The 144,179-nt window shown below is 46.3% G+C and overlaps 1 protein-coding gene across 3 annotated transcripts in view; it reads left to right on the top strand.

Annotated features, from left to right (window-relative positions):
* Nucleotides 1–4,154, top strand: part of impact (impact RWD domain protein) — a 46,844-nt gene extending 42,690 nt beyond the window's left edge. For all 3 annotated transcript variants that reach the window (XM_087986745.1, XM_087986746.1, XM_087986744.1), the window contains one exon: nucleotides 3,962–4,154. In XM_087986745.1, coding sequence (XP_087842871.1) covers nucleotides 3,962–4,021 — 60 coding nt within the window. In that variant the 3' untranslated portion in view covers nucleotides 4,022–4,154. The remainder of the gene's footprint in view (nucleotides 1–3,961) is intronic.
* The last annotated feature ends 140,025 nt before the right edge of the window (nucleotides 4,155–144,179 follow it).

Raw genomic sequence — 144,179 nt, 5'->3', positions numbered from 1 at the left:
TTTTAGAAAGGCCTACAAGATCCTGATCTAATATAGATTTGTTACAATCAGTGACAGTAAGTGAAACCAAATCAGCCAAACTATCACTGGATTTGCAACGCAGTGAAATCAAAATATTCGTTGTTCCTAACCAAACTCTACAAATGACAGATCTTACACACAAAGTTTATAACTTAAACAAAAATTAACAATTTATTATTAATACTGTAACTTTAGATGAACAAAGCTAAGCAACAAGCTAAGCTAATGAGTATCTTTTTTCACACACATACAGGTAGACCAACACAGTTAAGGGGTGATTTAAAAAGAAGAATGAAAAAAAATTGTAATCTACTAATTAAACACTTTCAAACGGTGAATGCCAAGTCTTCATGCAGTCCTTGGATAAGGATTTCCCTTTAGGGAAGGAAATCAGCTGTCCCTTACTTGGGTCTGGCCTACACATGACTCCAGATCCATAGCAATGTCGTTGAGTTTCAACTCACCTCTGGGCAATTTGGATGGGCAATAAATGCTGACCTGGCCAGTGACACCCAGATCCCATGAACAAATATTTTTGCCGCTGTTCTGACCATTGGGCCAATTCCTGATGTGCAGAGCCCACCATAGAGAACGATACTGTGCTTGCGTGGGTGTCTTGGGGGGGGGGGGGGGGGGCTTTAAAGAAATTCTTTACACATCTTGCTTAATTCAAATTTGGGATTTTGTTCTGGCTTTTTAAAATAATTTCTGTATGAGGGTGCTAATTTTCTCCACAGAACCTACCTTCTCCATGCCAATTTGAAATTGCTACAGTCTATTTTTCTTGGGACTATACTTTTCAACATCAAGCTGCATCTGCCGTAACTCAATAATAAATAGGAACAGGTGTAGGCCATTCGGCCCCTTGTGCCTGCTCACCCATTCAATAGGATCGTGGCTGATCCGACATTCTTTTCTGCCCTTTCCCCGTAATCTTTTGATTCCCCGACTGATCTAGAATCTATCAGTCTCAGCCTTAAATATACACAAGGACTCTGCCCCCACAGCTCTCTGAGGCAAGGAGTTCCAAAGACCCCGAACCCTCAGAGAGAAGAAATTCCTCCTCATCTCAGTCTGAAATTGGTGCCCCTTTATTCTGAGACTGTACCCTCTGCTCCTAGACTCACCCATGAGGGGAGAAAGTGAGGTCTGCAGATGCTGGAGATCAGAGCTGGAAATGTGTTGCTGGAAAAGCGCAGCAGGTCAGGCAGCATCCAGGGAACAGGAGAATCGACGTTTCGGGCATAAGCCCTTCTTCAGGAATGGGGAAAGTTTGTCCAGCAGGCTAAGATAAAAGGTAGGGAGGAGGGACTTGGGAGAGGGGCGTCGGAAATGTGATAGGTGGAAAGAGGTCAAGGTGAGGGTGATAGGTCAGACTGGGGTGGGGGCGGAGAGGTCGGGAAGAAGATCTCAGGTTAGGAAGGCGGTGCTGAATTTGATGGATTTGACTGAGACAGGGTGGGGGGAGGGGAAATGAGGAAACTGGTGAAATCCGAGTTCATCCCTTGTGGTTGGAGGGTTCCTAGCCGGAAGATGAGGCGTTCTTCCTCCAACCGTCGTTTTGTTGTGGTCTGACGATGGAGGAGTCCAAAGACCTGCATATCCTTGGTGGAGTGGGAGGGGGAATTGAAATGTTGAGCTACAGGGTGGTTGGGTTGGTTGGTCTGGGTGTCCCAGAGGTGTTCTCTGAAACGCTCCGCAAGTAGCCGGCCTGTCTCCCCAATATAGAGGAGGCCACATCGGGTGCAGAGGATGCAATAGATGATATGTGTGGAGGTGCAGGTGAATCTGTGGCGGATATGGAAGTTTCCTTTGGGGCCTTGGAGGGAGGTGATGGGGGAGGTGTGGGCACAAGTCTTGCACCTCCTGCGGTTGCAGGGGAAGGTGCCGGGAGTGGAGGTTGGGTTGGTGGGGGGTGTGGATCTGACGAGGGAGTCACGGAGGGAGTGGTCTTTACGGAATGCTGATAGGGGAGGGGAGGGAAATATATCCTTGGTGGTGGGGTCCGTTTGGAGGTAGCGGAAATGACGGCGGATGATGCGCTGTACATGGAGATTGGTGGAGTGGTAGGTGAGGACCAGTGGGGTTCTGTCCTGGTGGCGGTTGGAGGGGCGGGGTTCAAGGACGGAGGAGCGGGAAGTGGAAGAGATGCGGTGGAGGGCATCGTCGACCACGTCGGGGGGGAAATTGCGGTCCTTGAAGAAGGAGGCCATCTGTGTTGTGCGTTTTTGGAACTGGTCCTCCTGGGAGCAGATGCGGCAGAGTCGAAGGAATTGGGAGAATGGGATGGCGTTTTTACAGGGGGCAGGATGGGAGGAGGTGTAGTCCAGGTAGCTGTGGGAGTCGGTCGGTTTGTAGTAGATGTCCGTGTTGATTCCGCCGCCTGAGATGGAAATAGAAAGTTCGAGGAAGGGGAGGGAGGAATCTGAGACTGATTCCTCACTCCCCTTCCTCGTCCTTTCTATTTCCATCTCAGGCGACGGAATCAACACGGACATCTACTACAAACCGACCGACTCCCACAGCTACCTGGACTACACCTCCTCCCATCCTGCCCCCTGTAAAAACGCCATCCCATTCTCCCAATTCCTTCGACTCTGCCGCATCTGCTCCCAGGAGGACCAGTTCCAAAAACGCACAACACAGATGGCCTCCTTCTTCAAGGACCGCAATTTCCCCCCCGACGTGGTCGACGATGCCCTCCACCGCATCTCTTCCACTTCCCGCTCCTCCGCCCTTGAACCCCGCCCCTCCAACCGCCACCAGGACAGAACCCCACTGGTCCTCACCTACCACCCCACTAATCTCCATGTACAGCGCATCATCCGCCGTCATTTCCGCTACCTCCAAACGGACCCCACCACCAAGGATATATTTCCCTCCCCTCCCCTATCAGCATTCCGTAAAGACCACTCCCTCCGTGACTCCCTCGTCAGATCCACACCCCCCACCAACCCAACCTCCACTCCCGGCACCTTCCCCTGCAACCGCAGGAGGTGCAAGACTTGCGCCCACACCTCCCCCATCACCTCCCTCCAAGGCCCCAAAGGAAACTTCCATATCCGCCACAGATTCACCTGCACCTCCACACATATCATCTATTGCATCCTCTGCACCCGATGTGGCCTCCTCTATATTGGGGAGACAGGCCGGCTACTTGCGGAGCGTTTCAGAGAACACCTCTGGGACACCCGGACCAACCAACCCAACCACCCTGTAGCTCAACATTTCAATTCCCCCTCCCACTCCACCAAGGATATGCAGGTCTTTGGACTCCTCCATCGTCAGACCACAACAAAACGACGGTTGGAGGAAGAACGCCTCATCTTCCGGCTAGGAACCCTCCAACCACAAGGGATGAACTCGGATTTCACCAGTTTCCTCATTTCCCCTCCCCCCACCCTGTCTCAGTCAAATCCATCAAATTCAGCACCGCCTTCCTAACCTGAGATCTTCTTCCCGACCTCTCCGCCCCCACCCCAGTCTGACCTATCACCCTCACCTTGACCTCTTTCCACCTATCACATTTCCGACGCCCCTCTCCCAAGTCCCTCCTCCCTACCTTTTATCTTAGCCTGCTGGACAAACTTTCCCCATTCCTGAAGAAGGGCTTATGCCCGAAACGTCGATTCTCCTGTTCCCTGGATGCTGCCTGACCTGCTGCGCTTTTCCAGCAACACATTTCCATCACCCATGAGGGGAAACATCCTCGCAGCGTTGACCCTATCAAGCCCCTTAAGAATCTGATATGTTTCAATGTGATCACCTCCCATTCTTCTCACCTCCAGAGAATCCCAACTTGCCTCTCGATCGGAGATCATCCTCGTGAACCTTCTCCCATTGGGTGTCTGTGTCCCTTTGGAACTGGCTGCAACGTTCTGAGTCTCTCAGACGGTTTTATTATTGAACAATGCACTCAAATTTTTTTTTTTAACTTCAGGGTGAAGGGTCAAGGACATCAATAAAGAAGAAAAAGCCAAAGAACAAGAGGGGAAAATGATCAGAGGAAACAACATTGATATTTTATAATTAATGAGGAAAGTGAAAGCTCCGTTTTCAAATATCGGTGCCAGTCGTTTCACAACTGCAAAGACAGGAAAATGGAAAGACAGAAATAAACAAATCCAAAAGCACTCAACTCCTCTGTGTTTTATCTCATATTTCACAGAAAGTGGTTTTGCCTCCTCACAACCATGTGGTTGCCACTGGCTACACAGTCCCTGAGGATAATTCAAACCAAGACATTTATTTGCTCTAGGTTCCCTGGAGTCGTGGATAGGGGAAAGAAATTGAAGTCTCGAGTAAAAAGCCCTTTGCCCGTGAGCATTAATGTTTAAAGCAGACATTTTAAATTCATGCAGAATTCATGGTGTGTGTGTGTGTGTGTGTGGTATTCAAATAAATGTAGATGAACGCTTTGAAATGGCTGCTGCCTATAAAGATGGAACAAAGAAGTGAAGCCTTGCTCACTCAGAATAGTGGTCAAAGGCGTCTTGCTGAGGCAAGTGGTCATTGCAGATCTCCACAAGAAAGGACAGATGCTACAACAATGTATAGATCATGTGCAGTCCTGTTCTCTAGAGATAAATCCTGGCCACAGAATCATACAGCACAGAAGGAGATCATTTGGCCCGTCCTGCCTTTACTGGCCCTGTGAAAGAGCAGTCTGCTGTTTTCTCCAATTGCCGTTCAGATTTATCTGATTCCCCTTCGAGAGTGGCTTGGAGGAGAGCTTCCAGTGGGCAGTGTTTGTGTCTACCCTCTCTCCTGTATCCTCCCAACTGGGGGTGGTCATGGGCTTGGAAGGTGCAGTTTGTCAAATTGAAAGGTATTGAGTAAAGGCACGGTGGCACAGTGGTTAGCACTGCTGCCTCACAGCGCCAGAGACCCGGGTTCAATTCCCGCCTCAGGCGACTGACTGTGTGGAGTTTGCACATTCTCCCCGTGTCTGCGTGGGTTTCCTCCGGGTGCTCCGGTTTCCTCCCACAGTCCAAAGGTGTGCAGGTTAGGTGAATTGGCCATGCTAAATTGCCCGTAGTGTTAGATAAGGGGTAAATGTAGGGGTATGGGTGGGTTACACTTCGGCGGGTCGGTGTGGACTTGTTGGGCCGAAGGGCCTGTTTCCACACTGTAATCTAATCTAATCTAATCAATAGAACATGACTGCTATTTAAGTGAAAGTCCATTCGGTAAAAGGATAATGCCCATGGGTTTCGGAGTAGCTATCGTTTATTCTGCATTTAAAAATGAGATTGAACAAGTCCAGATAACAAGGGAGTATTTAGCTTTAAGTTATTGGGAGGAAAGATTCTTTCATCAAAGTTTCATTGTAGAACTGATGATGTAATCAAGAGTAGTCAGCATAGGTTTTAAATAGGAAGGTCAAACCTGATCCACCTCATTGAACACTTTGAATCGTTTAAAATTTAAAACTAAAGTAGATCAAGATAGAGTAATCAATACTTCATTATGTGCTGTGGCATCACGGTTTGGCCAATAATGAGGTGCAGTGGTTTGGGGGAGTACATGATGGGTGCCAATTCTGGGAGCAGGGCTAGCAGCGTGTGTGCAGGGTATTGGTTCACTCTGACACCACCCTCACTGCCCATTGTTTATTACCTACCGTTCACCTGGCTGTGTGGGCATGCCAGGAAGCACCAGGGGAATGCACACTGGGGGAGTAAGGGAATAGCCTGGCATCCTCTCTCCATGCAGGAACTGGACCTGATGCAGCCATACACTGCTGGATCAGTCAGCCTTTGCAGGGTGCAGTACCAGTGCTTTGAATAATGCCAGGGTGGTAATGATGTTTATAGATTAGATTACCGACAGTGTGGAAACAGGCCCAACAAGTCCACACTGACCCTCCAAAGAGTAACCCACCCAGACCCATTCCCCTACTTACCCCTGACTAATGCACCTAACACTATGGGCAACTTATTATGGCCAATTAACCTGACCTGCACATCTTTGGATTGTGGGAGGAAAGCATAGTACCCAGAGGAAACCCACAAAGATACAGGGAGAATGTGCAACCTCCACACAGAGAGTCGCCCGAGGCAGGAATTGAACCCGGGTCCCTGGCGCTGTGAGGCAGCAGTGCTAACCACTCTGCTGCCCGTAATGTCTCATTGAAAGTGGGATGCTAGTGGTGGAAGGGGATGTCTGGCTGGTGCCAGTGGGGACTGTAGTTTGGTTGTGAACATGACGGACGGGTGTCTTTTGGAGCAGGTGGTGAAATGAACCCAACAAGCACCCGCTCTGGTTTCCTTGTTGACTTTCCCTGATGGTGGGTGAGTGTGTGTGCGTGAGTGTGTGTGTGCGAGAGAGAGAGGAGGAGGGTGCAGCGTTGGCCTGTTAACAAGGTGTTAACACGAGTGAATGTCAATTGGGAACTCATCGCTGCCTAGTGGGAATCCCACTACTTTGCTCGAGAAGTTGCAATGCAGTGGTCTTGACGTGGAGATAGGCCTCTCCAATCCTCTCGTCAGTTTCTAACAGCAATCTCACCATTGACCCCAGCTTCTCAGAACCTGGTAAGAATTCAGCCACAGAGTGGGTGACTTCTTGATAATTCAATCTTAAGGTGTTTGCATAGCTGGTAAAACCTATTTATTGACAATCACTCATTGCCTTGAGCAGATAAATATCTTACTGAACCATTTGCAAAAGCAGTTAATAGTTAAGCAAATTGCTGTCAGCCAGACTGTGATAAGAACAATAGATTTCACTCACCATTCCTGGGCAATTACAGTGTAAATCCAGAAATTCTTAATGATTGGGGAATGCTCAGAGCAAGGGTTTATATGTAGCTCAACAGAAACAAAGGTTAATGCAACAAAAGATTTCCCAGACTGATTCTTGGGATGGTAGCACTGGCATGTCAAGAGAGACTGGTTCAGTTAGGGCTGTATTCACTGGAGTTTGAAAACCTATCAAATTCGAAAAGGACCAGACAGGTGAACACAGGAAGGATGTTCCCTATGACCAGGGAGTCCAGAACCAGGGGCCATAGTCCACGGATACAATTAGGACTGAGATGAGTGGCATGTTAGCTCAGTCATAGCATTGCGGCCCAACAGCGCCAGGGACCCAGGTTTGATTGGGTTAGATTCACTACAGTGTGGAAACAGGCCCTTCGGCCCAACAAATCCACACCGACCCTCCGAAGAGCAACCCACCCAGACCCATTCCCCAACATTTACCCCTTCACCTAACACTACGCGCAATTTAGCATGGCCAATTCACCTAACCTGCACATCTTTGGACTGTGGGAGGAAACTGGAGCAAACCCACACAGACACGGGGAGAATGTGCAAACTCCCCACAGACAGTTGCCTGAAGCGGGAATTGAACCTGGGTCTCTGGCACTGTGAGGCAACAGTGCTAACCACTGTGCCACCGTGCCACCCACAGCCTTGATTCCAGCCTTGGGCGACTATCTGTGTGGAGTTTGCACAATCTCCCGTGTCTGCATGGGTATCCTCTGGGTGCTCCAGTTTCCTCACACAGTCCAAAGATGTGAGGGTTAGGTGGACTGACCATGCTAAATTGCCCATAGTTTCAGGGATGTGTAGATTAGGTGGGTTAGCCATGGGAAATGCAGGGTTACAGGGAGAGAGTTGGGGGCTAGGTCTGGGTGTAATGTTCTTTGGTGGGTAGGTGCAGACTCAATGGGCTGAATGTAGGGGTTCTATGAGGAGAAATGTCTTCACCCAGAGAGTGGGGAGCCTGCGGGATTCTCTGCCACAGAAATGGTTGAGGCCAAAACATTGAATGTTTTCAAGAAGGAGTTAGATACAGTTCCGAGGGCTAAAGGGATCAAAAGGTATGGGGAAAAAGCAGGAACTGGGGACTGAGTTAGAAGATTGGCCATGATCATAATAATGGGTACAGCAGGCTTGAAGGGCTGAATGGCCTATTCATTCTCCTGTTTCTATGGAAGCAGCATCAATCCAGTAGCCAGTTGCAGAAATAGACAACTGATGTGTTTCTCCATTTCCTAAGCTGATTGGCCAACTTGTGTTTTAATAACAGTCTGCATTGCCACTAATTTACCACGAAGATGTGTCTTGTTCAAATTATTTCTGCAAATAATCTACCAGAAGATTACCATAACAGAAATTATTATTTGTGTCGATTTTATAGTCCAGAGCTTCACAATTAGTTTCCCAGTAGTTAAGGAGTAAGTTAATGCTTTGACGTGAGAAGTCAAAATTCTCAGGAGATTAAAGATCTGCACACAGTTCAAATAATGAAGCATAAACAATAGTTTTATTTTTCCCAGCAAAGTCCTGCCAATATATGTGTAAATTCCCTCTGTGTTCAATTATACAGTATAACAATAACACAACTCATTTTTGTACATTCTTTCCTGAAAACAAATCAATAAAAACTATCGACAAATGAGATGCTTTTGGAGTGGTGGAAGACTGGGGAATTCTTTACAGAAAGTTATTGCTGTCAGTTCTTTTCAGGAGCAGAACCCAAAAGGAAACTTCATTTTGTACACTGAGATGATGTTCTTAGGTTCCCATACCTCAGAGTTAAAGGCTGGCATCAACTAGGCAGAGCCGCAAAGGAACAGATAATAATCAAGAGCTGACACAAGTCACTTCAGGGAAGAAAGGTGTTTGCCAAATCTCCTAGAGAACTGTGCAGTGGCGATGGACGAGCATTTGAATTTATGTAGTGCCTTTAAACACTTCTGAAGATCCCAAAGCACTCTTCCAGTCAATTCAGGATGATTGATGTTGCCCATGTAGGAAGTGCGGTGGCCCATTAGTAGAAAGCAAACTCCCACAAACAAGAGTGAATTCATGAACAGGTTGTCTGCAGCTTGGTGACGTTGATTGAGAGATAAGCACCAGCTCAGGTGGTGCCCCCACAATGGACCTGGGCTACCTCCTTTTCACCTGGAAGGGCAGTCTCAAACCAATCCCAGCACCTCCGACTGCAGTGCTGACCAACTACTGCACCCAGAGGAAATTCGCAGAGACATTTGAAGCAATCTGACACAGTAATTACAGAGGATCCAACAGCAGGAGAGTTGGTATCAGGAGGATGCAGAAATAATTGGCTAAAGAATTGGAGAGGAGGTGAAGAGATTTTGTTTGCGTTGAGTTATGATCTGGAGTGCACTGCTTGACAGAGCAGTAGAAACTGATTCAATACTTATTCCAAAGGTGGAAATGATAACATGTCGGGATTTACAGGGCTGGAGGGGAAAGGATATACAGATTAGGATTAACTGAATAGCTCTTAGTGCTGGCAAAGCTAGGATAGGCTAAATGGTCTCCATTCCTCTAGCCTCTGTACCAGCTGGTAGGACAGGAGATGCTATTAAACTTTGGCTATTGCAGATGACGGTGTTTGATTTTATTTACAACATACTCATCAGCAATGGTTAATGTTTTTATTTTAAGTGCTTCATAGTTATTACTAAGTACATTGAGGGGCAGTGGTGATGTCACTGGAATAGTACTCCAGAACTTAAGGGTAATGTCCTGGGTTCAAATCCTACCAGAGCAGGTGGTTAAATTTAAATGCAATACAAATCTGGAACTTGAAAAAAAACACAGCTATCCTAATGTCACTGAGCCCATCTGCTTCACTGATGTCCTCTAGGGAAGGAAATCTGCTATCTTTACCTGGTCTGGGTCTCCAGACCCACAGCAAATGACTTTTAACTGGCCTCTGGGAAATCAGGATTCGATAATAAATACTGGATTTGCCAGCAAACCCCACATTCCCCTGAATTAATTTTTAAAAACTCATTGAGCACAGCACACCACAGAGTGACTTCTCCATCAAGTACATATCTGGCAGTATCTGTGGAGTGAGGAACAGAGTTAATGCTTCGAGTCTGGTCTGACTTCTTCAGAAGCTGAATTCCTGAGGGCAGGCTTCCTGAGAAGTTGAGCAATCTCGATGGGCTGAATGGCCTATTTCCACTTCTGCATCTTATGTTGGACTTGGAATATTAACCTTGTGTCTCTCTTTCTCTCTCCACAGGTACTGCCAGATTGCTGAGTTTCTCCAGCAATTTCTGTTTTTGTGAGTTTCAGATCTCCATCATCCACAGTTCACAGATTTATTTTATTCAATGCAAAGGTTTGTCTATTTTATTCTCCTCACAGTGAAGTTTGCAAATCATCTAAACTCTATTAAAACATTAGTTTACCACTTTTTTTTTCTTGGTATTCAGCTGTAATATACTGTTCATTAGCTGTTAATGTTTTGTAGCAATACTTAGAAAGTGAGTTCTGAGAATTTGTCCTTTTCATATGCTTTTCAGCAATGGGTAATTAACCTGCAGTTTCACAGAGGAAGCGTTGTTCTTTAGTTAATTGGTTATTAATTATCAGATTTGTTTTGCTAACTTTCTATGAGTCGAGGGGAAAGCAGTAAGTTAATAACCAGGAAGATAAAGGTGCACAGTTCATTTGATTTACAGGATTGCTTTCGATGCAGTTTGAATCAGTTATTTGATGATCAGTGTAAAGGGACTTAACAATGCAGGAAGAAAGGGTCAGTACAGGGAGATAGGGTCAGTGGAAGGGGATAGGGTCAGTGGAAGGGGATAGGGTCAGTGCAGGGGAATGGGGTTAGTGCAAGGGAGATAGGGTCAGTGCAGGGAAAAAGAACAATGCAAGAAGATAGGATCAGTGCAGGAGACAGGGCAATGCAGGCAAATTGAGTCAGTGCAGGGAGATAGGGCAATGAAAGCACACAGGGTCAGTACTGGTTTACAGAGTCAGTGAAGTAGTACTGAGTCAATAATGATGTAAAGGTGATGTGTGGTTGCTGCAGTATGTGGGAGCTGCTGGATACCAGTGTGATCCAGAGTGAACATGTGTAGTAACTGGCTAAGATAAAGAAACCACAGATCTGAGTAGTGGAGCTGGAGTCTGAGCTGTTGATATTGCACCACATTGTGGAAGGGGAATATTACCTGGACCCTTCACTCCAGGCGATACATGATTACAACCCTCAGTCTAGGTAATACCAAATTGTCTGTCTACAGGGGCAGCAGGTGAGGCAGGTTTGAGGATCCAGGGAGTTAAAATTGACGAACCTTAGCATCTGTGATTGTCCAATAATTACGAGATTCTTTCCAATTGTGCAGAACACAGTAGGGTCAGCAGAAAGTTGGGGGGAGGAAATAAGAACGTAGTGGTGGTAGGGGTCAGTGTAATTATGGAGAGAGATACTATTCTCTGCAGTAGTGAGTAGGAATCCTGAATGCTGTGGTGTCTGCCTGGTCCCAGGGTTAAGGTCACTTCCTTGGGGCTGGAAAGCAATTTGGAGACAAAGGGAAGGCAGGGATCCAGGAATCCTTACCCATGTTGGTACTAACAACATTGGGAGGACTAGAAAGGAGACTTTACTGAAAGACCTTGAGCAATTAGGAGCAGAAAGTAGAAAGCAGAATCTCCAAGGTAATAATCTCAGGATTATGACCTGAGCCCTGGTCAAACTGGCATAGGCTAAGGGTGGCAACGTTGCTCAGTGGTTAGCACTGCTGCCTCACAGGGCCAGAGTCCCAGGTTTGATTCCAGCCTTGGGCAACTGTTCATGTGGAGTTTGCACATTCTCCCCATGTCTGCGTGGGTTTCCTCCGGGTAATCTGGTTTCCTCCCACACTCCAAAGATGTGCAGGTCAGGTGAATTGGCCATGCTAAATTGTCCATAGTTGTTAGGTGCATTAGTCAGAGGGTTGTGTGTTATTCTCTAGAGGGTCAGTGTGGACTCGTTGGGCTGAAGGGCCTGTTTCCACACTGTAGGGAGTCTAATCTAATAATCTAAATAAAGTCAAGGAGATAAACACATGGCTCAAAGATTGGTGTGGGAGAATGGGTTTCAGTTCATGAGCACTGGTACCAGTACTGGGTAGAAGGAAACTGTTTTGGTGGGACTGGCTTCACTAGAACTGTGCTGGGACCAGGATCTTGGCAAAGTGGATAACTCAGGTCATAGAGAGCGATTTCAACTAATTGGGGGAGCGAAGGGAGTCTGAAAGAGGGGAACTGTATGCTTACAAAGCAAGAGGCTATAGGTTATTGAGTTGTGAGGAAGGGTCACTGGGCCCAAAACATTAAATCTGATTTCTATCCACAGATGCTGCCCCAAGCTGCTGAGCTTTTCCAGCAATTTGTTTTTGTTTCTGATTTACAGTATCCGCAGCTCCTTCAGTTTCTATGAAAAGGTAATGTCAGCAATACAGGACAACTCTAGATATCAATACCCAGGAAGGGGCAGCAAGGGACAGGGTGTGCAAACATAGAAAAGCTGCAGTAAATAAGGTCAAAAGAGCAAAAAAAGGGTAAAAAAAACAAACTTAATGGCTCTTCACTTGAATGTGTGTATTATTCAGAACAAAATAGATAACTGCACAAATACAGGTTGCCTGAGACAGAAATGTTGGTTGGGAACACAATGACATGTTGTAGAGGCAACTGGACTCTCAGAGTCATTTGTACAGACAGATCAAAGGTGTTCTGCGAAACAGTCACCCGGTCTGTGCTTCCTCTCCCCATTCTAGAGGAGACCAAATTGTGAGCAGCAAATGCTAGATTGACTGGAGTGCAGGTAAATTGCTGCTTCACCTGGGAGGTGTGGTGAACAGGCAAGCGATGCATGGTCTGCGATTGCAACACGCCAACATCTCTGTCTCAGGCCTGCCATGGTGCGCCTGTCCAGTTCAACACAAGCTGGAGAACAACACCTCGTCTTCATAGAATCCCTACAATGCAAGGACAGGCCATTGGTGCTATGAGGCAGCAGTCCTAACCACTGAGCCACGGTGCCACCCGGGTACCTTACAGCTTTTAGGACTCAACATTGAGTTTAACAATTTCAGACCATGAACACCATCCTCTATGTTTGTTATCCCCCCCCTCACTACTAGGTCCTGTGCTTCCAGCACAGCCAACCCATTTGCAAGTATTTACACTTCTCATTAGGACCCTTTCCAACATTTATCTCTCTCTTGACTTACCATCAGCTATCTCTTTGTTTACCTATCCCTTTCTCTCTTTCTACGCCTCTCAGCCCCATCTCCATATATTCTATTCACTACCCCACTCCATCATTAGCATGGATACCTCTTTCCCTGGCTATTTTCAGTTCTAATGAAGGGTCACTGGACTCAAAATGTTAACTCTGTTTCTCTCTCTACAGATGCTGCCAGTTCTGCTGAGCTTCTCCAACAGATCTCCAGCATCTGTAATCTTTCGCTTTTAAGATTCTTACTCAACTTGACAGGATAGATGTTGACAGGTTGTTTCCCCTTTTGGGAGAGTCTAGGAGCAGAGGGAATAATTTCAAAATAAGGGGTCACACATTTAAGACGGAGATGAGGAGGAATTTCATCTCTCAGAGGGGAGTGAATCTGTGGAACTCTTTACCACAGAGGGCTGTTGAGGCTGGGGCATTGAGTATATTCAAGGCTGAGACAGGCAGGTTTTTGATCAGGAAGGGGAATGGGGAAAAGGCAAGAGAGTGGAGTTGAGGATTATCAGATTAGCCATGATCCCATTGAGTGGTGGAGCAGATTTGATGGGCTGAATGGCCTAATCCAACTCTGGAATCCTATGGTCCTGGATTATCGTAAGCTTCGTCAAAGAGGTAGATTTTAAGGAACATCTTAAAAGGGGTGGGAAGGAAGAGGTAGAGAGTCAGAGGAGGAATTCCAGAGCTTGGAACTCCAAGGGGATGAAGCCATTTATGTTGTAGAGATTAAAATCAGGGACACTCCAGATGCCAGAATTGAAGGAACACAGAGATCGCGGAGGTTTAGAGGAGATTACAGGGGTCAGGAGGAATGAGGATGCGGGGGCCTTTCAAAACAAGGATGAGAATTTAGAAGTTGATGTGCTAGTTGAGTGAGAGTCAGTGTAGGTCTGGGCTGATGATTCGCTGTGAGTTGACATTTTGGTGTCAGAGCTTTGGTTTCAGAATTTTTCAGGGATGAACAGGTGTGAGACTAATCACAGCATGTTAGAAATATCGAGTCTGGAAGTAACAAAAGTACAAATGTAGATTCTAGTATCAGATGAACGGAGACAAGTAAAATCAGACTGTGATTTGGGGCTGGTGATGGACTTAGGATGGTGCCAACTCATGACTGGAAATTAATCTCCCAATATGGCACCAACAATCTTCTTCAGCCTCAGTCAGCAGGGAAAGCAAATGTACTGAACATGATTATTGTGGATGAAGGTTTGCTTTCAGATATTTTGTCACCATACTAGGTAACGTCATCAGGATGAGACACTGATGATATGGTCCACTTTATATTTATGTGTTTACATTTCCTTGGGTCAGTGACATCATTTCCTGTGGTGATGTCATTTCCTGTTCTTTTTCTTAGAGGGTGGTAGATGGGGTCTAATCGCTGTGTTTGTTGATAGAGTTTCAGTTGGAATACCGTGCTGCTAAAAATTCTCATGCATATCTCTGTTTGGCTTGTCCTAGGATGGATGTATTGTCCCAGTTGAAGTGGTGTCCTTCCTCATTTGTATGTAAAGAGACCAGTGAGAGAGGGTCATGTCATTTTGTGGCAAGTTGATGTTCATGTATCCTGGTGGCTAGTTTTCTGCCTATTTGTCCAATGTAGTGTTTGTTACAGTTCTTGCATGGCATCTTGTAAATGACATTAGTTTTGCTTGTTGTCTGTACGGGGTCTTTTAAGTTCATTAGCTGCTGTTTTAGTGTGTTGGTGGGTTTGTGCGCTACCATGGTGCCAAGGGGTCTGAGTAGTCTTGCAGTCATTTGCGAGATGTCTTTGATGTAGGGTTGAGTAGCTAGGGTTTCTGGACATGTTTTATTTGTTTGTTTTTGGGTTTGTTGCTGAGAAATCTGCAAACTGTGTTCATTGGGTACCCATTCTTTTTGAATACACTGTATAGATGATTTTCCTCTGCTCTGCGTCATTCCTCTGTGCTGCAGTGTGTATTGGCTCGTTGAAACAATGTTCTAATGCAGCTTCATTTGTGGATGTTGGGATGACTGCTTCTGTAGTTGAATATTTGGTCTGTATGTGTTGTTTTTCTGTAGTCGCTGGTTTGAAGTTCCCCATTGGCTGTTTGCTCTACTGCGACATCGAGGAATGGCAGTTTGCTGTTGTTTTCCTCCTCTTTAGTGAATTTTATGCCAGTAAGGGTATTATTGATGGTCTTGAAGGTTTTATCTAATTTGTTTCGAATCTTCAAATCGTTACAACAAACTACAAATCTTCTCAAAACTCGAATATTGTCAATGGGCAGGGTCTCGTTGGTTTTGACTAAATAACTGTGATAATGTCCATCACTGTACAGATAAAATGAAAGTAGAATCGAACATAGGAACAGGAGGAGGCCATTCAGCCCATTGAGCCTGCTCCACTCTGCTGCATTAGCCATAACCTTTCCCCTCCTGGACTGATGCTATGTAGCATTGGGACTGACCGTGACACACTCCCTGGACTCCAGAGACACAGACCCCTGTCTGAGAGCACCCAAAATGGACTCCTGATTGTAGCCAATCCCCTAGACTAGTATGAAAGGCTACCCTTGACTTACTATGTCAAGACGCCCTGCCTAATGGTGTCTCCATGCACTTGCGTGAGGTCTGCACCCTCTGAAAGGCAGAGATGTTCAGAGGATGAAGTCTGAGCTAATAGAACAGCCTGGTGCAGTCCAGGAACTGGGTGCTGTCCCTGCGTGCAGTGTGTCTGTTATAAAGCCTTTCAGTGCTGTTTGCCTGTGTCCTGGCAATGCAGCTCTGTACGTGAATGTGCATACACATGCACAGCTACACACGTGCAGATACATACACACAGTTACAGATGTGCTGATACAAACATCCAGTCACACATGCAGATACACACAGTTACAAACATACAGTTAGATACACATAGTTACATACCCACTGTTACACGTGCACAGATACTTACACATAGCTGCACATTTGCAGTTACATACATACGGTTACACATATGCAGGTACATACACACCTTTACACTCATGCAGTTACATACACAGCTACATGTGTGCAAACACATAGTTACATCCATGCAGAGTTACACACAGCTATATGTGTGCATGCACACACATAGAGTTATACATATAAAATTACACATGCAAACAGTTACACACATGCAGTTACACACAGCTTTATGCACACACATACACATTCAGTTACATACATGCATTTACACACATACATTTGCATGTTCACATGTAAGCATTCACACACACCCACTCAATTTTACATATACAGTCACATGTACAGTTACATATATCTACACATGTACATGTGCAAACACACACAGGTACATGCACAAACACACATAGTTACCTTTGAATAAGCCAGCCTGTTGGGTTAATCTTTGTTATGATTCATTGTGACTGCTAAACAAATGTGGCAACATTTGCAAAATCAATTTATAAATTATAGTAAATCATATTTAAAGATGGTCATTTTAACTTGAATGGGGTAAAATTGTTTAAAATCCAATCCTGTACAAATAGGCAAAGGCAGAAATGAAGATTAAATATGAATTATTAAGTATCAAGAGCATGGCATTTGAAAATCTGATTTATATATGTATGCAAGATGCTAATATTAAATAAATTAATCATTGTTTTGTTCTCTCATTTAATTTCATATGAATTCAGGATTTTTAAATCCTATTTTAAATTTCTATCTTTAAGAAAAAAATCCAGAGATACTCTGACTGACTATTCCCTGCAATCCCCAACTGCTTTTCATTTACTTCTGATATTTAAATTGTGTGCAGACTCTCACTTATGGGAGCTTGGATTTGCACCAAGTGCAGACGGATTTAATGAAGGTTTGCTCTCTGTGACATCTCTTAAAGGTACTGAGTGAAATCCGTTTCCACAAACTCATTGCATTTTCCCAGTGGGCTCAAATCTACTGTGCAAAAACCATCTTTAAGTTGGCATTAATTCTGTACTGATTTGGCAATTCCGACAAGTTACAAACATAGACCATGTCAGAAGTGGAACAATTACACTGGTGCTGCAGCGAGATGTCTCTGGAGATTATAGTTTCGGGATGTTGTCTGGTTAGTACAGATAGAGCAATTCATTAGCTATACCTAAGTAGAGCCATAGCTGTCTGATGACTGCTTCAATTATGTATAGCAGAGACATTGTGCCACTTTTGAGTTCCATCTCTCTTCAATAAATCACCTTCACCAAAAAACTCTTGAATTCATGAGGGAGCTGGAACTGTCAGCAGCATTAAGGAGTGTAGGAACAGGAGAAGACCACTCAGTCCCTCTATCTTGTTCTGACATTCAGTCAGATCATAGTTGATCTGGGTTTTATCTCACACAGCTCATCTAGATTCCACATCCTTTTTAAAAAATATATTTTTATTGAAAACTAGATTTTGTAATATTACAACAAATACAAAATAATACAATTCAAAAGAAAGAACACCAAAATAATGTAAAAAAAACTCAAACTGCCCTCAGGTACAAATGTATAAATATGTATTAAAAACATTTAAAAACTCCAACTAACTACTTAACTAAATAGATAATAACCAACAACAAACTAATAAATAATAATAACTCAGCTCAGCCAAACCAAACACTCACTCTCAGATAGCGAGAACATTAGTTTTCACATATTCATACGTTTGCAGTCTCCCCCCCGGATATTGGACTCGTAAAGCACAATCGTTATGGCTATATAAAAGCCCTTATTAGTGTGGCAGACAAAGCTGTGTCCAGGTATTCCAAAAAGGGCTGCCATATCTTATAGAAATTCTCAGTTTTGTGGTGTACCATACTTGTGAGAAAATCCGAGGGGATATGCTCCATAACAATCTTTCGTCAACCCAACAGGCCGGGGGGATTTTCGGATACCCAACCTAACAAGATATTCTTTCTTGCACAGAAAGTGAGGATATTGAAAAGTTTTTTCTTCTGCGCATCTATGGGGAACAGACTGGGCAGGCCAAGAAGAGGAGAAATCGGGTCCTTCTCCACCCTTACACCCAAAATCCCCTCCATTGCACCCACCACAGTGCTCCAGTATGTTTGAAGCCTACCACACGATCAAAGACAATGGGTAAGAGTGCCCATTGCTTGGGGCATGCAGAAGATACCCCTGATTTAATTTTGACAAACGACCTGGAGCCAAGTGGAACCTGTAGAGAATCTCCAACTGTAAAGCATGAGTCCTATTGCAAATTGATAGCTTTCTTGTGTTTTCCCAAATATCTTCCCATGCCTCTGAGGAGACTTCAACACCTAACTCTCTCTCCCACAACCTGCAGAGTCGATTGAACTCATCTGAGACTCCACCCCCCCCCTCCCCAATTGATGATATAAAGTGCTTATACAGAAAGTGTACTCTTAGTGCTGAGGACCCTCCTCTCTATGTCAGATTTGTAGGGTCCAATCAAAAGCGTAGTCTTTTTTGAATAAAGTTCCTAACTTGAAAAAACTGAAAGAGAACCCTGGTTGATAGCTCTTATTTCTGTGCTCACTGATCAAGGGACATCATTGTGTCTCCCTCAAATAAATTACCCATGCAAGACACACCCCGAGCTGCCCAATGTTTGAATCCTGAATGTATCATCCCCAGTTGAAAACCCAGCATACACACAGTAGATGTAAGAGAAGATGTTTTGCCAATATTGCCTTCCCTCTGCCGAATTGCCTTCCATGCTTTAACAGTATTGATGACTATTGGGTTATGGCAATATTCCCTAACTGTCCCCATTTGTCCAGAAACAACAAGCTAATAAGGGGCCATCCTGCCTGAGAGGTTTTGTTGTCTAACCAGATTGAAAGAGGGTCCCCACAAGCCCAATCACTCACATAAGATAAAAGTGAGCTAAGTTGATAGTTTTTAACGTCTGGGAGATCCACTCCCCCTAATCTGTGAGGCAATTGCCGTTTAGCTAATTTAATAATGGGCTGCTTACGATGCCAAATAAGAGTTGAACCGTCCGTTCAGTCTCCTGAATGTTTGCTTATCGAAAATCAGGGCGAGCATCTGTATGGGGTATAACAACCGGGGGAGGATATTCATCTTAATAAGCGCTATCCGAACCAACCACGAGACCGGAAGCCCCTCCCATCTTTGAAGGTCTTGTTTGATTTTGTCAAATAATTGAACAAAATTGGTCTTGAACAGCCGATCCAGCCGAACAGCCGAATATGCCCAAAACACAAAACCCCTCTTTAACCACTTAAATCGGAATCGATATTCGCCCTCAAGACCTAACACCTTCGTAAGACCACCCATAGACACAGCCTCGGATTTTGCAAGATTAATCTTGTACCCCGAAAAGGCACCAAACACGCAGATGCATTGTATCAGGCAATGCACCGAAACTGCTGGATTTGATTTTAAAAAAGGATGTCGTCTGCGTACAATGAAATCTTATGTAATTTTGACCCCACTTCTGGAGCTGATATATTGGCCTCTGCCAATTGTTCAAACACCAACATAAAAAGCAGTGTTGAAAGGGGACAGTCCTGCTGGCTGCCCCGAAAAATGTTAAAATTGCTTGATTTCACCCCATTGGTGATGACCGCAGTGAGAGGGTCACTGTAGAGAACTTTTACCCATCTCACAAAGACTTCGCTCAAGCCAAACTGCTCCAGAGTATAGAAAAGGTACGGCCAGTCAACCCGGTCAAATGCCTTCTCTGCATCTAGAGAAATCACCAACCCTGTATTGACTGTTATTGGCATGCTTGAATTACATTAAACAGCCTCCTAACATTATTGGAGGATCTGCAGCCCTTTATGAAGATGGTCTGGTCCTCTTTAACAGTAGAAGGTAATACAGTCTCCAGCCTTAACACCGAGAGTCTTAGAGAGGATTTTAAAGGCCACATTTAAGAGTGAAATGGGCCTGTACAAAGCACAGTCCTTGGCCTCTTTCAGAGATGGCAGGATGCAATCATGAGTCATTAAACATATTGAGCATCGGACCTTACAGTACATTTATAAATTCCTTATAGAATTTGCTGGGAAGTCAAACAGGATCGGGTGCCATTCCACAGCTTCACAGCTTCCTGCACCTCCTGCTCTGATAAAGGAGCATTGAGAAAGGACTCTTATTCGGGAGTCACATCTATGAACTCCAGATCCTTTAAAAAGGATTTCATTTTGGTCCGCCCCTCCAAACAACCTTCAGATTGGTATAATTTAGAGTAACATCTCTGAAATGCCACATTCATCTTTTTTGGAATCACATATTAGGTCATTCCCTAATCGCCATAATGGCTTGAGGGGCACGACTTTTCCTGGCATGATATGCTAAGTATTTGCCTGGTCTGTCACCATGCTCATATAATCTTTGCTTTGCAACAGTAAGCTCCTTTATTGCTGTCTGCATGAGCACGGAATTCAATGCAGACCGCAGGCTGTCATCCTCCGTAGCTTGACCAACAAGGGCCTGTCAAAGTAAGCCTTCTCAGCTGCCTTCAACCGTGCTTCGAGGAGACGCTGCTGGCAGAATAGGAAATAATTAACCCCGGCATAGGCTTTGGCAGTTTCCCAAAGGATGGATGGGCTACTAACCGAGCCTGAGGTAATGTCTAGGAACGCCTGAAACTCCCTGGATAAATGCTCCACAAACTTATCCTTGAGGATAAAGGGATCCAGTCACCAGTTCCTCGAACCCACGATAACATCCTTAATCTTAACCAAAAGGTACACTGGAGAATGATTGGAGATGGTAATATTAACAATCGTACAAGATGCCACCAAGTCCAGGGTTGCCACAGGGGTCAGAAAAAAAATCAATCCTGGTGTGACATCTGTGTGGATTGGAAAAAAATGTAAAATCCCTGCCTGTAGGGTGAAGCCGCCTCCAGACATCCACAAGCCCTAACTCCACACATAGATCCACTAATTGTTTAGTTTGTACAGAAGATATCCTTTGATACCCTCATCTGACAAAGATCTATCAACGTCCGTTTTGAAATGTTCCTGTGCTGAGGGAGGGTAAGGTCCAGATTTCCAGGTCTGTCTTTGTGTAACAAAGTATTTCCTGACATCAGCCTGAATGGCACTGCCCAATTTTAAATAAAAAGCTAATCAGTGTGTCATTGATCAGGCTTGAGCTCAGTGGTTTGATCATTGATTTCAGAGGGCAGTTATGAGTCGCCCACATTGCTGTGGGTCTGGACTCACATGTAGACCAAACAAGGACAGCAGATCTCCTTCCCTGAAGGACATTAGGGAATTATTTTTAAATGACAATTGATGATGGTAACCATTTACTGAGATTAGTTTTATCATAGAATCCCTACAGTGTGTAACAGGCCATTTGGCCCAACTAGTCCACACCGACCCTCTGAAGAGTATCCCACCCAGACCCCTTCCCATGCCCTATTCCTCTATGTTTACCCTGACTAATGCACCTAACCCACACATCCCTGAACACTATGGGCAATTTCCCATGGCCAATTGACCTAACCTGCACATCTTTGGATAGTGGGAGGAAACTGGAGCATCCAGAGGAAACCCACGCAGATATGGTGAGAATATGCAAACTCCACACAGACTGGCCTAAGGGTCCCTGGCACTGTGAGGCAGCAGTGTCAACCACTGATCCACCTTGCTGCCCAGATTTCTGGTTTATTTATTGAATTCAAATTCCACTAGTGGACAGAATGGGATTTGAACCCATGTCTCCAGTGCATTAAATATAGGCCTCTATGTTAGTAGTTCAGTGATGTTACCACTAAAAAATGGTGGCATAGTAGACAGTGAAGAAGGTTTTCTAAGATTACAAAGGGACCTTGATCAATCAGGTAAACGGGCTGAAAAATGGCAGATGGAGTTCAATCTGAATAAATGTGAGTTATTGCATATTGGTACAACAAACGGATTAAGACTTATACAATTAATGGTAAGGCTATCGGTCATGTTGTAGAGCAAAGGGACCTGGAGATTTATGTACAGAATTCTTTGAAGTTTGCATCACATATAGATAGGGTAATTAAAAAGGCGTTTAGCATACTTGCTTTTGTTCCTCAGTCCTTTGAGCATTAGAATTGCGAAGCCATATTGAGATTGTATAGGACATTGGTGAGGTCTCTTCTGTAGTCCAGATCCCTGCCACTGACATAAGGCCTGTAATTTCCTGGATTATTCCTATTGCTCTTCTTAAATAAAGGAACAATATTGGCTATTGCACAAACCTCTGGGACCTCTCCTATGACTAAAGAAGATACAGAGGTTTTGTACCAGGCCCAAGCAATTTTCTCACTTCCTTCCCTCAGCATTCTAAGATAGATACCATCAGGTCATCAGGACTTGTCTATCTTAGTGCTTTCAAAACACCCAAAATCTTTTTTATACTGACAGATAGACAAGTCCTGATGACCTGATGGTATCAACATACCTCTCTCTGGACTTGGGATTTTCCTCAATCCTTTTTGGCAAAGACATTTCATGGCACTTTTTTAAAACTTCTTACTTGAGTTATTTCCCATTTTCCTTACATTCTAGGGCTCTGTGTATCTTCAGTTTCCTAAAGATTGCATATTTTGCCTTTTTCTTTTTGACTAAGCTGTCAATTGCTCTTGTCATCCAAGATTTTAGAATCTTGCCATCCTTATCACGGTGGCACAATGGGAAGCACGGTGGCACAGTGGTTAGCACTGCTGCCTCACAGCGCCAGAGATCCGGGTTCAATTCCCGCCTCAGGCGACTGACTGTGTGGAGTTTGCACATTCTCCCCGTGTCTGTGTGGGTTTCCTCCGGGTGCTCCGGTTTCCTCCCACAGTCCAAAGATGTGCAGGTCAGGTGAATTGGCCATGCTAAATTGCCCATAGTGTTAAGTAAGGGGTACATGTAGGGGTATGGGTGGGTTGCGCTTCGGCGGGTCAGTGTGGACTTGTTGGGCCGAAGGGCCTGTTTCCACATTGTAAGTAATCTAATCTAATCCTTCATTTTCAAGGAACGTGCTTGTCCTGAACTCTAACCAACGTGCCTTTTAAAGATCCGCACATGTCAGATGTGATTTTACCCTCAAACAGCCGCCCCCAGTGTGCCTTCTCCAGTTCCTGTGTGATATTGTCAAAGCTAACCTTCCTCCAGTTTATACTCTATGCCCTGACCGATGGGGGTTGCTCTTGCCCTCAGTAACTTAAAACTTACGGAAAACCGAAAGAACTGTAGATGCTGGAAAACAGAAATAAAAATATAAACAGAAATTTGCTGGAAAGGCTCAGTAGGTCTGGCAGCATCAGTACAGAGAAATCAGAGCTAACATTCCGGGTCCAGTGACTCCTCTTCAGAACTTCAATTTGTTCGTGTAAATGATCATAGTTATGTTAATTTTAAAATAGTTATGGAAAAGTATAGTCCTGATCAAAAAGTTCGAGTTCTAAATTGGAGTAAGAACCAATTTTGATGGTATTAGACAGGAACTTTCAAACGTTGCTTGGGGGAGGCTATTCATAGGTAAAGGGACAGTTGGGAAGTGGGAGGCCTTTTAAAAATAAGATAATGAGTGTTCAGAGACAATACGTTCCTGTTAGGGTGAAGGGCAAGGCTGGTAGGTGTAGGGAATGCTGGATGACTGGAGAAATTGAGCCTCTGGTCAAGAAAAAGAAAAAGGTTGAGTGAATCCCTACAGGAGTATAAGGCAGTATAAAATCATGAGGGGCATGGGTAGGGTGAATAGCCAAATACCCTTTTGCCCAGGAGAGGAGAGTCAAAACTAGAGGGCATAGGTTTAAGGTGAATGGGGAAATATTTAAAAAAGGCCCTGAGGGATAACATTTTCACACAGAGGGTGGTGCGTGTATGGAACGAGCTGCCAGAGGAAGTGGTGAAGGTGGATACAATTACAACATTTAAAACGCATCTGAATGGGTACGTAAATAGGAAGAGTTTAGAGGGATATTGGCCAAATGCTGGCAAATGGGATTAGATCAGATTGTGGTGTCTGGTTGGCATGGACAAGCTCGACCAAACGGTCTGTTTCCATGCTGTATGACTCCCTGATGCCATGACTATAACCTCGCCGTTAACACCATGGGCTCTAATCTTGTTTAGCAGCCTCTACGTGGCATCTTGTCAAAGGCCTTCTAGAAATCCAAATAGATCACAACCACTGTCTCTCCTTTGTCTAACCTGCTCATTACCTCCTCAGACATGACTCTCCTTGATGAAGCTGTGATGGCTCAGCCCTATTTTACCATGCACTTCCAAGTACTCTGCTATTGCATTCTTAATAATGGATTCTAAAATCTTACAAATATCCAAAGTCAGGATAACCAACTCACAGTTTCCTGTATTCTGCCTCTCTCCCTTCTTAAACAGGGGTATTACATGAAACATTTTCCAGTCCTTTGGGGGCCCTCCCTGACTCTTTTGATTCCCAAAAGATCACCATCATTACCTCCACAAACTCCTCAGCTATTGCATTCAGAACTCCGGGGTGGAGTCAATCTGGTCCTTGCAATTTATCCACCATCAGACCTTCCAGCTTCCCCAGCAGCTTCTGCTTAGTGACTGGCCACCACACTCACCTCTGTCCCCTGACTCTCTTGAAGTTCTGCTATGCTGCTGGTGTCTTCCATTGTGAAAACTGATGCAAAGTACCTGTTCAGCTCCTCCGCCATTTCTTTGTTCCCCATTACTACTTCTCCAGCCTCATTTTCCAATGATCCAATGTCCACTCTTGCCTCTTACTTTCATATATCCAAAAGAAGCTCTTCCAATAATCTTTTATGTTACTAGCTATCTTACCCTCATATTTCATCTTTTCCCCCCTTTTTTTATTTACTTATCCTGTGCTGGTTTTTAAAAACTTCCTAAACGTCTGGCTTCTCAATTGTCTTATCCACATTGTATGCTTTTCCTTTTCCTTTTATGATGGCCCTGACTTCCTTGTCAGCCATGGCTGCCTCATCCTCCCCTTGAGTAGGTTTTGTCTTCCTTGGGATGAATTACCTCAGAAACTTCTGCCATTGCTGCTCCACCATCTTCCCTGAGAGGCTCCTCTTCCCATCAACTCTGGCCTGATACTCCCTAAGACTTTGTAGTTACCTTTACTCAACTGTAATACCATTATGTCTGATTACGTCCTCTCTCTCTCTCAAACTGCAGGGTGAATTCTAACTTGTTATGATCACTGCCTGTGAGGGGTTATTTTAGCTTTACCCATACATTACATTACACATCTCCAAATCCAGAATTGCTTGCTCCAAAACAACATCTCTGGACATTTCATGAATTCCTTTTCTGGAGATCTGTCTCCAACCTGATTTTCCCAGTCCACCTCATTTTGAAGTCCCCAATGATTATTGTAATAGCATCTTTCTTTCAATTCTTTTCTATCCTCTGATTTATTTTCTGCCTCATATCCTGACTACTGCTAGGAGGCCTGAACACAACTCCCATCAGGGTCTTTTATCCCTTTGTGGTTCCTCAACTCTACCCACACAGATTCCACACCTTCTGACCCTATATCACTTTTTACTATCGATTCCATTTCATGTCTTACTGACAAGGCAACTCTGTCCCTCTGCCCAGCTGCTTGTCCTTTCAATAGATCATGTATCCTTGGATATTTAGCTCCCAGCCCTGATCCCCTTGCTCTGTCTCTGTAATACCCACAACATTGCACCGACCAATTCAAACCTGTGCTAAAGTTAAGTACAACACCCTCAATCAAGAGCTTATGCCCATAACGTTGACTCTCCTTCTCCTCAGATGCCGTCTGACTAGCTGTGCTTTTCCAGCACCACACTTATTGACCCTCAATCCCGCTCCCATTCTCATAGTTGTCCTTTTGTCTGCTATGCCTGAAAAAAGTCTAAGGGAATGCTGGTTTTGATCTCTATGGGATTGACATAAACAACAAGTGTTGGAGAAACTCAGCAGGTCTGGCAGGATCTGTGGTGGGAGAAAGCAGAGTCAACACTTCAGGCCGAGTGATTCTTCTTCAGAATTGATGTTTCACTTGTTTATGGCTCTAATTAAATCTCCAAATATGGCACTATGTTCCGTTCTGAGCACCCACATCTCAGGAAGAGTACATAGATTCCCAAAGAGTTTTTGCATGGAATTTGGGTATCATTGGCATTTGCTACCCATCCCACCTTGTTCTTGCACTGAGCTGTTTCAGAAGGCATTTAACTGTCAATCCCATTGTGCTGGGTCTTTTATTTATGCATTCATGGGATGTACCACTGGTTGGGCTGGTGTTTGTTGTCCATCCTTAATTGCCCTCATCATATGTAGGCACACTCCCTGATCTGTCTTTATCCAGTCTGGCCCACATGTGACTCCAGACCCACAGCAACATGGCTGGCCTCTCAATGAGACACTCAGTGCGAGGGGTAATTAAGGCTGAGCAACAAATGGTGGCCTTGCCTGTGAGGGCCACATCCCATCATAGATTAAACAGACTGCTGGGCTGGATAGACAGAAACAGTGTCGACTCTATAGAAGAGACTCAGATATGGGAACTCAATGTCAAAATGTGAAACCAGCCATTCAGGAGTTAGGTTAGGAAACATTCCTCCATGTGGCAAGGTGTGAAGCTCACACCCACAAAAATAAACAATGAACACTAATTTAATTGAAGGAGGAGGTAGTGGGTGGAGTGGTAATGTCACTGGACTATTAATCCTGAGCTAATGTTCTGGGATCATTGGTTTGAGATCCACTCTGGCAGATGGTGCAATTATATCCAATTAAAAAAGCATTGGAATTTATAAGGAACTTGTCTAATGGTGACCATGTAGCTACTGCTGATTGTTGTAAAAACCCAATCTTCAGGGAAGGAAATATGTAATCCTTACCTGGTCTGGCCTACAACTGACTCCAAACCCCACAGCTAAGTGATTGACACATAAATTGGCCTGACAAGTCAGTCAGATGAAAGGCTGCCCCATGAGGGATGAGCAATAAATGCCAAGCCAGTGACACCCATATCCCGTGAATGAATAAGAACACTAAACAGATAATCATCTTGAATCTCTGAGAGTTTGGCTGAACTATGAAAGGATATTGGAGCATGGCAACTTGATGGAGTTTGGATGCTCAGCAACCATTTTCTAGTTGAATGATAGAACAAGCTCAAGGGGCTGAATGGTCTCACCATTCCTCTGATGTTCCAGGGCACTGGAATCCCATAGTTTCCCTCAGATGTTATGAGTAGTGATTTCACTCGATGTTTCTACTGAGGTGAGGCGACATGACTTCCTGGATGTTGGCTCCCCCAGGTGGATTTACAATGCAATATTGCAACCACGAGAAAAAATAATTTAGAGTGACTAACCTTCTATTGGAAAGCAAAAAAACTCTCTCAAATTAAATAACACATTTGCATTCGCCATTTGTAACATGTTGGTGAATTTAATTTAATTTGTCTTGACTGTTGAGTGAATAACATTGTGGATTAATCATCAGAGATTAAATTACAGATTGGCTGCTCCTATTTTGTTGAACTGAGACTTTTTTTGACAGTAGTCCAGTGAGCATGTTCCTTTGTTGCTTCACTAGAAAAGGGGCTTATTGATAATCCAGTTATTTGCCTAATTCTTACTTGGTTTCCTCGTGATGTTTCACAAAGTGTTTACTGTAAAGATTCACTCGGACAGCACAGACTGAGACAAATTGGCCACACAGAGGGCTATAGGAATGTCGCTTTCTTCAAAATGTTTGGGGCTGGAGGAATCAGTTGCACCACAGGAGTAGGCCATTCAACTGTCACATCTGTCGGAATCTCTGCAAGAGCATCTCAGGAACATGCCATTCAGCCCCTCAAATCTGTTCTGCCGTTCAATCAACAATAGATTCGTGGTCATCGTTAGACCCTACTGTCAGATTTTCATTGAATTCAAATTCCACCATCTGCCACAGCAGGATTTGAACCCAGGTCCCCAGAACATGACCTGGGTCTCCAGTGATAACACCACTAGGCCACTGCCTCCCTTGTGGCTGGGCTAGCAGCCTTTGTGAGGTTATTTCAACTGCAATCAGCAGAAACAAAGTATGGAATGTATTGACCTCAGGCTGGGTGCTGGGAGGAGGGTGGTGTATGGGCAGTGTTATGATGGTGATTGCAAAAGGACAGATGGTAACAGACAGTTGGCCAAAGAGTTCGAGTTTGTTGCTACGTGCAAGATCCATATGGAGAAAGAGTGTGTGTCTGCTAGAAAGAGTGTGTGTGCATGTGTGAGAGTGTGTGGGTGTGTGTGAATCTATGAGAGAGAAAGTGTGTGTGAGTCTGTGTGAGAGAGTGTGTGTGAGTCTGTGTGAGAGTATGTGAGTGTGAGTGTATGTGTGTTAGTGTGTGAGAGAGAGACTGCATATGTCAGTGTATGTGTGTGTTCACCTCATGGCATAGGGGTGTTAATTAAACGCTATAATGTTTTTTCAATTGTGTTACAGGGTTATTTTCCCTCTGCTAGCCAGCTCACTCACTCTCAGTGCTGTTCGATTCACAGTGCCAGGCAATGACCATCTTGAACAAGAGAGAATCTAAAAATCAACCCCATGGACATTCAATGGTGTTACCCTCACTGAATCCCCCACTATCAATACCATTAGGGTTACCATTCACCAGAAACTCAACTGGATTCAGCACCCAAACAGTGGCTACAAGAGCAGGTCAGAGCTCGGAAAACTACAACACGTAACATTGGGCAGCACGGTGGCTCAGTGGTTAGCACTGCTGCCTCACAGCGCCAGGGACCCAGGTGTGGTCCCAGCCTCGGGTGACTGTCTGTGTGGAGTTTACACATTCTCACCGTGTCTGTGTGGGTTTCCTCCTACAGTTCAATGATGTGTAGGTTGGGTGAATTGCCCATAGAGTTCTGGGATTTGTGGGTTAGGTGTGTTAGTCAGGGGTAAATGTATAGGGATAGGTCTGGGTTGGATACTCTTCAGAGGGTGTAGACTCGTTGGGTCGAATGGCCTGTTCCCACACTATAGGGATTCTATGGTTCTGACTCGACATAAGGTGTGGGAGCAGAAGTAGGCCATTCAGCCCGTCGAGTCTGCTGTGCCATTCAATGAGATTATGACTGATCTGATAATCCTTAACTCCACTTTCCTGCCTTTTCCCCATCACCCTCGATTCCCCTTCCTGATTAAAAAATCTGTCTTTCTCAGCCCTGACTATACTCAATGCCCCAGCCTCGACAGCCCTCTGTGGTAAAGAATTCCACAGATTCACTCCCGCCTGAGAGAAGAAATTCCTCCTCATCTCCAAATTAAATGTGCACCTGCTTATTCCAAGATGAAACCCCCCCGATCCGAGGATCTCCCACAAGGAGAGCCTGCCTTCCTATATCTCCCCTGTCAAGTCCCCTAAGAACCTTATATGTTTCAATAAGGTCACCTCTCATCCTTCTAAACTCCAAAGAGTCCAGGCTCAACCTACTCACCCTCTCCTCATAAGTACACCCCCTGCAAGTTCCTTTCCAAGCCACTCACCATCCTGCCTTGGAAATACGTTGTTGTTCCAAAATCAGAAGTCATTGTTTGAGGATGAGGTGAAACAGATTTAAAACAGAGGTGAGAAGGAATGACCTCTCTCAATCTGCTGGAATCTGTGGAATTCACTCTCTCAGAGTGTGGTGAGTGCAGGACATTGAGTGAATTTAAGGAGAAGGTAGAGAGGTTTCTAATTCATAACGGAATTGGAGTGTTTTGGCAGGGCAGGCAAGAACGTGGAGTTGAGGCTGAGTTGATGTCAGCATTGATCATATTAAATAGTGGAGCAGGCTCAAAGGGCTGAATGGCCTCCTGCTGCTGCTGGTTCTTACATTCCTTCAGTGTCGTTGGGTCAAAGCCCTGGAATTCCCTCCCTAAGGACATTGTGGGTCCAGCTACAGCACATGGTTTGCAGCGATTAAAGAAAGCTGCTCACCCCTACCTTCTCAAGGGGCAACTAGGGATGGGCAGTAAATGTTGACATCAATGCACACCTGCTCTAAATAATTTCTTAAAGACATATCCTGGAAATTCCTAGGATTTCCTAATGAACAGTCTTAGAAAATGCAGGACAAATTGTGTCCGATGAAAGAATAATGAAAATTAGGGACAGTCCCCTACAATTTGGGACCCTGTGTGGAATTCTCAATAACTTATTAAGGTCATTATGCCTTCGGTGAGGATCTTGCTCAGAGAGAGCTCTCATTGATGTGGTTAGTATGCTTATTTCTCAGGTGAAGATATTGAGATGAAATCCCACTCAGAAACACAAAGTACCTATTCTAGGCTGACGCTCTCCTTTTTTATGACCTCAGGTAGATGTGAAAGGCACCATAAAACTAGAATCACAGTTTTAATTAAAAAAGAAAAATTCAATCATGGGATGTGGGTGTCATTAGCGAGCTCAGAAATTATTGCCCAGAGGCCAGTTAAAGGTCAACCACATTGCTATGGGTCTGGAGTCAAATGTAGGCCAGACTGCACAAGGATGACAGATTTCCTTCCCTAAAGGACATTAGTGAACCAGCTAGGTTTTTTGTACTTCATAATCAGCCTGTTCAATGTCATTATTACCCACTTTAGAAATGGACAGGAGTGGAACCAAGGCCCACTGATGGATAGTGGTTGGTCACCATTCTGTTCGCTTTTTATAAATTTGAAACTTCACCATCTGATATGATGGGATTTGAGCCTATATTCCCAGAGTCTTAGTCTGGGAGTTCTTGATTACTAATCCAGTGACAGGACCACAATACCAGCAGCACAGCCCCAGATCAGCAGTTACAGTTCTGAGGTACAGCTCAGAATGAGGTCTTAGAGTCATAGAGTCATAGAGATGTACAGTTCGGAAACAGACCCTTCATTCCAACTCTTCCATGCTGACTAGATATCCTAAATTAATCTAGATCCACTTGCCAGCACTCGGCCCATATCCGTCCAAACCCTTCCTATTCATATACCCATCCAGATGCCTTTTAAATGTTGGAATTGTACCAGCCTCCACCACTTCCTCTGGCAGCTCATTCCATACACGCACCAGCCTCTGCGTGAAAAAGTTGCTCCTTAGGTCCCTTTTAAATCTTTTCCCTCTCAACTTAAACTTGTGCCCTCTTGTTTTGGACTCCACAACTCCGGGGAAAGGATCTTATCTATTTATCCTATCCATGCCCCTCATGATTTTGTAAACCTCTATAAGGTCACCCCTCAGCTTCCAACGCTCCAGGGAAAACAGCCCCAGCCTGTTCAGCCTCTCCCTGTAGCTCAAACCCTCCAACCCTGACAACGTCCTTTTAAATCTTTTCTGCACTCTCTCAGGTTTAACAACATCCTTCTGAGAGCAGGGAGAACAGAACTGAACACAATATTCCAGAAGTGGCCGAACTAACATCCTGTACTCCTAACCCCTATACTCAGTGCACTGAACAATAGAGGTGTGTGTACCAAACACCTTCTTCACTATCCTATCTACCTGCGACTCCACTTTCAAGGAGCTGTGAACCTGCACTCCAAGGTCTCTTAGTTCAGCAACACACCACAGGACCTTACCATTCCAAAATGCAAGTAATATCATAGCATAAAATAACAAGTGGCCCAGCATGATAGTTGCAGATAATAAGCTATCTCGCCACCTCATGTTGTGGTCGCAGCATGTTGCCTATTTATAAAACAATCCTCACCACAGATAAGACAGAATAAAAACATTTGTACGTCTGACCACAATAAGTTTACATGAGTTCAGATCCCCAACTTAAATAGCTAGGAGGCAGATTTACCTTCTTTAAGATCCACCAAGGCTTTGTGTGCTGTGACAGGAAACTAAAAGAAAGTTACAGCTTCCTTCCTGACATAAAAATTATAATACAGCAATTGAAAGACGTCTTATAGATTTAAAAGCAACATTGGCAGCTAAAAGGCATCTTGCAGGATTAAAACTAGGATGAACAATCAAAGGATACTCCCAGTTTAACTATACAGCTTGCCTGCTTGAAAAAATTGTGTTTTAATCATGAAAGTGATTTTCTGAACTAGAGATGTTTACCTATGTGCAGTGGTTGGTTGTGAGCACCATTTTGTTTCCTTCAATTTGGCGCTAAAGTTGATGTCATGTTATCAATCCTTATTTGGTGCAAATTACCTCTAGTGGCTGAAACCATAATCTTACAAAGGCACAGATATACACTTAGGAAAATGTTTTAATAAGACCACAATTGCAAAAGGCATAAAATTAAGGGGACAGACAGCAAACCAAGTAAAAGAAAAGATGTCCTGCACTCGACTACGAAAGGTCTTTCTGAGGATGATATTAAACTGATCCAGATATGTTCTGAGATTGTTTGAGAATCAGCTCAAGTCAGCTTCCAGATTAATAGATTACCGCTCAGGTTATACAGAAAGAAAGCCCAGGAGTCTACTGATGAACGTGTTACTGGGGAATGAGGCAAATGGGGTTCTTGCAAAGAGGCTCAAGTTGGTAATAATTCCTATTCCAAGTAAAGCCTTCCGGACAGGGTTCTGGGCAAAGGAAAGGACCATGCCATTGACACCTTGCTAGGAGATGGACGCTAGCATGAAACCAGAGCATTGGGCCAACATCAATGACATACTTCGAGTGCCAACAACATATTTGTCACAGTTAGCTACGTGTACCAAATCAGCAAGGTCTATCATTGATGTGGCTGTCTGTACATCCCAAATGCTCAGCAATGACAACACTACCTGACTACCAAGACTAGCTACAAATCTCAGCATCATAATCACTCATTAAATTCACACCATACCCACGGTGGGGAGAATGAAAGATTCACAGGACATTCTTTGTTAAAGACAGCTGAGAATGGAAGAGATACATGACCAGCAAGCAGCTAGATTATGATCACTGTGACCCACTAGGCAGAGTATACAGATACCTGGGCATCACTGTATGGTATACAACCAGCCCAGATGGGAACAAAATCAATATTGTGCTACATTGTGAGGGAACAGAATCCACTTAGACCCATGTACGACACACTGATCACACACACACACGGATCACCCACACATGCTGATCACACACACACTCACTAATCATACACTGATCACACACACACGCTGATCACACACACACACACACACTCTGATCATACACTGATCACACACACACACACACACTGATCACACCCACACACACTGATCACACCCACACACGCTGATCTCACACACAAAAACACAGATCACACACGCACGCTGATCACACACACACACTGATCATACACTGATCACACCCACACACACTGATCACACCCACGCACGCTGATCACACCCACACACGCTGATCACACACACACACGCTGATCATCCACACACACTGATCACACACACACACTGATCAAACACTGATCACCCACATACACACACTCAACACACACACACACTCATCACACACACTGATCACACACACACACACTGATCACACACTGATCACCCACACACACACACTGATCACACACACACACTGATCACACACACACACTGATCACACACACACTGATCACGCACACACTGATCACACACACACACTGATCACACACACACACTGATCACACACACACTGATCACGCACACACTGATCTCACACACACACTGATCACCCACACACTGATCTCACACACACACTGATCTCACACACACAGATCACGCACACACACTGATCACATGCACGCTGATCACACACACACTGATCACACCCACACACTGATCACCCACACACTGATCTCACACACACGCTGATCACACACACACACAGATCACACACACACTGATCACACGCACGCTGATCACACACACACTGATCACCCACACACTGATCTCACACACACACTGATCTCACACACACACTGATCTCACACGCACACAGATCACACGCACACTGATCACACACACACTGATCACACACACACACTGATCACACACACACACAGATCACACACACATACTGATCACACACACTGATTGCACACACACACTGATCACACACACACAATGATCACACACACATACTGATCACACACACTGATTGCACACACACACTGATCACACACACACTGATCACACACACACACTGATCACACACACATACTGATCACACACACTGATTGCACACACACACTGATCACACACACACTGATCACACACACACTGATCACACAACACACTGATCACACACACTGATCACACTCACACTGATCACACGCATGCTGATCACACACACACACTGATCACACACACACTGATCTCACACACACATACACTGATCACACACACACTGATCACACACACACACTGATCACACACACATACTGATCACACACACTGATTGCACACACACACTGATCACACACACACTGATCACACACACACACTGATCACACACATACTGATCACACACACTGATTGCACACACACACTGATCACACACACACACTGATCACACACACATACTGATCACACACACTGATTGCACACACACTGATCACACACACACTGATCACACACACACTGATCACACAACACACTGATCACACGCACACTGATCACACACACACACTGATCACACACACATACTGATCACACACACTGATTGCACACACACACTGATCACACACACACACTGATCACACACACATACTGATCACACACACTGATTGCACACACACTGATCACACACACAATGATCACACACACAGATCACACAACACACTGATCACACACACTGATCACACACACACTGATCACACGCACGCTGATCACACACACACTGATCACACACACACTGATCACACACACACACTGATCACACACACTGATCTCACACACACATACACTGATCACACACACACTGATCACACTCACACTGATCTCACACACACTGATCTCACACACACACACTGATCACACACACTGATTGCACACACACTCTGATCACACACACACTGATCACACACACATACTGATCACACACACTGATTGCACACACACACTGATCACACACACACACTGATCACACACACATATTGATCACACACACTGATTGCACACACACACTGATCACACACACACTGATCACACACACATACTGATCACACACACTGATTGCACACACACACTGATCACACACACACTGATCACACACACACTGATCATACAACACACTGATCACACACATACACTGATCACACACACACACTGATCACACACACACACTGATCACACACACATACTGATCACACACACTGATCACACACACACACACTGATCACACACACACTGATTTCACACACACATACTGATCACACACACTGATTGCACACACACACTGATCACACACACACTGATCACACACACACTGATCATACAACACACTGATCACACACACTGATCACACACACACTGATCACACACACACTGATCACACGCACGCTGATCACACACACACTGATCACACACACAGATCACATACACACACTGATCACACACACACATACACTGATCACACACACACTGATCACACACTGATCACACACACACTGATCACACACACACACTGATCTCACACACACATACACTGATCATACACACACTGATCACACTCACGCTGATCATACACACTGATCTCACACGCACTGATCTCACACACACTGATCTCACACACACTGATCTCACACACATTGATCACACACACACACTGATCTCACACACAAGCACCCTGATCACACTCACACTGATCACACACACACTGATCTCACACACACTGATCTGCCACGCACACTGATCTGTCACGCACACACACACTGATCACACACACACACTGATCTCACACACACACTGACCTCTCACACACACTGATCACACACACACACTGATCTCACACACACACTGATCACACACACACTGATCACACACACACACTGATCTCACACACACACTGATCACACGCACGCTGATCACACACACACTGATCACACACACACTGATCACATACACACACTGATCACACACACACTGATCTCACACACACACACACTGATCACACACACACTGATCACACACACACACACTGATCTCACACACACACTGATCACACGCACGCTGATCACACACACACTGATCACACACACACTGATCACACACACACTGATCACATATACACACTGATCTCACATGCACTGATCTCACACACACTGATCACACACATTGATCACACATACACACAGATCTCACACACAAGCACCCTGATCACACTCACACTGATCACACACACACTGATCTCACACACACTGATCTGCCACGCACACTGATCTGTCACGCACATACACACTGATCTCACACACACACTGATCTCACACACACACTGACCTCTCACACACACTGATCACACACACTGATCTCACACACACACTGATCACACACACACTGATCACACACACACTGATCTCACACACACACTGATCACACGCACGCTGATCACACACACACTGATCACACACACACTGATCACATACACACACTGATCACACACACACTGATCTCACACACACATACACTGATCACACACACACTGATCACACTCACACTGATCTCACACGCACTGATCTCACACACACCGATCTCACACACACTGATCACACACACGCACACTGATCACCCACACACCCTGATCTCACACACACACTGATCACTCACACACACACAGATCACACTCACACTGATCACACACACACTGATCACACTCACACTGATCTCACACACACTGATCTGTCACGCACACTGATCTGTCACGCACACACACACTGATCACACACACACTGATCACACACTGATCACATACACACTGATCACACACACACACTGATCTCACACACACATACACTGATCATACACACACTGATCACACTCACACTGATCATACACACTGATCTCACACGCACTGATCTCACACACACTGATCTCACACACATTGATCACACACACACACACTGATCTCACACACCAGCACCCTGATCACACTCACACTGATCACACACACACTGATCTCACACACACACACACACTGATCACACACACACACACACTGATCACACTCACACTGATCACACACACACTGATCTGCCACGCACACTGATCTGCCACGCACACTGATCTGTCACGCACACACACACTGATCACACACACACACTGATCTCACACACACACTGACCTCTCACACACACTGATCACCCAAACACACTGATCTCACACACACTGATCTCTCACACACTAATTACATACACACACTGATCACACACTCACACTGATCAAACACACACACTGATCACACAATCACACTGATCACCCACACACTGATCTCACATACACACTGATCTCACACACACGCTGAGCACACACACACACACACTGATCACCCACGCACTGATCACACACACACACTGATCTCACATACACACTGATCTCACACACACACTGATCTCACAAACACACTGATCTCACACACACACTGATCACACACACACTGATCTCACATACACACTGATCTCACACACACACTGATCACACACACACTGATCTCACACACACACTGATCACACACCCACACACTGATCACCCACACACTGATCTCAAACACACGCTGATCACACACACACACACACTGATCACACGCACGCTGATCACACACACACTGATCACCCACACACACTGATCTCACACGCACACAGATCACACGCACACTGATCACACACACACTGATCACACACACACACTGATCACACACACACACTGATCACACACACATACTGATCACACACACTGATTGCACACACACACTGATCACACACACACTGATCACACACACACAATGATCACACACACATACTGATCACACACACACACTGATCTCACACACACACTGATCTCACACACACACTGATCTCACACGCACACAGATCACACGCACACTGATCACACACACACTGATCACACACACACTGATCACACACACACACTGATCACACACACACTGCTTTCATGTACACTGATCACACACACACACAATGATCACACACACTGATCACACACACACACTGATTACACACACACTGATCACACACACACACACTGATCACACACACACACTGATCACACACACACACTGATCACACACACATGCTGATCTCACACACTGATCACACACACACACTGGTCACACACACACACTGATCACACACACACTGATCACACACACACTGATTACATGTACACTGATCACACACACATACTGATCACACACACTGATTGCACACACACACTGATCACACACACACACACTGATCACACACACATACTGATCGCACACACACTGATCACACACACACTGATCACACACACACTGATCACAGACACATACTGATCACACACACTGATTGCACACACACTGATCACACACACACTGATCACACACACATGCTGATTACACAACACACTGATCACACACACTGATCACACACACACTGATCACACGCACGCTGATCACACACACACTGATCACACACACACTGATCACACACACACACTGATCACACACACTGATCTCACACACACATACACTGATCACACACACACTGATCACACTCACACTGATCTCACACACACTGATCTCACACACACACACACTGATCACACACACACACTGCTCACACACACATACTGATCACACACACTGATTGCACACACACTCTGATCACACACACACTGATCACACACACACACTGATCACACATACATACTGATCACACACACTGATTGCACACACACACACTGATCACACACACACTGATCACACACACATACTGATCACACACACTGATTGCACACACACTGATCACACACACACTGATCACACACACACACTGATCACACACACACACTGATCACACACACATACTGATCACACACACTGATCACACACACACACACACTGATCACACACACACTGATTTCACACACACACTGATCACACACACACACTGATGACACACACATACTGATCACACACACTGATTGCACACACACACTGATCACACACACACTGATCACACACACACTGATCATACAACACACTGATCACACACACACTGATCACACACACACTGATCACACGCACGCTGATCACACACACACTGATCACACACACACTGATCACCCACACACACTGATCACACACACACTGATCTCACACACACATACACTGATCACACACACACTGATCACACTCACACTGATCTCACACGCACTGATCTCACACACACCGATCTCACACACACTGATCACACACACACACTGATCTCACACACACGCACACTGATCACCCACACACCCTGATCTCACACACACACTGATCACTCACACACACACAGATCACACTCACACTGATCACACACACACTGATCATACTCACACTGATCTCACACACACTGATCTGTCACGCACAATGATCTGTCACGCACACACACACTGATCACACACACACTGTTCACACACTGATCACACACACACTGATCACACACACACACTGATCTCACACACACATACACTGATCATACACACACTGATCACACTCACACTGATCATACACACTGATCTCACACGCACTGATCTCACACACACTGATCTCACACACACCGATCTCACACACACTGATCACACACACACACTGATCTCACACACACGCACACTGATCACCCACACACCCTGATCTCACACACACACTGATCACTCACACACACACAGATCACACTCACACTGATCACACACACACTGATCATACTCACACTGATCTCACACACACTGATCTGTCACGCACAATGATCTGTCACGCACACACACACTGATCACACACACACTGTTCACACACTGATCACACACACACTGATCACACACACACACACTGATCTCACACACACATACACTGATCATACACACACTGATCACACTCACACTGATCATACACACTGATCTCACACGCACTGATCTCACACATACTGATCTCACACACATTGATCACACACACACACACTGATCTCACACACAAGCACCCTGATCACACTCACACTGATCACACACACACTGATCTCACACACACACTGATCACACACACACACACACTGATCACACTCACACTGATCACACACACACTGATCTGCCACGCACACTGATCTGTCATGCACACACACACTGATCACACACACACACTGATCACACACACACACTGATCTCACACACACACTGACCTCTCACACACACTGATCTCACACACACTGATCACCCACACACACTGATCTCACACACACTGATCTCTCACATACTAATTACATACACACACTGATCACACACTCACACTGATCAAACACACACACTGATCACACAATCACACTGATCACCCACACACTGATCTCACATACACACTGATCTCACACACACGCTGATCACACACACACACACACTGATCACCCACACACTGATCACACACACACACTGATCTCACATACACACTGATCTCACACACACACTGATCTCACAAACACACTGATCTCACACACACACTGATCACACACACACTGATCTCACATACACACTGATCTCACACACACACTGATCACACACACACTGATCTCACACACACACTGATCACACACCCACACACTGATCACCCACACACTGATCTCACACACACGCTGATCACACACACACACAGATCACACACACACTGATCACACGCACGCTGATCACACACACACTGATCACCCACACACACTGATCTCACACGCACACAGATCACACGCACACTGATCACACACACACTGATCACACACACACACTGATCACACACACACACTGATCACACACACATACTGATCACACACACTGATTGCACACACACACTGATCACACACGCACAATGATCACACACACATACTGATCACACACACTGATTGCACACACACACTGATCACACACACACTGATCACACACACACACTGATCTCACACACACACTGATCTCACACGCACACAGATCACACGCACACTGATCACACACACACTGATCACACACACACACTGATCACACACACTGATCACACACACACTGCTTTCATGTACACTGATCACACACACACACAATGATCACACACACTGATCACACACACACACTGATCACACACCCACTGATCACACACACACACACTGATCACACACACACACAGATCACACACACACACTGATCACACACACATGCTGATCTCACACACTGATCACACACACACACTGGTCACACACACACACTGATCACACACACTGATCACACACACACTGATTACATGTACACTGATCACACACACTGATTGCACACACACACTGATCACACACACATACTGATCACACACACTGATTGCACACACACTGATTGCACACACACTGATCACACACACACTGATCACACACACACTGATCACACAACACACTGATCACACACACTGATCACACACACACTAATCACACGCACGCTGATCACACACACACTGATCACACACACACTGATCACACACACACACTGATTACACACACTGATCTCACACACACATACACTGATCACACACACTGATCACACTCACACTGATCTCACACACACTGATCTCACACACACACACTGATCACACACACACACTGCTCACACACATATACTGATCACACACACTGATTGCACACACACTCTGATCACACACACACTGATCACACACACACACTGATCACACACACACACTGATCACACACACATACTGATCACACACACTGATTGCACACACACACTGATCACACACACACTGATCACACACACATACTGATCACACACACTGATCACACACACACACACTGATCACACACACACTGATTTCACACACACACTGATCACACACACACACTGATGACACACACATACTGATCACACACACTGATTGCACACACACACTGATCACACACACACTGATCACACACACACTGATCATACAACACACTGATCACACACACTGATCACACACACACTGATCACACACACACTGATCACATGCACGCTGATCCCACACACACTGATCACACACACACTGATCACACACACACTGATCACACACACATGCTGATCACACACACTGATCTAACACACACACACACTGATCACACACACACACTGCTTACACACACATACTGATCACACACACACACTGATCACACACACATGCTGATCTCACACACTGATCACACACACACACTGGTCACACACACACACTGATCACACACACACTGATTACATGTACACTGATCACACACACACACTGATCACACACACACACTGGTCACACACACACACTGATCACACACACTGATCACACACACACTGATTACATGTACACTGATCACACACACATACTGATCACACACACTGATTGCACACACACTGATCACACACACACTGATCACACAACACACTGATCACACACACTGATCACACACACACTAATCACACACACGCTGATCACACACACACTGATCACACAACACACTGATCACACACACACACTGATCACACACACTGATCTCACACACACATACACTGATCACACACACTGATCACACTCACACTGATCTCACACACACTGATCTCACACACACACACTGATCACACACACACACTGCTCACACACACATACTGATCACACACACTGATTGCACACACACTCTGATCACACACACACTGATCACACACACACACTGATCACACACACACACTGATCACACACACATACTGATCACACACACTGATTGCACACACACACTGATCACACACACACTGATCACACACACATACTGATCACACACACTGATTGCACACACACACTGATCACACACACTGATCACACACACATACTGATCACACACACTGATCACACACACACACACTGATCTCACACACACACTGATCACACACACACACTGATGACACACACATACTGATCACACACACTGATTGCACACACACACTGATCACACACACACTGATCACACACACACTGATCATACAACACACTGATCACACACACTGATCACACACACACTGATCACACACACACTGATCACATGCACGCTGATCCCACACACACTGATCACACACACACACTGATCACACACACATGCTGATCACACACACTGATCTAACACACACACACACTGATCACACACACACACTGCTCACACACACATACTGATCACACACACTGATTGCACACACACTCTGATCACACACACACTGATCACACACACACACTGATCTCACACACACGCACACTGATCACCCACACACCCTGATCTCACACACACACTGATCACTCACACACACACAGATCACACTCACACTGATCACACACACACTGATCATACTCACACTGATCTCACACACACTGATCTGTCACGCACAATGATCTGTCACGCACACACACACTGATCACACACACACTGTTCACACACTGATCACATACACACTGATCACGCACACACACTGATCTCACACACACATACACTGATCATACACACACTGATCACACTCACACTGATCATACACACTGATCTCACACGCACTGATCTCACACACACTGATCTCACACACATTGATCACACACACACACACTGATCTCACACACAAGCACCCTGATCACACTCACACTGATCACACACACACTGATCTCACGCACACACACACTGATCACACACACACATTGATCACACTCACACTGATCACACACACACTGATCTGCCACGCACACTAATCTGTCACGCACACACACACTGATCACACACACACACTGATCTCTCACACCCACACTGATGACACACACATACTGATCACACACACTGATTGCACACACACACTGATCACACACACACTGATCACACACACACTGATCATACAACACACTGATCACACACACTGATCACACACACACTGATCACACACACACTGATCACATGCACGCTGATCCCACACACACTGATCACACACACACACTGATCACACACACATGCTGATCACACACACTGATCTAACACACACACACACTGATCACACACACACACTGCTCACACACACATACTGATCACACACACTGATTGCACACACACTCTGATCACACACACACTGATCACACACACACACTGATCTCACACACACGCACACTGATCACCCACACACCCTGATCTCACACACACACTGATCACTCACACACACACAGATCACACTCACACTGATCTCACACACACACTGATCATACTCACACTGATCTCACACACACTGATCTGTCACGCACAATGATCTGTCACGCACACACACACTGATCACACACACACTGTTCACACACTGATCACACACACACTGATCACACACACACACTGATCTCACACACACATACACTGATCATACACACACTGATCACACTCACACTGATCATAAACACTGATCTCACACGCACTGATCTCACACACACTGATCTCACACACATTGATCACACACACACACACTGATCTCACACAGAAGCACCCTGATCACACTCACACTGATCACACACACACTGATCTCACACACACACACACTGATCACACACACACACTGATCACACTCACACTGATCACACACACACTGATCTGCCACGCACACTGATCTGTCACGCACACACACACTGATCACACACACACACTGATCTCTCACACACACTGACCTCTCACACACACTGATCTCACACACACTGATCACCCACACACACTGATCTCACACACACTGATCACACACACTGATCTCACACACACATTGATCACACACACACTGATCACACACACATACTGATCACACACACTGATTGCACACACACACACTGATCTCACACACACACTGATCACACACACACTGATCACACACACATACTGATCACACACACTCATTGCACACACACACACTGATCTCACATACACACTGATCTCACATACACACTGATCTCACACACACACTGATCTCACAAACACACTGATCTCACACACACACTGATCTCACACACACACACTGATCTCACACACACACTGATCACACACCCACACACTGATCACCCACACACTGATCTCACACACACGCTGATCACACACACACACAGATCACACACACACTGATCACACGCACGCTGATCACACACACACTGATCACCCACACACACTGATCTCACACGCACACAGATCACACGCACACTGATCACACACACACTGATCACACACACACACTGATCACACACACACACTGATTACACACACATACTGATCACACACACTGATTGCACACACACACTGATCACACACACACAATGATCACACACACATACTGATCACACACACTGATTGCACACACACACTGATCACACACACACTGATCACACACACACTGATCACACACACACACTGATCTCACACACACACTGATCTCACACGCACACAGATCACACGCACACTGATCACACACACACTGATCACACACACACTGATCACACACACTGATCACACACACACTGCTTTCATGTACACTGATCACACACACACACAATGATCACACACACTAATCACACACACACACTGATCACACACCCACTGATCACACACACACACACTGATCACACACACACACAGATCACACACACACACTGATCACACACACATGCTGATCTCACACACTGATCACACACACACACTGGTCACACACACACACTGATCACACACACTGATCACACACACACTGATTACATGTACACTGATCACACACACACACTGATCACACACACACACTGGTCACACACACACACTGATCACACACACTGATCACACACACACTGATCACACAACACACTGATCACACACACTGATCACACACACACTGATCACACACACACTGATCATACTCACACTGATCTCACACACACTGATCTGTCACGCACAATGATCTGTCACGCACACACACACTGATCACACACACACTGTTCACACACTGATCACATACACACTGATCACGCACACACACTGATCTCACACACACATACACTGATCATACACACACTGATCACACTCACACTGATCATACACACTGATCTCACACGCACTGATCTCACACACACTGATCTCACACACATTGATCACACACACACACACTGATCTCACACACAAGCACCCTGATCACACTCACACTGATCACACACACACTGATCTCACGCACACACACACTGATCACACACACACATTGATCACACTCACACTGATCACACACACACTGATCTGCCACGCACACTAATCTGTCACGCACACACACACTGATCACACACACACACTGATCTCTCACACCCACACTGATGACACACACATACTGATCACACACACTGATTGCACACACACACTGATCACACACACACTGATCACACACACACTGATCATACAACACACTGATCACACACACTGATCACACACACACTGATCACACACACACTGATCACATGCACGCTGATCCCACACACACTGATCACACACACACACTGATCACACACACATGCTGATCACACACACTGATCTAACACACACACACACTGATCACACACACACACTGCTCACACACACATACTGATCACACACACTGATTGCACACACACTCTGATCACACACACACTGATCACACACACACACTGATCTCACACACACGCACACTGATCACCCACACACCCTGATCTCACACACACACTGATCACTCACACACACACAGATCACACTCACACTGATCTCACACACACACTGATCATACTCACACTGATCTCACACACACTGATCTGTCACGCACAATGATCTGTCACGCACACACACACTGATCACACACACACTGTTCACACACTGATCACACACACACTGATCACACACACACACTGATCTCACACACACATACACTGATCATACACACACTGATCACACTCACACTGATCATAAACACTGATCTCACACGCACTGATCTCACACACACTGATCTCACACACATTGATCACACACACACACACTGATCTCACACAGAAGCACCCTGATCACACTCACACTGATCACACACACACTGATCTCACACACACACACACTGATCACACACACACACTGATCACACTCACACTGATCACACACACACTGATCTGCCACGCACACTGATCTGTCACGCACACACACACTGATCACACACACACACTGATCTCTCACACACACTGACCTCTCACACACACACTGATCTCACACACACTGATCACCCACACACACTGATCTCACACACACTGATCACACACACTGATCTCACACACACATTGATCACACACACACTGATCACACACACATACTGATCACACACACTGATTGCACACACACACACTGATCTCACACACACACTGATCACACACACACTGATCACACACACATACTGATCACACACACTCATTGCACACACACACACTGATCTCACATACACACTGATCTCACATACACACTGATCTCACACACACACTGATCTCACAAACACACTGATCTCACACACACACTGATCTCACACACACACACTGATCTCACACACACACTGATCACACACCCACACACTGATCACCCACACACTGATCTCACACACACGCTGATCACACACACACACAGATCACACACACACTGATCACACGCACGCTGATCACACACACACTGATCACCCACACACACTGATCTCACACGCACACAGATCACACGCACACTGATCACACACACACTGATCACACACACACACTGATCACACACACACACTGATCACACACACACACTGATTACACACACATACTGATCACACACACTGATTGCACACACACACTGATCACACACACACAATGATCACACACACATACTGATCACACACACTGATTGCACACACACACTGATCACACACACACTGATCACACACACACTGATCACACACACACACTGATCTCACACACACACTGATCTCACACACACTGATCACACACACTGATCACACACACACTGCTTTCATGTACACTGATCACACACACACACAATGATCACACACACTAATCACACACACACACTGATCACACACCCACTGATCACACACACACACACTGATCACACACACACACAGATCACACACACACACTGATCACACACACATGCTGATCTCACACACTGATCACACACACACACTGGTCACACACACACACTGATCACACACACTGATCACACACACACTGATTACATGTACACTGATCACACACACACACTGATCACACACACACACTGGTCACACACACACACTGATCACACACACTGATCACACACACACTGATCACACAACACACTGATCACACACACTGATCACACACACACTGATCACACGCACGCTGATCACACACACACTGATCACACACACACTGATCACACACACACACTGATCACACACACTGATCTCACACACACATACACTGATCACACACACACTGATCACACTCACACTGATCTCACACACACTGATCTCACACACACACACACACTGATCACACACACACACACTGATCACACTCACACTGATCACACACACACTGATCTGCCACGCACACTGATCTGTCACGCACACACACACTGATCACACACACACACTGATCTCACACACACACTGACCTCTCACACACACTGATCTCACACACACTGATCACCCACACACACTGATCTCTCACACACTAATTACATACACACACTGATCACACACTCACACTGATCAAACACACCCACTGATCACACAATCACACTGATCACCCACACACTGATCTCACATACACACTGATCTCACACACACGCTGATCACACACACACACACTGATCACCCACACACTGATCACACACACACTGATCTCACATACACACTGATCTCACACACACACTGATCTCACAAACACACTGATCTCACACACACACTGATCACACACACACTGATCTCACATACACACTGATCTCACACACACACTGATCACACACACACTGATCTCACACACACACTGATCACACACCCACACACTGATCACCCACACACTGATCTCACACACACGCTGATCACACACACACACACAGATCACACACACACTGATCACACGCACGCTGATCACACACACACTGATCACCCACACACACTGATCTCACACGCACACAGATCACACGCACACTGATCACACACACACTGATCACACACACACACTGATCACACACACACACTGATTACACACACATACTGATCACACACACTGATTGCACACACACACTGATCACACACACACTGATCACACACACACAATGATCACACACACATACTGATCACACACACTGATTGCACACACACACTGATCACACACACACTGATCACACACATACTGATCTCACACACACACTGATCTCACACGCACACAGATCACACGCACACTGATCACACACACACTGATCACACACACACACTGATCACACACACACACTGATCTCACACACACTGCTTTCATGTACACTGATCACACACACACAATGATCACACACACTGATCACACACACACACTGATCACACACACACACACTGATCACACACACACTGATCACACACACACTGCTTTCATGTACACTGATCACACACACACACAATGATCACACACACTGATCACACACACACACTGGTCACACACACACACTGATCACACACACACTGATCACACACACACTGATTACATGTACACTGATCACACAAACACACACTGATCACACACACACAATGATCACACACACACTGATCACACACACACACACATGCTGATCACACACACATTGATCACACACACACTGATTACACACAGCGATCACACACACACAATGATCACACACACACACTGATCACACACACGTACTGATCACACACACTGATCACACACACACACACTGATCTCACACACACACTGATCTCTCACACACACTGATCTCTCACACACACTGATTACACGCACACACTGATCACACACACACTGATCTCTCACACACACTGATCTCACACACACACTGATCTCACACACACTGATCTCTCACGCACACTGATCACTCACACACTGATCACACACTGATCTCACACACACTGATGTCTCACACACTGATCACACACACACAGATCACACACTCACACTGATCTCACACACACTGATCTCATACACACACTGATCACACACACACACTGATCTCACACACACACTGATCACGCACACGCACACTGATCACCCACACACACTGATCACACACACACTGATCACACTCACATTGATCACACTCACACTGATCTCACACACACACTGATCACACCGCACACTGATTACACACACACTGATCTGTCACGTACACTGATCACCCACACACTGATCACACACACACACTGATCACACACACACACACACTGATCTCTCACACACACTGATCTCAACTCATTGATCACACACACACACACTGATCACACATGCTCACAGATCACACACACACAGAGATCACACACACTCACACTGATCACACACACACACTGATCACACACACTGATCTCACACACACTGATCACACACACACTGATCACACACACGCTGATCTCACACACACTGATCACACCCACACTGATCACACACACACTGATCACACACACACACTGATCACACACACGCTGATCTCACACACACTGATCACACCCACACTGATCACACACACACTGATCACACACACACACTGATCACACACACACACTGATCACACACACATGCTGATCTCACACACACTGATCTCTCACACACTGACCACACACACACTGATCACACACACACACACTGATCTCCCTAACACACACTTATCACACACACATGCTTATCTCACACACACTGATCACACACACGCACTGATCACACACACACTGATCACACACACACACTGATCTCACACACACTGATCTCTCACACACTGATCACACACACATGCTGATCTCTCACACACACTGATCACACACACATTGATCACACACACACACTGATCTCTCACACATACTGATCACACGCACCCACTCTGATCACACATACGCTGAACAGACACACATTGATCACACACACACACTGATCACACGTACACTGATCACACACAAACACACTGATCACACACACACAATGATCACACACACTGATCACACACACACACGGATCATACACACACGCTGATCACACACATGCACTGGTCACACGCAGCGATCACATACGCGTGCTGATCACTCGCACACTGATCACACACACACAATGATCACACATACTGATCACACACACACACACTGATCTCACACACTCACACTGATCACACACACACTGATCACACACACTGATCTCACACACACATTGATCACACACACACTGATCACACACACATACTGATCACACACACTGATTGCACACACACACACTGATCTCACACACACACTGATTACACACACACTGATCACACACACATACTGATCACACACACTCATTGCACACACACACACTGATCTCACACACACATTGATCACACACACTGATCACACACACATACTGATCACACACACTGATTGCACACACACACACACTGATCTCACACACACACTGATCACACACACACTGATCTCACACACACTGATCACACCCACACTGATCACACACACACTGATCACACACACTGATCACACCCACACACTGATCACACACACACACACTGATCACACACACATGCTGATCTCACACACACTGATCACACACATACTGGTCACAAACACACACTGATCACACACACACACTGATCACACACACATGCTGATCTCACACACACTGATCACACACATACTGGTCACAAACACACACTGATCACACACACATGCTGATCTCACACACACACTGATCACACACACACTGATCACACACACACTGATCACACACACACTGATCTCTCACACACATTGATCACACACACATGCTGATCTCACTCACATGCTGATCTCACACACACTGATCACACACATACTGGTCACAAACACACACTGATCACACACACATGCTGATCTCACACACACTGATCACACACACACACTGATCACACACACACACTGATTACACACACATACTGATCACACACACTGATTGCACACACATACTGATCACACACACACACTGATCTCACACACACACTGATCTCACACGCACACAGATCACACGCACACAGATCACACGCACACTGATCACACACACACTGATCACACACACACTGATCACACACACTGATCACACACACACTGCTTTCATGTACACTGATCACACACACACACTGATCACACACCCACTGATCACACACACACACACACTGATCACACACACACACACACTGATCACACACACACACTGATCACACACACATGCTGATCTCACACACTGATCACACACACACACTGGCCACACACACACACTGATCACACACACTGATCACACACACACTGATTACATGTACACTGATCACACACACATACTGATCACACACACTGATTGCACACACACACTGATCACACACACACTGATCACACACACATACTGATCACACACACTGATTGCACACACACTGATCACACACACACTGATCACACACACACTGATCACACAACACACTGATCACACACACTGATCACACACACTGATCACACGCACGCTGATCACACACACACACTGATCACACACACTGATCTCACACACACATATACTGATCACACACACACTGATCACACTCACACTGATCTCACACACACTGATCTCACACACACACACACACTGATCACACACACACACACTGATCACACTCACACTGATCACACACACACTGATCACACACACACACTGATCACACACACTGATCTCACACACACATACACTGATCACACACACACTGATCACACTCACACTGATCTCACACACACTGATCTCACACACACACACACACTGATCACACACACACACACTGATCACACTCACACTGATCACACACACACTGATCTGCCACGCACACTGATCTGTCACGCACACACACACTGATCACACACACACACTGATCTCACACACACACTGACCTCTCACACACACTGATCTCACACACACTGATCACCCACACACACTGATCTCACACACACTGATCTCTCACACACTAATTACATACACACACTGATCACACACTCACACTGATCAAACACACACACTGATCACACAATCACACTGATCACCCACACACTGATCTCACATACACACTGATCTCACACACACGCTGATCACACACACACACACACTGATCACCCACACACTGATCACACACACACACTGATCTCACATACACACTGATCTCACACACACACTGATCTCACAAACACACTGATCTCACACACACACTGATCACACACACACTGATCTCACATACACACTGATCTCACACACACACTGATCACACACACACTGATCTCACACACACACTGATCACACACCCACACACTGATCACCCACACACTGATCTCACACACACGCTGATCACACACACACACACAGATCACACACACACTGATCACACGCACGCTGATCACACACACACTGATCACCCACACACACTGATCTCACACGCACACAGATCACACGCACACTGATCACACACACACTGATCACACACACATGCTGATCTCTCACACACACTGATCACACACACATTGATCACACACACACACTGATCTCTCACACATACTGATCACACGCACCCACTCTGATCACACATACGCTGAACAGACACACATTGATCACACACACACACTGATCACACGTACACTGATCACACACAAACACACTGATCACACACACACAATGATCACACACACTGATCACACACACACACGGATCATACACACACGCTGATCACACACATGCACTGGTCACACGCAGCGATCACATACGCGTGCTGATCACTCGCACACTGATCACACACACACAATGATCACACATACTGATCACACACACACACACTGATCTCACACACTCACACTGATCACACACACACTGATCACACACACTGATCTCACACACACATTGATCACACACACACTGATCACACACACATACTGATCACACACACTGATTGCACACACACACACTGATCTCACACACACACTGATTACACACACACTGATCACACACACATACTGATCACACACACTCATTGCACACACACACACTGATCTCACACACACATTGATCACACACACTGATCACACACACATACTGATCACACACACTGATTGCACACACACACACACTGATCTCACACACACACTGATCACACACACACTGATCTCACACACACTGATCACACCCACACTGATCACACACACACTGATCACACACACTGATCACACCCACACACTGATCACACACACACACACTGATCACACACACATGCTGATCTCACACACACTGATCACACACATACTGGTCACAAACACACACTGATCACACACACACACTGATCACACACACATGCTGATCTCACACACACTGATCACACACATACTGGTCACAAACACACACTGATCACACACACATGCTGATCTCACACACACACTGATCACACACACACTGATCACACACACACTGATCACACACACACTGATCTCTCACACACATTGATCACACACACATGCTGATCTCACTCACATGCTGATCTCACACACACTGATCACACACATACTGGTCACAAACACACACTGATCACACACACATGCTGATCTCACACACACTGATCACACACACACACTGATCACACACACACACTGATTACACACACATACTGATCACACACACTGATTGCACACACATACTGATCACACACACACACTGATCTCACACACACACTGATCTCACACGCACACAGATCACACGCACACAGATCACACGCACACTGATCACACACACACTGATCACACACACACTGATCACACACACTGATCACACACACACTGCTTTCATGTACACTGATCACACACACACACTGATCACACACCCACTGATCACACACACACACCCACTGATCACACACACACACACACTGATCACACACACACACTGATCACACACACATGCTGATCTCACACACTGATCACACACACACACTGGCCACACACACACACTGATCACACACACTGATCACACACACACTGATTACATGTACACTGATCACACACACATACTGATCACACACACTGATTGCACACACACACTGATCACACACACACTGATCACACACACATACTGATCACACACACTGATTGCACACACACTGATCACACACACACTGATCACACACACACTGATCACACAACACACTGATCACACACACTGATCACACACACTGATCACACGCACGCTGATCACACACACACACTGATCACACACACTGATCTCACACACACATATACTGATCACACACACACTGATCACACTCACACTGATCTCACACACACTGATCTCACACACACACACACACTGATCACACACACACACACTGATCACACTCACACTGATCACACACACACTGATCACACACACACACTGATCACACACACTGATCTCACACACACATACACTGATCACACACACACTGATCACACTCACACTGATCTCACACACACTGATCTCACACACACACACACACTGATCACACACACACACACTGATCACACTCACACTGATCACACACACACTGATCTGCCACGCACACTGATCTGTCACGCACACACACACTGATCACACACACACACTGATCTCACACACACACTGACCTCTCACACACACTGATCTCACACACACTGATCACCCACACACACTGATCTCACACACACTGATCTCTCACACACTAATTACATACACACACTGATCACACACTCACACTGATCAAACACACACACTGATCACACAATCACACTGATCACCCACACACTGATCTCACATACACACTGATCTCACACACACGCTGATCACACACACACACACACTGATCACCCACACACTGATCACACACACACACTGATCTCACATACACACTGATCTCACACACACACTGATCTCACAAACACACTGATCTCACACACACACTGATCACACACACACTGATCTCACATACACACTGATCTCACACACACACTGATCACACACACACTGATCTCACACACACACTGATCACACACCCACACACTGATCACCCACACACTGATCTCACACACACGCTGATCACACACACACACACAGATCACACACACACTGATCACACGCACGCTGATCACACACACACTGATCACCCACACACACTGATCTCACACGCACACAGATCACACGCACACTGATCACACACACACTGATCACACACACACACTGATCACACACACTGATCACACACACACTGCTTTCATGTACACTGATCACACACACACACAATGATCACACACACTGATCACACACACACACTGATCACACACCCACTGATCACACACACACACACAGATCACACACACACACTGATCACACACACATGCTGATCTCACACACTGATCACACACACACACTGGTCACACACACACACTGATCACACACACTGATCACACACACACTGATTACATGTACACTGATCACACACACATACTGATCACACACACTGATTGCACACATACACTGATCACACACACACACTGATCACACACACATACTGATCACACACACTGATTGCACACACACTGATCACACACACACTGATCACACACACACTGATCACACAACACACTGATCACACACACTGATCACACACACTGATCACACGCACGCTGATCACACACACACTGATCACACACACACACTGATCACACACACTGATCTCACACACACACACTGATCACACACACACACTGCTCACACACACATACTGATCACACACACACTGATCACACACACACACTGATCACACACACACTGATCACACACACATACTGATCACACACACTGATCGCACACACACACTGATTACACACACATACTGATCACACACACTGATTGCACACACATACTGATCACACACACTGATTGCACACACACACTGATCACACACACACTGATCACACACACACACTGATCACACACACATACTGATCACACACACTGATTGCACACACACTGATTGCACACACACTGATCACACACACACTGATCACACAACACACTGATCACACACACTGATCACACACACACTAATCACACGCACGCTGATCACACACACACTGATCACACACACACTGATCACACACACACACTGATCACACACACTGATCTCACACACACATACACTGATCACACACACTGATCACACTCACACTGATCTCACACACACACACTGATCACACACACACACTGCTCACACACACATACTGATCACACACACTGATTGCACACACACTCTGATCACACACACACTGATCACACACACACTGATCACACACACACACTGATCACACACACATACTGATCACACACACTGATTGCACACACACACTGATCACCCACACACTGATCACACACACATACTGATCACACACACTGCACACACACACTGATCACACACACACTGATCACACACACATACTGATCACACACACTGATCACACACACACACACTGATCACACACACACTGATTTCACACACACACTGATCTCACACACACACTGATCACACACACACACTGATTACACACACATACTGATCACACACACTGATTGCACACACACACTGATCACACACACACAATGATCACACACACATACTGATCACACACACTGATTGCACACACACACTGATCACACACACACTGATCACACACACACACTGATCACACACACACACTGATCTCACACACACACTGATCTCACACGCACACAGATCACACGCACACTGATCACACACACACTGATCACACACACACTGATCACACACACTGATCACACACACACTGCTTTCATGTACACTGATCACACACACACACAATGATCACACACACTGATCACACACACACACTGATCACACACCCACTGATCACACACACACACACTGATCACACACACACACAGATCACACACACACACTGATCACACACACATGCTGATCTCACACACTGATCACACACACACACTGGTCACATACACACACTGATCACACACACTGATCACACACACACTGATTACATGTACACTGATCACACACACATACTGATCACACACACTGATTGCACACATACACTGATCACACACACACACTGATCACACACACATACTGATCACACACACTGATTGCACACACACTGATCACACACACACTGATCACACACACACTGATCACACAACACACTGATCACACACACTGATCACACACACTGATCACACGCACGCTGATCACACACACACTGATCACACACACACACTGATCACACACACTGATCTCACACACACACACTGATCACACACACACACTGCTCACACACACATACTGATCACACACACACTGATCACACACACACACTGATCACACACACACTGATCACACACACATACTGATCACACACACTGATTGCACACACACACTGATCACACACATACTGATCACACACACTGATTGCACACACACACTGATCACACACACACTGATCACACACACACACTGATCACACACACATACTGATCACACACACTGATTGCACACACACTGATTGCACACACACTGATCACACACACACTGATCACACAACACACTGATCACACACACTGATCACACACACACTAATCACACGCACGCTGATCACACACACACTGATCACACACACACTGATCACACACACACACTGATCACACACACTGATCTCACACACACATACACTGATCACACACACTGATCACACTCACACTGATCTCACACACACACACTGATCACACACACACACTGCTCACACACACATACTGATCACACACACTGATTGCACACACACTCTGATCACACACACACTGATCACACACACACTGATTGCACACACACACTGATCACACACACACTGATCACACACACATACTGATCACACACACTGATTGCACACACACACTGATCACACACACACTGATCACACACACATACTGATCACACACACTGATCACACACACACACACTGATCACACACACACTGATTTCACACACACACTGATCTCACACACACACTGATGACACACACATACTGATCACACACACTGATTGCACACACACACTGATCACACACACACTGATCACACACACACTGATCATACAACACACTGATGACACACACATACTGATCACACACACTGATTGCACACACACACTGATCACACACACACTGATCACACACGCACTGATCATACAACACACTGATCACACACACTGATCACACACACACTGATCACACACACACTGATCACATGCACGCTGATCCCACACACACTGATCACACACACACTGATCACACACACACACTGATCACACACACATGCTGATCACACACACTGATCTAACACACACACACACTGATCACACACACACACTGCTCACACACACATACTGATCACACACACACACTGATCACACACACATGCTGATCTCACACACTGATCACACACACACACTGATCACACACACTGATCACACACACACTGATTACATGTACACTGATCACACACACACACTGATCACACACACACACTGGTCACACACACACACTGATCACACACACTGATCACACACACACTGATCACACAACACACTGATCACACACACTGATCACACACACACTGATCACACGCACGCTGATCACACACACACTGATCACACACACACTGATCACACACACACACTGATCACACACACTGATCTCACACACACATACACTGATCACACACACACTGATCACACTCACACTGATCTCACACACACTGATCTCACACACACACACACACTGATCACACACACACACACTGATCACACTCACACTGATCACACACACACTGATCTGCCACGCACACTGATCTGTCACGCACACACACACTGATCACACACACACACTGATCTCACACACACACTGACCTCTCACACACACTGATCTCACACACACTGATCACCCACACACACTGATCTCTCACACACTAATTACATACACACACTGATCACACACTCACACTGATCAAACACACCCACTGATCACACAATCACACTGATCACCCACACACTGATCTCACATACACACTGATCTCACACACACGCTGATCACACACACACACACTGATCACCCACACACTGATCACACACACACTGATCTCACATACACACTGATCTCACACACACACTGATCTCACAAACACACTGATCTCACACACACACTGATCACACACACACTGATCTCACATACACACTGATCTCACAAACACACTGATCTCACACACACACTGATCACACACCCACACACTGATCACCCACACACTGATCTCACACACACGCTGATCACACACACACACACAGATCACACACACACTGATCACACGCACGCTGATCACACACACACTGATCACCCACACACACTGATCTCACACGCACACAGATCACACGCACACTGATCACACACACACTGATCACACACACACACTGATCACACACACACACTGATTACACACACATACTGATCACACACACTGATTGCACACACACACTGATCACACACACACAATGATCACACACACATACTGATCACACACACTGATTGCACACACACACTGATCACACACACACTGATCACACACATACTGATCTCACACACACACTGATCTCACACGCACACAGATCACACGCACACTGATCACACACACACTGATCACACACACACACTGATCACACACACACACTGATCTCACACACACTGCTTTCATGTACACTGATCACACACACACAATGATCACACACACTGATCACACACACACACTGATCACACACACACACACTGATCACACACACACTGATCACACACACACTGCTTTCATGTACACTGATCACACACACACACAATGATCACACACACTGATCACACACACACACTGGTCACACACACACACTGATCACACACACACTGATCACACACACACTGATTACATGTACACTGATCACACAAACACACACTGATCACACACACACAATGATCACACACACACTGATCACACACAGCGATCACACACACACAATGATCACACACACACACTGATCACACACACGTACTGATCACACACACTGATCACACACACACACACTGATCTCACACACACACTGATCTCTCACACACACTGATCTCTCACACACACTGATTACACGCACACACTGATCACACACACACTGATCTCTCACACACACTGATCTCACACACACACTGATCTCACACACACTGATCTCTCACGCACACTGATCACTCACACACTGATCACACACTGATCTCACACACACTGATGTCTCACACACTGATCACACACACACAGATCACACACTCACACTGATCTCACACACACTGATCTCATACACACACTGATCACACACACACACTGATCTCACACACACACTGATCACGCACACGCACACTGATCACCCACACACACTGATCACACACACACTGATCACACTCACATTGATCACACTCACACTGATCTCACACACACACTGATCACACCGCACACTGATTACACACACACTGATCTGTCACGTACACTGATCACCCACACACTGATCACACACACACACTGATCACACACACACACACACTGATCTCTCACATACACTGATCTCAACTCATTGATCACACACACACACACTGATCACACATGCTCACAGATCACACACACACAGAGATCACACACACTCACACTGATCACACACACACACTGATCACACACACTGATCTCACACACACTGATCACACACACACTGATCACACACACGCTGATCTCACACACACTGATCACACCCACACTGATCACACACACACTGATCACACACACACACTGATCACACACACGCTGATCTCACACACACTGATCACACCCACACTGATCACACACACACTGATCACACACACACACTGATCACACACACACACTGATCACACACACATGCTGATCTCACACACACTGATCTCTCACACACTGACCACACACACACTGATCACACACACACACACTGATCTCCCTAACACACACTTATCACACACACATGCTTATCTCACACACACTGATCACACACACGCACTGATCACACACACACTGATCACACACACACACTGATCTCACACACACTGATCTCTCACACACTGATCACACACACATGCTGATCTCTCACACACACTGATCACACACACATTGATCACACACACACACTGATCTCTCACACATACTGATCACACGCACCCACTCTGATCACACATACGCTGAACAGACACACATTGATCACACACACACTGATCACACGTACACTGATCACACACAAACACACTGATCACACACACACAATGATCACACACACTGATCACACACACACACGGATCATACACACACGCTGATCACACGCATGCTCACACACACAGTAATCACGCACTCACACTGATCACGCACACACTGATCACATACACACACTGATCACACACATGCACTGGTCACACGCAGCGATCACATACGCGTGCTGATCACTCGCACACTGATCACACACACACAATGATCACACATACTGATCACACACACACACACTGATCTCACACACTCACACTGATCACACACACACTGATCACACACACTGATCTCACACACACATTGATCACACACACACTGATCACACACACATACTGATCACACACACTGATTGCACACACACACACTGATCTCACACACACACTGATCACACACACACTGATCACACACACATACTGATCACACACACTCATTGCACACACACACACTGATCTCACATACACAGTGATCTCACATACACACTGATCTCACACACACACACTGATCTCACACACACACTGATCACACACCCACACACTGATCACCCACACACTGATCTCACACACACGCTGATCACACACACACACAGATCACACACACACTGATCACACGCACGCTGATCACACACACACTGATCACCCACACACACTGATCTCACAAACACACTGATCTCACACACACACTGATCTCACACACACACACTGATCTCACACACACACTGATCACACACCCACACACTGATCACCCACACACTGATCTCACACACACGCTGATCACACACACACACAGATCACACACACACTGATCACACGCACGCTGATCACACACACACTGATCACCCACACACACTGATCTCACACGCACACAGATCACACGCACACTGATCACACACACACTGATCACACACACACACTGATCACACACACACACTGATCACACACACACACTGATTACACACACATACTGATCACACACACTGATTGCACACACACACTGATCACACACACACAATGATCACACACACACACTGATCACACACACACACTGATCACACACACTGATTGCACACACACACTGATCACACACACACTGATCACACACACACACTGATCACACACACACACTGATCTCACACACACACTGATCTCACACGCACACAGATCACACGCACACTGATCACACACACACTGATCACACACACACTGATCACACACACTGATCACACACACACTGCTTTCATGTACACTGATCACACACACACACAATGATCACACACACTGATCACACACACACACTGATCACACACCCACTGATCACACACACACACACTGATCACACACACACACAGATCACACACACACACTGATCACACACACATGCTGATCTCACACACTGATCACACACACACACTGGTCACACACACACACTGATCACACACACTGATCACACACACACTGATTACATGTACACTGATCACACACACACACAATGATCACACACACTGATCACACACACACACTGATCACACACCCACTGATCACACACACACACACTGATCACACACACACACAGATCACACACACACACTGATCACACACACACTGATCTCACACACACATACACTGATCACACACACACTGATCACACTCACACTGATCTCACACGGACTGATCTCACACACACCGATCTCACACACACTGATCACACACACACACTGATCTCACACACACGCACACTGATCACCCACACACCCTGATCTCACACACACACTGATCACTCACACACACACAGATCACACTCACACTGATCACACACACTCTGATCACACTCACACTGATCTCACACACACTGATCTTTCACGCACACTGATCTGTCACGCACACACACACTGATCACACACACACTGATCACACACTGATCACACACACACTGATCACACACACACACTGATCTCACACACATACACTGATCATACACACACTGATCACACACACATGCTGATCTCTCACACACACTGATCACACACACATTGATCACACACACACACTGATCTCTCACACATACTGATCACACGCACCCACTCTGATCACACATACGCTGAACAGACACACATTGATCACACACACACTGATCACACGTACACTGATCACACACAAACACACTGATCACACACACACAATGATCACACACACTGATCACACACACACACGGATCATACACACACGCTGATCACACGCATGCTCACACACACACTAATCACGCACTCACACTGATCACGCACACACTGATCACATACATACACTGATCACACACATGCACTGGTCACACGCAGCGATCACATACGCGCGCTGATCACTCGCACACTGATCACACACACACAATGATCACACATACTGATCACACACACACACACTGATCACACACACACTGATCACACACACAATAAACACACACATTGATCACACACAAACTGATCACACACACATACTGATCACACACACTGATTGCACACACACACACTGATCTCACACACACACTGATCACACACACATACTGATCACACACACTCATTGCACACACACACACACTGATCACACACACGCTGATCTCACACACACTGATCACACCCACACTGATCACACACACACTGATCACACACACACACTGATCACACACACATGCTGATCTCACACACACTGATCTCCCTAACACACACTGATCACACACACATGCTGATCTCACACACACTGATCACACACACGCACTGATCACACACACACTGATCTCTCTCACACACTGATCACACACACATACTGATCTCTCACACACACTGATCTCACACACACACTGATCACACACACACACTGATCTCACACACACTGATCACACACACACACTGATCACACACACATGCTGATCTCTCACACACACTGATCACACACACACTGATCACACACACTCACTGATCTCTCACACATACTGATCACACGCACCCACTCTGATCACACATACGCTGATCACACACACATTGATCACACACACACTGATCACACGTACACTGATCACACACAAACACACTGATCACACACACACAATGATCACACATACTGATCACACACACACACAGATCATACACACACGCTGATCACACGCATGCTCACACACACACTAATCACGCACTCACACTGATCACGCACACACTGATCACATACACACACTGATCACACACATGCACTGGTCACACGCAGCGATCACATACGCGCGCTGATCACTCGCACACTGATCACACACACACTGATCACACACACACACTGATCACACACACATACTGATCACACACACTGATTGCACACACACTGATTGCACACACACTGATCACACACACACTGATCACACAACACACTGATCACACACACTGATCACACACACACTAATCACACGCACGCTGATCACACACACACTGATCACACACACACTGATCACACACACACACTGATCACACACACTGATCTCACACACACATACACTGATCACACACACTGATCACACTCACACTGATCTCACACACACACACTGATCACACACACACACTGCTCACACACACATACTGATCACACACACTGATTGCACACACACTCTGATCACACACACACTGATCACACACACACTGATCACACACACACACTGATCACACACACATACTGATCACACACACTGATTGCACACACACACTGATCACACACACACTGATCACACACACATACTGATCACACACACTGATTGCACACACACACTGATCACACACACACTGATCACACACACATACTGATCACACACACTGATTGCACACACACACTGATCACACACACACTGATCACACACACATACTGATCACACACACTGATCACACACACACACACTGATCACACACACACTGATTTCACACACACACTGATCTCACACACACACTGATGACACACACATACTGATCACACACACTGATTGCACACACACACTGATCACACACACACTGATCACACACACACTGATCATACAACACACTGATGACACACACATACTGATCACACACACTGATTGCACACACACACTGATCACACACACACTGATCACACACACACTGATCATACAACACACTGATCACACACACTGATCACACACACACTGATCACACACACACTGATCACATGCACGCTGATCCCACACACACTGATCACACACACACTGATCACACACACACACTGATCACACACACATGCTGATCACACACACTGATCTAACACACACACACACTGATCACACACACACACTGCTCACACACACATACTGATCACACACACACACTGATCACACACACATGCTGATCTCACACACTGATCACACACACACACTGATCACACACACTGATCACACACACACTGATTACATGTACACTGATCACACACACACACTGATCACACACACACACTGGTCACACACACACACTGATCACACACACTGATCACACACACACTGATCACACAACACACTGATCACACACACTGATCACACACACACTGATCACACGCACGCTGATCACACACACACTGATCACACACACACTGATCACACACACACACTGATCACACACACTGATCTCACACACACATACACTGATCACACACACACTGATCACACTCACACTGATCTCACACACACTGATCTCACACACACACACACACTGATCACACACACACACACTGATCACACTCACACTGATCACACACACACTGATCTGCCACGCACACTGATCTGTCACGCACACACACACTGATCACACACACACACTGATCTCACACACACACTGACCTCTCACACACACTGATCTCACACACACTGATCACCCACACACACTGATCTCTCACACACTAATTACATACACACACTGATCACACACTCACACTGATCAAACACACCCACTGATCACACAATCACACTGATCACCCACACACTGATCTCACATACACACTGATCTCACACACACGCTGATCACACACACACACACTGATCACCCACACACTGATCACACACACACTGATCTCACATACACACTGATCTCACACACACACTGATCTCACAAACACACTGATCTCACACACACACTGATCACACACACACTGATCTCACATACACACTGATCTCACACACACACTGATCACACACACACTGATCTCACACACACACTGATCACACACCCACACACTGATCACCCACACACTGATCTCACACACACGCTGATCACACACACACACACAGATCACACACACACTGATCACACGCACGCTGATCACACACACACTGATCACCCACACACACTGATCTCACACGCACACAGATCACATGCACACTGATCACACACACACTGATCTCACACACACACACTGATCACACACACACACTGATTACACACACATACTGATCACACACACTGATTGCACACACACACTGATCACACACACACTGATCACACACACACTGATCACACACACACAATGATCACACACACATACTGATCACACACACTGATTGCACACACACACTGATCACACACACACTGATCACACACATACTGATCTCACACACACACTGATCTCACACGCACACAGATCACACGCACACTGATCACACACACACTGATCACACACACACACTGATCACACACACACACTGATCTCACACACACTGCTTTCATGTACACTGATCACACACACACAATGATCACACACACTGATCACACACACACACTGATCACACACACACACACTGATCACACACACACTGATCACACACACACTGCTTTCATGTACACTGATCACACACACACACAATGATCACACACACTGATCACACACACACACTGATCACACACACACACACAGATCACACACACACTGATCACACGCACGCTGATCACACACACACTGATCACCCACACACACTGATCTCACACGCACACAGATCACACGCACACTGATCACACACACACTGATCTCACACACACACACTGATCACACACACACACTGATTACACACACATACTGATCACACACACTGATTGCACACACACACTGATCACACACACACTGATCACACACACACTGATCACACACACACAATGATCACACACACATACTGATCACACACACTGATTGCACACACACACTGATCACACACACACTGATCACACACATACTGATCTCACACACACACTGATCTCACACGCACACAGATCACACGCACACTGATCACACACACACTGATCACACACACACACTGATCACACACACACACTGATCTCACACACACTGCTTTCATGTACACTGATCACACACACACAATGATCACACACACTGATCACACACACACACTGATCACACACACACACACTGATCACACACACACTGATCACACACACACTGCTTTCATGTACACTGATCACACACACACACAATGATCACACACACTGATCACACACACACACTGGTCACACACACACACTGATCACACACACACTGATCACACACACACACTGATTACATGTACACTGATCACACAAACACACACTGATCACACACACACAATGATCACACACACACTGATCACACATACACACACATGCTGATCACACACACATTGATCACACACACACTGATTACACACAGCGATCACACACACACAATGATCACACACACACACTGATCACACACACGTACTGATCACACACACTGATCACACACACACACACTGATCTCACACACACACTGATCTCTCACACACACTGATCTCTCACACACACTGATTACACGCACACACTGATCACACACACACTGATCTCTCACACACACTGATCTCACACACACACTGATCTCACACACACTGATCTCTCACGCACACTGATCACTCACACACTGATCACACACTGATCTCACACACACTGATGTCTCACACACTGATCACACACACACAGATCACACACTCACACTGATCTCACACACACTGATCTCATACACACACTGATCACACACACACACTGATCTCACACACACACTGATCACGCACACGCACACTGATCACCCACACACACTGATCACACACACACTGATCACACTCACATTGATCACACTCACACTGATCTCACACACACACTGATCACACCGCACACTGATTACACACACACTGATCTGTCACGTACACTGATCACACACACACTGATCACACACACACACTGATCACACACACACACACACTGATCTCTCACACACACTGATCTCAACTCATTGATCACACACACACACACTGATCACACATGCTCACAGATCACACACACACAGAGATCACACACACTCACACTGATCACACACACACACTGATCACACACACTGATCTCACACACACTGATCACACACACACTGATCACACACACGCTGATCTCACACACACTGATCACACCCACACTGATCACACACACACTGATCACACACACACACTGATCACACACACGCTGATCTCACACACACTGATCACACCCACACTGATCACACACACACTGATCACACACACACACTGATCACACACACACACTGATCACACACACATGCTGATCTCACACACACTGATCTCTCACACACTGACCACACACACACTGATCACACACACACACACTGATCTCTCTAACACACACTTATCACACACACATGCTTATCTCACACACACTGATCACACACACGCACTGATCACACACACACTGATCACACACACACACTGATCTCACACACACTGATCTCTCACACACTGATCACACACACATGCTGATCTCTCACACACACTGATCACACACACATTGATCACACACACACACTGATCTCTCACACATACTGATCACACGCACCCACTCTGATCACACATACGCTGAACAGACACACATTGATCACACACACACTGATCACACGTACACTGATCACACACAAACACACTGATCACACACACACAATGATCACACACACTGATCACACACACACACGGATCATACACACACGCTGATCACACGCATGCTCACACACACAGTAATCACGCACTCACACTGATCACATACACACACTGATCACACACATGCACTGGTCACACGCAGCGATCACATACGCGTGCTGATCACTCGCACACTGATCACACACACACAATGATCACACATACTGATCACACACACACACACTGATCTCACACACTCACACTGATCACACACACACTGATCACACACACTGATCTCACACACACATTGATCACACACACACTGATCACACACACATACTGATCACACACACTGATTGCACACACACACACTGATCTCACACACACACTGATCACACACACACTGATCACACACACATACTGATCACACACACTCATTGCACACACACACACTGATCTCACACACACATTGATCACACACACTGATCACACACACATACTGATCACACACACTGATTGCACACACACACACACTGATCTCACACACACACTGATCACACACACACTGATCTCACACACACTGATCACACCCACACTGATCACACACACACTGATCACACACACTGATCACACCCACACACTGATCACACACACACACACTGATCACACACACATGCTGATCTCACACACACTGATCACACACATACTGGTCACAAACACACACTGATCACACACACACACTGATCACACACACATGCTGATCTCACACACACTGATCACACACATACTGGTCACAAACACACACTGATCACACACACATGCTGATCTCACACACACACTGATCACACACACACTGATCACACACACACTGATCACACACACACTGATCTCTCACACACATTGATCACACACACATGCTGATCTCACACACACACTGATCACACACACACTGATCACACACACACTGATCACACACACACTGATCTCTCACACACATTGATCACACACACATGCTGATCTCACTCACATGCTGATCTCACACACACTGATCACACACATACTGGTCACAAACACACACTGATCACACACACATGCTGATCTCACACACACTGATCACACACACACACTGATCACACACACACACTGATTACACACACATACTGATCACACACACTGATTGCACACACACACTGATTGCACACACACACTGATCACACACACATGCTGATCTCACTCACATGCTGATCTCACACGCACACAGATCACACGCACACTGATCACACACACACTGATCACACACACACTGATCACACACACTGATCACACACACACTGCTTTCATGTACACTGATCACACACACACACTGATCACACACCCACTGATCACACACACACACACACTGATCACACACACACACAGATCACACACACACACTGATCACACACACATGCTGATCTCACACACTGATCACACACACACACTGGCCACACACACACACTGATCACACACACTGATCACACACACACTGATTACATGTACACTGATCACACACACATACTGATCACACACACTGATTGCACACACACACTGATCACACACACACTGATCACACACACATACTGATCACACACACTGATTGCACACACACTGATCACACACACACTGATCACACACACACTGATCACACAACACACTGATCACACACACTGATCACACACACTGATCACACGCACGCTGATCACACACACACACTGATCACACACACTGATCCCACACACACATACACTGATCACACACACACTGATCACACTCACACTGATCTCACACACACTGATCTCACACACACACACACACTGATCACACACACACACACTGATCACACTCACACTGATCACACACACACTGATCACACACACACACTGATCACACACACTGATCTCACACACACATACACTGATCACACACACACTGATCACACTCACACTGATCTCACACACACTGATCTCACACACACACACACACTGATCACACACACACACACTGATCACACTCACACTGATCACACACACACTGATCTGCCACGCACACTGATCTGTCACGCACACACACACTGATCACACACACACACTGATCTCACACACACACTGACCTCTCACACACACTGATCTCACACACACTGATCACCCACACACACTGATCTCACACACACTGATCTCTCACACACTAATTACATACACACACTGATCACACACTCACACTGATCAAACACACACACTGATCACACAATCACACTGATCACCCACACACTGATCTCACATACACACTGATCTCACACACACGCTGATCTCACACACACACACACTGATCACCCACACACTGATCACACACACACACTGATCTCACATACACACTGATCTCACACACACACTGATCTCACAAACACACTGATCTCACACACACACTGATCACACACACACACTGATCTCACATACACACTGATCTCACACACACACTGATCTCACAAACACACTGATCTCACACACACACTGATCACACACCCACACACTGATCACCCACACACTGATCTCACACACACGCTGATCACACACACACACACAGATCACACACACACTGATCACACGCACGCTGATCACACACACACTGATCACCCACACACACTGATCTCACACGCACACAGATCACACGCACACTGATCACACACACACTGATCACACACACACACTGATCACACACACACACTGATTACACACACTTACTGATCACACACACTGATTGCACACACACACTGATCACACACACACTGATCACACACACACAATGATCACACACACATACTGATCACACACACTGATTGCACACACACACTGATCACACACACACTGATCACACACATACTGATCTCACACACACACTGATCTCACACGCACACAGATCACACGCACACTGATCACACACACACTGATCACACACACACACTGATCACACACACACACTGCTTTTATGTACACTGATCACACACACACACAATGATCACACACACTGATCACACACACACACTGATCACACACACACTGATCACACACACACTGCTTTCATGTACACTGATCACACACACACACAATGATCACACACACTGATCACACACACACATGCTGATCTCACACACTGATCACACACACACACTGGTCACACACACACACTGATCACACACACACTGATCACACACACACTGATTACATGTACACTGATCACACACACACACTGATCACACACACACTGATCACACACACTAATCACATGTATACTGATCACACACACACATGCTGATCACACACACACTGATCACACACACACTGATTACACACAGCAATCACACACGCGCACTGATCACACACACACTGATCACACACACACAATGATCACACACACACACTGATCACACACACGTACTGATCACACACACACTGATCACACACACACACACACACTGATCTCACACACACACTGATCTCATACACACTGATCTCTCACACACACTGATCTCTCACACACACTGATTACACGCACACACTGATCACACACACACTGATCTCTCACACACACTGATCTCACACACACACTGATCTCACACACACTGATCTCTCATGCACACTGATCACTCACACACTGATCACACACTGATCTCACACACACTGATGTCTCACACACTGATCACACACACACAGATCACACACTCACACTGATCTCACACACACTGATCTCATACACACACTGATCACACACACACACTGATCTCACACACACACTGATCATGCACACGCACACTGATCATCCACACACACTGATCACACACACACTGATCACACTCACATTGATCACACTCACACTGATCTCACACACACACTGATCACACCGCACACTGATTACACACACACTGATCTGTCACGTACACTGATCACCCACACACTGATCACACACACACACTGATCACACACACACACACACTGATCTCTCACATACACTGATCTCAACTCATTGATCACACACACACACACTGATCACACATGCTCACAGATCACACACACACAGAGATCACACACACTCACACTGATCACACACACACACTGATCACACACACTGATCTCACACACACTGTTCACACACACACTGATCACACCCACACTGATCACACACACACTGATCACACCCACACTGATCACACACACACTGATCACACACACACACTGATCACACACACGCTGATCTCACACACACTGATCACACCCACACTGATCACACACACACTGATCACACACACACACTGATCACACACACACACTGATCACACACACATGCTGATCTCACACACACTGATCTCTCACACACTGACCACACACACACTGATCACACACACACACACACTGATCTCCCTAACACACACTTATCACACACACAAGCTGATCTCACACACACTGATCACACACACGCACTGATCACACACACACTGATCACACACACACACTGATATCTCACACATACTGATCTCACACACACACTGATCACACACACACACTGATCTCACACACACTGATCACACACACACTGATCACACACACATGCTGATCTCTCACACAGACTGATCACACACACATTGATCACACACACACACTGATCTCTCACACATACTGATCACACGCACCCACTCTGATCACACATACGCTGAACAGACACACATTGATCACACACACACTGATCACACGTACACTGATCACACACAAACACACTGATCACACACACACAATGATCACACACACTGATCACACACACACACGGATCATACACACACGCTGATCACACGCATGCTCACACACACACTAATCACGCACTCACACTGATCACGCACACACTGATCACATACATACACTGATCACACACATGCACTGGTCACACGCAGCGATCACATACGCGCGCTGATCACTCGCACACTGATCACACACACACAATGATCACACATACTGATCACACACACACACACTTATCTCACACACTCACACTGATCACACACACACTGATCACACACACTGATCTCACACACACATTGAACACACACACACTGATCACACACACATACTGATCACACACACTGATTGCACACACACACACTGATCTCACACACACACTGATCACACACACACTGATCACACACACATACTGATCACACACACTCATTGCACACACACACACACTGATCTCACACACACATTGATCACACACACTGATCACACACACATGCTGATCTCACACACACTGATCACACACACACACTGATCTCACACACACTGATCACACACACACGCTGATCTCACACACACTGATCTCACACACACACTGATCACACACACACACTGATCTCACACACACTGATCACACACACTGATCACACACACATGCTGATCTAACACACACTGATCACACACACATGCTGATCATACACACACACTGATCACACACACACTGATCACACACACACGCTGATCATACACACACACTGATCACACACACACTGATCCCACGCACACACTGATCACACACACACACTGATCTCACACACACTGATCACACACACTGATCACATGTACACTGATCACACACAAACACACTGATCACACACACACAATGATCACACACAAACTGATCACACACACACACGGATCACACACACATGCTGATTACACGCATGCTGATCACACGCACACTGCTCACCCACACACTAATCACGCACTCACACTGATCACGCACACACTGATCAGATACACCCACTGATCACACACATGCACTGGTCACACGCATGCTGATCACACACACACTGATCTCACACACACACTGATTACACACAACGATCACACACGCGCGCTGATCACTCGCACACTGATCACACACACACAATGATCACCCACACACTGATCACACACACACTGATCACACTCACATACTGATCACACACACTGATTGCACACACACACTGATCTCTCACACACACACTGATCACACACTCACACTGATCACACACTCACACTGATCACCCACACACTGATCACACACACACACTGATCACACACACACACAATGATCACACACACTGATCACACACACACACTGATCACACACACATACTGATCACACACACTGATTGCACCCACACACTGATCACACACACACACTGATCACACACACACACTAATCACACACTCACACTGATCACCCACACACTGATCACACACACACACACTGATCACACACACACACAATGATCACACACACTGATCACACACACACACTGATCACACACACACACTGATCACACACACTGATTGCACACACACACTGATCACACACACACACTGATCACACACACATACTGATCACACACACTGATTGCACACACACACTGATCACACACACACTGATCACACACACACTGATCACACAACACACTGATCACACACACTGATCACACTCACACTGATCACACGCACGCTGATCACACACACACACTGATCACACACACACTGATCTCACACACACATACACTGATCACACACACACTGATCACACTCACACTGATCTCACACACACTGATTTCACACACATACTGATCACACACACTGATTGCACACACACACTGATCTCTCACACACACACTGATCACACACACACACTGATCACACACTCACACTGATCACCCACACACTGATCACACACACACACTGATCACACACACACACAATGATCACACACACTGATCACACACACACACTGATCACACACACATACTGATCACACACACTGATTGCACCCACACACTGATCACACACACACACACACTGATCACACACACACACTAATCACACACTCACACTGATCACCCACACACTGATCACACACACACACACTGATCACACACACACACAATGATCACACACACTGATCACACACACACACTGATCACACACACACACTGATCACACACACTGATTGCACACACACACTGATCACACACACACACTGATCACACACACATACTGATCACACACACTGATTGCACACACACACTGATCACACACACACTGATCACACACACACTGATCACACAACACACTGATCACACACACTGATCACACTCACACTGATCACACGCACGCTGATCACACACACACACTGATCACACACACACTGATCTCACACACACACACACTGATCACACACACACACAATGATCACACACACTGATCACACACACACACTGATCACACACACATACTGATCACACACACTGATTACACACACACACTGATCACACACACACTGATCGCACACACATACTGATCACACACACTGATTGCACACACACACTGATCACACACACACTGATCACACACACACACTGATCACACACACATACTGATCACACACACTGATTGCACACACACTGATCACACACACACTGATCACACACACACTGATCACACAACACACTGATCACACACACTGATCACACGCACGCTGATCACACACACACTGATCACACACACACTGATCACGCACACACACTGATCACACACACTGATCTCACACACACATACACTGATCACACACACACTGATCACACTCACACTGATCTCACACACACTGATCTCACACACACACACACACTGATCACACACACACACTGCTCACACACACATACTGATCACACACACTGATTGCACACACACTCTGATCACACACACACTGATCACACACACACACTGATCACACACACACACTGATCACACACACATACTGATTACACACACTGATTGCACACACACACTGATCACACACACACTGATCACACACACATACTGATCACACACACTGATTGCACACACACACTGATCACACACACACTGATCACACACACACACACTGATCACACACACACACTGATCACACACACATACTGATCACACACACTGATCACACACACACTGATTTCACACACACACTGATCACACACACACACTGATGACACACACATACTGATCACACACACTGATTGCACACACACACTGATCACACACACACTGATCACACACACACTGATCATACAACACACTGATCACACACACTGATCACACACACACTGATCACACACACACTGATCACACGCACGCTGATCACACACACACTGATCACACACACACTGATCACACACACACACTGATCACACACACACTGATCTCACACACACATACACTGATCACACACACACTGATCACACTCACACTGATCTCACACGGACTGATCTCACACACACCGATCTCACACACACTGATCACACACACACACTGATCTCACACACACGCACACTGATCACCCACACACCCTGATCTCACACACACACTGATCACTCACACACACACAGATCACACTCACACTGATCACACACACTCTGATCACACTCACACTGATCTCACACACACTGATCTTTCACGCACACTGATCTGTCACGCACACACACACTGATCACACACACACTGATCACACACTGATCACACACACACTGATCACACACACACACTGATCTCACACACATACACTGATCATACACACACTGATCACACACACATGCTGATCTCTCACACACACTGATCACACACACATTGATCACACACACACACTGATCTCTCACACATACTGATCACACGCACCCACTCTGATCACACATACGCTGAACAGACACACATTGATCACACACACACTGATCACACGTACACTGATCACACACAAACACACTGATCACACACACACAATGATCACACACACTGATCACACACACACACGGATCATACACACACGCTGATCACACGCATGCTCACACACACACTAATCACGCACTCACACTGATCACGCACACACTGATCACATACATACACTGATCACACACATGCACTGGTCACACGCAGCGATCACATACGCGCGCTGATCACTCGCACACTGATCACACACACACAATGATCACACATACTGATCACACACACACACACTGATCACACACACACTGATCACACACACAATAAACACACACATTGATCACACACAAACTGATCACACACACATACTGATCACACACACTGATTGCACACACACACACTGATCTCACACACACACTGATCACACACACATACTGATCACACACACTCATTGCACACACACACACACTGATCACACACACGCTGATCTCACACACACTGATCACACCCACACTGATCACACACACACTGATCACACACACACACTGATCACACACACATGCTGATCTCACACACACTGATCTCCCTAACACACACTGATCACACACACATGCTGATCTCACACACACTGATCACACACACGCACTGATCACACACACACTGATCTCTCTCACACACTGATCACACACACATACTGATCTCTCACACACACTGATCTCACACACACACTGATCACACACACACACTGATCTCACACACACTGATCACACACACACACTGATCACACACACATGCTGATCTCTCACACACACTGATCACACACACACTGATCACACACACTCACTGATCTCTCACACATACTGATCACACGCACCCACTCTGATCACACATACGCTGATCACACACACATTGATCACACACACACTGATCACACGTACACTGATCACACACAAACACACTGATCACACACACACAATGATCACACATACTGATCACACACACACACAGATCATACACACACGCTGATCACACGCATGCTCACACACACACTAATCACGCACTCACACTGATCACGCACACACTGATCACATACACACACTGATCACACACATGCACTGGTCACACGCAGCGATCACATACGCGCGCTGATCACTCGCACACTGATCACACACACACTGATCACACACACACACTGATCACACACACATACTGATCACACACACTGATTGCACACACACTGATTGCACACACACTGATCACACACACACTGATCACACAACACACTGATCACACACACTGATCACACACACACTAATCACACGCACGCTGATCACACACACACTGATCACACACACACTGATCACACACACACACTGATCACACACACTGATCTCACACACACATACACTGATCACACACACTGATCACACTCACACTGATCTCACACACACACACTGATCACACACACACACTGCTCACACACACATACTGATCACACACACTGATTGCACACACACTCTGATCACACACACACTGATCACACACACACTGATCACACACACACACTGATCACACACACATACTGATCACACACACTGATTGCACACACACACTGATCACACACACACTGATCACACACACATACTGATCACACACACTGATTGCACACACACACTGATCACACACACACTGATCACACACACATACTGATCACACACACTGATTGCACACACACACTGATCACACACACACTGATCACACACACATACTGATCACACACACTGATCACACACACACACACTGATCACACACACACTGATTTCACACACACACTGATCTCACACACACACTGATGACACACACATACTGATCACACACACTGATTGCACACACACACTGATCACACACACACTGATCACACACACACTGATCATACAACACACTGATGACACACACATACTGATCACACACACTGATTGCACACACACACTGATCACACACACACTGATCACACACACACTGATCATACAACACACTGATCACACACACTGATCACACACACACTGATCACACACACACTGATCACATGCACGCTGATCCCACACACACTGATCACACACACACTGATCACACACACACACTGATCACACACACATGCTGATCACACACACTGATCTAACACACACACACACTGATCACACACACACACTGCTCACACACACATACTGATCACACACACACACTGATCACACACACATGCTGATCTCACACACTGATCACACACACACACTGATCACACACACTGATCACACACACACTGATTACATGTACACTGATCACACACACACACTGATCACACACACACACTGGTCACACACACACACTGATCACACACACTGATCACACACACACTGATCACACAACACACTGATCACACACACTGATCACACACACACTGATCACACGCACGCTGATCACACACACACTGATCACACACACACTGATCACACACACACACTGATCACACACACTGATCTCACACACACATACACTGATCACACACACACTGATCACACTCACACTGATCTCACACACACTGATCTCACACACACACACACACTGATCACACACACACACACTGATCACACTCACACTGATCACACACACACTGATCTGCCACGCACACTGATCTGTCACGCACACACACACTGATCACACACACACACTGATCTCACACACACACTGACCTCTCACACACACTGATCTCACACACACTGATCACCCACACACACTGATCTCTCACACACTAATTACATACACACACTGATCACACACTCACACTGATCAAACACACCCACTGATCACACAATCACACTGATCACCCACACACTGATCTCACATACACACTGATCTCACACACACGCTGATCACACACACACACACTGATCACCCACACACTGATCACACACACACTGATCTCACATACACACTGATCTCACACACACACTGATCTCACAAACACACTGATCTCACACACACACTGATCACACACACACTGATCTCACATACACACTGATCTCACACACACACTGATCACACACACACTGATCTCACACACACACTGATCACACACCCACACACTGATCACCCACACACTGATCTCACACACACGCTGATCACACACACACACACAGATCACACACACACTGATCACACGCACGCTGATCACACACACACTGATCACCCACACACACTGATCTCACACGCACACAGATCACACGCACACTGATCACACACACACTGATCTCACACACACACACTGATCACACACACACACTGATTACACACACATACTGATCACACACACTGATTGCACACACACACTGATCACACACACACTGATCACACACACACTGATCACACACACACAATGATCACACACACATACTGATCACACACACTGATTGCACACACACACTGATCACACACACACTGATCACACACATACTGATCTCACACACACACTGATCTCACACGCACACAGATCACACGCACACTGATCACACACACACTGATCACACACACACACTGATCACACACACACACTGATCTCACACACACTGCTTTCATGTACACTGATCACACACACACAATGATCACACACACTGATCACACACACACACTGATCACACACACACACACTGATCACACACACACTGATCACACACACACTGCTTTCATGTACACTGATCACACACACACACAATGATCACACACACTGATCACACACACACACTGGTCACACACACACACTGATCACACACACACTGATCACACACACACACTGATTACATGTACACTGATCACACAAACACACACTGATCACACACACACAATGATCACACACACACTGATCACACATACACACACATGCTGATCACACACACATTGATCACACACACACTGATTACACACAGCGATCACACACACACAATGATCACACACACACACTGATCACACACACGTACTGATCACACACACTGATCACACACACACACACTGATCTCACACACACACTGATCTCTCACACACACTGATCTCTCACACACACTGATTACACACACATACTGATCACACACACTGATTGCACACACACACTGATCACACACACACTGATCACACACACACTGATCACACACACACAATGATCACACACACATACTGATCACACACACTGATTGCACACACACACTGATCACACACACACTGATCACACACATACTGATCTCACACACACACTGATCTCACACGCACACAGATCACACGCACACTGATCACACACACACTGATCACACACACACACTGATCACACACACACACTGATCTCACACACACTGCTTTCATGTACACTGATCACACACACACAATGATCACACACACTGATCACACACACACACTGATCACACACACACACACTGATCACACACACACTGATCACACACACACTGCTTTCATGTACACTGATCACACACACACACAATGATCACACACACTGATCACACACACACACTGGTCACACACACACACTGATCACACACACACTGATCACACACACACACTGATTACATGTACACTGATCACACAAACACACACTGATCACACACACACAATGATCACACACACACTGATCACACATACACACACATGCTGATCACACACACATTGATCACACACACACTGATTACACACAGCGATCACACACACACAATGATCACACACACACACTGATCACACACACGTACTGATCACACACACTGATCACACACACACACACTGATCTCACACACACACTGATCTCTCACACACACTGATCTCTCACACACACTGATTACACGCACACACTGATCACACACACACTGATCTCTCACACACACTGATCTCACACACACACTGATCTCACACACACTGATCTCTCACGCACACTGATCACTCACACACTGATCACACACTGATCTCACACACACTGATGTCTCACACACTGATCACACACACACAGATCACACACTCACACTGATCTCACACACACTGATCTCATACACACACTGATCACACACACACACTGATCTCACACACACACTGATCACGCACACGCACACTGATCACCCACACACACTGATCACACACACACTGATCACACTCACATTGATCACACTCACACTGATCTCACACACACACTGATCACACCGCACACTGATTACACACACACTGATCTGTCACGTACACTGATCACACACACACTGATCACACACACACACTGATCACACACACACACACACTGATCTCTCACACACACTGATCTCAACTCATTGATCACACACACACACACTGATCACACATGCTCACAGATCACACACACACAGAGATCACACACACTCACACTGATCACACACACACACTGATCACACACACTGATCTCACACACACTGATCACACACACACTGATCACACACACGCTGATCTCACACACACTGATCACACCCACACTGATCACACACACACTGATCACACACACACACTGATCACACACACGCTGATCTCACACACACTGATCACACCCACACTGATCACACACACACTGATCACACACACACACTGATCACACACACACACTGATCACACACACATGCTGATCTCACACACACTGATCTCTCACACACTGACCACACACACACTGATCACACACACACACACTGATCTCTCTAACACACACTTATCACACACACATGCTTATCTCACACACACTGATCACACACACGCACTGATCACACACACACTGATCACACACACACACTGATCTCACACACACTGATCTCTCACACACTGATCACACACACATGCTGATCTCTCACACACACTGATCACACACACATTGATCACACACACACACTGATCTCTCACACATACTGATCACACGCACCCACTCTGATCACACATACGCTGAACAGACACACATTGATCACACACACACTGATCACACGTACACTGATCACACACAAACACACTGATCACACACACACAATGATCACACACACTGATCACACACACACACGGATCATACACACACGCTGATCACACGCATGCTCACACACACAGTAATCACGCACTCACACTGATCACATACACACACTGATCACACACATGCACTGGTCACACGCAGCGATCACATACGCGTGCTGATCACTCGCACACTGATCACACACACACAATGATCACACATACTGATCACACACACACACACTGATCTCACACACTCACACTGATCACACACACACTGATCACACACACTGATCTCACACACACATTGATCACACACACACTGATCACACACACATACTGATCACACACACTGATTGCACACACACACACTGATCTCACACACACACTGATCACACACACACTGATCACACACACATACTGATCACACACACTCATTGCACACACACACACTGATCTCACACACACATTGATCACACACACTGATCACACACACATACTGATCACACACACTGATTGCACACACACACACACTGATCTCACACACACACTGATCACACACACACTGATCTCACACACACTGATCACACCCACACTGATCACACACACACTGATCACACACACTGATCACACCCACACACTGATCACACACACACACACTGATCACACACACATGCTGATCTCACACACACTGATCACACACATACTGGTCACAAACACACACTGATCACACACACACACTGATCACACACACATGCTGATCTCACACACACTGATCACACACATACTGGTCACAAACACACACTGATCACACACACATGCTGATCTCACACACACACTGATCACACACACACTGATCACACACACACTGATCACACACACACTGATCTCTCACACACATTGATCACACACACATGCTGATCTCACACACACACTGATCACACACACACTGATCACACACACACTGATCACACACACACTGATCTCTCACACACATTGATCACACTCACATGCTGATCTCACACACACTGATCACACACATACTGGTCACAAACACACACTGATCACACACACATGCTGATCTCACACACACTGATCACACACACACACTGATCACACACACACACTGATTACACACACATACTGATCACACACACTGATTGCACACACACACTGATTGCACACACACACTGATCACACACACATGCTGATCTCACTCACATGCTGATCTCACACGCACACAGATCACACGCACACTGATCACACACACACTGATCACACACACACTGATCACACACACTGATCACACACACACTGCTTTCATGTACACTGATCACACACACACACTGATCACACACCCACTGATCACACACACACACACACTGATCACACACACACACAGATCACACACACACACTGATCACACACACATGCTGATCTCACACACTGATCACACACACACACTGGCCACACACACACACTGATCACACACACTGATCACACACACACTGATTACATGTACACTGATCACACACACATACTGATCACACACACTGATTGCACACACACACTGATCACACACACACTGATCACACACACATACTGATCACACACACTGATTGCACACACACTGATCACACACACACTGATCACACACACACTGATCACACAACACACTGATCACACACACTGATCACACACACTGATCACACGCACGCTGATCACACACACACACTGATCACACACACTGATCCCACACACACATACACTGATCACACACACACTGATCACACTCACACTGATCTCACACACACTGATCTCACACACACACACACACTGATCACACACACACACACTGATCACACTCACACTGATCACACACACACTGATCACACACACACACTGATCACACACACTGATCTCACACACACATACACTGATCACACACACACTGATCACACTCACACTGATCTCACACACACTGATCTCACACACACACACACACTGATCACACACACACACACTGATCACACTCACACTGATCACACACACACTGATCTGCCACGCACACTGATCTGTCACGCACACACACACTGATCACACACACACACTGATCTCACACACACACTGACCTCTCACACACACTGATCTCACACACACTGATCACCCACACACACTGATCTCACACACACTGATCTCTCACACACTAATTACATACACACACTGATCACACACTCACACTGATCAAACACACACACTGATCACACAATCACACTGATCACCCACACACTGATCTCACATACACACTGATCTCACACACACGCTGATCTCACACACACACACACTGATCACCCACACACTGATCACACACACACACTGATCTCACATACACACTGATCTCACACACACACTGATCTCACAAACACACTGATCTCACACACACACTGATCACACACACACACTGATCTCACATACACACTGATCTCACACACACACTGATCTCACAAACACACTGATCTCACACACACACTGATCACACACCCACACACTGATCACCCACACACTGATCTCACACACACGCTGATCACACACACACACACAGATCACACACACACTGATCACACGCACGCTGATCACACACACACTGATCACCCACACACACTGATCTCACACGCACACAGATCACACGCACACTGATCACACACACACTGATCACACACACACACTGATCACACACACACACTGATTACACACACTTACTGATCACACACACTGATTGCACACACACACTGATCACACACACACTGATCACACACACACAATGATCACACACACATACTGATCACACACACTGATTGCACACACACACTGATCACACACACACTGATCACACACATACTGATCTCACACACACACTGATCTCACACGCACACAGATCACACGCACACTGATCACACACACACTGATCACACACACACACTGATCACACACACACACTGCTTTTATGTACACTGATCACACACACACACAATGATCACACACACTGATCACACACACACACTGATCACACACACACTGATCACACACACACTGCTTTCATGTACACTGATCACACACACACACAATGATCACACACACTGATCACACACACACATGCTGATCTCACACACTGATCACACACACACACTGGTCACACACACACACTGATCACACACACACTGATCACACACACACTGATTACATGTACACTGATCACACACACACACTGATCACACACACACAATGATCACACACACACTGATCACACACACTAATCACATGTATACTGATCACACACACACATGCTGATCACACACACACTGATCACACACACACTGATTACACACAGCAATCACACACGCGCACTGATCACACACACACTGATCACACACACACAATGATCACACACACACACTGATCACACACACGTACTGATCACACACACACTGATCACACACACACACACACACTGATCTCACACACACACTGATCTCATACACACTGATCTCTCACACACACTGATCTCTCACACACACTGATTACACGCACACACTGATCACACACACACTGATCTCTCACACACACTGATCTCACACACACACTGATCTCACACACACTGATCTCTCATGCACACTGATCACTCACACACTGATCACACACTGATCTCACACACACTGATGTCTCACACACTGATCACACACACACAGATCACACACTCACACTGATCTCACACACACTGATCTCATACACACACTGATCACACACACACACTGATCTCACACACACACTGATCATGCACACGCACACTGATCATCCACACACACTGATCACACACACACTGATCACACTCACATTGATCACACTCACACTGATCTCACACACACACTGATCACACCGCACACTGATTACACACACACTGATCTGTCACGTACACTGATCACCCACACACTGATCACACACACACACTGATCACACACACACACACACTGATCTCTCACATACACTGATCTCAACTCATTGATCACACACACACACACTGATCACACATGCTCACAGATCACACACACACAGAGATCACACACACACACACTGATCACACATGCTCACAGATCACACACACACAGAGATCACACACACTCACACTGATCACACACACACACTGATCACACACACTGATCTCACACACACTGTTCACACACACACTGATCACACCCACACTGATCACACACACACTGATCACACCCACACTGATCACACACACACTGATCACACACACACACTGATCACACACACGCTGATCTCACACACACTGATCACACCCACACTGATCACACACACACTGATCACACACACACACTGATCACACACACACACTGATCACACACACATGCTGATCTCACACACACTGATCTCTCACACACTGACCACACACACACTGATCACACACACACACACACTGATCTCCCTAACACACACTTATCACACACACAAGCTGATCTCACACACACTGATCACACACACGCACTGATCACACACACACTGATCACACACACACACTGATATCTCACACATACTGATCTCACACACACACTGATCACACACACACACTGATCTCACACACACTGATCACACACACACTGATCACACACACATGCTGATCTCTCACACAGACTGATCACACACACATTGATCACACACACACACTGATCTCTCACACATACTGATCACACGCACCCACTCTGATCACACATACGCTGAACAGACACACATTGATCACACACACACTGATCACACGTACACTGATCACACACAAACACACTGATCACACACACACAATGATCACACACACTGATCACACACACACACGGATCATACACACACGCTGATCACACGCATGCTCACACACACACTAATCACGCACTCACACTGATCACGCACACACTGATCACATACATACACTGATCACACACATGCACTGGTCACACGCAGCGATCACATACGCGCGCTGATCACTCGCACACTGATCACACACACACAATGATCACACATACTGATCACACACACACACACTTATCTCACACACTCACACTGATCACACACACACTGATCACACACACTGATCTCACACACACATTGATCACACACACACTGATCACACACACATACTGATCACACACACTGATTGCACACACACACACTGATCTCACACACACACTGATCACACACACACTGATCACACACACATACTGATCACACACACTCATTGCACACACACACACACTGATCTCACACACACATTGATCACACACACTGATCACACACACATGCTGATCTCACACACACTGATCACACACACACACTGATCTCACACACACTGATCACACACACACGCTGATCTCACACACACTGATCTCACACACACACTGATCACACACACACACTGATCTCACACACACTGATCACACACACTGATCACACACACATGCTGATCTAACACACACTGATCACACACACATGCTGATCATACACACACACTGATCACACACACACACGCTGATCATACACACACACACACTGATCACACACACACACTGATCTCACACACACTGATCACACACACTGATCACATGTACACTGATCACACACAAACACACTGATCACACACACACAATGATCACACACAAACTGATCACACACACACACGGATCACACACACATGCTGATTACACGCATGCTGATCACACGCACACTGCTCACCCACACACTAATCACGCACTCACACTGATCACGCACACACTGATCAGATACACCCACTGATCACACACATGCACTGGTCACACGCATGCTGATCACACACACACTGATCTCACACACACACTGATTACACACAACGATCACACACGCGCGCTGATCACTCGCACACTGATCACACACACACAATGATCACCCACACACTGATCACACACACACTGATCACACTCACATACTGATCACACACACTGATTGCACACACACACTGATCTCTCACACACACACTGATCACACACTCACACTGATCACACACTCACACTGATCACCCACACACTGATCACACACACACACTGATCACACACACACACAATGATCACACACACTGATCACACACACACACTGATCACACACACATACTGATCACACACACTGATTGCACCCACACACTGATCACACACACACACTGATCACACACACACACTAATCACACACTCACACTGATCACCCACACACTGATCACACACACACACACTGATCACACACACACACAATGATCACACACACTGATCACACACACACACTGATCACACACACACACTGATCACACACACTGATTGCACACACACACTGATCACACACACACACTGATCACACACACATACTGATCACACACACTGATTGCACACACACACTGATCACACACACACTGATCACACACACACTGATCACACAACACACTGATCACACACACTGATCACACTCACACTGATCACACGCACGCTGATCACACACACACACTGATCACACACACACTGATCTCACACACACATACACTGATCACACACACACTGATCACACTCACACTGATCTCACACACACTGATTTCACACACATACTGATCACACACACTGATTGCACACACACACTGATCTCTCACACACACACTGATCACACACACACACTGATCACACACTCACACTGATCACCCACACACTGATCACACACACACACTGATCACACACACACACAATGATCACACACACTGATCACACACACACACTGATCACACACACATACTGATCACACACACTGATTGCACCCACACACTGATCACACACACACACACACTGATCACACACACACACTAATCACACACTCACACTGATCACCCACACACTGATCACACACACACACACTGATCACACACACACACAATGATCACACACACTGATCACACACACACACTGATCACACACACACACTGATCACACACACTGATTGCACACACACACTGATCACACACACACACTGATCACACACACATACTGATCACACACACTGATTGCACACACACACTGATCACACACACACTGATCACACACACACTGATCACACAACACACTGATCACACACACTGATCACACTCACACTGATCACACGCACGCTGATCACACACACACACTGATCACACACACACTGATCTCACACACACACACACTGATCACACACACACACAATGATCACACACACTGATCACACACACACACTGATCACACACACATACTGATCACACACACTGATTACACACACACACTGATCACACACACACTGATCGCACACACATACTGATCACACACACTGATTGCACACACACACTGATCACACACACACTGATCACACACACACACTGATCACACACACATACTGATCACACACACTGATTGCACACACACTGATCACACACACACTGATCACACACACACTGATCACACAACACACTGATCACACACACTGATCACACGCACGCTGATCACACACACACTGATCACACACACACTGATCACGCACACACACTGATCACACACACTGATCTCACACACACATACACTGATCACACACACACTGATCACACTCACACTGATCTCACACACACTGATCTCACACACACACACACACTGATCACACACACACACTGCTCACACACACATACTGATCACACACACTGATTGCACACACACACTGATCACACACACACTGATCACACACACATACTGATCACACACACTGATCACACACACATACTGATTACACACACTGATTGCACACACACACTGATCACACACACACTGATCACACACACATACTGATCACACACACTGATTGCACACACACACTGATCACACACACACTGATCACACACACACACACTGATCACACACACACACTGATCACACACACATACTGATCACACACACTGATCACACACACACTGATTTCACACACACACTGATCACACACACACACTGATGACACACACATACTGATCACACACACTGATTGCACACACACACTGATCACACACACACTGATCACACACACACTGATCATACAACACACTGATCACACACACTGATCACACACACACTGATCACACACACACTGATCACACGCACGCTGATCACACACACACTGATCACACACACACTGATCACACACACACACTGATCACACACACACTGATCTCACACACACATACACTGATCACACACACACTGATCACACTCACACTGATCTCACACGGACTGATCTCACACACACCGATCTCACACACACTGATCACACACACACACTGATCTCACACACACGCACACTGATCACCCACACACCCTGATCTCACACACACACTGATCACTCACACACACACAGATCACACTCACACTGATCACACACACTCTGATCACACTCACACTGATCTCACACACACTGATCTTTCACGCACACTGATCTGTCACGCACACACACACTGATCACACACACACTGATCACACACTGATCACACACACACTGATCACACACACACACTGATCTCACACACATACACTGATCATACACACACTGATCACACACACATGCTGATCTCTCACACACACTGATCACACACACATTGATCACACACACACACTGATCTCTCACACATACTGATCACACGCACCCACTCTGATCACACATACGCTGAACAGACACACATTGATCACACACACACTGATCACACGTACACTGATCACACACAAACACACTGATCACACACACACAATGATCACACACACTGATCACACACACACACGGATCATACACACACGCTGATCACACGCATGCTCACACACACACTAATCACGCACTCACACTGATCACGCACACACTGATCACATACATACACTGATCACACACATGCACTGGTCACACGCAGCGATCACATACGCGCGCTGATCACTCGCACACTGATCACACACACACAATGATCACACATACTGATCACACACACACACACTGATCACACACACACTGATCACACACACAATAAACACACACATTGATCACACACAAACTGATCACACACACATACTGATCACACACACTGATTGCACACACACACACTGATCTCACACACACACTGATCACACACACATACTGATCACACACACTCATTGCACACACACACACACTGATCACACACACGCTGATCTCACACACACTGATCACACCCACACTGATCACACACACACTGATCACACACACACACTGATCACACACACATGCTGATCTCACACACACTGATCTCCCTAACACACACTGATCACACACACATGCTGATCTCACACACACTGATCACACACACGCACTGATCACACACACACTGATCTCTCTCACACACTGATCACACACACATACTGATCTCTCACACACACTGATCTCACACACACACTGATCACACACACACACTGATCTCACACACACTGATCACACACACACACTGATCACACACACATGCTGATCTCTCACACACACTGATCACACACACACTGATCACACACACTCACTGATCTCTCACACATACTGATCACACGCACCCACTCTGATCACACATACGCTGATCACACACACATTGATCACACACACACTGATCACACGTACACTGATCACACACAAACACACTGATCACACACACACAATGATCACACATACTGATCACACACACACACAGATCATACACACACGCTGATCACACGCATGCTCACACACACACTAATCACGCACTCACACTGATCACGCACACACTGATCACATACACACACTGATCACACACATGCACTGGTCACACGCAGCGATCACATACGCGCGCTGATCACTCGCACACTGATCACACACACACTGATCACACACACACACTGATCACACACACATACTGATCACACACACTGATTGCACACACACTGATTGCACACACACTGATCACACACACACTGATCACACAACACACTGATCACACACACTGATCACACACACACTAATCACACGCACGCTGATCACACACACACTGATCACACACACACTGATCACACACACACACTGATCACACACACTGATCTCACACACACATACACTGATCACACACACTGATCACACTCACACTGATCTCACACACACACACTGATCACACACACACACTGCTCACACACACATACTGATCACACACACTGATTGCACACACACTCTGATCACACACACACTGATCACACACACACTGATCACACACACACACTGATCACACACACATACTGATCACACACACTGATTGCACACACACACTGATCACACACACACTGATCACACACACATACTGATCACACACACTGATTGCACACACACACTGATCACACACACACTGATCACACACACATACTGATCACACACACTGATTGCACACACACACTGATCACACACACACTGATCACACACACATACTGATCACACACACTGATCACACACACATACTGATTACACACACTGATTGCACACACACACTGATCACACACACACTGATCACACACACACACTGATCTCACACACACGCACACTGATCACCCACACACCCTGATCTCACACACACACTGATCACTCACACACACACAGATCACACTCACACTGATCACACACACTCTGATCACACTCACACTGATCTCACACACACTGATCTTTCACGCACACTGATCTGTCACGCACACACACACTGATCACACACACACTGATCACACACTGATCACACACACACTGATCACACACACACACTGATCTCACACACATACACTGATCATACACACACTGATCACACACACATGCTGATCTCTCACACACACTGATCACACACACATTGATCACACACACACACTGATCTCTCACACATACTGATCACACGCACCCACTCTGATCACACATACGCTGAACAGACACACATTGATCACACACACACTGATCACACGTACACTGATCACACACAAACACACTGATCACACACACACAATGATCACACACACTGATCACACACACACACGGATCATACACACACGCTGATCACACGCATGCTCACACACACACTAATCACGCACTCACACTGATCACGCACACACTGATCACATACATACACTGATCACACACATGCACTGGTCACACGCAGCGATCACATACGCGCGCTGATCACTCGCACACTGATCACACACACACAATGATCACACATACTGATCACACACACACACACTGATCACACACACACTGATCACACACACAATAAACACACACATTGATCACACACAAACTGATCACACACACATACTGATCACACACACTGATTGCACACACACACACTGATCTCACACACACACTGATCACACACACATACTGATCACACACACTCATTGCACACACACACACACTGATCACACACACGCTGATCTCACACACACTGATCACACCCACACTGATCACACACACACTGATCACACACACACACTGATCACACACACATGCTGATCTCACACACACTGATCTCCCTAACACACACTGATCACACACACATGCTGATCTCACACACACTGATCACACACACGCACTGATCACACACACACTGATCTCTCTCACACACTGATCACACACACATACTGATCTCTCACACACACTGATCTCACACACACACTGATCACACACACACACTGATCTCACACACACTGATCACACACACACACTGATCACACACACATGCTGATCTCTCACACACACTGATCACACACACACTGATCACACACACTCACTGATCTCTCACACATACTGATCACACGCACCCACTCTGATCACACATACGCTGATCACACACACATTGATCACACACACACTGATCACACGTACACTGATCACACACAAACACACTGATCACACACACACAATGATCACACATACTGATCACACACACACACAGATCATACACACACGCTGATCACACGCATGCTCACACACACACTAATCACGCACTCACACTGATCACGCACACACTGATCACATACACACACTGATCACACACATGCACTGGTCACACGCAGCGATCACATACGCGCGCTGATCACTCGCACACTGATCACACACACACTGATCACACACACACACTGATCACACACACATACTGATCACACACACTGATTGCACACACACTGATTGCACACACACTGATCACACACACACTGATCACACAACACACTGATCACACACACTGATCACACACACACTAATCACACGCACGCTGATCACACACACACTGATCACACACACACTGATCACACACACACACTGATCACACACACTGATCTCACACACACATACACTGATCACACACACTGATCACACTCACACTGATCTCACACACACACACTGATCACACACACACACTGCTCACACACACATACTGATCACACACACTGATTGCACACACACTCTGATCACACACACACTGATCACACACACACTGATCACACACACACACTGATCACACACACATACTGATCACACACACTGATTGCACACACACACTGATCACACACACACTGATCACACACACATACTGATCACACACACTGATTGCACACACACACTGATCACACACACACTGATCACACACACATACTGATCACACACACTGATTGCACACACACACTGATCACACACACACTGATCACACACACATACTGATCACACACACTGATCACACACACACACACTGATCACACACACACTGATTTCACACACACACTGATCTCACACACACACTGATGACACACACATACTGATCACACACACTGATTGCACACACACACTGATCACACACACACTGATCACACACACACTGATCATACAACACACTGATGACACACACATACTGATCACACACACTGATTGCACACACACACTGATCACACACACACTGATCACACACACACTGATCATACAACACACTGATCACACACACTGATCACACACACACTGATCACACACACACTGATCACATGCACGCTGATCCCACACACACTGATCACACACACACTGATCACACACACACACTGATCACACACACATGCTGATCACACACACTGATCTAACACACACACACACTGATCACACACACACACTGCTCACACACACATACTGATCACACACACACACTGATCACACACACATGCTGATCTCACACACTGATCACACACACACACTGATCACACACACTGATCACACACACACTGATTACATGTACACTGATCACACACACACACTGATCACACACACACACTGGTCACACACACACACTGATCACACACACTGATCACACACACACTGATCACACAACACACTGATCACACACACTGATCACACACACACTGATCACACGCACGCTGATCACACACACACTGATCACACACACACTGATCACACACACACACTGATCACACACACTGATCTCACACACACATACACTGATCACACACACACTGATCACACTCACACTGATCTCACACACACTGATCTCACACACACACACACACTGATCACACACACACACACTGATCACACTCACACTGATCACACACACACTGATCTGCCACGCACACTGATCTGTCACGCACACACACACTGATCACACACACACACTGATCTCACACACACACTGACCTCTCACACACACTGATCTCACACACACTGATCACCCACACACACTGATCTCTCACACACTAATTACATACACACACTGATCACACACTCACACTGATCAAACACACCCACTGATCACACAATCACACTGATCACCCACACACTGATCTCACGTACACACTGATCTCACACACACGCTGATCACACACACACACACTGATCACCCACACACTGATCACACACACACTGATCTCACATACACACTGATCTCACACACACACTGATCTCACAAACACACTGATCTCACACACACACTGATCACACACACACTGATCTCACATACACACTGATCTCACACACACACTGATCACACACACACTGATCTCACACACACACTGATCACACACCCACACACTGATCACCCACACACTGATCTCACACACACGCTGATCACACACACACACACAGATCACACACACACTGATCACACGCACGCTGATCACACACACACTGATCACCCACACACACTGATCTCACACGCACACAGATCACACGCACACTGATCACACACACACTGATCTCACACACACACACTGATCACACACACACACTGATTACACACACATACTGATCACACACACTGATTGCACACACACACTGATCACACACACACTGATCACACACACACTGATCACACACACACAATGATCACACACACATACTGATCACACACACTGATTGCACACACACACTGATCACACACACACTGATCACACACATACTGATCTCACACACACACTGATCTCACACGCACACAGATCACACGCACACTGATCACACACACACTGATCACACACACACACTGATCACACACACACACTGATCTCACACACACTGCTTTCATGTACACTGATCACACACACACAATGATCACACACACTGATCACACACACACACTGATCACACACACACACACTGATCACACACACACTGATCACACACACACTGCTTTCATGTACACTGATCACACACACACACAATGATCACACACACTGATCACACACACACACTGGTCACACACACACACTGATCACACACACACTGATCACACACACACACTGATTACATGTACACTGATCACACAAACACACACTGATCACACACACACAATGATCACACACACACTGATCACACATACACACACATGCTGATCACACACACATTGATCACACACACACTGATTACACACAGCGATCACACACACACAATGATCACACACACACACTGATCACACACACGTACTGATCACACACACTGATCACACACACACACACTGATCTCACACACACACTGATCTCTCACACACACTGATCTCTCACACACACTGATTACACGCACACACTGATCACACACACACTGATCTCTCACACACACTGATCTCACACACACACTGATCTCACACACACTGATCTCTCACGCACACTGATCACTCACACACTGATCACACACTGATCTCACACACACTGATGTCTCACACACTGATCACACACACACAGATCACACACTCACACTGATCTCACACACACTGATCTCATACACACACTGATCACACACACACACTGATCTCACACACACACTGATCACGCACACGCACACTGATCACCCACACACACTGATCACACACACACTGATCACACTCACATTGATCACACTCACACTGATCTCACACACACACTGATCACACCGCACACTGATTACACACACACTGATCTGTCACGTACACTGATCACACACACACTGATCACACACACACACTGATCACACACACACACACACTGATCTCTCACACACACTGATCTCAACTCATTGATCACACACACACACACTGATCACACATGCTCACAGATCACACACACACAGAGATCACACACACTCACACTGATCACACACACACACTGATCACACACACTGATCTCACACACACTGATCACACACACACTGATCACACACACGCTGATCTCACACACACTGATCACACCCACACTGATCACACACACACTGATCACACACACACACTGATCACACACACGCTGATCTCACACACACTGATCACACCCACACTGATCACACACACACTGATCACACACACACACTGATCACACACACACACTGATCACACACACATGCTGATCTCACACACACTGATCTCTCACACACTGACCACACACACACTGATCACACACACACACACTGATCTCTCTAACACACACTTATCACACACACATGCTTATCTCACACACACTGATCACACACACGCACTGATCACACACACACTGATCACACACACACACTGATCTCACACACACTGATCATACACACACTGATCACACACACATGCTGATCTCTCACACACACTGATCACACACACATTGATCACACACACACACTGATCTCTCACACATACTGATCACACGCACCCACTCTGATCACACATACGCTGAACAGACACACATTGATCACACACACACTGATCACACGTACACTGATCACACACAAACACACTGATCACACACACACAATGATCACACACACTGATCACACACACACACGGATCATACACACACGCTGATCACACGCATGCTCACACACACAGTAATCACGCACTCACACTGATCACATACACACACTGATCACACACATGCACTGGTCACACGCAGCGATCACATACGCGTGCTGATCACTCGCACACTGATCACACACACACAATGATCACACATACTGATCACACACACACACACTGATCTCACACACTCACACTGATCACACACACACTGATCACACACACTGATCTCACACACACATTGATCACACACACACTGATCACACACACATACTGATCACACACACTGATTGCACACACACACACTGATCTCACACACACACTGATCACACACACACTGATCACACACACATACTGATCACACACACTCATTGCACACACACACACTGATCTCACACACACATTGATCACACACACTGATCACACACACATACTGATCACACACACTGATTGCACACACACACACACTGATCTCACACACACACTGATCACACACACACTGATCTCACACACACTGATCACACCCACACTGATCACACACACACTGATCACACACACTGATCACACCCACACACTGATCACACACACACACACTGATCACACACACATGCTGATCTCACACACACTGATCACACACATACTGGTCACAAACACACACTGATCACACACACACACTGATCACACACACATGCTGATCTCACACACACTGATCACACACATACTGGTCACAAACACACACTGATCACACACACATGCTGATCTCACACACACACTGATCACACACACACTGATCACACACACACTGATCACACACACACTGATCTCTCACACACATTGATCACACACACATGCTGATCTCACTCACATGCTGATCTCACACACACTGATCACACACATACTGGTCACAAACACACACTGATCACACACACATGCTGATCTCACACACACTGATCACACACACACACTGATCACACACACACACTGATTACACACACATACTGATCACACACACTGATTGCACACACACACTGATTGCACACACACACTGATCACACACACATGCTGATCTCACTCACATGCTGATCTCACACGCACACAGATCACACGCACACTGATCACACACACACTGATCACACACACACTGATCACACACACACTGATCACACACACACTGATCACACACACTGATCACACACACACTGCTTTCATGTACACTGATCACACACACACACTGATCACACACCCACTGATCACACACACACACACACTGATCACACACACACACAGATCACACACACACACTGATCACACACACATGCTGATCTCACACACTGATCACACACACACACTGGCCACACACACACACTGATCACACACACTGATCACACACACACTGATTACATGTACACTGATCACACACACATACTGATCACACACACTGATTGCACACACACACTGATCACACACACACTGATCACACACACATACTGATCACACACACTGATTGCACACACACTGATCACACACACACTGATCACACACACACTGATCACACAACACACTGATCACACACACTGATCACACACACTGATCACACGCACGCTGATCACACACACACACTGATCACACACACTGATCCCACACACACATACACTGATCACACACACACTGATCACACTCACACTGATCTCACACACACTGATCTCACACACACACACACACTGATCACACACACACACACTGATCACACTCACACTGATCACACACACACTGATCACACACACACACTGATCACACACACTGATCTCACACACACATACACTGATCACACACACACTGATCACACTCACACTGATCTCACACACACTGATCTCACACACACACACACACTGATCACACACACACACACTGATCACACTCACACTGATCACACACACACTGATCTGCCACGCACACTGATCTGTCACGCACACACACACTGATCACACACACACACTGATCTCACACACACACTGACCTCTCACACACACTGATCTCACACACACTGATCACCCACACACACTGATCTCACACACACTGATCTCTCACACACTAATTACATACACACACTGATCACACACTCACACTGATCAAACACACACACTGATCACACAATCACACTGATCACCCACACACTGATCTCACATACACACTGATCTCACACACACGCTGATCTCACACACACACACACTGATCACCCACACACTGATCACACACACACACTGATCTCACATACACACTGATCTCACACACACACTGATCTCACAAACACACTGATCTCACACACACACTGATCACACACACACACTGATCTCACATACACACTGATCTCACACACACACTGATCTCACAAACACACTGATCTCACACACACACTGATCACACACCCACACACTGATCACCCACACACTGATCTCACACACACGCTGATCACACACACACACACAGATCACACACACACTGATCACACGCACGCTGATCACACACACACTGATCACCCACACACACTGATCTCACACGCACACAGATCACACGCACACTGATCACACACACACTGATCACACACACACACTGATCACACACACACACTGATTACACACACTTACTGATCACACACACTGATTGCACACACACACTGATCACACACACACTGATCACACACACACAATGATCACACACACATACTGATCACACACACTGATTGCACACACACACTGATCACACACACACTGATCACACACATACTGATCTCACACACACACTGATCTCACACGCACACAGATCACACGCACACTGATCACACACACACTGATCACACACACACACTGATCACACACACACACTGCTTTTATGTACACTGATCACACACACACACAATGATCACACACACTGATCACACACACACACTGATCACACACACACTGATCACACACACACTGCTTTCATGTACACTGATCACACACACACACAATGATCACACACACTGATCACACACACACATGCTGATCTCACACACTGATCACACACACACACTGGTCACACACACACACTGATCACACACACACTGATCACACACACACTGATTACATGTACACTGATCACACACACACACTGATCACACACACACAATGATCACACACACACTGATCACACACACTAATCACATGTATACTGATCACACACACACATGCTGATCACACACACACTGATCACACACACACTGATTACACACAGCAATCACACACGCGCACTGATCACACACACACTGATCACACACACACAATGATCACACACACACACTGATCACACACACGTACTGATCACACACACACTGATCACACACACACACACACACACTGATCTCACACACACACTGATCTCATACACACTGATCTCTCACACACACTGATCTCTCACACACACTGATTACACGCACACACTGATCACACACACACTGATCTCTCACACACACTGATCTCACACACACACTGATCTCACACACACTGATCTCTCATGCACACTGATCACTCACACACTGATCACACACTGATCTCACACACACTGATGTCTCACACACTGATCACACACACACAGATCACACACTCACACTGATCTCACACACACTGATCTCATACACACACTGATCACACACACACACTGATCTCACACACACACTGATCATGCACACGCACACTGATCATCCACACACACTGATCACACACACACTGATCACACACACACAGATCACACACTCACACTGATCTCACACACACTGATCTCATACACACACTGATCACACACACACACTGATCTCACACACACACTGATCATGCACACACACACTGATCACACACACACACTGATCTCACACACACACTGATCATGCACACGCACACTGATCATCCACACACACTGATCACACACACACTGATCACACTCACATTGATCACACTCACACTGATCTCACACACACACTGATCACACCGCACACTGATTACACACACACTGATCTGTCACGTACACTGATCACCCACACACTGATCACACACACACACTGATCACACACACACACACACTGATCTCTCACATACACTGATCTCAACTCATTGATCACACACACACACACTGATCACACATGCTCACAGATCACACACACACAGAGATCACACACACTCACACTGATCACACACACACACTGATCACACACACTGATCTCACACACACTGTTCACACACACACTGATCACACCCACACTGATCACACACACACTGATCACACCCACACTGATCACACACACACTGATCACACACACACACTGATCACACACACGCTGATCTCACACACACTGATCACACCCACACTGATCACACACACACTGATCACACACACACACTGATCACACACACACACTGATCACACACACATGCTGATCTCACACACACTGATCTCTCACACACTGACCACACACACACTGATCACACACACACACACACTGATCTCCCTAACACACACTTATCACACACACAAGCTGATCTCACACACACTGATCACACACACGCACTGATCACACACACACTGATCACACACACACACTGATATCTCACACATACTGATCTCACACACACACTGATCACACACACACACTGATCTCACACACACTGATCACACACACACTGATCACACACACATGCTGATCTCTCACACAGACTGATCACACACACATTGATCACACACACACACTGATCTCTCACACATACTGATCACACGCACCCACTCTGATCACACATACGCTGAACAGACACACATTGATCACACACACACTGATCACACGTACACTGATCACACACAAACACACTGATCACACACACACAATGATCACACACACTGATCACACACACACACGGATCATACACACACGCTGATCACACGCATGCTCACACACACACTAATCACGCACTCACACTGATCACGCACACACTGATCACATACATACACTGATCACACACATGCACTGGTCACACGCAGCGATCACATACGCGCGCTGATCACTCGCACACTGATCACACACACACAATGATCACACATACTGATCACACACACACACACTTATCTCACACACTCACACTGATCACACACACACTGATCACACACACTGATCTCACACACACATTGATCACACACACACTGATCACACACACATACTGATCACACACACTGATTGCACACACACACACTGATCTCACACACACACTGATCACACACACACTGATCACACACACATACTGATCACACACACTCATTGCACACACACACACACTGATCTCACACACACATTGATCACACACACTGATCACACACACATGCTGATCTCACACACACTGATCACACACACACACTGATCTCACACACACTGATCACACACACACGCTGATCTCACACACACTGATCTCACACACACACTGATCACACACACACACTGATCTCACACACACTGATCACACACACTGATCACACACACATGCTGATCTAACACACACTGATCACACACACATGCTGATCATACACACACACTGATCACACACACACTGATCACACACACACGCTGATCATACACACACACACACTGATCACACACACACACTGATCTCACACACACTGATCACACACACTGATCACATGTACACTGATCACACACAAACACACTGATCACACACACACAATGATCACACACAAACTGATCACACACACACACGGATCACACACACATGCTGATTACACGCATGCTGATCACACGCACACTGCTCACCCACACACTAATCACGCACTCACACTGATCACGCACACACTGATCAGATACACCCACTGATCACACACATGCACTGGTCACACGCATGCTGATCACACACACACTGATCTCACACACACACTGATTACACACAACGATCACACACGCGCGCTGATCACTCGCACACTGATCACACACACACAATGATCACCCACACACTGATCACACACACACTGATCACACTCACATACTGATCACACACACTGATTGCACACACACACTGATATCTCACACACACACTGATCACACACTCACACTGATCACACACTCACACTGATCACCCACACACTGATCACACACACACACTGATCACACACACACACAATGATCACACACACTGATCACACACACACACTGATCACACACACATACTGATCACACACACTGATTGCACCCACACACTGATCACACACACACACTGATCACACACACACACTAATCACACACTCACACTGATCACCCACACACTGATCACACACACACACACTGATCACACACACACACAATGATCACACACACTGATCACACACACACACTGATCACACACACACACTGATCACACACACTGATTGCACACACACACTGATCACACACACACACTGATCACACACACATACTGATCACACACACTGATTGCACACACACACTGATCACACACACACTGATCACACACACACTGATCACACAACACACTGATCACACACACTGATCACACTCACACTGATCACACGCACGCTGATCACACACACACACTGATCACACACACACTGATCTCACACACACATACACTGATCACACACACACTGATCACACTCACACTGATCTCACACACACTGATTTCACACACATACTGATCACACACACTGATTGCACACACACACTGATCTCTCACACACACACTGATCACACACACACACTGATCACACACTCACACTGATCACCCACACACTGATCACACACACACACTGATCACACACACACACAATGATCACACACACTGATCACACACACACACTGATCACACACACATACTGATCACACACACTGATTGCACCCACACACTGATCACACACACACACACACTGATCACACACACACACTAATCACACACTCACACTGATCACCCACACACTGATCACACACACACACACTGATCACACACACACACAATGATCACACACACTGATCACACACACACACTGATCACACACACACACTGATCACACACACTGATTGCACACACACACTGATCACACACACACACTGATCACACACACATACTGATCACACACACTGATTGCACACACACACTGATCACACACACACTGATCACACACACACTGATCACACAACACACTGATCACACACACTGATCACACTCACACTGATCACACGCACGCTGATCACACACACACACTGATCACACACACACTGATCTCACACACACACACACTGATCACACACACACACAATGATCACACACACTGATCACACACACACACTGATCACACACACATACTGATCACACACACTGATTACACACACACACTGATCACACACACACTGATCGCACACACATACTGATCACACACACTGATTGCACACACACACTGATCACACACACACTGATCACACACACACACTGATCACACACACATACTGATCACACACACTGATTGCACACACACTGATCACACACACACTGATCACACACACACTGATCACACAACACACTGATCACACACACTGATCACACGCACGCTGATCACACACACACTGATCACACACACACTGATCACGCACACACACTGATCACACACACTGATCTCACACACACATACACTGATCACACACACACTGATCACACTCACACTGATCTCACACACACTGATCTCACACACACACACACACTGATCACACACACACACTGCTCACACACACATACTGATCACACACACTGATTGCACACACACTCTGATCACACACACACTGATCACACACACACACTGATCACACACACACACTGATCACACACACATACTGATTACACACACTGATTGCACACACACACTGATCACACACACACTGATCACACACACATACTGATCACACACACTGATTGCACACACACACTGATCACACACACACTGATCACACACACACACACTGATCACACACACACACTGATCACACACACATACTGATCACACACACTGATCACACACACACTGATTTCACACACACACTGATCACACACACACACTGATGACACACACATACTGATCACACACACTGATTGCACACACACACTGATCACACACACACTGATCACACACACACTGATCATACAACACACTGATCACACACACTGATCACACACACACTGATCACACACACACTGATCACACGCACGCTGATCACACACACACTGATCACACACACACTGATCACACACACACACTGATCACACACACACTGATCTCACACACACATACACTGATCACACACACACTGATCACACTCACACTGATCTCACACGGACTGATCTCACACACACCGATCTCACACACACTGATCACACACACACACTGATCTCACACACACGCACACTGATCACCCACACACCCTGATCTCACACACACACTGATCACTCACACACACACAGATCACACTCACACTGATCACACACACTCTGATCACACTCACACTGATCTCACACACACTGATCTTTCACGCACACTGATCTGTCACGCACACACACACTGATCACACACACACTGATCACACACTGATCACACACACACTGATCACACACACACACTGATCTCACACACATACACTGATCATACACACACTGATCACACACACATGCTGATCTCTCACACACACTGATCACACACACATTGATCACACACACACACTGATCTCTCACACATACTGATCACACGCACCCACTCTGATCACACATACGCTGAACAGACACACATTGATCACACACACACTGATCACACGTACACTGATCACACACAAACACACTGATCACACACACACAATGATCACACACACTGATCACACACACACACGGATCATACACACACGCTGATCACACGCATGCTCACACACACACTAATCACGCACTCACACTGATCACGCACACACTGATCACATACATACACTGATCACACACATGCACTGGTCACACGCAGCGATCACATACGCGCGCTGATCACTCGCACACTGATCACACACACACAATGATCACACATACTGATCACACACACACACACTGATCACACACACACTGATCACACACACAATAAACACACACATTGATCACACACAAACTGATCACACACACATACTGATCACACACACTGATTGCACACACACACACTGATCTCACACACACACTGATCACACACACATACTGATCACACACACTGATTGCACACACACACTGATCACACACACACTGATCACACACACACACACTGATCACACACACACACTGATCACACACACATACTGATCACACACACTGATCACACACACACTGATTTCACACACACACTGATCACACACACACACTGATGACACACACATACTGATCACACACACTGATTGCACACACACACTGATCACACACACACTGATCACACACACACTGATCATACAACACACTGATCACACACACTGATCACACACACACTGATCACACACACACTGATCACACGCACGCTGATCACACACACACTGATCACACACACACTGATCACACACACACACTGATCACACACACACTGATCTCACACACACATACACTGATCACACACACACTGATCACACTCACACTGATCTCACACGGACTGATCTCACACACACCGATCTCACACACACTGATCACACACACACACTGATCTCACACACACGCACACTGATCACCCACACACCCTGATCTCACACACACACTGATCACTCACACACACACAGATCACACTCACACTGATCACACACACTCTGATCACACTCACACTGATCTCACACACACTGATCTTTCACGCACACTGATCTGTCACGCACACACACACTGATCACACACACACTGATCACACACTGATCACACACACACTGATCACACACACACACTGATCTCACACACATACACTGATCATACACACACTGATCACACACACATGCTGATCTCTCACACACACTGATCACACACACATTGATCACACACACACACTGATCTCTCACACATACTGATCACACGCACCCACTCTGATCACACATACGCTGAACAGACACACATTGATCACACACACACTGATCACACGTACACTGATCACACACAAACACACTGATCACACACACACAATGATCACACACACTGATCACACACACACACGGATCATACACACACGCTGATCACACGCATGCTCACACACACACTAATCACGCACTCACACTGATCACGCACACACTGATCACATACATACACTGATCACACACATGCACTGGTCACACGCAGCGATCACATACGCGCGCTGATCACTCGCACACTGATCACACACACACAATGATCACACATACTGATCACACACACACACACTGATCACACACACACTGATCACACACACAATAAACACACACATTGATCACACACAAACTGATCACACACACATACTGATCACACACACTGATTGCACACACACACACTGATCTCACACACACACTGATCACACACACATACTGATCACACACACTCATTGCACACACACACACACTGATCACACACACGCTGATCTCACACACACTGATCACACCCACACTGATCACACACACACTGATCACACACACACACTGATCACACACACATGCTGATCTCACACACACTGATCTCCCTAACACACACTGATCACACACACATGCTGATCTCACACACACTGATCACACACACGCACTGATCACACACACACTGATCTCTCTCACACACTGATCACACACACATACTGATCTCTCACACACACTGATCTCACACACACACTGATCACACACACACACTGATCTCACACACACTGATCACACACACACACTGATCACACACACATGCTGATCTCTCACACACACTGATCACACACACACTGATCACACACACTCACTGATCTCTCACACATACTGATCACACGCACCCACTCTGATCACACATACGCTGATCACACACACATTGATCACACACACACTGATCACACGTACACTGATCACACACAAACACACTGATCACACACACACAATGATCACACATACTGATCACACACACACACAGATCATACACACACGCTGATCACACGCATGCTCACACACACACTAATCACGCACTCACACTGATCACGCACACACTGATCACATACACACACTGATCACACACATGCACTGGTCACACGCAGCGATCACATACGCGCGCTGATCACTCGCACACTGATCACACACACACAATGATCACACATACTGATCACACACACACACACTGATCTCACACACTGATTGCACACACACACACTGATCTCACACACACTGATCACACACACACTGATCACACACACATACTGATCACACACACTCATTGCACACACACACACACTGATCTCACACACACATTGATCAAACACACTGATCACACACACATACTGATCACACACACTCATTGCACACACACACACACACACTGATCTCACACACACACTGATCACACACACACTGATCTCACACACACTGATCACACCCACACTGATCACACACACACTGATCACAGACACACACACTGATCACACCCACACACTGATCACACACACATGCTGATCTCACACACACTGATCACACACATACTGGTCACAAACACACACTGATCACACACACACACTGATCACACACACATGCTGATCTCACACACACACTGATCACACACACACTGATCACACACACGCTGATCTCACACACACTGATCACACACACACACTGATCTCACACACACTGATCACACACACACGCTGATCTCACACACACTGATCTCACACACACACTGATAACACACACACTGATCTCACACACACTGATCACACACACTGATCACACACACATGCTGATCTCACACACACTGATCACACACACACGCTGATCATACACACACACACTGATCACACACACACTGATCACACACATACTGGTCACAAACACACACTGATCACACACACACACTGATCACACACACATGCTGATCTCACACACACACTGATCACACACACACTGATCACACACACACTGATCTCTCACACACACTGATCACACACACATGCTGATCTCACACACACTGATCACACACACACACTGATCTCACACACACTGATCACACACACACGCTGATCTCACACACACTGATCTCACACACACTGATAACACACACACTGATCTCACACACACTGATCACACACACTGATCACACACACATGCTGATCTCACACACACTGATCACACACACACGCTGATCATACACACACACACTGATCACACACACACTGATCACACACACACGCTGATCATACACACACACGCTGATCACACACACGCTGATCACACACACACAGATCACACACACACTGATCACATGTACACTGATCACACACAAACACACTGATCACACACACACAATGATCACACACAAACTGATCACACGCACACACGGATCACACACACATGCTGATTACACGCATGCTGATCACACGCACACTGCTCACCCACACACTAATCACGCACTCACACTGATCACGCACACACTGATCAGATACACCCACTGATCACACACATGCACTGGTCACACGCATGCTGATCACACACACACTGATCTCACACACACACTGATTACACACAACGATCACACACGCGCGCTGATCACTCGCACACTGATCACACACACACAATGATCACCCACACACTGATCACACACACACTGATCACACTCACATACTGATCACACACACTGATTGCACACACACACTGATCTCACACACACACACTGATCACACACTCACACTGATCACCCACACACAGATCACACACACACACTGATCACACACACACACAATGATCACACACACTGATCACACACACACACTGATCACACACACATACTGACCACACACACTGATTGCACACACACACTGATCTCACACACTCACACTGATCACACACACACACTGATCACACACACACACTGATCACCCACACACACTGATCACACACACACACTGATCTCAACTCATTGATCACACACACACACTGATCACACATGCTCACATATCACACACACACAGAGATCACACACACTCACACTGATCACACACACACACTGATCACACACACTGATCTCACACACACTGATCACACTCACATACTGATCACACACACTGATTGCACACACACGCTGATCTCACACACACACACTGATCACACACTCACACTGATCACCCACACACTGATCACACACACACACTGATCACACACACGCTGATCTCACACATACTGATCACACACACGCTGATCTCACACACACTGATCACACCCACACTGATCACACACACACTGATCACACACACACACTGATCAAACACACATGCTGATCTCACACACACTGATCTCTCACACACACTGATCACACACACACTGATCACACACACACACTGATCTCTCTAACACGCACTGATCACACACACATGCTGATCTCACACACACTGATCACACACACACACTGATCACACACACACTGATCACACACACACTGATCACACACACACACTGATCCCACACACACTGATCACACACACACACTGATCACACACACATGCTGATCTCTCACACACACTGATCACACACTCACTGATCACACACACCACTGATCACTTACACACACTGATCACACACACGCACGCTGATCACGCACGCTGATCACACACACGCTGATCACACACACACTGATCACACACACACACTGATCACACACACACACTGATCACACACACATACTGATTACACACACTGATTGCACACACACACTGATCACACACACACTGATCACACACACATACTGATCACACACACTGATTGCACACACACACTGATCACACACACACTGATCACACACACACACACTGATCACACACACACACTGATCACACACACATACTGATCACACACACTGATCACACACACACTGATTTCACACACACACTGATCACACACACACACTGATGACACACACATACTGATCACACACACTGATTGCACACACACACTGATCACACACACACTGATCACACACACACTGATCATACAACACACTGATCACACACACTGATCACACACACACTGATCACACACACACTGATCACACGCACGCTGATCACACACACACTGATCACACACACACTGATCACACACACACACTGATCACACACACACTGATCTCACACACACATACACTGATCACACACACACTGATCACACTCACACTGATCTCACACGCACTGATCTCACACACACCGATCTCACACACACTGATCACACACACACACTGATCTCACACACACGCACACTGATCACCCACACACCCTGATCTCACACACACACTGATCACTCACACACACACAGATCACACTCACACTGATCACACACACTCTGATCACACTCACACTGATCTCACACACACTGATCTTTCACGCACACTGATCTGTCACGCACACACACACTGATCACACACACACTGATCACACACTGATCACACACACACTGATCACACACACACACTGATCTCACACACATACACTGATCATACACACACTGATCACACACACATGCTGATCTCTCACACACACTGATCACACACACATTGATCACACACACACACTGATCTCTCACACATACTGATCACACGCACCCACTCTGATCACACATACGCTGAACAGACACACATTGATCACACACACACTGATCACACGTACACTGATCACACACAAACACACTGATCACACACACACAATGATCACACACACTGATCACACACACACACGGATCATACACACACGCTGATCACACGCATGCTCACACACACACTAATCACGCACTCACACTGATCACGCACACACTGATCACATACATACACTGATCACACACATGCACTGGTCACACGCAGCGATCACATACGCGCGCTGATCACTCGCACACTGATCACACACACACAATGATCACACATACTGATCACACACACACACACTGATCACACACACACTGATCACACACACAATAAACACACACATTGATCACACACAAACTGATCACACACACATACTGATCACACACACTGATTGCACACACACACACTGATCTCACACACACACTGATCACACACACACTGATCACACACACATACTGATCACACACACTCATTGCACACACACACACACTGATCACACACACGCTGATCTCACACACACTGATCACACCCACACTGATCACACACACACTGATCACACACACACACTGATCACACACACATGCTGATCTCACACACACTGATCTCCCTAACACACACTGATCACACACACATGCTGATCTCACACACACTGATCACACACACGCACTGATCACACACACACTGATCTCTCTCACACACTGATCACACACACATACTGATCTCTCACACACACTGATCTCACACACACACTGATCACACACACACACTGATCTCACACACACTGATCACACACACACACTGATCACACACACATGCTGATCTCTCACACACACTGATCACACACACACTGATCACACACACTCACTGATCTCTCACACATACTGATCACACGCACCCACTCTGATCACACATACGCTGATCACACACACATTGATCACACACACACTGATCACACGTACACTGATCACACACAAACACACTGATCACACACACACAATGATCACACATACTGATCACACACACACACAGATCATACACACACGCTGATCACACGCATGCTCACACACACACTAATCACGCACTCACACTGATCACGCACACACTGATCACATACATACACTGATCACACACATGCACTGGTCACACGCAGCGATCACATACGCGCGCTGATCACTCGCACACTGATCACACACACACAATGATCACACATACTGATCACACACACACACACTGATCTCACACACTGATTGCACACACACACACTGATCTCACACACACTGATCACACACACACTGACCACACACACATACTGATCACACACACTCATTGCACACACACACACACTGATCTCACACACACATTGATCAAACACACTGATCACACACACACACTGATCTCACACACACACTGATCACACACACACTGATCTCACACACACTGATCACAGACACACACACTGATCACACCCACACACTGATCACACACACATGCTGATCTCACACACACTGATCACACACATACTGGTCACAAACACACACTGATCACACACACACACTGATCACACACACATGCTGATCTCACACACACACTGATCACACACACACTGATCACACACACACTGATCTCTCACACACACTGATCACACACACACAATGATCACACATACTGATCACACACACACACACTGATCTCACACACTGATTGCACACACACACACTGATCTCACACACACTGATCACACACACACTGATCACACACACATACTGATCACACACACTCATTGCACACACACACACACTGATCTCACACACACATTGATCAAACACACTGATCACACACACATACTGATCACACACACTCATTGCACACACACACACACACACTGATCTCACACACACACTGATCACACACACACTGATCTCACACACACTGATCACACCCACACTGATCACACACACACTGATCACAGACACACACACTGATCACACCCACACACTGATCACACACACATGCTGATCTCACACACACTGATCACACACATACTGGTCACAAACACACACTGATCACACACACACACTGATCACACACACATGCTGATCTCACACACACACTGATCACACACACACTGATCACACACACACTGATCTCTCACACACACTGATCACACACACATGCTGATCTCACACACACTGATCACACACACACACTGATCTCACACACACTGATCACACACACACGCTGATCTCACACACACTGATCTCACACACACACTGATAACACACACACTGATCTCACACACACTGATCACACACACTGATCACACACACATGCTGATCTCACACACACTGATCACACACACACGCTGATCATACACACACACACTGATCACACACACACTGATCACACACATACTGGTCACAAACACACACTGATCACACACACACACTGATCACACACACATGCTGATCTCACACACACTGATCACACACACACTGATCACACACACACTGATCTCTCACACACACTGATCACACACACATGCTGATCTCACACACACTGATCACACACACACACTGATCTCACACACACTGATCACACACACACGCTGATCTCACACACACTGATCTCACACACACTGATAACACACACACTGATCTCACACACACTGATCACACACACTGATCACACACACATGCTGATCTCACACACACTGATCACACACACACGCTGATCATACACACACACACTGATCACACACACACTGATCACACACACACGCTGATCATACACACACAGATCACACACACACTGATCACATGTACACTGATCACACACAAACACACTGATCACACACACACAATGATCACACACAAACTGATCACACGCACACACGGATCACACACACATGCTGATTACACGCATGCTGATCACACGCACACTGCTCACCCACACACTAATCACGCACTCACACTGATCACGCACACACTGATCAGATACACCCACTGATCACACACATGCACTGGTCACACGCATGCTGATCACACACACACTGATCTCACACACACACTGATTACACACAACGATCACACACGCGCGCTGATCACTCGCACACTGATCACACACACACAATGATCACCCACACACTGATCACACACACACTGATCACACTCACATACTGATCACACACACTGATTGCACACACACACTGATCTCACACACACACACTGATCACACACTCACACTGATCACCCACACACAGATCACACACACACACTGATCACACACACACACAATGATCACACACACTGATCACACACACACACTGATCACACACACATACTGACCACACACACTGATTGCACACACACACTGATCTCACACACTCACACTGATCACACACACACACTGATCACACACACACACTGATCACCCACACACACTGATCACACACACACACACTGATCTCTCACACACACTGATCTCAACTCATTGATCACACACACACACTGATCACACATGCTCACATATCACACACACACAGAGATCACACACACTCACACTGATCACACACACACACTGATCTCACACACACTGATCACACTCACATACTGATCACACACACTGATTGCACACACACACTGATCTCACACACACACACTGATCACACACTCACACTGATCACACACACGCTGATCTCACACACACTGATCACACCCACACTGATCACACACACACTGATCAAACACACATGCTGATCTCACACACACTGATCTCTCACACACACTGATCACACACACACTGATCACACACACACACTGATCTCTCTAACACGCACTGATCACACACACATGCTGATCTCACACACACTGATCACACACACACACTGATCACACACACACTGATCACACACACACTGATCACACACACACACTGATCCCACACACACTGATCACACACACACACTGATCACACACACATGCTGATCTCTCACACACACTGATCACACACTCACTGATCACACACACCACTGATCACTTACACACACTGATCACACACACGCACGCTGATCACGCACGCTGATCACACACACGCTGATCACACACACACTGATCACACACACACACTGATCACACACACACACTGATCACACACACATACTGATTACACACACTGATTGCACACACACACTGATCACACACACACTGATCACACACACATACTGATCACACACACTGATTGCACACACACTGATCACACACACACTGATCACACACACACATACTGATCACACACACACACTGATCACACACACATACTGATCACACACACTGATCACACACACACTGATTTCACACACACACTGATCACACACACACACTGATGACACACACATACTGATCACACACACTGATTGCACACACACACTGATCACACACACACTGATCACACACACACTGATCATACAACACACTGATCACACACACTGATCACACACACACTGATCACACACACACTGATCACACGCACGCTGATCACACACACACTGATCACACACACACTGATCACACACACACACTGATCACACACACACTGATCTCACAAACACATACACTGATCACACACACACTGATCACACTCACACTGATCTCACACGCACTGATCTCACACACACCGATCTCACACACACTGATCACACACACACACTGATCTCACACACACGCACACTGATCACCCACACACCCTGATCTCACACACACACTGATCACTCACACACACACAGATCACACTCACACTGATCACACACACTCTGATCACACTCACACTGATCTCACACACACTGATCTTTCACGCACACTGATCTGTCACGCACACACACACTGATCACACACACACTGATCACACACTGATCACACACACACTGATCACACACACACACTGATCTCACACACATACACTGATCATACACACTGATCACACACACATGCTGATCTCTCACACACACTGATCACACACACATTGATCACACACACACACTGATCTCTCACACATACTGATCACACGCACCCACTCTGATCACACATACGCTGAACAGACACACATTGATCACACACACACTGATCACACGTACACTGATCACACACAAACACACTGATCACACACACACAATGATCACACACACTGATCACACACACACACGGATCATACACACACGCTGATCACACGCATGCTCACACACACACTAATCACGCACTCACACTGATCACGCACACACTGATCACATACATACACTGATCACACACATGCACTGGTCACACGCAGCGATCACATACGCGCGCTGATCACTCGCACACTGATCACACACACACAATGATCACACATACTGATCACACACACACACACTGATCACACACACACTGATCACACACACAATAAACACACACATTGATCACACACAAACTGATCACACACACATACTGATCACACACACTGATTGCACACACACACACTGATCTCACACCCACACTGATCACACACACACTGATCACACACACACACTGATCACACACACATGCTGATCTCACACACACTGATCTCCCTAACACACACTGATCACACACACATGCTGATCACACACACACACTGATCACACACACGCACTGATCACACACACACTGATCTCTCTCACACACTGATCACACACACATACTGATCTCTCACACACACTGATCTCACACACACACTGATCACACACACACACTGATCTCACACACACTGATCACACACACACACTGATCACACACACATGCTGATCTCTCACACACACTGATCACACACACACTGATCACACACACTGATCTCTCACACATACTGATCACACGCACCCACTCTGATCACACATACGCTGATCACACACACATTGATCACACACACACTGATCACACGTACACTGATCACACACAAACACACTGATCACACACACACAATGATCACACATACTGATCACACACACACACAGATCATACACACACGCTGATCACACGCATGCTCACACACACACTAATCACGCACTCACACTGATCACGCACACACTGATCACATACACACACTGATCACACACATGCACTGGTCACACGCAGCGATCACATACGCGCGCTGATCACTCGCACACTGATCACACACACACAATGATCACACATACTGATCACACACACACACACTGATCTCACACACTGATTGCACACACACACACTGATCTCACACACACTGATCACACACACACTGATCACACACACATACTGATCACACACACTCATTGCACACACACACACACTGATCTCACACACACATTGATCAAACACACTGATCACACACACATACTGATCACACACACTCATTGCACACACACACACACACACTGATCTCACACACACACTGATCACACACACACTGATCTCACACACACTGATCACACCCACACTGATCACACACACACTGATCACACCCACACACTGATCACACACACATGCTGATCTCACACACACTGATCACACACATACTGGTCACAAACACACACTGATCACACACACACACTGATCACACACACATGCTGATCTCACACACACACTGATCACACACACACTGATCACACACACACTGATCACACACACACTGATCTCTCACACACACTGATCACACACACATGCTGATCTCACACACACTGATCATACACACACTGATCTCACACACACTGATCACACACACTAATCACACACACATGCTGATCTCACACACACACTGATCACACACACACTGATCACACACACACTGATCTCTCACACACACTGATCACACACACATGCTGATCTCACACACACTGATCACACACACACACTGATCTCACACACACTGATCACACACACACGCTGATCTCACACACACTGATCTCACACACACACTGATAACACACACACTGATCTCACACACACTGATCACACACACTGATCACACACACATGCTGATCTCACACACACTGATCACACACACACGCTGATCATACACACACACACTGATCACACACACACTGATCACACACATACTGGTCACAAACACACACTGATCACACACACACACTGATCACACACACATGCTGATCTCACACACACACTGATCACACACACACTGATCACACACACACTGATCTCTCACACACACTGATCACACACACATGCTGATCTCACACACACTGATCACACACACACACTGATCTCACACACACTGATCACACACACACGCTGATCTCACACACACTGATCTCACACACACTGATAACACACACACTGATCTCACACACACTGATCACACACACTGATCACACACACATGCTGATCTCACACACACTGATCACACACACACGCTGATCATACACACACACACTGATCACACACACACTGATCACACACACACGCTGATCATACACACACACGCTGATCACACACACGCTGATCACACACACACAGATCACACACACACTGATCACATGTACACTGATCACACACAAACACACTGATCACACACACACAATGATCACACACAAACTGATCACACGCACACACGGATCACACACACATGCTGATTACACGCATGCTGATCACACGCACACTGCTCACCCACACACTAATCACGCACTCACACTGATCACGCACACACTGATCAGATACACCCACTGATCACACACATGCACTGGTCACACGCATGCTGATCACACACACACTGATCTCACACACACACTGATTACACACAACGATCACACACGCGCGCTGATCACTCGCACACTGATCACACACACACAATGATCACCCACACACTGATCACACACACACTGATCACACTCACATACTGATCACACACACTGATTGCACACACACACTGATCTCACACACACACACTGATCACACACTCACACTGATCACCCACACACAGATCACACACACACACTGATCACACACACACACAATGATCACACACACTGATCACACACACACACTGATCACACACACATACTGACCACACACACTGATTGCACACACACACTGATCTCACACACTCACACTGATCACACACACACACTGATCACACACACACACTGATCACCCACACACACTGATCACACACACACACACTGATCTCTCACACACACTGATCTCAACTCATTGATCACACACACACACTGATCACACATGCTCACATATCACACACACACAGAGATCACACACACTCACACTGATCACACACACACACTGATCTCACACACACTGATCACACTCACATACTGATCACACACACTGATTGCACACACACACTGATCTCACACACACACACTGATCACACACTCACAATGATCACACACACGCTGATCTCACACACACTGATCACACCCACACTGATCACACACACACTGATCAAACACACACACTGATCACACACACATGCTGATCTCTCACACACACTGATCACACACTCACTGATCACACACACCACTGATCACTTACACACACTGATCACACACACGCACGCTGATCACGCACGCTGATCACACACACGCTGATCACACACACACTGATCACATGTACACTGATCACACACAAACACACTGATCACACACACACAATGATCACACACACTGATCACACACACACGGATCACACACACGCGCTGATCACACGCATGCTGATCACACGCACACACACACTAATCACGCACTCACACTGATCACGCACACACTGATCACATACACACACTGATCACACACATGCACTGGTCACACGCAGCGATCACATACGCGCGCTGATCACTCGCACACTGATCACACACACACAATGATCACACATACTGATCACACACACACACTGATCTCACACACTCACACTGATCACACACACACTGATCACACACACACTGATCACACACACAATGAACACACACATTGATCAGACACACACTGATCACACACACATACTGATCACACACACTGATTGCACCCACACACACACTGATCTCACACACACACTGATCACACACACACTGATCACACACACATACTGATCACACACACAGATTGCACACACACACACACTGATCTCACACACACACTGATCACACACACTGATCACACACACACACACTGATCACACACACACACACACACACACTGATTTCACACACACTGATCTCACACACACACTGATCTCAACTCATTGATCACACACACACACACACACAGATCACACATGCTCACTGATCACACCCACACTCACTGATCACACACACTCACACTGTTCACACACACACACTGATCACCCACATACTGATCACGCACACACACACTGATCACACATGCACACTGATCACACACACACACTGATCACACACGCACACTGATCACACACACACACTGATTACACACACACTGATCTCACACACACACTGATCACACACACAGTGATTACACACACGTGCGCTGATCACATTCACACTGATCACATGCACACTGATCACACACACACACTGATCACACACACACTGATTTCATGTACACTGATCACACACACACAATGATCACACACACTGATCACACACACACACACTGATCACACACACACTGATCACACACACACACTGATCACACACACACACACACTGATCACACACACACTGATCACACATGCACACTGATCACACACACTGATCACACAGGCACACTGATCACACACACACACACACTGATTACACACATGTGCGCTTATCACATTCACACTGATCACATGCACACTGATCACACACGCACACTGATCACACACACGCTGATCACACACACGCTGATCACACACGCTGATCACACACACGCTGATCACACACACGCTGATCACGCACACACGCTGATCACACACACACTGATCACACACACACTGCTTTCATGTACACTGATCACACACACACACAATGATCACACACACTGATCACACACACACACTGATCACACACATACTGATCACACACACACACACTGATCACACACACTGATCTCTCTCACACACTGATCACACACACATACTGATCTCTCACACACACTGATCTCACACACACACTGAACACACACACACACTGATCTCACACACACTGATCACACACACACACTGATCACACACACATGCTGATCTCTCACACACACTGATCACACACACACTGATCACACACACTGATCTCTCACACATACTGATCACACGCACCCACTCTGATCACACATACGCTGATCACACACACATTGATCACACACACACTGATCACACGTACACTGATCACACACAAACACACTGATCACACACACACAATGATCACACACACTGATCACACACACACACAGATCATACACACACGCTGATCACACGCATGCTCACACACACACTAATCACGCACTCACACTGATCATGCACACACTGATCACATACACACACTGATCACACACATGCACTGGTCACACGCAGCGATCACATACGCGCGCTGATCACTCGCACACTGATCACACACACACAATGATCACACATACTGATCACACACACACACACTGATCACACACACACTGATCACACACACAATAAACACACACATTGATCACACACAAACTGATCACACACACATACTGATCACACACACTGATTGCACACACACACACTGATCTCACACACACACTGATCACACACACACTGATCACACACACATACTGATCACGCACACTCATTGCACACACACACACACTGATCTCACACACACATTGATCACACACACTGATCACACACACAAACTGATCACACACACATACTGATCACACACACTGATTGCACACACACACACTGATCTCACACACACACTGATCACACACACACTGATCACACACACATACTGATCACACACACTCATTGCACACACACACACACTGATCTCACACACACATTGATCACACACACTGATCACACACACATACTGATCACACACACTGATTGCACACACACACACACACTGATCTCACACACACACTGATCACACACACACTGATCTCACACACACTGATCACACCCATACTGATCACACACACACTGATCACACACCCACACACTGATCACACCCACACACTGATCACACACACATGCTGATCTCACACACACTGATCACACACATACTGGTCACAAACACACACTGATCACACACACACTGATCACACTCACATTGATCACACTCACACTGATCTCACACACACACTGATCACACCGCACACTGATTACACACACACTGATCTGTCACGTACACTGATCACCCACACACTGATCACACACACACACTGATCACACACACACTGATCACACACACACTGATCACACACACACACTGATCACCCACACACACTGATCACACACACACACAGATCTCTCACACACACTGATCTCAACTCATTGATCACACACACACACTGATCACACATGCTCACATATCACACACACACAGAGATCACACACACTCACACTGATCACACACACTGATCTCACACACACTGATCACACACACACTGATCACACACACGCTGATCTCTCACACACTGATCACACCCACACTGATCACACACACACTGATCACACACACACTGATCACACACACACACTGATCACACACACGCTGATCTCACACCCACACTGATCACACACACATGCTGATCTCACACACACTGATCTCTCACACACACTGACCACACACACACTGATCACACACACTCACACTGATTCCCTAACACACACTGATCACACACACATGCTGATCTCACACACACTGATCACACACACGCACTGATCACACACACACTGATCACACACACTGATCTCTCTCACACACTGATCACACACACACTGATCACACACACATACTGATCTCTCACACACACTGATCTCACACACACACTGATCACACACACACACTGATCTCACACACACTGATCACACACACACACTGATCACACACACATGCTGATCTCTCACACACACTGATCACACACACACTGATCACACACACACACTGATCTCTCACACATACTGATCACACGCACCCACTCTGATCACACATACGCTGATCACACACACATTGATCACACACACACTGATCACACGTACACTGATCACACACAAACACACTGATCACACACACACAATGATCACACACACTGATCACACACACACACAGATCATACACACACGCTGATCACACGCATGCTCACACACATACTAATCACGCACTCACACTGATCACGCACACACTGATCACATACATACACTGATCACACACATGCACTGGTCACACGCAGCGATCACATACGCGCGCTGATCACTCGCACACTGATCACACACACAATGATCACACATACTGATCACACACACACACACTGATCTCACACACTCTCACTGATCACACACACACTGATCACACACACACTGATCACACACACACTGATCACACACACATACTGATCACACACACTCATTGCACACACACACACACTGATCTCACACACACATTGATCAAACACACTGATCACACACACATACTGATCACACACACTGATTGCACACACACACACACTGATCTCACACACACACTGATCACACACACACTGATCTCACACACACTGATCACACCCACACTGATCACACACACACTGATCACACCCACACACTGATCACACACACATGCTGATCTCACACACACTGATCACACACATACTGGTCACAAACACACACTGATCACACACACACACTGATCACACACACATGCTGATCTCACACACACACTGATCACACACACACTGATCACACACACACTGATCACACACACACTGATCTCTCACACACACTGATCACACACACATGCTGATCTCACACACACTGATCACACACATACTGGTCACAAACACACACTGATCACACACACACACTGATCACACACACATGCTGATCTCACACACACACTGATCACACACACACTGATCACACACACACTGATCACACACACACTGATCTCTCACACACACTGATCACACACACACACTGATCTCACACACACTGATCACACACACACTGATCTCTCACACACACTGATCACACACACATGCTGATCTCACACACACTGATCATACACACACTGATCTCACACACACTGATCATACACACACACTGATCATACACACACTGATCTCACACACACTGATCACACACACACTGATCTCTCACACACACTGATCACACACACATGCTGATCTCACACACACTGATCACACACACACTGATCTCTCACACGCACTGATCTCACACACACTGATCACACACACACTGATCTCTCACACACACTGATCACACACACACACTGATCATACACACACTGATCTCACACACACTGATCACACACACACTGATCTCTCACACACACTGATCACACACACATGCTGATCTCACACACACTGATCACACACACACTGATCTCTCACACACACTGATCACACACACATGCTGATCTCACACACACTGATCATACACACACTGATCTCACACACACACTGATCACACACACACTGATCACACACACACACTGATCACACACACACTGATCTCACACACACACTGATCACACACACACTGATCACACACACACACTGATCTCACACACACTGATAACACACACACTGATCTCACACACACTGATCACACACACTAATCACACACACATGCTGATCTCACACACACTGATCACACACACACGCTGATCATACACACACACACTGATCACACACACACTGATCACACACACACGCTGATCATACACACACATGCTGATCACACACACGCTGATCACACACACACAGATCACACACACACTGATCACATGTACACTGATCACACACAAACACACTGATCACACACACACAATGATCACACACAAACTGATCACACACACACACGGATCACACACACATGCTGATTACACGCATGCTGATCACACGCACACTGCTCACCCACACACTAATCACGCACTCACACTGATCACGCACACACTGATCAGATACACCCACTGATCACACACATGCACTGGTCACACGCATGCTGATCACACACACACTGATTACACACAACGATCACACACGCGCGCTGATCACTCGCATACTGATCACACACACACAATGATCACCCACACACTGATCACACACACACTGATCACACTCACATACTGATCACACACACTGATTGCACACACACACTGATCTCACACACACACACTGATCACACACTCACACTGATCACCCACACACTGATCACACACACACACTGATCACACACACACACAATGATCACACACACTGATCACACACACACACTGATCACACACACATACTGATCACACACACTGATTGCACACACACACTGATCTCACACACTCACACTGATCACACACACACACTGATCACACACACACACTGATCACCCACACACACTGATCACACACACACACAGATCTCTCACACACACTGATCTCAACTCATTGATCACACACACACACTGATCACACATGCTCACATATCACACACACACAGAGATCACACACACTCACACTGATCACACACACACACTGATCACACACACTGATCTCACACACACTGATCTCACACACACTGATCACACTCACATACTGATCACACACACTGATTGCACACACACACTGATCTCACACACACACACTGATCACACACTCACACTGATCACCCACACACTGATCACACACACACACTGATCACACACACGCTGATCTCACACACACTGATCACACCCACACTGATCACACACACACTGATCAAACACACATGCTGATCTCACACACACTGATCTCTCACACACACTGATCACACACACACTGATCACACACACACTGATCTCTCTAACAAGCACTGATCACACACACATGCTGATCTCACACACACTGATCACACACACACACTGATCACACACACACTGATCACACACACACTGATCACACACACACACTGATCTCACACACACTGATCACACACACACTGATCACACACACATGCTGATCTCTCACACACACTGATCACACACTCACTGATCACACACACCACTGATCACTCACACACACTGATCACACACACGCATGCTGATCACGCACGCTGATCACACACACACTGATCACACACACACTGATCACATGTACACTGATCACACACAAACACACTGATCACACACACACAATGATCACACACACTGATCACACACACACGGATCACACACACGCGCTGATCACACGCATGCTGATCACACGCACACACACACTAATCACGCACTCACACTGATCACGCACACACTGATCACATACACACACTGATCACACACATGCACTGGTCACACGCAGCGATCACATACGCGCGCTGATCACTCGCACACTGATCACACACACACAATGATCACACATACTGATCACACACACACACTGATCTCACACACTCACACTGATCACACACACACTGATCACACACACAATGAACACACACATTGATCAGACACACACTGATCACACACACATACTGATCACACACACTGATTGCACACACACACACACTGATCTCATACACACACTGATCACACACACACTGATCACACACACATACTGATCACACACACTGATTGCACACACACACACTCACACTGATCTCACACACAAATTGATCACACACACTGATCACACACATACTGATCACACACACAGATTGCACACACGCACACACTGATCTCACACACTGATCACACACACACACACACTGATCACACACACACACACACACTGATTTCACACACACTGATCTCACACACACACTGATCTCAACTCATTGATCACACACACACACACACAGATCACACATGCTCACTGATCACACCCACACTCACTGATCACACACACTCACACTGTTCACACACACACACTGATCACCCACATACTGATCACGCACACACACACTGATCACACATGCACACTGATCACACACACACACTGATCACACACGCACACTGATCACACACACACACTGATTACACACACACTGATCTCACACACACACTGATCACACACACATGCTGATTACACACACACTGATCTCTCACACACACTGATTACACACACAGTGATTACACACACGTGCGCTGATCACATTCACACTGATCACATGCACACTGATCACACACACACACTGATCACACACACACTGATTTCATGTACACTGATCACACACACACAATGATCACACACACTGATCACACACACACACTGATCACACACACACTGATCACACACACACACTGATCACACACACACACACACTGATCACACACACACTGATCACACATGCACACTGATCACACAGGCACACTGATCACACACGCACACTGATCACACACACACACACACACACTGATTACACACATGTGCGCTTATCACATTCACACTGATCACACACACGCTGATCACACACACGCTGATCACACACACGCTGATCACACACGCTGATCACACACACGCTGATCACGCACACACGCTGATCACGCACACACGCTGATCACACACACACTGATCACACACACACTGCTTTCATGTACACTGATCACACACACACACAATGATCACACACACTGATCACACACACACACTGATCACACACACACTGATCACCCACACACACTGATCACACACACACACACACAGATCTCTCACACACACTGATCTCAACTCATTGATCTCACACACACACTGATCACACATGCTCACATATCACACACACACAGAGATCACACACACTCACACTGATCACACACACACACTGATCACACACACTGATCTCACACTCACACTGATCACACTCACATACTGATCACACACACTGATTGCACACACACACTGATCTCACACACACACACTGATCACACACTCACACTGATCACCAACACACTGATCACACACACACACTGATCACACACACGCTGATCTCACACACACTGATCACACCCACACTGATCACACACACACACTGATCAAACACACATGCTGATCTCACACACACTGATCTCTCACACACACTGATCACACACACACTGATCACACACACACACTGATCTCTCTAACACGCACTGATCACACACACATGCTGATCTCACACACACTGATCACACACACACACTGATCACACACACACTGATCACACACACACTGATCACACACACACACTGATCACACACACATGCTGATCTCTCACACACACTGATCACACACACACTGATCACACACACCACTGATCTCTCACACACACTGATCACACACACGCACGCTGATCACATGCACGCTGATCACACACACACTGATCACACACACACTGATCACATGTACACTGATCACACACAAACACACTGATCACACACACACAATGATCACAAACACTGATCACACACACACGGATCACACACACGCGCTGATCACACGCATGCTGATCACACGCACACTGCTCACACGCACACACACACTAATCACGCACTCACACTGATCACGCACACACTGATCACATACACACACTGATCACACACATGCACTGGTCACACGCAGCGATCACATACGCGCGCTGATCACTCGCACACTGATCACACACACACACTGATTACACACACACTGATCACACACACACACTGATCTCTCTAACACGCACTGATCACACACACATGCTGATCTCACACACACTGATCACACACACACACTGATCACACACACACTGATCACACACACACTGATCACACACACACACTGATCACACACACATGCTGATCTCTCACACACACTGATCACACACACACTGATCACACACACCACTGATCTCTCACACACACTGATCACACACACGCACGCTGATCACATGCACGCTGATCACACACACACTGATCACACACACACTGATCACATGTACACTGATCACACACAAACACACTGATCACACACACACAATGATCACAAACACTGATCACACACACACGGATCACACACACGCGCTGATCACACGCATGCTGATCACACGCACACTGCTCACACGCACACACACACTAATCACGCACTCACACTGATCACACACACACTGATCACACACACACACTGATCTCACACACTCACACTGATCACACACTCACTGATCACACACACATTGATCACACACACATTGATCACACACACACTGATCACACACACATACTGATCACACACACTGATTGCACACACACACACTCACACTGACCTCACACACAAATTGATCACACACACTGATCACACACACATACTGATCACACATACTGATCACGCACACACACACTGATCTCACACACACTGATCTCACACACACTGATCACACATGCACACTGATCACACACACACACTGATTACACACACACTGATCTCACACACACACTGATCACACACACATGCTGATTACGCACACACTGATCTCTCACACACACTGATTACACACACAGTGATTACACACACGTGCGCTGATCACATTCACACTGATCACATGCACACTGATCACACACACACACTGATCACACACACACTGATTTCATGTACACTGATCACACACACACACAATGATCACACACACTGATCACACACACACACTGATCACACACACACTGATCACACACACACACACTGATCACACACACACACACACACTGATCACACACACACTGATCACACATGCACACTGATCACACACACTGATCACACACACACACACTGATTACACACACGTGCGCTTATCACATTCACACTGATCACATGCACACTGATCACACACACACACTGATCACACACACACAGTGATCACACACGCACACTGATCACACACACGCTGATCACACACACGCTGATCACACACGCTGATCACACACACGCTGATCACACACACGCTGATCACGCACACACGCTGATCACACACACACTGATCACACACACACTGCTTTCATGTACACTGATCACACACACACACAATGATCACACACACTGATCACACACACACACTGATCACACACACACACTGATCACACACACACACTGATCACGCACACACACACTGATCTCACACACACTGATCTCACACACACTGATCACACATGCACACTGATCACACACACACACTGATTACACACACACTGATCTCACACACACACTGATCACACACACATGCTGATTACGCACACACTGATCTCTCACACACACTGATTACACACACAGTGATTACACACACGTGCGCTGATCACATTCACACTGATCACATGCACACTGATCACACACACACACTGATCACACACACACTGATTTCATGTACACTGATCACACACACACACAATGATCACACACACTGATCACACACACACACTGATCACACACACACTGATCACACACACACACACTGATCACACACACACACACACACACACTGATCACACACACACTGATCACACATGCACACTGATCACACACACTGATCACACACACACTGATCACACACACACTGATTTCATGTACACTGATCACACACACACACAATGATCACACACACTGATCACACACACACACTGATCACACACACACTGATCACACACACACACACTGATCACACACACACACACACACACTGATCACACACACACTGATCACACATTCACACTGATCACATGCACACTGATCACACACACACAGTGATCACACACGCACACTGATCACACACACGCTGATCACACACACGCTGATCACACACGCTGATCACACACACGCTGATCACACACACGCTGATCACGCACACACGCTGATCACACACACACTGATCACACACACACTGCTTTCATGTACACTGATCACACACACACACAATGATCACACACACTGATCACACACACACACTGATCACACACACACTGATCACACACACACACACTGATCACACACACACACACTGATCACACACACACACTGATCACACACACATGCTTATCTCACACACTGATCACACACACACACTGGTCACACACACACACTGATCACACACACACTGATTACATGTACACTGATCACACACACACACTGATCACACACACACAATGATCACACACACACTGATCACACACACTAATCACATGTATACTGAACACACACACACACTGATCACACACACACATGCTGATCACACACACACACTGATTACACACAGCGATCACACACGCGCACTGATCACACACACACTGATCACACACACACAATGATCACACACACACACTGATCACACACACCTACTGATCACACACACTGATCACACACACACACTGATCTCACACACACACTGATCTCATACACACTGATCTCTCACACACACTGATCTCTCACACACACTGATCTCTCACACACACTGATTACACGCACACACTGATCACACACACACAATGATCACACACACACACTGATCACACACACTGATCACACACACTCACATTGTTCACACACACACACTGATCACCCACATACTGATCACGCACACACACACTGATCTCACACACACTGATCTCACACACACTGATCACACATGCACACTGATCACACACACACACTGATCACACACGCACACTGACACACACACACACTGATTACACACACACTGATCTCACACACACACTGATCACACACACATGCTGATCACACACACACTGATCTCTCACACACACTGATTACACACACAGTGATTACACACACGTGCGCTGATCACATTCACACTGATCACATGCACACTGATCACACACACACACTGATCACACACACACTGATTTCATGTACACTGATCACACACACACAATGATCACACACTGATCACACACACACACTGATCACACACACACTGATCACACACACACATACTGATCACACACACACACACACTGATCACACACATACTGCTCACACATGCACACTGATCACACACACTGATCACACAGGCACACTGATCACACACACACTGATTACACACATGTGCGCTTATCACATTCACACTGATCACATGCACACTGATCACACACACACACTGATCACACACGCACACTGATCACACACACGCTGATCACACACGCTGATCACACACACGCTGATCACGCACACACGCTGATCTCACACACACTGATCACACACACACTGCTTTCATGTACACTGATCACACACACACACAATGATCACACACACTGATCACACACACACACTGATCACACACACACACTGATCACACACACACACACTGATCACACACACACACAGATCACACACACATTCTTATCTCACACACTGATCACACACACACACTGGTCACACACACACACTGATCACACACACACTGATCACACACACACTGATTACATGTACACTGATCACACACACACACTGATCACACACACACAATGATCACACACACACTAATCACATGTATACTGATCACACACACACACTGATCACACACACACGCATGCTGATCACACACACACACACATGCTGATCACACACACACCAATCACACACACACTGATTACACACAGCGATCACACACGCGCACTGATCACACACACACTGATCACACACACACACACACACTGATCTCACACACACACTGATCTCATACACACTGATCTCTCACACACACTGATCTCTCACACACACTGATTACACGCACACACTGATCACACACACACTGATCTCTCACACACACTGATCTCACACACACACTGATCTCACACACACTGATCTCTCACGCACACTGATCACTCACACACTGATCACACACTGATCTCACACACACTGATGTCTCACACACTGATCACACACACACAGATCACACACTCACACTGATCTCACACACACTGATCTCATACACACACTGATCACACACACACACTGATCTCACACACACACTGATCACGCACACGCACACTGATCACCCACACACACTGATCACACACACACTGATCACACTCACATTGATCACACTCACACATACTGATCACACACACACACACACTGATCACACACGCACACTGATCACACACACGCTGATCACACACGCTGATCACACACACGCTGATCACGCACACACGCTGATCACACACACACTGATCACACACACACTGCTTTCATGTACACTGATCACACACACACACAATGATCACACACACTGATCACACACACACACTGATCACACACACACACTGATCACACACACACACACTGATCACACACACACTGATCACACACACACACACACTGATCACACACACATTCTTATCTCACACACTGATCACACACACACACTGGTCACACACACACACTGATCACACACACACTGATCACACACACACTGATTACATGTACACTGATCACACACACACACTGATCACACACACACAATGATCACACACACACTGATCACACACACTAATCACATGTATACTGATCACACACACACACTGATCACACACACACACACATGCTGATCACACACACACCGATCACACACACACTGATTACACACAGCGATCACATACGCGCACTGATCACACACACACTGATCACACACACACAGTGATCACACACGCACACTGATCACACACACGCTGATCACACACACGCTGATCACACACGCTGATCACACACACGCTGATCACACACACGCTGATCACGCGCACACGCTGATCACACACACACTGATCACACACACACTGCTTTCATGTACACTGATCACACACACACACTGAACACACACACACACTGATCACACACACACATGCTTATCTCACACACTGATCACACACACACACTGGTCACACACACACACTGATCACACACACACTGATCACACACACACTGATTACATGTACACTGATCACACACACACAATGATCACACACACACTGATCACACACACTAATCACATGTATACTGAACACACACACACACTGATCACACACACACACTGATTACACACAGCGATCACACACGCGCACTGATCACACACACACTGATCACACACACACAATGATCACACACACACACTGATCACACACACCTACTGATCACACACACTGATCACACACACACACTGATCTCACACACACACTGATCTCATACACACTGATCTCTCACACACACTGATCTCTCTCACACACTGATTACATGCACACACTGATCACACACACACAATGATCACACACACACACTGATCACACACACGTACTGATCACACACACTGATCACACACACTCACACTGTTCACACACACACACTGATCACCCACATACTGATCACGCACACACACACTGATCTCACACACACTGATCTCACACACACTGATCACACATGCACACTGATCACACACACACACTGATCACACACGCACACTGATCACACACACACACTGATTACACACACACTGATCTCACACACACACTGATCACACACACATGCTGATCACACACACTGATCACACACACACTGATCACACACACTCACACTGTTCACACACACACACTGATCACCCACATACTGATCACGCACACACACACTGATCTCACACACACTGATCTCACACACACTGATCACACATGCACACTGATCACACACACACACTGATCACACACGCACACTGACACACACACACACTGATTACACACACACTGATCTCACACACACACTGATCACACACACATGCTGATCACACACACACTGATCTCTCACACACACTGATTACACACACAGTGATTACACACACGTGCGCTGATCACATTCACACTGATCACATGCACACTGATCACACACACACACTGATCACACACACACACTGATCACACACACACACACTGATCACACACACACTGATCACACACACACACACACTGATCACACACACATTCTTATCTCACACACTGATCACACACACACACTGGTCACACACACACACTGATCACACACACACTGATTACATGTACACTGATCACACACACACACTGATCACACACACACAATGATCACACACACACTGATCACACACACTAATCACATGTATACTGATCACACACACACACTGATCACACACACACACACATGCTGATCACACACACACCGATCACACACACACTGATTACACACAGCGATCACACACACACTGATCACACACACACACACACACACTGATCACACACACACACTGATCTCATACACACTGATCTCTCACACACACTGATCTCTCACACACACTGATTACACGCACACACTGATCACACACACACTGATCTCACACACACACTGATCTCACACACACTGATCTCACACACACTGATCTCTCACACACACTGATCTCACACACACTGATCTCACACACACTGATCTCACACACACTGATCTCACACACACACTGATCTCACACACACTGATCTCTCACGCACACTGATCACTCACACACTGATCACACACTGATCTCACACACACTGATGTCTCACACACTGATCACACACACACAGATCACACACTCACACTGATCTCACACACACTGATCTCATACACACACTGATCACACACACACTGATCACACACTGATCTCACACACACACTGATCACGCACACGCACACTGATCACCCACACACACTGATCACACACACACTGATCACACTCACACATACTGATCACACACACTGATCACAAAACACACAATGATCACACACACACTGATCACACACACAAACTGATCACACACACACACACATGCTGATCACACACACACTGATTACACACAGCGATCACACACGCGCACTGATCACACACACACTGATCACACACACACAATGATCACACACACACAATGATCACACACACACACTGATCACACACACTGATCTCACACACACACTGATCTCATACACACTGATCTCTCACACACACTGATTACACGCACACACTGATCACACACACACTGATCTCTCACACACACTGATCTCACACACACACTGATCTCACACACACTGATCTCTCACGCACACTGATCACTCACACACTGATCTCACACACACTGATGTCTCACACACTGATCACACACACACAGATCACACACTCACACTGATCTCACACACACTGATCTCATACACACACTGATCATACACACTGATCTCACACACACACTGATCACGCACACGCACACTGATCACCCACACACACTGATCACACACACACTGATCACACTCACATTGATCACACTCACACTGATCTCACACACACACTGATCACACCGCACACTGATTACACACACACTGATCTGTCACGTACACTGATCTGTCATGCACACTGATCTCTCTCACACACTGATTACACGCACACACTGATCACCCACACACTGATCACGCACACACACTGATCTCACACACACTGATCTCACACACACTGATCACATGCATACACTGATCTCACACTCACACTGATCTCACACACAAACTGATCACAAACTCACAACTCACACACACTGATCTCACAAACACTGATCTCACACAAACTGATCTCTCACACACTGATCACATACACACACTGATCTCACACACACTGATCTCATACACACACTGATCACACACACACACTGATCTCACACACGCGCTGATCACACACACGCACACTGATCACCCACACACACTGATCGCACACATACACACACTGATCACCCACAGACACTGATCTCACACACACACTGATCACGCACACACACTGATCACACACACACACTGGTCTCACACATACTGATCTCACACTCACACTGATCTCACACACACTGATCACACATGCACACTGATCACACACACTGATCACACATGCACACTGATCACACACACACACACACCGATTACACACACACAGATCTCACACACACTGAGCACACACGCACACTGATCACACACACACTGATTACACACACACTGATCACACACACTCTGATCACGCACTCACACTGATCACGCACACACTGACATCACATACACACACTGATCACCCACACACTGATCACGCACTCACACTGATCACGCACACACTGATCTCATACACACACTGATCACACACACTCACACTGGTCACACACACACAGATCTCACACACACACTGATCACACATACACACTGATCACGCACACACTGATCACCCACACACTGATCACCCACACACACTGATCACACACACACTGATCTGTCACACACACTTATTACACGCACACTGATCTGTCACACACACTGATTACATGCACACACTGATCACACACACACTGATCACACACTGATCTCACACACACACTGATCTCACACACACTGATCACACTCACACTGATCTCACACACACTGATGTCTCACGCACACTGATCTGTCAGCACACTGATCTCTCACACACACTGATTACATGCGCACACTGATCACACACACACTGATCTCACACACACACTGATCACACTGACACTGATCTCTCACGCACACTGATCTCTCACGCACACCAATCACTCACACACTGCTCACACACTGATCTCACACACACTGATGTCTCACACACTGATCACACACACACTGATCTGTCACGCACACTGATCACCCACACGCACACTGATCACCCACACACACTGATCACACTCACATTGATCACACTCACACTGATCTCACACACACACTGATCTGTCACGCACACTGATCACACCGCACACTGATCAAACACGCACACTGATCTCTCACACACACTGATTACACGCACACACTGATCACACACACACTGATCTCACACACACACTGATCTCTCACACACACTGATCTCACACAC

This window comes from Chiloscyllium plagiosum, unplaced genomic scaffold (genome assembly GCF_037043375.1).
Source record: "Chiloscyllium plagiosum isolate Xiang-an unplaced genomic scaffold, Cpla_swu_hap1 HiC_scaffold_4, whole genome shotgun sequence".
Lineage (NCBI taxonomy): Eukaryota > Metazoa > Chordata > Chondrichthyes > Orectolobiformes > Hemiscylliidae > Chiloscyllium > Chiloscyllium plagiosum.
This window is presented reverse-complemented; position numbering and strand designations above follow the sequence as displayed.